This window comes from Parasteatoda tepidariorum, chromosome 1, assembly GCF_982258835.1.
Source record: "Parasteatoda tepidariorum strain Cologne lab strain chromosome 1, Ptep-v5.0, whole genome shotgun sequence".
In the NCBI taxonomy this organism is placed as follows: Eukaryota; Metazoa; Arthropoda; class Arachnida; order Araneae; family Theridiidae; genus Parasteatoda; species Parasteatoda tepidariorum.
Genome location: NC_141755.1, coordinates 53,039,866 through 53,146,779, shown reverse-complemented (window position 1 = coordinate 53,146,779; position 106,914 = coordinate 53,039,866). Strand labels below are relative to the sequence as shown.

Here is a 106,914-nt window from a genome sequence, read left to right as displayed (position 1 = left end):
CTAATTATACTTTTTGTTAAGAATACTTCAGAAAGTTCATTATTTAGACAACAATTTAAAAAAAAAATTCCTAATCAGACCTCTGTGTGTGAGATTTTTTTTTTCTCAAGATTTCCTTATCAACAGATCTACAACAATTAATTTCAATAAGTTTCGAATACAACAAGAGAAAAGAATAAATTAACTGTCTAACCCATTAGAATATTTCTAAATACTTGACTTTCCAAAAATGTGGAATCTAACCAAATTTTCCAAAAAAAAAAAAAAAAAAAAAATTAAACTTTTTCTTAGTAATTTGCATTCAATTATGCTGTGTTTAGGGATCGAATAATAGTAATTTTTAAAAAGTTTCTATCTGGTTGATTTCCCATCTTAAAAAGTCCCTTACGTGTGACACAGGTTTCAGGTATTTAAAACTGGAAGGTTATTGATTGATCTAAATTTTTTGGGCATGAGCCATGTTTGGGACTGTGCCTCACCTAAAACCAGGCAAAATTCAAAATAACTAGATTAAAAATGATACAATCTGATTAAAGTCAAATGAAGTAAGTAATAGTCAGGATAGTAAGGTTAAAATTCGAAGTCAATCGAATTAAGATCTTTTACTGAGATAAGATTATAATTAGTTTGGATATAAAACTTAAATGAGGGAAAAATATCCTGTGTTCTTGAAGTTGAGTATAAGATTTGGATGAGGAGACTTGAATCAAAGTAGATCAATATGAAAATTCACTGCAAGAGTATCGACGTCTTGTGAATTTCAATTTTGGACGGGGAGTGAAAAAAGTTCGGAAATGGTCAAATATCTCGAGAAATAAACATCGGGTCATAAAGCTATTCAATGATACTGATACCAAACTCATCTTTCATTCTAAACACCATAGGAAGGACTGAAAGATCTTAAATATGCTTTGAACTCTTAATGTGAACCCCTATTATTTATTGTAGATTCGGATTCTTCTGAAAAAAGCAACCTTATTTGGTTTGTAGGTTTTTGCTTCACAGATAGCGCTGTAACCGAGAAAATTAAAAAGGGTACAATTGTTTAAAATGATGGTAGCTAGAGACCCACCAGATTGAAAATAAAACCAGAAATGTTACGGTATTTTTTCAAAATAAAAAAAATCAATACAATTTTTTTGTAACGTCTTTTTTTTTTCTCCCTCTCTCTCTCTCTCTCTCTCTCTTTTAATAATAAAGATTTGCTATTTTAAACAACTTGTAAACTCTTTAATTTTTCTGTGAAGCGCTGTAACTGAGAAATTATGATCTCTAACAGGTAAGTGATATAATTTAAAGGTAATTTTGACCTATTAGAACACCCAAATGCACAACAGCCTGTCATTATTAATCTAAAAGTACGAAACAAATAAAGGAAAAAGAAAAGCGAAAATGGAAATATCAGATCGAGTGCAATGATACTTCACCGTTTAAATCAGTCAACAAAATGGCGACTGTTTAACCATGTGATCGGCGACGACCAATCAAAACCGAAAGCCGCACAAAGGAAGCAAGAAAAGAGTTATGCTACTTTACTAGGTAATCTAGGGCTTTATTTTAACTATTTGTGTGTAGCAGATGGCAGAATCATTTTGCACCGTCTTTAATAAATCAAGAATCCAATATTTTTGTTGCTTCTTTACTAAATCTCCCGAAAAAGTCAGCAGAGTTTACTTTTATAATAGTGTATAAAATTTTAGAATTTCAAATAAATTAAAATTGATGATGAAAGATGAATAATAAGACACTCTTAATTATCACAATAATATAGTAACTCAAATACATCTCTAGAAATTTGGCATTTCCTGGGTGCAAAATATTTGCATTTTATGTGTTGTTAATTTAGGAAAAGTTAAAAGTTGCTTTGATGATTATATTTACTACTTATTAATTTGGCGGATACCTTGTAACAGCTGATTAGTTCAATGACGTAGCAAGATTTGTTATCATTCGCGGGGCAGTTTTCAAGCTTGTAATTCTCATATCCAGGAAAATTTTAAATGAAATTTATAGAGGAAGCAATTTTTTTTCCAATTGGGTTAATAACAGGGAAAAGAGGTGTCTCAGAGGATTTAGAGCTTACCTCCTAAGGAGCTGTCCCAAGTTCGAATCCCAGCACTGACTGGTCAATACGAATTTTGCTTCAGGCTCGCACCGATCACAACGCAGAAATATCTTCCGTGAAATATCCTTAGTGGTCGACAGATTATGGGTTAGAATCCCCTTGACGTCGGGCTAACCGTGGGAGGTTTTTGCGGTTTTCCGCTCCATGCAACATGAATGCGGGTTCATCAAAAAGTTCTCCACCAAGGTTAGTTTGTCCCAATGCTTGATCCAGGAGTTCCCTTGTCTTCTGGGTTAGTTTCAAAACTACGAGGCTACGGAGATGAGTATTGATAGTCGTGAACTCAGAATTGGGTCGACTGTTCAACGCCGGTGATAAAATAGAATAAAATGACAAAGCAGAAAATGTTAGTCATTTTCTAAACAATTTTATAACAGTAAATAAAAATTACATTCTTTTTTATTAATAACTCAGTATAATTCACACTAGATATTAATATAAACACGCAGCATTCTTTCCGATAAATAGTTAACTAGCTCAGAATTTTATTAAAAATGGCCCAATTTAATGAAAATTAAGAGGAAAAAAATACTCAAACGGTGATGAACATAAAATAAGAACAAAACTACCAACTATTAAAGTCAGAAATTTATGGCATAAAAATATACGCTTTTAGATTATGGGAAAGTAATTTTCATCAATAACATAAAAATTGTAAAGTATTTTAAATGTACCAATGAAGGTGGGAAATGCATCTTTATTATATGATAAATTCTTTTACTAATGTTCTAAACTAAATTATTTGGAAGTTTCAATTTAAATAAATTTAAAAACACACATTAGTGTATAACCTAGGAAAAAATATCAATTTATTAACAGAATAATGCTTAAGAAAACACGTTTCAAAATTTATAAAAAAACTGGTTTTCATAAAAAAATTACGAAATTATGATTAAGTACAACGATTCAAAAAATTATGTTACAGCTTAACTGCACTGTTACAGTGGTTTCCGAAGCGACAATTAGACGATTTTTAACAAATAGATATTTTATATATTTAATTTTAAACAAAAAAATTTTTAACTCCTTTTTTGATGACAGTTTCTAACAAATAGATATTTTTAAACTGACATTGCTAAAATGAAAATTATTTAAAATTTTTTTTTAAATGATGAATTTTCAGCTGTACAGCATAAGTTAAAATTTGACAAAATTTTTCTTTCATCTTTTCAACACTCAACCCATAGCTACCGAATTGCCTGATTTTTGAGGGAGCATTTCTTTTTATTTTTTAAGTAATAATATATTAATATTTTTTTGTAAATTTTTGTCTAACAAAGATGTAATTAGTCCAGTTCCATGTGTGGATAGTTTTAAAAAAATGCATAAAAGCCCTAACATTAGGTTAAAGTTTATTAAAATTATTTCACATTTTAATTTAAGTAATAAACACAAATTGTGCACAATAAAACATAAAACCATTTTTCACCCCAATAGAGTTGATACCAGAGGTTGAATTAAAAGAAAATATAATTTAGTATAGATCAAAATTTTTCGTAATTTATGTTAAAAATACCTTCAGCGAAAATAAACTAATTTTTGTCACCCCCTCTTAGGTAGTACCCGGTTGACCATCCCTGCCTTCCTCAGGTTAGGGGCTGTTTGAAGATAAATATCCTAGTCCTTAAGTTTTTAGCAAAATACTTTTTTCAATGACAGTGAACTGATCCGAGGTGGCTCGGGAGATAGAGGGTATGAGGCGGCCCAGGTTTGAATCCAAGCGGTGGCTGGTTGATACGAATTCCGCTCCCCGCTCACACTGACCACAGTGCTGACGTAAAATATCCTCCGTGGTAGACATAATATGGGTTAGAATACCCTTACCATCGGGCTAACCGTGGGAGATTATCGTGGTTTTCCTTTCCATGTAACGCAAATGTGGGGTAGATCCCTCAAAAAGTCCACCCCGATGGCTAGTTAGTACCAATGCTTGACCAAGAGTTCCCTTGTCTTCTGGGTTGCTTACAAGGCTACGGAGTTGAGCATAGATAGTCGTAAACTCAAAATTGGATCGGCTATTTAACGACGGTTATAAAATAAGTTTATTATATGGTAGTGAATTAAAGCCGGAATTTTTAAAACAAATGGAACTTTTAAAAAAATTTTTTACAGAAACTTAAGAATGCGACCTGATTCTATTTTTTCAACTGGGTTTTTGGGGCCGCTTGCAACATAAACGTGATGATTTGTCTATTTGACTTTTAATGCATTAATTTAAACTGTTTGTTGGGTTGAACAAAATACTTTTAATTCGAATTTATTAAAACAATCTATTTGCTAACTGCAGGAAAAATATTTTTTTAAGGGAATTTCGGGAACGACGGAAGTTCCTTATAAGTAGTTGAAAGAGTGGAAATATTATTTTATTTGATATTATTTAAATTTAAGTACTAAATTATAGGAAACAGTATATTCTATTAAAATATAAAAAAATATCTGACAGAAAAATTTCGAAAATAAAAATTTCAATAGAAAGGAAAAAATGTTAAGTTACATTTCGACACAATCGATTTGAAACAAGCTTCTCTTTAAAAGGAAAGCTTCTATTACAAATGAATCAATCTATTTAACCCTGTTGTTACTTTTTAACGACATAAATTATCTGAAACTGATAAGCGCTCATAACACTTGATAATTCTTTTCCTTCTTTGATTAAATCGAAGGACGCCCGATATTTAGCTTTCTCACATTACTGTGAGTGGCGCACACACACAGGGCTTTGAACTTGAGCATTCGGTGCCGTGAAGCTTCACAGACCGGCTGCTGACCGCCCTCTTGAAAGGAATGGACGAAGCTGTTTTTAATTCTTTACTCGCTGTAGATGGAGACAATGTGTGTTTTAGTTATGGTCGAAAGAGAGAAGAATCTGTTCTAAATGGTTTAAACATCAAAGTGCAAAGAGGAGTTATGTAAGTACTATTTTGATTGAAATCGATCGTAAAATGTCGAGCGTGCGTGCAAAAGATGGCGCGAATTGTTTGATTTCAAAATTTTGTTAATTTTGAAGCTTGGAGTGGGAGCGACTTAGTTGATTTCAAAATTTTGTAATTTATTAATTTTGAAGCTTGGATTGGGAGCGAATTAGTTGATTTCAAAATTTTGTAATTTATTAATTTTGAAGCTTGGACTGGGAGCGAATTAGTTTATTTCAAAATTTCGTAATTTATTAATTTTGAAGCTCGGATTTGGTGCGAATTTGTTGATTTCAAAATTTTGTAATTTATTAATCTTGAAGCTTGGATTACAATTGACAAATAAGTCAAAATGTAAAAATATCAAGTCTTATTTTTTCTTTAAAAAAAATAATAATAATGGCTTTAACTTTGACTCTTTTCGTACAAAAATAAATAATAATTATAAAAATAAATATTTTTACTACTGTATCGTTTAGTTAATAATACTTCTAGCATTGTAAATTTAGTCATTGTGTAAGGTGCGCATTAAATAAACGGACCAGGCTGAATAACTTTTGATCGGATCTTCATATTTTAGAGTTCATTCTTAATGATTCGAGAGGGTTACCTCATATGTGCTAATTAATTAATGCGGAATATTTTAAGTTATGAAAATAGACACAAAAACAAAGTTTCTCTGAATAAGCATACCTTTTTTTTTCCCGATGGATTCTGATTTCTGACCCTCAAAAATGAAGGGGCTAGCCGTAATGTGGAAAATACTGTTCTAATAGTTTGATCAGGAGAGCGGTCCAAAGTTTGGACCCCTTAATGTTAATATTACATTGTTACGCATTTCGAGCGAAACGAAAATTTTTTGCATGCAATTATAAATGATAATTCTACGTAAAAGAATGACTTAAAAGATTAGTAAATAAGTAAAGTAATGATTAGTAAATATTTTTTTATTTTATTTTTTTTAATAATAATCGAAAAATTTTGAATTGTAAGGTATATAATTTTTTTCTATATATTTTATCACAACGCTAAATAAATATAATTTTAGCTAAAACTATTATGAACACAAGTGTGAATCCGTATCATTAAAAAAACTACAATAGGGAAATTGTTAAATATGTCACACATTTTTGTTTTACTGTAAAACAAAAATGGATTAAATGAAAGAATAAAAATTTTTATTATAAATGGAAGTTTAATTGGAATGGTTTCCTTTGATGTCGACGAAATTTTTGCTCACTATTTTCAGAAATAAAAGTAAATTTTATTGTATTCGGAGCTCTCAGGGTACAACATAAATTTTAAAATGATAAAAAAATAATTAATATGACAAGTAAAAATTGCTCCCGCATATAATCAATTAATGCCAGACTTTATATATATTTATGGGAAGAGGGTCTTTACAAAACAGTGGTCACATAATAACAGTTAAATTAAGTGGATGCATTCTTTTAGCTTAACATTTTTTTAAGATTGTGGGATGTATACTTACCATCGACGTCATTAATTATTTAAAGTCGGCGGGAAGCTATTTTTCCATCTATGATTTGTCCGATCCTCTCTTGGTAACTTCACAAAATCCAACAGAAGAAAAATTCTAATGAATAGCTTTGTTTGTGTAAATGCGGGTAACAATAAAGGTTTGCGTCGGGTCAAGAAGATGATCTAAAACTGGGGAGTTATTTTCTCTAGTGGTTCTTTATGCGTTCGCTCGTTTGAGTATTTCTCTTGGAGTTTATTTGTAGTTATAAACACCGAATTTATAAATTCGTTTATTTATAAGCAGAGAAATTCAAATTTATATTATCAACAGTGGGTAAAATTTTAAAAACTCTACCTAAAAAAATGGTCCTCAAAATCTGATTAATTTTAGGTAATAAGCTAAATGAATTGTTTTTAAGAAACTCATCTCTACCGCAAAGAAATTTTAACGTAACACTGCTATAAAAAGTTAATTTATTTTATATATTGCACTGATTGGAAAGAAACTTTATGGAAAAACAATGGTAGCACAATAGATTTTTAATCAACTTAATGCATTCACTACTGCTTAAATGCATTAGCTACTTCTTAATTTAGTTCTTAATTTAGTTTAGTTACCCAGCTATACATATTAATTAGCATCAAATTAAAAAATTTGAATTAATATTATAATGATGATTCAAATTTTTTTACACGTGTTCTAATATGTTTCAGCATTTGTTATTGGGGATGGAGCACCCCCCCCTCCAAATGAAGTGACCCGATTTCTAATCCCAGCTGTGGTTGGTCGATACGAATTCCGCACCCGAAACGCACCTACCACAGTGCTGCCGTAAAAATATCTTCAGTGATAAACGGATTATGGGTTAGAGTCCCTTTGCCGTCAGGCTAACCGTGGGTGGTTACCTCGGATTTCCTTTCCGTGTTACGCAAATGTGGGTTAGTTCCATCAATAAGTCCTCCACGAAGGCAAATTTCTCCTAATACTTGATCCAAAAGTTTCCTTGTCTTCTGGATGGGTTCAAAATTAGAAGTATAAGGAGTTGTGGACATTGATTGTCGTAAATTCGAAATTGAACGGGCTGTTCAACGACTGTTATAATAATTAAAAAAATATTCGTTACAACGTGTTTTACTATAACATGTTTAACTATAAAACATCTAATGTTTCAAGATAAATGCTAAAAGGGTGGGGAAATAACTGAGTGCAACAGTTTGTATTTAATTTTAAAACCAGAGTCTTTTAACGCTTTCATGCTCAAAGCGGATTCTTACATGGTCTTAATTAACAAAGTTAATAAATGTATACTGTGCCCCAAAACATAAGTGAACCACCGTGAATAACTGATGAATATGATCAACACGGGTTATGAATATGATCATCTAGGATTCACTCTTGATGGTTCGTGGGGGTTGACCTTAAATATGCTAATTAATTAGTGCTGACGTTATTTTAAATTATGAAATTAGGCACAAAAATGTACTTTCTCTAAATTAACATACTTTTTTTTGACGGCTTTGAATTATAACCCCTTCTAAAAATAGGGGATAGCCGCAATCTGGGAAATAAGGTCATATAGTTAGATCAGGAGGGCAGTCCAAAATTTGGAGCCCTGAATATTAATTTTATTTTTTGTGTGTTTCGCCGTATCTTTGAGAATTGTTTAAGCGAATTGAAAAACATTTGCTCACTATTATTATATTCGTTTAAGCAGAGACAATTCCATGCAAAAAATAACTTTTAGTAAATATTTATTATTTTTATTATTTTATTTAATATTATTCGAAAAACTTTGAATTGTGAGGTATGCAAATTTTTACCACATTTTAAAGAATGTAATTTTACATGGCAAAATACAAAATTTGAGCGAAATCGGTCGAATAGTTAAAAATACGACTTGAAAAAAAAAGAAAAAAAGTTCGATTTTCCAGGAGCTATTATAACTAGCTAACAAGAGCATATTAAACTGTAGATGTTATTTATATAGCAGTTTAATTATAAACTATATAATTATTAAACTGCTTTAAATGTTTAATAACAGCGCAAGTTCATAGGTAACTGGCGAATTACTGAACTAGGAAATCAGTAAATCTGAGAATCAGTTCGAAAATAAAGACGAAACAGCGCATTAGAGAATCAGTTTGTAAATAAATAAATAAAGTTTATTAAATCAAATTGTAGTTCAGCAGTCGGTAACCATTATTTTTATTCTTATTCTTCTTTGCTGATTTGTTTATTTCTTAATTAATGTGCCTTGAATTTACTGTAGTTATGTTTTTGTTAGAAAATAGATCTACCATTTGTTTCAATATTCGTCTTGTGCATATTAATTTACAATAATTTCCCAACAGTTCCATTTGCTTGTATTCTAAATCTCTCAATATATTTAATCTCTTTTCCAACACGCTATGTGCACCTGCTTTTAATATAGCGGACTGTCTGTGTGTAAAATAACATTTACACACCTTTGAATTTCATACGATTCTTTCCTTCTTCCTTATTTTTATAACAATTAAAATTATTCTCATTGTAGCGCATATTAGAGCGATTTTATTTTTAAAGAAATTACATATATGACTGATGAAATTTTCAATAATATGCTTGCCGTTAAGTAAGCAATATTAATTGTATAATTTATATTTGTTTATTTATTAGTTTTTGGTAGATTTATTAAAATAATTTTTATTCATAGTCGTCTTGGTTATGAGGTCGGTCTCACTGTTGCCAAGTTTTTATTACAGCAAAGGATTTTATTATTTTTTTTAAAGCCCAAATTATCCCAAGCCTGAAATCTATACATTTTATAAAACAAGTATTTAATTGTATGTCAATAATTTATTTTTAATTGTATATACTTAGGTCAATAAATTATAATAGCAATAAAAAATAGTTGTTAAAGATGCTTTCACCTAAGTTCAAATCAAAAATTGAAACCTTAAAATAAAACAGTAAGAGAAAACTATTTAAAACTCGTTTAAAAAAAAAAAAACTTTTTAATTGGTGTTGTATGGAAAAGATTCCGCTCTTATAACCGTCAATTCTTTTGAATTTTTGGAATATTTTTTTTCATCACTAAAATGGTTACTAAACTATCTATTTTTCTATTTATTCTTGGATTTATAAATGTAATTTAAAATGATTTCGTCGACCACTTCATTCAAAGAAACTATAGGGGAGAGTGGGGTCAATTGTAACATTTTTTACTTAACTATTTTTAACTAACAAAAAATCCAATATATTATCAGTATTAATTGACAGACGAGTAAAGTAGACTATTTTCTAGTAGAAAAAAAAATACCTTATTTTAAATGTTATTATATTAGTAATTAACAATTTTCGACAGTCGTGCACTTGTTACAATTGTCCCCACTTACGGGGTCAATTGTAACAGTTCATAAATTCAACTAAAACATAGTTAATTATACATATTATCATAGTTGTGATATATTTTTTTATTGATCAAAATAGTAGTGATATTTTAGGAGTAAAAATAATAATGAGTAGAGACCTAAAGGGTTAAACTTTTAACTTTAAGGGGTTAAAAATTTTAATTTATGCTATGAAAGGTGACAAATAAAATAATGCACATGCAACATAATATAAATGATATAGGAAACTATTGGTAAGTAATTACTATTGGTAAGTAAAGAGTTAAGTAATTGTTTGTAAGCATAAGATTATTTATTTTCAGCTGTTACCATCGTCCCTTTACTTATTGTTACAATTGTCCCCAAGACGCCATTTCAGCTTCATTTGTTAAAAACAATGCTAGTTAATTAACTAAACTAATCTTTTCTTTTCTGAAATGTTAATTAAGGTGTCCACTTACATATTCGGTTAATAATTTTTATTTATTTAAACAAAATTACTTTGTTGCAATATAATATTCTAATACCAAAAAAATTACTTGCGTAGCGTGAAAATATCTTTTGTGATGTAACTCTTTCAAAAGTACCTAGAAATGGTTGCCAGCAGGGGTGTACATGTAGATTTATTAAATACACCTTGTGCGCCACCTAAGAACCAAATCTAAAACCCGACACTCGAAATTTTTGCTCTGTTACAATCGTACCCTGTTACAATTGACCCCACTCTCCCCTACATCAGGGGTCTGTCCAGACATTTTGTGAAAGGTCCGTTTTTCGTGAAATTGTGAAAAAATTACTCACATTCTTTCAACCAGGGTCCGCTTTTACGAATTTGTGCAAATAGGGTCCGTTATTGCAAAAAAAAATTTTTTTCAAGGAGTTTTTAAATTGTAAAGACATACAAGATTATGCTCAACACTGTAAAATTATAATTAAAAAAATTTAATTTTAAAAAATAAACAACAAAATAATTAGAGATCTAAATTAGAGATGCAACATACAAATATTTGGTATTAAGCCTATACTGCTGAACGCAGAATATTAATTTCGAACGAATAATGGAAGAATCGTCTGCCAAAGACAAAACTTAATTCGTTTACATCCATCTTTCTTGTTTTCTGCCCTGGAAAGGGTTTATTCGATTAACAAAATAATAATGAAGATAAACAAATTTGTGAAGGGTCTGATTAAAAGAAAAATCATTTTGTGAAGGGTCCGTTTTTAAGTTAAAATATTTTGTGAAGGGTCCGTTTTTAAGTTAAAATATTTTGTGAAATTTCCGTTTTTATGAAAAGATATTTTGTGAAGGGTCCGTTTAGGGCCCAAATTTCTTCTAAACAGACCCCTGTACATATACAAAAATTCTTGATAGATGTACAATCCTGGTTTAAGCTCTGGCAAGATTTAAAGAATATTTTTTTCTACAATTATAAATCGTTTTATTTTTTTAACACCACTAAGGAAAATAATCCTCAGATAGTGTATAAGTTGGTAGGTATGCTTTTTGGATTTTAATCTGAAACTAAATGTGACAAATTTCTTACTCGAGCTATCAAAATGTATTTAATTTAAATTTGTTCAACTGCATCGAGAAGGAAAAAAGATTATATAATCATTTCATTTCATTCTTACATATTCCTACGTCTCACTCACCAACGTTCTCATTTAGAGCCGAATCCTTTTTCTAAAAATAAATAACGATTATCATTTTTAAGTTAATATTTATATTAGAGAAGTAATATTTATAACATCAATATTTATCTTTTTCTTAACAAAAAGATAGGTTAATAAAATAATACATAATTAGGTTACCACTTGTTATGTTAGTATTTATCTTAGAGGTGTTATATTTATGGCATTATTTATCTTCTTCGTAAAATAAAAGATACGGTAATAAAAAAATAATAGGGGTACCACTTGTTATGTTGTATAAATAACCTGTTACTTGTTATGTTAATCTTAGAGATGTAGTCTTTATGACATTTATATATATCTTTTTCTTATATAAAAAATAAATAAATAAAATAGGGCTATAAATAGGCTATTTATCTTCTTCGTAAAATAAAAGATACGGTAATAAAAAAATAATAAGGGTACCACTTGTTATGTTGTATAAATAACCTGTTACTTGTTATGTTAATCTTAGAGATGTAGTCTTTATGACATTTATATATATCTTTTTCTTATATAAAAAATAAATAAATAAAATAGGGCTATAAATAGGCTATTTATCTTCTTCGTAAAATAAAAGATACGGTAATAAAAAAATAATAAGGGTACCACTTGTTATGTTGTATAAATAACCTGTTACTTGTTATGTTAATCTTAGAGATGTAGTCTTTATGACATTTATATATATCTTTTTCTTATATAAAAAATAAATAAATAAAATAGGGCTACCACTTGTTATGCTAATATTTATCTTAGAGATGTTATATTTATATCATTATTTATCTTTTTCTTAACATAAAATATACGATAAAAAAATAATAATAGGACTACCACTTGTTATGTTAATATTTATCTTGGAGATGTAATATTTATAACATTAATATTTTAAAGCGTAGATACGGTAAAAGAATGTATAATAAGGCTACCACTTGCATGAAACCCGTATTGACGTCATCGACTATTGCATTGAATATTGTAGCTGTAAGTGCTACCGTTTGTAACATTTTTTATTGTATGTTGAGTTATGACTCCTACGTTTGTTTACAGTTATTAAAGGAAATTCGATGAGAAAATAAGTGAATTACCTCCTAAGTTAATAATCGAGACGACGTTTTTTAATGGCCAATGTGTTTAAACAACTGATTGACTTATTTAAATAATAAAATCTTTCATTATACTGCAGTTCCTTTAGAAGTCTATTCTTTAAAGGTTGCAACAATGATTAATAAAAGGGAAGGATGGGTATTTTAATCAGGAAAACAGAGATTTAAAGATTTTATCTGTAAACTTTCCTGACAATAAAAAACCTATTTTAGTGCTAAAATACTCTTAATACGAAGGTTAAAGGAAAATTTTCTGAAATATTTTAATGAATTAACTCGGAACAAAAGCATTCTGTTTTGTATCTTTTTTAGTTTACAAAGTTAAAATTTTGTCAGTTTCGAGCTTGTTTTTGAGGTACATGTTTGTTTTCTTTTTCTCTTTGGTCAGTATATCAATAACAACTTTTCTTTTCGAAAAAAGTTTTTTAAAAAAGAAATTTTATGCAAGTTTTGTTAATTCGATGCATTGATGTAACTCTCAATGAAAGGATTTATATTTTTTTCAATTTTATTGAGTATTTTATTTTCCCGTTCCTATTATTTCATTATTCTTCTTCTGAAATATTTCAATCTTAGCATTGATTAAAATTTTATTTTATTTCATTTCATTTTATTTTATTTTATTTCATTTTATTTTATTTTATTTTATTTTATTTTATTTTATTTTATTTTATTTTATTTTATTTTATTTTATTTTATTTTATTTTATTTTATTTTATTTTATTTTATTTTATTTTATTTTATTTTATAACCGGCGTTGAACAGCTGACCCAACTCTGAGTTTACGACTACCAATGTTCACCTCCTTAGCCTTGTAATTTTGAACCCAATTCAGAAGACAAGGGAACTCCTGGATCCTAGCATTGGGAGAAACTAGCCTTCGCGGAGGATTCTTTGATGGAACTAACCCTCATTTGCGTTACATGGAGAGGAAAACATCCCACGATTTTCCTGACGGCAAGGAGACTCTAACCCATGATCCGTCTACCAATGAGGTTATTTTACGTCAGTACTGTGGTTCATGGAGCTAGGAGTAAGTGGAGAAGACACTCCCATTAGCCCACTCCTTTCAAGGTGAAGCAACCGCGAGAGTTTTCCGCCATCTTACTTGCTGCGTCGTTGTGCGCTCATACATCTTTCTATTTCTAGTTAATCCATGCTTTTAAACGAAGCTTGGAGGGCGGTTTTGAAGGGTTCTTAATTTGCTTTAAAGTGTCGAGTTTAGTCTTTTAAGTTAAATAAGAGATCCATCCATCCAAGCTTTCTCCATTTTTTATTTAGCCGTTAGAATTTTCGTATTTCTAACTTTTGGAAAAAACATTTCAACTTGACAGAATCTTTGAAACAAATGGAATTCTTGGTAAAGTTAATATTAGGTCAAGTTCATTTAACAATCACTATGCACTTTTCAAAACAATTTCAAGAAGATAAAAAAGTTTATTATCCAGAAATTTAAAGGTCCAAAAAGTCAGGTAACTAATTATTTTAAGAAAAGACAGGGAAAAAAAATATTAGGTAGTTATGAATGTGTTGCATCCATGGAGCTAACTCCAAGCTGAATATAGAAATAAATTGAATACCACAATATTTTTTTTATTTTATTTAAACGACTTAAAACTCCTCATGCACCACAAAGTATAGCATGAGGCTTACAGTTCTAAGTAGAAAACACCACAGTACCACAATATTGAAAGATGTTTATTGTTAAAGAATGATTTAAGAAAGTGAAATACATAAATTTATACAAATTTCTCTTGCTAAAAATAAATCCATACATATGAAGATTTATACTTTGATAGTTTTATGAATACTGAAATAGGACATTTTTAATTGCATACAAAGTAAATCAATTTAAAGAAAAATATGTCAAAATGTTTATTAAAAAAAAGGAAAAATATGTTACAGATTAATAAAATATTATCACAGTATTCTAGTGATTATTTAAAAAAAAAATAATTCTTAAACCAGAGCAAAGGCACATTGAAAAATCTAGAAACAGATCCTTAAATATATACATATATTTTGTTTATAAATTGAATATAGCTGTTTTCAAAATTATTAAATTTGAAAGAAAAAAAATTAGCTTAGGGATTAGAAAATTCTATGCATTAAAAAAAAACAATAATAATATATATATATATATATATATACATTGAGAGAGAAACATGTTCAATGCTTTCAATGAAGCTATGTACATTTAATGTATACAACAAAAAGCAACTAACAATTTCCTTAGAGGGGTGCATTGAACTTTATAAATCCAGAAAAAGATTCTTAAATGTAGAGAAAAACACATTTAATGTTTTCAAAAGGTATACAACAAAAACATTTAGAAAAAAAAATGCTTTAACTTGGAGAATTTTTAAAACAAAAGTAGATCTATTTCATTTTACAATCGCTATGTATTTATCAATACAACTTAAATATAATTAAATTTATTAAGAATTGTAAAATTTCAACCACCCTGAGAGTTTTATAAGTTCAAACTTAAGAGTTCAAACTTACTAATTATTATACTAGTAAAGGTAGATAAACTTATTACGTTAAGAAAAATTAGAATTTAAAGAACAAGCTCTGAGCGGTTATCAATATGTCACATCCATAGAGCTAACTCATAGCTCAATATAGAAAATAAAATTGAATACCACAATATTGAAAGATGTTTCTTGTTAAAAAAAGAATTTCAGAAAGTGCAATACATAATTTATGTTCATTTCTCTTGCTAAAAATTAGTCTATACAAATCCATATTAATATACCTAAATAATTTATACTATGAAAATTTTATGAATACTTAAAATATGACATTTTTAATAGCTTACTGAGTAAATTAGTTAAAAAATTTTTTGTCAAAATATTTCTTAAAAACAAATAAAAATTAGAGATTGAGAAAATATTATCACAGTATTCTAGTGACTAACTTAAAGTATCTTAGCCCTGAGAGCAATAAACAATTTCTTTAAAAAGGTTTAACTTCACAAATCCTTATATATATATATATATATATATATATATATATATATATATATATATATATATATATATATATATATATATATATATATATATATATATATATATATATATGTAACATAAAAAGCTTCAATTAATCTTTTTATGTTAGTTTCTTTGCTATAAAACCTCATCCTAATTAATTATTCTAAACGAAATACTTTCTCACACTTTTAAAAGCCACATCCTGTTCTTAAATCTATTTTTGGCTCAACTATGCATTTAATTAAGAGCAGGACATATCTCCCTATGCTCTGTGTGGGAAAAGCGAGTTTTCTTTCATAAACCAATAGTAATCCTTATCACTTCCCTTTTCCCCTCAAATATAACAAAATAGAGGGAAATTCCTTTGCTACTTTCCCTAAGATAAAAACTTAAGCACACAGTTTTTGAGTGCGATTTGGAGCTCCGCCTTTGCTAGAAAATGTCTTAAATATACTATGTGAAGCTAATAAAATATTTTTTTTTTTTTTTTTTTTTTTTTTTTTTTTTTTTTTTGTATTTTGTGTTTTACATTTTAAATTACACATTTCTAACAAATGTTTAAAAATTTTTTTATCATGATTGAAGAGTTAACTTAAATAGTGTTTTTATGAAGAATACTTCTTATAGTGAAAAAGCTGTGTTGTGATTTTTAAACAAAAGACTTTTGAAACTGAAAAAACTGTTAAGTCAAAAAACTGTTGAAAATGAAAATTTTAAATTTGCTGATGATGCTACTACAGATTTTTGATTGTGTTAAATTTTTTACAATGAGAACATATGTAAATGTTTTATAATTTATATTACTTTTATATATTGTTACCATTACAAATTTGGTTATATTATTTGTACGTCTACCATAGGGAAGATTTTGCAAATAGATAATTTCAAAATTTTTGGATTCTAATTAGACAATTTTGGCGAAGGGGGATGTAACATAAAAAACTTCAATTAATCTTTTTATGTTAGTTTCTTTGCTATAAAACCTCATCCTAATTAATTATTCTAAACGAAATACTTTCTCACACTTTTAAAAGCCACATCCTGTTCTTAAATCTATTTTTGGCTCAACTATGCATTTAATTAAGAGCAGGACATATCTCCCTATGCTCTGTGTGGGAAAAGCGAGTTTTCTTTCATAAACCAATAGTAATCCTTATCACTTCCCTTTTCCCCTCAAATATAACAAAATAGAGGGAAATTCCTTTGCTACTTTCCCTAAGATAAAAACTTAAGCACACAGTTTTTGAGTGCGATTTGGAGCTCCGCCTTTGCTAGAAAATGTCTTAAATATACTATGTGAAGCTAATAAAATATTTTTTGCCTTCCAACTGCTATCTGCGTGGCCTAACATCACTCACCATGACTGCTACCCTTTCAAGGGGGATGTAACATAAAAAGCTTCAATTAATCTTTTTATGTTAGTTTCTTTGCTATAAAACCTCATCCTAATTAATTATTCTAAACGAAATACTTTCTCACACTTTTAAAAGCCACATCCTGTTCTTAAATCTATTTTTGGCTCAACTATGCATTTAATTAAGAGCAGGACATATCTCCCTATGCTCTGTGTGGGAAAAGCGAGTTTTCTTTCATAAACCAATAGTAATCCTTATCACTTCCCTTTTCCCCTCAAATATAACAAAATAGAGGGAAATTCCTTTGCTACTTTCCCTAAGATAAAAACTTAAGCACACAGTTTTTGAGTGCGATTTGGAGCTCCGCCTTTGCTAGAAAATGTCTTAAATATACTATGTGAAGCTAAAAAAATATTTTATTAGCTTCACATAGTATATTTAAGACATTTTCTAGCAAAGGCGGAGCTCCAAATCGCACTCAAAAACTGTGTGCTTAAGTTTTTATCTTAGGGAAAGTAGCAAAGGAATTTCCCTCTATTTTGTTATATTTGAGGGGAAAAGGGAAGTGATAAGGATTACTATTGGTTTATGAAAGAAAACTCGCTTTTCCCACACAGAGCATAGGGAGATATGTCCTGCTCTTAATTAAATGCATAGTTGAGCCAAAAATAGATTTAAGAACAGGATGTGGCTTTTAAAAGTGTGAGAAAGTATTTCGTTTAGAATAATTAATTAGGATGAGGTTTTATAGCAAAGAAACTAACATAAAAAGATTAATTGAAGCTTTTTATGTTACATATATATATATATATATATATATATATATATATATATATATATATATATATATATATATATATATATATATATATATATATATATATATATATATATATATATATATATATTCTCTATAAATAGGAAACTGATTATTGCTAAATTTAAAATAAATCAGTTTGATTTAAAAAAGGACTTTGTTTAGGGATTAGAAAACCCTACGCTTTAATAAAAATTATTATTATTTTTTTAGGGGAAATACATTAAATGAAGGTATGGAACAGAAACTATCAATACCTTAACATTAAGCAAAAACTACATCACTATAAAGCTTAGAATAAATGTATATGTAATCATGGAGTACTTTATTATTGTCTAATATTACATGCAATCACTTGTATATAATATTAGATTTTTAATAAATTTAAATTTTTTTTTTTATCTATTTCATATTTGGAATGCAATGGGACACTTTTTGGTTTTAAAAAATATCAATTTTCAGATGAATAACTTCGACAGAAATAAATAAAACTACAGCTGAAATTTTTAAAAAGTAACATAAAACCTTAAGATGCAAGAAGTCATAATTAAATAATAAGAAGTCCAAGAAAAAATAATAAGACAAAGTAAGACTACTCGAATAACGAATAAAATAAAAATGATAATAACTGTCCGAACATACGACAATTCAAGCATGAACGAGCTACAACTGCCAATGTTTTGAAGTAAGTAAGATGGCCGACGGTTAATTTCGCGGTTAACATTGCCGAGCTTTCGGTTTCACGAATTTCTGCTAGTGTCTCCTCCATCTACTCCTAGCTCCATGCTGTGGTTGGTGCGAGCGGGGTGCGGAATTAGCATCGACCAGCTATCGTTGGGATTCGAACCCGATTCCCCTCATTGAAAGGAGAACGTTCTATCTCCTGAGCCACCACGGCTCTCTTTTATGAATTATAATTTTTTAAGAGCGTTACGCGGAGAGAAAAACCACGAAAACCGGTTGGTGCAAGCGAGGTGTACAAGGCGGGGGGAAAAAAACACGGACCACCCTAAATAACTTTTGATCTAATGATCGGATCTTCACGTTTTAGGACTCAATCTTAATGGGTCTAGGGAATGGGTGACCTGAAATATACTAATTAAAAAGTGTAGACGATATTTTAGGTAACGAAATCAGACACAAAAACTTACTTTCTCTGAATAAACATACCTTTTTTTGTTGACGGGTTCGGATTTCTGACCTTCAAAATATAGGGGGAAGCCGCAATCTGGGATATATGGCCCCAATAGTTTGGTCAGAAAAGCGCTTTCAGGTTTGGACCCTTTATTGTTAATTTTACTTTTTGCGTATTTCGCAATATCTCGAGAACTTTTTAAGCGAATTAAAAAAATTTTGCAAATATTTATAAAATCCAATGACAATTCTATGCAAAAAATAACTTTTAGTAAATATTTATTATTTTTTATTATTTTATTTAATAAAGTTCGGAAAAAATATTGAATTGTTACGTATAGCATTTTTTGCATCATTTTTAAGAATATAATTCAGTTTGGATTTTTTGTAAATGACGACGCTTGATGTCGTGCACGGAGAAAAACATTCTGGTAAAATTACCGTTCAGTATAGTAAAGACATTCCTGGTGAAAATAATATAATTCTAGTTTATAAAAACAAAATATATGGTATTTAAACCATTCATTTAGCAATTTAACCGTTTATATGGTAGCTGTTTACTGAAAATTCCGATTTTTAAAAGTGGAATTCTTGTTACATCACATTTTTTTTAAAAGTGAAAATTAAATCTAACCGGTTAAATTAAATGGTTTTCATGTCATGCTCTAAAGTATGATGATGAAACTACCGAAGTTTACCAAATTTTCTCGCATTCTATAAAAACCACTTTATTGTTAGTTTTACCAAAGCACTTAGGTAACATTTATCGAGGATTCTGGTGTTCCCATTAGACAGAAACAATAAATTTTACCATATTCTGGTAGTTTTGACAATAATGGTAGTAAAATAAAACGGATTATTCTTATAATATTTGATCATTTGGTCGGATTTTTTTTCTGTAAAGTGCTTTGGTAATATCTAAAAGAAATCTATAAAAATGGGTATAACAGTTAACTGTAACTGCGGTGGAATATGCTTATTTTGCCCAAATAACACAATTTTTCTGAAGAAATATACCTTTTTTCAGGGCTCGAAAAACCGCCCGTCCTCGGCGGTCAAAAATTCCCCGCGGACAACAAATTTCTCGAATCCAACGTCTGCACGGACGGCCATTTTCCCCTTAACGTCCGTGATATATTTTCAATTTTTGTTATCTTACAAGAGTCTAGCTCCTCACTTCTAAAATGACCCTCTAATCTCGAAATACAGCAACATACTGCGCATGGTGGAATTGATGTTTTCTCTGTCTGGGAGTACTGCAGCTTTTGAAAGGGGCTTTTCAGCAATGAACTTACAAAAAAACACATTACGTACTGGTCTTAAACAAGAAGCGTCAACCGCAATTATGAACATCTACCTTAATGGAAATCCCATTTTAGATTTCTGTGCTGAAACCTCTGTAAATCATTGGCTTGATTGTGGAACTGGCAAACGTCGTATTTGATTCATTTAAAAAACGCAGTACCATCGGATAAATTGACATGATAATTGACAGATAACTTGACCTTCGCTATTTAAATTATTTCATTAAAGAAATAAATTATTTCAATAAAGAAATACTTAACTATTAGTAACCTAGTATTTCTTTTATTACCGTATAATGTTATCCTAGTATTTGTAATCCTAGTAACTACTAATTCATTGTGCAATTTATATAATTGTTAGTAATAAATAAGAGAAAATTATATTTTTATTTATTTAGAAGCGACGGGTTAGTTTCAAAGGAGGACGGGTACATTGTTGGACAAGCCGTCCTCGGGGACGGGTAAAATTTCTAAGTTTTTTCGAGCCCTGCCTTTTTTTCCCCCATCGAATTTGGATTTATCGTCCCCAAAATATAGAATGGAGGTAGAAAAATTTTGAAAAAATGGTTTTTATAGTTTAACCGTTAAAGGTTCAAAAATTTGTTGCTCTAATGTTATTTTAACGTGTCACATTTCTCCTTATAACTTTTAAATGATTGGTTAAACTACAATAATTCTTTCTCAAAAAGTTTTGAGCCATCAACCCCAAAGGCAAATATGCAATATAATGTGGAATTCAGATAAATTAAATATTTTTTATCAATTTATTTGTTAATGATTTATCAATTGTAAAATACAAAAACTTTTATGTCTTCAGATTTTTAAGATTTTTTTGAAACCTAAATCTAGATTTTTATGCCATTTTATTAATAAAAAATTGGTTAAAATCTAATTTAAAAAACTAATTATTGAATGGTATTGAAAAGACACCCCATTTTAAGTTTGCATTGCCAAATTGTGGTACTTCACATTGTACAGTGCGTAAGATAAAAAACGGACCAACCTGAATAAAATTTTGGAATAATTAGACCTTTGGAATAATTGGACATTTTGGAAAACTTAATCTTAAAGGTTCAAGGGAATGACCTCATGTATGCTAATTAATTAGTGCGGACTATATTTTACGAATTTTGTATTTTGCCACAAAAACCGTACTTTCTTTGAATTCAGAGAATATAGTTTGGTCAGAAGAGGTGTCCTGAACCCATTAATCTTAATTTTACTTTTTGCATATTCCGCCATAATTCGAAAGCCTTTTAAGCGAATTGAATATAAAATTCTTTTATCCAAAGATAGTTTCATGCAAAATATAGCTTTTAATAAATATTTATAAATATTTCATTTAACAATAGTCGCAAATATTTTGCATTGTAAGGTATACAATTTTTGGCATCACTTAAAAGAATGGCAAAATACAAAATTTTTGCAAAATCTGAAAGAATCGTTTTTTTTTTTTTTTTTTAAATTTGACGTAAATCTGATTTTACCGATGCCAAAAGTCGGCAACATTCCAATTTTTTTGCAAGCTCCCCTAATAGTGAAAATTGTATAAAATTTGGTTTCAGGGTATATTTTTCCATTCTATAAAAATATTCTGCAACGGTTATAGATAACTATTATATATAATTCAAGAGATTTTTTTCTTTTGAAATATTGCCATAACATTTTACAGATTGAAGATCTGATTAACAGTTCAAAAGTAATAGAGGTCTTTTTTTGCTGACTGTACTTTTCCAAATAATTACTTGATAATGTTGTATCTGTACAGCCCTATTAAGTTTGCGTTTCTCTCTTTTTATAATATCTTTTGAGGAAGAAAAGAAAAGGCAGATTCTGTACGTTACTGAAAGTAAAAGTCGTTTAATGTTTGTTATAAAAGATTAAAATAAAAATCGTTCATCTATTTCGTAAGCTTTGAGTCTTCATAATCATCATAGATAAAAATGTTTCTTTGAAAATATTGATACAAAGAAGAAAAAAACTTAGAGAGATATTAATAGGTTGCTTTATCATTTCAAAATCCAAGATAGAAATTTTTTTTTTTTTTAAATAATATTTTTAACCTAATTCATGTGTACTTTAGACTTTTGGAATTATTTAATCTGCTAACTATTATTTTCAAATTATGTAATGTCATTTTTAAGTATTTATGGCACAAGCGAGCTGATTTCAATGATTTCAAAAGCTGATGATAAGCTGATTTAAAATAATGGCATCAATTTTTTTTCAGTCATATAAGGATTTTTTTACAAACAAATCTTTAATAGAGAAAAATATCTACTTAACATATTCTAGGCTGGGTGACCTAGAATATGCTAAATAGTCATTTTTAGAAACTAATTATATTTTTATAGTCAATAGACATTTTTAGAGCGAAACTAAAACCATTTCAACATAGACAAGTGAGGTATGGCTTCTGATATGCATTTCTACTCCGAATTTAATGAGATCAAGCTCAAATTGATAGATCTTATAGATGCTATCAATTACGTTTTAAATTAAAATTACACTTTTGTATTTATACCCATCCAATCCAAGCTTTCTGCTTATATTAAGGTACACAGTTTCCAAAGCGCTTAATCGAATAGTACTAAAAGTTGTAGGAGTTTTTAAAAATCAGAAGTACAGTATAGTACTTACAAAATTTTACGCGTTTGATATTGACAAACGATACCTTAGATTTTATGCATTGTTTTATACTAAATCGAATGAGATCGAAATCAATTCTAAAGGATCATTAGTTTATTATGAAGAATAATCATCATTCAATAAATAGAATCATTAGTTTATTATGTCAATTTATAAGAATTATGAATTTAATTATCAAAGGTTTTGTATTATGCCGATTCACGCAATCGACATTGCTACAGATCAGTGGTTCCCAAATGGTGTTTCGTGGGACCCTAGGGTTCTGTGGAAGAGTTAAAAGGGTTTCGAGAGTTAGGCTTTTTTTTAACCGCAGTAATTTTGCAACTATTGATTATATTTAAATTTAATGAATTAGACATATGCATTTAATATTTCGGTCATCTTTATGAAATTATATAAATTGAAATGCGAATGAAAATGAAATGGTACTTCTTAAAATATATATATAATATAAATATATATATTTTTAATAACAATATAATGAATAAATTATAAAAAAAGACATGCATTTAAAAAAATTGCATTCTTATTTCCAAGAAGCTTTGCAAATCAAATTAAATTGACTTTATGTGCTGATGAAGAAATATGTCTTAGGAGAATAAATATTTTCAACATTTATAACAATTCTTTTTAGTTTTCATTTCAGAGAAAACCATATTTCGCCACATTTTACTTGTTTTCAGTTTATGTACTTACACCAAGAACAAATTCGGTACTAGGCTAGACAAAGCTCCTAAATGTGAATTTAGCTGTAGGACATAAAATCTAATTTAAAATTATTAAAGATAAAACAATGAAAATTTTTTTTCCTCTTATTAAACAATCTCAAAATAAAATGCTATATCATTGTTGAATACGTTCATAATTATCTTTATGTACTTTGTTTTTTTAAAAATAGTTGTTGCCTCCCCGAAGGAAGTTTGGATGAACCTACAGGTTTCCATTGCCGAAAAAAATTGGGAACAGCTGCTATAGATAGACAAACGATGTATTGTTTCACCTGATAGGGCCACACTAAGGCCATTTCATTGTACCCAGCTAAAACTAGCAGGTTAAATCGAAGCGACATCAGTTTTCTAACTTAATTTGCTCCACTCCACTTTGAGGACCTTAGCTGTAAGATCTCCCTTTTTTCATCAACCAAAATATCTTCAGAGAATCATACTCTGCAGAAAATACTACACATCGAATTTCACACACAATTATCTCCTCTCCTGCCTGGAACTAGAGGCTAGTCAGAATTTGAGACAGGGACTCCTTGGTCATTCCTTGGACATAGGTCATTCCCCAGGCGGGCATTGGAAAAAATATTATATTATATTATATTATATTATATTATATTATATTATATTATATTATATTATATTATATTATATTATATTATATTATATTATATTATATTATATTATATTATATTATATTATATTATATTATATTATATTATATTATATTATATTATACGGATATAATATAATATATTATATTATATCCGACGTTGAACAGCTGACCCAATTTTGGGTTTAAGACTACTAATGTTCAACTCCGTAGCCTTGTAATTTTGAACTCAATCCAGAGGACAAGGAAACTCTTGAATCAGTACCCCCAGATATATGATTTGTTATTAGAACATGGAGGACTTTGCGACTCGACAGATGTAACGTGCATCAGTCACCATTTACTATATGGGGAGACTTCGGCCGGCGGGGATCGAACCCACGAACTCTTTGACAAGGGCCCAGTGCCCTTCCAGCCAGGCTAACACCATCATACGTACTCGTAGAGTTGGTCAAGCCTATTGGCTAAATCAGCTAAGATAAACAACAGCAATAAAACGATATATTGGACTCTATATGTAATGTTTTACGCTAAACTCAGGCACGAAAGGAATTTGTCTATTCGAAAAGTAGTCAAAATTTCGATTGTAAGATTCCAACTTCACTGACATAAATGCGAGTTTATAAAAACAGTGAAATATTGTTTTTTACTATAATTATTTTTTTTAAGGAAAATTAATTTCATCGGTCTTATATCTCGAGATTTATTCGAAAGATTAGTTTTGCATTTTGTATGATTTCATTGTATATTCTTGATGAGATTTCATTTTCTTTATCCATTGATAAGTGCATAGTTTTCAGATGAACCATTTTATTTATCGCCAAATAATCTCGATTTGATTGCAAAACACTTTACAATATTTTATTATTATGAATTTTATGCTTTCTATTGTACTATTTCTGAAAAAGTTACCATTTTTTAAGATTATATAAAGTTCTATTCTGTTCCGACTCAGCGATTACTGTATCTTCGTCCTTCAAAAACAAGTTTTTTTTTTCGATTGATAGATGATAAAACACGTGTCTTTGTATGCAATATACGTCTTGTATATCGAAGAAAAATTAATTAAGTCTTTCTCTTGTCACGCAAATGCATAAATTAACTTATTTAATTTATTCGCAACAATGAAAGGAAAGCTGTCATTCGAAATGATTTTTCTTTTAAAAAAAGGATTCTGCTCAACATTATTATGTTAAAAAAATAGAAGAGTTCATGGAGCTCCACATTTTAACGTTTTTCAATGATTCTTCAGAGATTCATTCTTTCAACAATTACAATTGAAAAGAAGAAAATGATGGCATCGTTAGGGACATGCTCGGGATCAGAATTACATGAAATAAAGCTCCAAAAATATGAAACTGAATTAGTTAAACATCAAAGTACATATGAATAAATAGATACGAAATCAAACAAAAGTTATTAACATTTTCATAGCTGTTTGAATATATAAATTTTTCTGCAACGCACGTCCCAGTTTAGAACTCTTTCTGCTTTCAAAAGAAAATATTGATACTTAGCATCGAAAAAGTATTATTAGAAAAGCATTTATACTGTTCAATACTGTTTAAAGAAGGAACATCTCGATATTTTTTTGTCGTTACTAAATTTTGATTTATATTTCATCTTATCAATATTGATACATAATTATCTATATTGATTCGTGTCAGGGTTTGTTGATTTAAATCAGCTTGATTTAAATCACGATTTAAATCATGATTTATATCAAATGATTCTTTTTTTTAAAAAAATCATTAATTTTAAATCAACTGATTTTTTTATATCTATATATTGATTTTAAAAGTTAATAAACGGTGTTTTAAATTATTGATACTTTAATTAATTTCTTTTCTTAGTTTTAAAATTTATTTTAAATAAATTGCTGCATTAATTAATTTTTGTTCACGAAGTGATTTTCTTGATGTGTGTTCCAACACATTTGAAATTACATTTTTAAAAATCTTTTGATTCTTAAGATTGAAAGTACAGATTAAAGTAAGCATTTAATGCTGTCTTAATATAGACTTGTATAGCTGAAGAAAGTAATTAATAAACATGAATTTTTTTTCAACAAAAAAAAAATGTAAATAATGTTAATTAAAATTCTGCCTTTTGTTTGAAAAAGCATGGATTTAAAATCTAGATTATATTTTATTGGTGGAAAATGTATATTTCTAAGGCTTGAGTTTATATTAAAAAGAAATTACCCTACTATGCGAAAAATAGAAAAAAAGAGGCTGATGAATTCAGATATTTTTTTCCTGATATAGTGACATTTTTCCTTTTCAAAGTCTATTTGAAGCAGTGAGGTTATTAACTGATAACTGGTATTTTTTTCCATTATATGTTTACAGTATCTTTGACATTATCGGATTTTCTATAAAGAAATTTTGTGAAAAAAAATTCCAATGAGTACATAGATTTTTAACAAATTTATTTTAGCTTAACTTATCTATTTTGATATAGGATTAAAAATTAATATTTTAATAAAAAAATATATAGATTAAATATTTATTTATTTTTTGATGAATGACTACATTCATAAACACAATCTGTTACAATTTTTAATTTTCACAGATTATGTTTCTGTAATTTTCAAAATTATGTTTCTGTAATTTTCAAAATTATGTTTCTGTAATTTTCACAAAATAGGTACCTTTCAGAAAAACCTAGACAGACTCCTGAAGTATTCTTTAAATTCTCTATTTCTTCTAGTCTTTAAATTTCATTCATGCATTTGTTTCAAAATGGTTGCTATGCATTATAATGAAAAATTATTTTAGTAAGTTAGAGCTTCTAAAATATTGTTATAATATAGTTTTAATATTAATTTAATTAAACATTTATAAAGCTTTTTAATCATAAATTTAAGTTCTTACAATGTATTTGAATAAAAATCAAAAAAATCTGATTTAAATCAAAAAAATCATGTTTTTCTTTAAATGAAAAAAAATCACAAACCTTGATTCGTGTATGAGTAAAAGCCTTATTAGTCAGTTCTGGTTATTATGCAATTAAATGCGCATAACCAAAACACATAAATCTCTTAAAAAGTTGAATTCAGTTTATTATGGTTCCGAACCAGAACAGATCTAATTCTGGGATGTTATGCTGGTAAACAGAAATGTTATGCTGGTGTAATTCTTCTCGTTTACAATAGATTTTTTCTCATTAATTTCAAAAAAAAAATTTGAGATTTTATTTGGTCCAAAATAATAATTGAGAATTCGCTTACTATTTCAAATGAAACATATCAACAAAAAACAACCTTGTTTCTTTTTTTTTCCTTTTTTAGATAGTTAGATTTATTTTAGAAAGAAAAATGCCGATATTATCGAACTGAAGTATGCGGATATCAGTGAATACTGTCGAAAAATACCGAAAGAAAGTATCTGTATTTCACACTTGTCAATGTTTATTCAATGTTGCTAGGGCGAAATAATTTCCGTTTTTTTTGTAAGCATTTTTAAGATTTTTGTTTGAAAGACAACTAATCTATCATCTTTCAATAATTTCTTCCATAATTATTGAATTTTTTTATAAAAAAGTTTCCTTGAATCATTTAATTGTTTTGTATGGTTTTAAAACTTTAGTTATTGTATTGCTTTAGTATCTGTTATTAAATGAATGTTAATATTTCAGATACGGTTTGCTTGGCCCGAGTGGTTGCGGCAAAACTACACTGTTGAAATGTATCATAGGCCGGCACAATCCAAAAAGTGGGACCATTCGGATCTATGGGAAAACCCCAGGTTCAAAAGGATTCACAATCCCTGGTTGTGGACTAGGGTTCATGCCTCAAGTAAGCTAACAGCAATCATTATATAATATTTTAAATCATTCTTGAAAATTTTCCCTTGCATGTAATTTTATTTGACTTCGCTACTCGCCTTATAGATTTCGTTTTGTGATTTATTCTGTTTTTCTTTAAATTTTATTATCTGTTTTTTATGTGATATTTATTACTTAATGTGTTCTATTTTCTTTCATTTTTTTTTCGAGTACTCCTCACACTATTGTATTGATATATTTTGCTTTGGCTATATTGATACAATATTAGAAAAGCACTCCATTTTGCGGATATAATCGTGTGAGCTGATGAGGAAATTTTGAGTTTACGATTATCAATGTTCAACTCCGTAGCCTTGTAATTTTGAACTTAATCCAGAAGAAAAAGGAACTCTTTGACCGAGTATTGGGAGAATTTTGCCTTCGCGGAGGACTTTGAATAGAACTAAGCCGCATTTGCGTTACACGGAGAGGAAAACTTCACACGGTTAGCCTGACGGCAAGGGGACTCTAACCCATGATCCGTCTACCACTGAGGATATCATATAAACATTAATTTTTTCCAATGATTTTAAATTACGAACCTATTTTCTTTTCTACCGCAGCTTTGGTGAAGTTAAACTCTACTCTTTACTATTTATTCTAATCAAACCAAACGCTTTGTTTTACTGTTTAATTCTTGGATAATGCAATCAACAAAACTACTACAGCATTTAATTTAATTTAACCTGATTTCAAGCTGTTATATTCCTCAATATACGATTTAAGCTAGCCATGTATAGTTTGTCTAAAATAAGAACTCCCCTAGCCATTCGTCTAGATCTAGACCCGTGGCCGTGACTATGGTGGGGTATAACTATTTCGGAGGGAGTTATCACCTTAGACAAACTATATTTCACCCAACGCTTCGTTACCTTATCAGATAATCGGAACCTTCGGGAGAGATCCCACAGCTGCCTACTTCTGTAGTGCTGCATCTCTCTCCAAGATACATGAATAAATAAATGAAACTTCACTCATGTATATTAGAGACAAAATGCTTTTTTTCTACTCTATTTGCCTTCCAACTACCACTATGACTTTCCATACAATGTTAGAAATTCACGATGAATACGATTAGAGCTGTAAACTTTCGAAGGTGTCCCGTTAAAAGATCAGTATTAGAATCAGAAATTTTGGGCTGATACTGACAAACCAAAGAGAATCCTAAAGGGCAAGAAAGAGAGAGAGAGGACAAAGTGTTATGCTTTTTAAAAAAGTATATCATTCTGTTAATTTTCGCTTGAGATTTCCTTTTGTTTTAAAAATAGTAATAAGATGTATAACTTAATATTTTCATTTCTGCTTTAGAAAATTGAGTTTTATTTTTTGTTTTGACCACACATTAATAATTTAGCGAAACACATAAAGGTCTTAACAATATCCTTTATCTTAAGTGTTATCATAGTTAAAATAATTGCTAATTACAATTGGTAAATCAATTGTTATTTCGCTACCACTATAAAAACGTAAACTATGGAAACGTATAAATTTTGTTACCACTTTAAATGTATAAAATCTAAGAAAAAGCAAGTAATTGTTAGCTTCTAAGTTATACTGTATTCAGTTAAAGTTATACTGTTCCATAAAAAGTGGTAATAAGTTTATATTTAAACTATAATACCGGATGAAATGACACTCTCTGTTCAAGCTGATTTTTTTAAAATAAATGCGCATAATGCGTTTTACATGCTATATTTAGTCGGCAACAAATGACAGAAATTCAACCAGGGATATCTAAAACCCACAATTTATTCCTAGGGCACTCCTTGGCCCAGGTCCAAGAGGGCGTGGGTTCGATCCCCGTCAACCGAAGACTCCCCGTATAGTAAATGGTGACTGATGCACGTTAAATCTGTCGAGTCACAAAGTCCTCCATGTTCCCATAACAAATCATACCTCTTGGGGTACTGATCCAGGAGTTTCCTTGTCTTCTGGATTGGGTTAAAATTACAAGGCTACAGAGTTGAACATTAGTAGTCGTAAACCCGAAATTGGGTCAGTTGTTCAACGGTTATAAAATCATAAAATTGACTGAATTGTTTTGCTCTCAATAAAAATATACAGATGTTACAAGAAGTAAGTTGGTAAAATAAGTAATAAATATTTTTTCGTTTTGCCAACAACTTTAATTTTAAAAATTCATGCCTGCAGAGTGGAAAACTTAAATTATATACTCTTCTTCATTATCTGCACTATGTATTCTCGTGGTAGCCATGGTACAAATTATGTTTAAAAGTCTATAGATCGTCGAAAAATGTTATTCGCAACTTAAGTTACAGGGTCTAGTCAAAAATATGGAAACACTTTTATTTTAACTCTTTCAAATAATCTTACTTATAGCATCAAATGCTTTGGAAGATTTTGCATGACAATTTATAAGACAATGATTGAAATTTTTAGAAATGGTGTCATTATGAACCAATGCAAAATTCGAATTAACCAAAACAGGGAGAAAAAGGTAATAATTTTTTTTTTTTTTAGCTTTGATACCAACAATTTCGAAATCATTCTATTAGGATTATGATATTTATTTAAGAATGCTTTTCAAATCTTAGTGTTATTAATGAAGGGCAGTATTTAGTGGTATTCATAAAGGGACTTTGTATGCTTAAAAAGGACATCATTTCTGAAAGCTACGATCGATCTTTCGAATTGGGCCAACAGTTTTGTCATGTAAAATCTTCCGAAACATTGGATGTTAAGAAGTATTTGTTTACTTAGAGTTGGTATAGAAGTGTCTCCATATTTTTGTCCAATCCCTGTGGATATTGTATTGTAGAGTGTAATTACTTGGATGGAGATGGTATAAGAATTAATATACTAAACACGAGAAGACTTAGTTACATCTTTGGTATTATTATTTTATAAATAACGGTGAGATAAAATTTTTATTTGGATAACTAGTTATCTACAGGATATTTTTCCTTTTAAACATTTTATGGGTTTTTTTGTTCTGCGCCTTTGTCAGAATTCCCACGGGTTTCAATTTTTTGTTTTTTTAGAGTTAGTGAAATCGCAATAAATAATGCTAAAAGGCATTGCTTCCTTATGATTCATCTATAACATTAAGAGGTCTGACAGGATGACTATGTATTTTTTGTGAAAAGTAAAATGAGGTCTTAATGGTTAAAAATGCATAAGTGCATACAAGATCCAATTTTGTAACTACTCTTTCAAATTTTTGAGGTCCGTGGGAACCTTACTACGGCTAACTTCACGTACACACCAACTTAACTATAACAATTTTTTTTCTTTTTTTTTTTTAAATATTTGAAGTAGCAGTATACTCCACTGTTACAACCTCGGAAAAGAGAATAAGCTGGTACTAGAACCATTTCATATCTATATTTGTTTTTGGAAAAATAAATAAAGCCAGGAGTTACCTACAGTTATTATAAGTAATAACACCTTTATATACTATATATATATATATATATATATATATATATATATATATATATATATATATATATATATATATATATATATATATATATATATATATATATATATATATATATATATATATATATATATATATATATATATATATATATATATATATATATATATGCTAACTCTTATTTTAGTTATTTATTTCTGGCTTATAATATTCCATTACTTCCAATTGAAGGCCATACCTTATTGGGAGGCAGTAATAAACCACCCCCCAAAAAAAGAGAAAAAAAGGGGGGGAAATATTAAAGCTAAGCACATTATTGATTAAGCGTAGCAGATACATAGTTTCCAATTTTGGCTTTCCCCCCCCCCTCAAAAAAAAATAATAAATGAATAAATAAATAAAAATTAAGTATTAAATACACTCTATAACAAAAAAATCGACGCACCAAGAAGAAGTTGTCCGATTGAAACGAAAATTGGTGGATAGGAAGACAATGTACAGAATAGTAAATGATTTAAATTTCAGAACAATTGAATAATTTATTGCAGAGTTACAGTAACAAGTTCAATTAAGTGTTGACCCGCCTCTAGCCTGGATACAAGCTGCCACACGGCGTGGCATAGACCGATAAAGCTCTCGGATGGTCTCTTGCGGTATTTCCTGCCACATTCGATCCAATTATCGAGCGAGGTCATCAACATTCCTTGCCAGATGCAATCGCCTTCCCATCATGTCCCAGACATGCTCGATGAGAGAGAGCTCTGGTGATCTGGCAGTCCAAGGAAGAGTTTGACAAGCTTACAGACAGTTCAAAGCAACGCATGCCGTATGTGGTCTGGCATTGTCCTGCTGAAAAACCAGCCCAGGGCGCTGCAAAAGAAACGGTAGCAAAACAGCTCTCAGAATGTCGTCGACGTACCGCTGTGCAGTAAGTGTACCTCTAATGACGACCAATGGGGTCCGGCTGTCAAAGGAAATGGCACCCCAGACCATAATGCCTTGTTGAGGGCCGGTGTGGCGTGCAATAGTGAAAGCAGGATCCCCCCTCTGCCCTGTGCGTCTCTAAACACGTCTTCGATGATCGTCAGGACACAGTTAGAAGCGGGATTCGTCGCTAAAGACTATACGTCCCCAGTCGGCATCATTCCAGTCCTATGTGTTCAAAACATTCATGCATACGAAATTTCAAAGCAATCGGATGATTGCTTCTTGGTGCTTCGATTTTTTTGTTATAGAGTGTATATTCTTTTACAAACGACAAATCTGAGTGTTAACATATTTCAATAGTAGTATTTTCATAGCTGCCAACTGAACATATGATTAGGGGGAAAATATTTTTTCAAAAGTTTATGCTTTAATATTTTATACTTTATTTTATACAGTTATTTTAACCTTCATTTTAGTAAAAAAATGTACAGTTTAGGTTTAATATTTTCCAGAGGAATTTTTTTTTTATGTAAGGTTAACTATTTACTACATTTTGTCAATATCCTGCTAACTCTTATTTTAGTTATTTATTTACTGCGGCTCGCCATTGCCTTATAATATTCCATTACTTCTAATTGAAGGCTATACCTTATTGGGCGGCAGTAATAAACCACCAAAAAAAATGGAAAAATATTAAAGTTATGCACATTACTGATTAGCATAGCAGATACATAGTTTTCAATTTTGGCTTTTGCAAAAAAAAATATTTTAAAAATTAAGTATTAAATATTCTAAAATGTAATATCAGAAGAATATCAAATATAAATTACGAATATTTTTTAATACAAATATTTCCGATGCATACTTCGTTTGAAATTGATTAAAAAGTACAAAATAAGTTTTTACAGTGCTAATACTTTTGATAGATATTTTGTCGGAAACTGATCTTTAAAAAAATGTGTAAAATTTGGCCTTTTTTCCTACGAGTTTGAAAAATATTGGAATTTTTAGGTTTATATCTGTTTAGAAAGCTTTTAATTTACTACAATTGTAATTTAGCTACTTCTTAATAAAATCTTCGGTCAAAGGTTGGTAAAACACAAGAAGTTCGTCAAAAGTTAGCATGGATGTTTTTTAATTTTTTTCATTCATTTTCTTAAAATGTTGTCCGAACTGATTCAATCTCGATAGGATTAATTGTCTTGAAATTTTATAAGAACTCGTTCATTTTCTCGAAATTCTTTATCGTAAGATTCATTCTTTGAAAAAATTTCAGGAACTCGGTCTCTATCCAGAAATCTCAGCTGAAGAAACTTTAACTTATTTTGGAAGACTCTATCAAATGGATCATTCCTTAATCAAAGAAAGAATCTCATTTCTGACCACATTCTTGGACATTCCAGACAAAAAGAAACAAATAAAAAATTTGAGGTATGTAAAAAAAAGGAAACGGTGATTTCTTGTCGTTTTCTTACTAAAGAGTTAACAGAAAATTCACACGTTTAATTTATGTACGCGCATCTACAAAAAGAATCTATTAACTTCAAGAAAGGAATCTATCTCAACAAGTGAATCTTGCAAAAACTAAAAAGGAAATTTATGTAATTTTCTGAAGCTATATAAATTAATTCTAATATTGTTTATTGCTGATATAATATTTGCGAGATTATAATAACGTTTCTGATTTTTCCTGACTTTATTGATAACTAGCTGTACCCTGCGTGCGTTGCAACGCTTTCAATTTGAATTTGAATTTTGTATTTAAGTGTGTAAATGACATTTGCGATTATGATTTGAAATGCAAATTTTATTTAATGGTGAAAAAAACCAGTGATAGTCTCAGCAGTTAATTCTCTAGGATATCATTAGTGCATTTTCAAACAGACATGTATGGTGATGCACACGGAGCATGAAACATATTTTGGACAATGATCTGAAATAAGACTGGATCTATGGTGACATCAAGAATTTCTGCTGATATCTGATCAGTTTGGCAAGGTGGTTTTTTTTTCAATAAGCCAAATTAGAATGTGTGCCTGAGGCAATCCTCGTTTTTGCCATTCAATAGAGTACACCCAACACCGTGTCTCTCTAAAAACATGACGCTTCACAATGAAATCAAGTAAAGATTATCATTTTTGTTTGAACACACGTGCTGTAATATCATGACGATCCGATGATGATTGTCCTGGTAACAAAATATCTCTAATTTCAACCCAAGCAGAATTGCACGTAAATGTAATAAATAAATCTAGGAGCCCATATGCGAGAACATATGTCATTGCATCCTGTGAGTATTCATACATGTGCCTTGGAGTCCAAGGCACATGTATGAATACTCAGACATGTATGAATACTACATTTGCAGGGAGTCCAAGTTTTTCTCCCTGCAAATGTAGTCGGCAATATAATCATTTTCCCCACATCATTAGGATTAACGTTCCCTTATGAAAAAATCGAGGTATAAATGAGGTATAAACGAGGTATATTTTAAAGGTATAAAGGAGGTTGTTGTTTAAATACGTCGTAAAGGTTGAAAAGGGTGCAAATGAATACCTCAAAATCAACCTCAAATATACCTTAAATATACCTCCAGAGGTATATATGCTTCAGCCTGAAGTATATTTTTTTACACTTGTGGAAGTATTTATTCAACAACCTAAGGTGTGCCATTTTACACTTCAGGTAATTATAAATCAACCTCAGGTGTATTTTGTTCGACTTCAGGTAATTATTTTTCAACCTCAGGTATCTAATTTTATGCTTGTAGAGGTAGATATTTTTCAACCTATGGTGTGTCATTTTACACTTCAGCTTATTATAAATCTACCTCAGGTGTATTTTGTTCGACATCAGGTAATTGTTTTTCAACCTCAGGTATATAATTTTATGCTTGTAGAGGTACATATTTATCAACCTGTGGTGTGTCGTTTTACACTTCTGGTTGTTATAAATCAACCTGAAATGTATTTTGTTCTACCTCAGGTAATTATTCTTCAACCTCAAGTATATAATTTTATGCTTGTAGAGGTATATATTTTTCAACCTAAGATGGGCCATATTACACTTCTGGTTGTTATAAATCAACCTGAAGTGTATTTTCAACAATTGGAAAGGTTATTTTTAATTAGCGCCATGTGTTCCATGTTCTACCTTAAGTTATTATTTCGTAACCTCAAGTATATATTTTTGTATTTTTAGAAGTATTAATTTATCAACCAAAGATGTTTTTTTTAGCACTTACGAAGGTGAGGTGTTATACGGACCACCTAGTTTATTAATTTTTAGACTCACTATATAAAAAATATAATATATATATAAAGATATTATATATATTATATTAAGAATAATGTACATTACATTTTTTTCACTAGTAGAGATCATTTATCAACCTGAAATTTTTAATATTAAACCTTCGGCAGTAATTGCTTCTTTTGTTAAGCTATAAAAGAAAGTTTCAAATGCATAATTCTTCTATAATTTTATTAGATTGATTTAAATCATCTTAAAATAACACTTATCCAAATTCTACAGTTAGTAAAAATTATTTATGGGAACTCATACTCGTATTTTTAGAAGATAGTTGTCTAAGGTGCTTGAATTTTTAAAACTATAAAACTACAAATTTAAATAATTAGTCAACTGAAATTCAAAGTTCTTTTATTTAAAACTAAAATTTCACTTTTTTTACAAACCAACAAAATTATTTTAAATACTGTTTCCGTCTACATGTTGAAACTTGTAATTATTGGAACCTAAAAGGAAAAAAAATATAAATTAGTAAGAAAGTCATATTTACAAAAATAGTGGCAGGTCTTAAAATATTAGAAAGTATTTTTTTTATCATTGAAATTAACTGGATGAAATTAATTTTCCTTTTCAGATAAATATCTTCTGCCATTTCTATTCAATCCTCGTAGCTAAAAAGCATGACATGTATCACAGCCACAAAATAAAATACACTGAAGACAGTATTACCATTAACAATATTTACAGAAATTCAAATATACAGGATGTTTATAAAGTCTCGGACCCATTTTGATGTTTAATAACTCATAAAATAATAAAGATAGATTAAAATTAATAACATAAATGGTTAGATAGACTCAAAAACTTTCTTCATGAAACCTTGTCAAAACCTTGTCAATGAACTTCCATGTGTGCCCCCTTCGTCGTACGGAGAATATCAAGTCGATAGTCACTTTCACGCCAGGTAGCGGCAAGCATGTCGGCATCCACAGAGGCTATTGCGGTTGTAATTCTGGCTTTTAGGCCATCAATGTTCGACACGATCCTCCTGTAAACATTGTCCTTTATAAATCCCCAAAGAAAAAAGTCCAGCGGCGTTATATCAGGTGATCTGGGTGGCCAAGGAATTGGACCTCCTCGCCCAATCCATCTTCCTGTAAAATGGTCATTCAAAGAACTACGAACGATGATACCCCAATGAGGTGGTGCACCATCTTGTTGCAAAAAGACATGTGGCTGAAGCTCTTCTAGTTGGGGAAATACGAAGTTTTCCAACGTGTCTAAGTATACGACAGATGAGATTGTCTTTTCTGTAAAAAAGAAAGCTACCTCTCGTGAAATTGACTATCGACTTGATCTTCTCCGTGCGACGAAGGGGGCACACGTGGAAGTTCATTGACAAGGGTCATGAAACTTTTTGAGTCTATCTAACCATTAATGTTATTAATTTTAATCTATCTTTATTATTTTATGAGTTATTAAACATCAAAATGGGTCCGGGACTTTATAAACACCCTGTATAATTCCAATCTTATTATGCAATTTTAACACTTTTTATTTTTCTATACATCTGTAACATCATGGTACTTGTAAGTTTAATAATTAGATTTCCTTCCCTTTCTTTTTTAAAAATCTTTAAACTCAATAAACCTAGTCTATATTTTTCAACTTTTTGTCAGACTTCATGAAACTAGCAGCTTTTTTTTTAAATTTTTGACGCTGATTCTGAAAAGGACTTATGTTATTGTCAATCACATCAGAGTTTCTTAAAAAATAGTTATTTTAATAATTTTTAATCAATGTAATCAAGAATCTACAATCGTTTAATAAATTAAAATTTTAAAGTTATGTACCAATTTTTATTCTTTTTTTACACTCAATCGAATAGAACAAATTACAAGCTGATAAGGAGCATTTATTTTAAAGTTGTGAGTAATTTTATGTGAGGAAAATGTCTAAGAGAGAATGATTTGAAATAATACTTTTAAAACAAGTTGAGTATAATATCTCCTATATAACTTATAATACCGAGCGGAATAAAACTAATAGTTAGTTGTTACAAACACTTGTTTAAATATAAATACACATCCCATAGGATGAACCTCAAAATAATGCATATTACTTTCAACAATAAATGTTTTTATTTGCAATTGATTTTATTCAATTCAGGATTAAAATTGCATACTATACTGACTTATTTCTAAAATATTTAAGATTTCCGAAATTCGCACATTTTTGAAGTAGTGAACCATAAACAGCTGCATGAAAAAGCTCATAACCTTGAAACAAATTGTCATATAAACTTGAAATCGGATTTAATTTCATTCTGTCCAATATTCTAATAAGTAATAACAATCTGCTTAGTAAATAATTAACGTGGGTAAAATGCGAGAAAATAACATGTAGTGAAAATAGCAGTTTTGTGATCAAACATGAAGAAGTGAGCTAGTACAGTTACTAGTTTTCAATTATCAAATATCTAGCAAACTATTGTTATCAACAATTACATAAATTCTGTAGTTTATTAGGAGAGATTACTTTTTCTTTTAGGTATAAATTCAGAACTATATCCTAGGGGAACGCTGAGCAGTAGCTTGCTTGTCTCTTTTTCTGCGCCGCCGCGCATGTGCTATTTACAGCCTATGCCATCTCAGTAATATCAGGGAACTGTGGATAAGTTCTGTAAATATATATATATATATATATATATATATATAAACAATAATATAAACTTTGCAACAAATATCCAAACGATAAGCATACAGCTATAGTAGAATTTCAAAGCAAAATTGCTATTTTAAAAATCTTTCAATTTTCAAAGATTTATTTATAAGAGAAATTGTGAACATTTTTCTCAATTAATCAGCGTGCATACTGCTACGTTAAAACATATACATTTAAGCAAAATAAAAAGAATAGTTCTATTTGACTGAACTACAAACAATAAAATATACTGCGCATAACCTGCTGTAACGATTCACCAGTAATGTTACCCAAAACAGTGACGAGAAATATTTCGGTTATTCTCTCTTATTGCTAAGCCTACAACGATAGCCTCTAAGAATATCCTCCAACTTAAATTATTTAAGATCAGGACGCGTCGTTAAAACAAAAATAATAAAATTTAAGTTTCAAAATTGAAGCATATTTGATTAAAAGTGATAAAACTAAATTAATAAATGTCAAGCACACTTACCGAATTTCGAATAGACTTTCGATTGTCAACACACACGCCATTTGCCGGCTCGCATGGAACTCTGGGAAGTGAGTTGGTTAATATGAAGTGCACTTTAAGCAACCTTAAAACAAGCTTAGGTATAAATAAAATGACTTCAACACCTCAATAAATTCCTCACTCTCGTTAGTTGAAATAAGGTTGATTTTTTTATACCTCATAAATACCTCTTTTGTTACAAGTGTAAGAGAAACAACCTCGCATACCTTAAAAATCATCTTATCAGTCTGGATGATTTGAAGTGAATTTAAAACAACCTCAAAATAAGCTTAGGTATAAATAAAATGACTTCATATACCTCAATAAATACCTTTTTATCGTTAGTTGAAATAAGGTAAAAAATTTTATACCTCAAAAATACCTCTTTTGTTACAAGTGTAAGAAAATAAACCTGGTATGCCTTAAAAATCTCCTTATCAGTCTGGTTGATTTGAAGTGAATTTTAAACAACCTCAAAACAAGCTGAAGTATACATAAATCAACCTCGTACACCTTAATTACAACCTTTACGAGGTATAATTTTTATTGCTGTTTTCTCTGCAACCTTAAATATACCTCAAAACAACCTTAATACCTCAAAAATACCTCAAATCAACCTAAAATATACCTTAAATTTTCATAAGGGTTACCATCATTAATTATTGCATCCCGTAAATGAATGCATTCTTCTGAACGTAATTTGGTTTGATTTAATTTAATATACAGTAGGCGTTCAGTTTCAATTTTCGCATACATATCGATAATGTATTAATGAACTAATTGTCGACATTTTAAAGTATGATTATCAGCGTTTTGGCAATCATTAATCTATATGCATAAAAATTTATTGCACTTGCTTTCTTATTGGTTTTCTCGCCTGTTTGCGGACTTCTTAATTTTATGTTAAAATAATATCCCTCCTCTCCTCACCAAAATAAAATAGGATATTGCAATGCATCATATGATCGATAAGTTTCTGAGAACTCTTTGAACGTCACGATTTCTGCGATGAAGAACTGTATCGCGGGAGGTAAATTCTTCGCCAACTATAACAATAGCCACTTCATCCAATGTTGGCGCATTGTATTTTTCTTTGTGGTGGCCTACAGGTGTTTTTTCAGCTCTAATAACAACTTTGTAAATATCGGATGACATTTAGTCAAGGGCAATTGTGAACAGCCTAATTAACTGATTATGTTGATCGAAAAATTTTTGTAATACGGTAACAATTTTTCGTTTAGTGCCATTGTTTACCTGACAACGTTGATTGACTTGATCATTTGTGTTATCCATGAAATAAATTTGTAGAAATTTATGATCTGCGTTAGGCATTGAAAGAAGTGATCCAGCACGATGATAAATTTGGCCTTGCACTTTGAATGTTGGGATGTAATTCTCGTTCACGATACGTGTAGCACCGAATAAAGTAATTTAGAAACACGAATTGTACCGGCGTATATGCGCCAAAAAATGTTTCGATTGGTTTGTTTGACCTGATACGAAGGTTGATAATGTCTCGGCAGGCGACGTAAAATCTTGTAGTTTCAGTATGCCTCTAGAACAGCAAATTTCAGCTGTTTTATTTTTAAATTTGAGAGCATTACAAAACATACATAATTGATATATTTCTCCGATCATGACACTTGGGGGAAGACTATAGTTTGTTGTAGGATCATAGTGAAATGCACTGAAATTCAAATCAGAGTATTGGCAGCGTCTGAATAGCGAAATGCGTTCTCGGTCGGTTTTCATTCTTGCTTCCCGTTGCTCTGATGTTTCCGACGAACGGGCTTGTGTAGTTCGTAGTTGATTTGTTGACAGTCTTCTTTCCTGTTGCTCAGACGTTTCTAAGGAACGGGCAAAAGCATTCTGTTCTCGATTAGTTTCAAGTCTTTTTCCCGTTGCTCCGATGTTTCTGAAACACGGGTAGTTCTCTTTTTGCGCGCTTGAGATGTCGACCGACTAAGAGCGATTTGCTTAGGCGGCATATTTTTGCAAATATTCTTTCTGACAAAGAAAAAGAAATGTAAAAGTTGACAGTGGTCGCAAATTTGCTAAATCGAAATATCACATACATATTTTAAATAATAAAAAGAGCAATAAAAATGAGATGAATAAGAAATATGAAAATTATAAGATTTAAAACAAAAATCAATTTTATAAATGAAAGAAATAAAATGGATGAATTCGAAAACTTTGCATAAATAAACAAACAAACTAATAGTTTTCAAATGACAACTGTCACAGCACTGAAATCTTCGAAAACTATATTTAATTGTGCCAACCTAAAATTACGTACTAAATATAAATATTTCTGAAAACGTGCAATTTGAATGACATTTGCTTTTGTCTTTATAAATATTTATTAAACAGTTTTCACAGTACTGAATCCGTGATACGACCAACAATTAAGAAATCTATTCTCGTTGATTTTACTTGCTTGTGCTCACCTGACATAAAGAAACGCGCGAATTAAAAATTAAAGTATATGCAATTTACTTTAATTTACTTTTCTAAATGAATAGAGTTATAAGATAGAAAATATCACTGTTGTTATCTTCAAGATATTTGAAAACTGAATCGTTTATAGCAAAATTTAAAACAATGGCTAGCTTTTAACCAATCAGAAAATTCCATTTCGACTTTCACTGATATCGCTGGAACGGTTTATCGCAGAATGTTCTAATGTCGACAGAAACCTTCCTCGTGCTTTGAACTATCTGTATGCCAAGTTTCATAGCTTTCTGTCGGATGGTTTAGGAGTCTATAGAGGACAGACAGACAGACATTCACTTTTATATATATAGATTAGCTACTCCTAATATATATGCATTTTAGATTTAAATTTGACGAATATTCTACAAATATATTTGAGTGTAAATATTGCCGATCATCCTGTATTAAGAGTAACGTATACTTAGTCCACGTATGTAAATGAAGTTTAAAAAAATCCCATTATTCGAAGTTTATTTACACATTGTTCTATAACACATTGGTAACAACTACAACATATTCCAAATATAAATACGTTAATACTATCTCTTTAACTAAACTGAAACCGAAAAAACTGAAAGTTCTGAACCACTTTTTTTTCCTGATTATAACGAATATGTTTATTTATGATATTTTTTTACAATAAATTCTGCACTGTATTTGTTAATAAGTGGCAGTAATCACGGTTACTTTATTTCTTCTGAATAAAAAAAGAAATAAAATGTTTTTACTGTCAGTTTTGTAAAAACTCCGTGTAAGTGGCAGATCTACATGAAAGATTTAGTGACTACACTTTTAATTAATTTTAAAAAAAACAAACACTGTTCCTGTTTATCACGGTAGCTACGATCTCGTCATTTAATATGCTTACATATTGTGTGAATTAATCATAAACACTTAGGTGCCAACTTGGAAGGGCATTGAAAAAATTGTTTTCTTATTGGTAGCAGCAGTTATGTTTTAACGTAAATATCTTAATTTTAAAAGTTAAATATTAAATTGTTTTACCTACCATGACAAATCAATAATTCAAGCATTTATAAATAACATATATTATATGGATATCTGCGGACCTGGAAAGTCATGAATTTCGGTATTGAGCAAAATTTGACATGAAATGTCATCATTTTAACTATTTTTTTAAAAAAATCATGAAAAGTTATGGATTTAGGTCGCTGAAAATTTAATTTTTAAAATGGAATTTACCCCCCCCCCCCAATTTCATGGTGTTCCAAATATCTGAATTTGTAACAAAATCCTCACTCACAGTCATATTTTATTAAAATATAAAATGTTTTTATCATGCTCTTTAAAAATTATAGTGTTCTTTCGAGAAATGAAAGAAAAAACATAATTTCTGAAGCGAATTTTCTTTTAAACCTCTGTGATTTCAGAATTTTCGTTATAATTAATTAGTATTTTATAAATTTAAAATTCTAGCGGAAGCAAGCCTGTCGAATTTTTTTTTTTTCATTCCGAAAGGAGAACAAAAAAATCAGGAGTATTTCTTTCCTTTTCGATTAACAAGAAAAGTATCTTTAAAATATAATTCTGCAGAAAAAAAAGAAAAGAAAAATATTTGCTTTTGCACTTTTTCAGCTATTTTATTGCTTCAACTCTTTCTTTACCCTGTTATTTAAATTTAAAATCTACAAATATGAAGATGCAGAGTATAACAGTTTTGGTTATACTTATCATTTCAATTAATGTCATTACAATGTTTTTTTAAATTTATTGCTGTGTTTTTGTTGGAGAAAATAGTAACTTCGTTAAGTCATGAAAAATTCTTGGAATTAGTCATGGAAAGTCATAAATTTGAAAATCTAAAATGTAGCAGATATCCTGTAGTTAGACAAGTATGCTAAAAAAAACTGCAGCAGTCTTGGTGTTTCAGCACCAAGCAGTTTGGACGGACCTCATGCTGATACCCAAGGCCGGATTAACCATTAAGCAAACTAAGCACGTGCGTAGGGCATCAGAGGATAGAGGGGCACCACAAAGCCTAACTAAATGTTCGCAATACACAATTGTTTTTCGAAACATTGCATTTTTCTACATAACAACCATTTCCAAGTGCGAATTTTTTCATAACAAAAGAAGAAAAAAAGTGTTTTGCATAAAAATTTCTTGTTCTTATAATGAAATTAGGTAGTGAATTTCTATGCGATAAAATCTCTATCTACTTATCTATTACAATGATTTTATAACATACTGCTACGATTTATGTTTACAGAATATTTTCCGCAGTAGTAGCAAAGTCAATACTTCAGCAATTTGATTTTTTTTTATGGAAAAAAATTTGATTTAAAAAAAATGCTTAAAAAATTTCGATGTGGTGATTTGATGATAAAAAAATTTGATTTTTGATGTAAAAAAAAAAACTGTGTTATGCATTTTTGCAGTTTTTGTTTAGGTTTTTGTTTTTATGTGCTGCACCTTTTTATAAAAATATTTGCTTTCATTATATTTTTAATTAATATTCTCATTGCAACTGGAAAAAGCAATCGGTAAATTACGTAAAGGTTGTGTTGGCACCTATTGATTTCAAAATTTTCGTTAAATAAATTTTTTTATTCACTAAAGGAAGAAAAAATAGTTTTGCGATTAAAAAAAGTGGGAAAAAACTATTTAGATATGCATAGTGTAAACCTAAATAAATATCTTACATGACACTTTTACGTTTTTTGGGAATTATTTTTTCTAACGTTAGAGAATGCCATGCATTTAATCTAATGAATCTCTATTATGTTTCCTTAGATTTTTTTCATATAATTATTAATTTACGAGGTCTAAGCCAATTTCCCCATTAAATTTTATACGAAGAATTTCGAAATATATATCTTCAGTTAGTTGTTATAGAAAACACTGTCTAAATAGTTAAGTGCCAATAAAACTTAAATTAAAAAAAATTATTTATTTTTTTAAATTTTTTTTAAATTTCATTTCGAATGAAAAATGTTTTCACAAAACTTGTAATAGCAGTTATGGATTATTTTTTTATATTATTTTGATTTTTTGTTTTAATTTAAATAAATATTTTCTTTTAAAAAATCTTATTTTTATCTTTTGAATTAACTCGCGACTTAATAGTGGATATAATTATAATTGCAAGAGGGGGGCACCAAAATATTTTCAGTGTTTAGGGCCTCAAGAGGTCTTAATCCAGCTCTGCTGATACCTCACTTCATTTCAACAGTTCAAAAACTTTTCTGAGCAAACTACTCTTATCATGTCAAATTTGATTATTCTTTCGAGCAAGATGCTCGAGGATTTCAACAAATCAAAAATGTAGCTGATCACAAAGTTTAATTAAAAACATTTGGAAGGGGTAAGGGCTGCTTCGCGGTCTAGGCTCCCAATTCCCAATCGATACTAGGACTAGACAGGTATGCTCATAAATGTTGGCGAAGTCATTTGATTTTTTATATACCTTAAGCATTATTATGCTGCGCTCTTTGGAAAAATTTCTCCAAGTAGTAGCTAAATTTATATTACTATTCTTTGTTTTGAAAAAGTGATCTAAAGTTATTTTCAACACCACGACATATAAATATCATATGAAACGCCACTTTGTTCTAGCTCTCTTGTGGTGAGGCTTTTAAAATGTTTGTGAAATTATCAAAAGTTCTGAAAGCTTTTGATTTTAATTGTTAATCACTCTATAAAATATTTTGAAAAAAGCGTAGTGGTTGGAAGCTGACTTGAAACTTTATTGCTGTTTCTTTTTTATTGCTTAGTGGCGGTCAACAAAGACGAGTATCATTTGCTGTTGCACTAATTCACAAGCCACCACTCATCATTCTAGATGAACCAACAGTAGGTGTAGATCCTCTTCTCAGGAAAAGGTAACTTTTTCATATATTTTTAGCATAATTTGACTCATGATTTAAATTTAAGTACTAAAAAGTTCTTAAAACTTTTACCAAACTGTTTTTTTTTTTTTTTTTTTTAAATTTTTTATTATTATTATTTTTTTTTTAGCTATAAAGCTTCCCGAATTTTATCGATTTTGAAATTTGAAACCTTTTGTAAGATGTGTAATATGATTGACAGCTAAATTATGCAAAATAATAATAATAATATTAGCAGTAAAAAAATTTTTTTTTTCATTACATGCTCTTTATCATTACAAAATATGACAAAAAACTAATTGGAAAAAAAAAGTTTCTATAATCTGTATCGCTAGGTTTAAGGAATAAAATGCATATTTTTCTTATGTATGAAAAATTCAAATTTTGTAGCTAATAAATGTCCACAAATAATTTTATCTTTCACGTTGTTTTTGAAATCAGCATAAATGTCAATTTTAGAACTAAATATGATTACATACATTATTAACGTGTCTTGGTAATCAAAATATCGTGTTTCACTCAAAAAAATGTGGGAAAATGACATACTTTTTCGACCACTACTGCATTGTAAATAGGAAGCTGCTGCCACTGAACAAGGGAAAACATGCTTTAAACGTTTCGAATCAATTTCTATTTTTTTCTGGTATATAACATTCAAAAATACGTTGTTTTGTTTGTAATTTTTAATTGGTTCCCTAAACACATTCGCATCTTAATTTAGCACAAATTTTCAGATTAAAGTGGGAATAATCGCTAATCGCATTGGTTTAAGATATAAAATTTATAAGGAAATCTGCTTAGTTTACTTAAAAGCTTTGTTGTTGTTCTTCTTTTTTTTTTTTTTTTTTGTAAGATGGTGATAAATAGCAAAAAAAAAGAAAAAAAATGGATTTTAATTTTATTTTCAGTTCAATTTTAAAAATCATAACCGGAAAAAAATCAAACTGAAATTGAATTTTTTTTTTAATTGTAAATATTTTGTATCGTTATTTTACATAAACGCATTCAAAATGAGGATGTTTTGCGTTAATAACTTTCTAGTTTGTTTAAGGAACATAAAAACATCACTCATCTTAAAATAAACCTTTCAATTTTAGGTTTAATATTTTTATTCACGTTTCCTGGAGTAAATAACAGCATTTTAATTACTAAGAGCAAATAATTAAATACAATAAATTAAGTGAAAAATAAAATGAAAATCCTAGGAATTTAAAGATTTGTAAGAAAATTGTGTGTTTTTCTTCCAATAGCATATGGAATCATCTTCAAAACCTCGCAGCCAGAGACTTAATTACAATTGTCATCACAACTCATTATGTTGAAGAAGCACGCCAAGCACAAGTAGTAAGTTGATTTCAAATTATTAATTAATCACTATAAAACGGGGGACGATATTTCTTTTAAATAATAACAATATACTGGGTGTTCCATAACCACTACCCACAGTATATCTTTTTTTAGAATTCAAAACATAAAAATAAAGTGAAAACATTAAGAGTTCAATAAGAATATTGAAGGAAGGGAAAAAATGTCGTTGAAATCCACTGTAAAGAAAGGCAGCATGAAAACATAACCAGTCTCGTTGCCCATAAATAAAACTAGAAGATATTTTTAACTATCGCCGTTCAAGCCCTTTCTGTCCCCAAGCAATCAAACAGGCCTTTTTGTTTTTAGTCCTACCTTCTAGAGTAGTGATTCGTATGATTTCGCTACTCATTTTTTCTTCATTTAAGTATTAATTTACGACTCATAATACGTATACTTTTTTACTTCAATTTTGATAGAAAAATCGAGTCGAGCTTAAGAAAAAATTTGTCAAATTTAAAATATTTTAACGAAATTTAGGAAAATATGAAGTCATAATGAATTTCTAGCAGAATTAAATTTCTTGCAAATGAAATGTGTTAGTTCTATAAAGATTTATTTTTAGAATTTAATTTTCGCACATCAGCATCTATATAGAAAAAGAAGTTTACGGTTATTTTTTTATTTAAAGGAAGTTTATAAGATGTAAGCCTTAAAGGAGCATGGAATTAAAAGTTAAATGGCATTAGACTGTAACACGTGACTTTAGTGTAATATGTTAAAGCAGCAGTAGCCAAGCTTTTGATCTCAACGGACCACCTCAGCAGAAAATATTCTAACTCGGGAATCAATACCACTTTTTTTGAAGGAGAGGGAAGATTCTCCTAATAGGAATGAAAGCGGATTTTTAAATGTCTCCCTTCAAATCAGAATCGAGGTATTTCAGCGATTTTAAAAAATTGTGCTAATTAAAAGTTATTCATGTTAGCCGGTTGTCATATGACTACACTGCTTATTTTCAATGAAATTTTTAAACATGACGATCGGGGCCGGGATAGCCTGGTCGGTAGGGCTCTGGGCCCATATCCAAGAGGATCTCAAGAGTCTCCAAGTCCTCCATGTTCCCACAACAAATCAATACCTCTGGGGGTACTGATCCAGGAGTTTTCTTGTCTTCTGGATTGGTTCAAGATTACAAGGCTACGGAGTTGAACGTTAGTAGTCGTAAACCCATGAAATTGGGTCGGCTGTTCAACGACGGTTATAAAATAAAATAAAAACATGACGATCGAGCCGCGATGGCTCAGGCGATAGAGGGTTCGCCTTCAAATAAGGTGAACCGGGTTCGAATCCAGCGATGGTTGTTCGATACGAATCCGTGTCCGGTTTGCACCGACCACAGTGCTGACGTGAAATATCCTCAATGGTAGACAGATCATGGGTTAGAGTCCCTTCGCCGTCAGGCTAGCCGTGGGAGGTTCTCGTGGTCTTCCTCTCCATGTAACGCATTGTGGGTTAGTTCCATCAAAAAGTCCTCCAAGAAGGCACATTTCTCCCAATACTTGATCCAGGAGTTCCCTTGTCCTCTGGATTGGGTTCAAACTTACAAGGCTACGGAGTTGAACATAAGTAGTCGTAAACCCAAAAATTGGGTCGGCTGTTCAATGACGGTTATAAAATAAAATAAAAAACATGACGATCAATGAGATGATGATGATGATGGTTAATTAAAGTTACAATAAGTGTAATACTATTCAATCAGTGTGACTTTACATCAGAGGCAAGGAGGGATAATTTTGACTGATGCTACCAAAACAACTAACCTCTTTCGTCAATAATTGTTTCGTGGACCACCAATGGTCCATCATTTAGCTTCCTCTTTGTTAGAGTATCGTTCATGTTTTGAAAGAGCATTCTCATTTATTTCAGGTTGGCTTCATGAGAGATGGTCATTTATTGGCCGAAGCAAATCCAGAAACTTTGATCACGCAATTCAATGCTCTTACCTTGGAAGATGTATTTTTAAAGTTGTGCCTCAAAGAGAGCGAATCTCTTGAAATCGCTGTCAACGGAAGTAAAGAACAACTCGAAATGCAAGATGTTTGGGTTCCCAGAAAAGTAAGTTTCCTGGACAAAATGATTTGAGAACCCTTTCTCTTGTTAAACTCACTTTTCATAAATTTTTTTATAATTTAACCCTTTGAAGCAGAAAGTTTTTACTAATCATATTTTTCATTTTTTTATTAATTTAAACTAAAAATAAGTGAAAAATATTACATTCAGCATTTTATGTAACTATGGTTATGAAATACAGCATGAAACAGTGGTGTCTTTTTCTGCGCTAAAAGTAAAATCTTCCGAATATGGCTCACTTCCACAAAAAAAAATTTTTAATTTACACTTATTTAGATCTAAAAGAAATAATTATTCATCACTGAAATTTTTTCATTTACAAAACAAATTATTGATACATTTTTGAATATGAATGGATCAAAGTTCTTTTTTTGGATTTTATATTTTAGTACAAATATTTGATTCCGATAGACTAACAGATTTTTTTCAGTAACTATTAGACCGCTTTTTATAATTAAAAAACACCAAAATATATTTTTTGCATGTAATTAGAGCATCAGAAAAAAATTTATAAAAGGGATACTGGTGTCTCATCAGCGTCAAAGGGTGAAAGTATCAGGGATAAAGTTCAAAAATATTATACAGCCCTTAATTAGTTTCCTCATATTGGACGTTTTAGCAAAAGACAATAATTTTTTTTTTTTTTTTTTTTTAAACAGAGTTGCAATCAAAAGTAAGAAAAAGTTATTTATCACAGTTCGAATTTTTCATTCAAAATAAAACAAAGCTGTGTGAAATTATTATTTTTATTACTATTCTTATTAAAATTAAAAATAGTATTTCATCATTGTAAGTGATAAAACAATCGATTTCAGATAGAATTATCTGGTTTTAGCTTTGACTTATCCGTTTTGACATACTTTAGCTTCCAATACTTGTTTTAACAGTCTGAATTAACTCAGATAATCAAAATTTATTTACATGTATTAATATTTATTAATTTTGGTTTTTAATAGATCTTTTGCTAACAAAATAAATGTTTAATTTTTTCTTCACTTATTTACTAGTTATTTTTTATTAGTAGTCCCCATTAATAGAAACTAAATTTTCTGCTAAAATATCCCAGACTGTGTTATAAAATTAAAGGAGCTACAAAAGCCGCCATGCCAGACGCCACGGTGTTTAGGACAATACTCTGCCATTGTGAAGGGCATGGATTTAAAAGTCGCGGAGGCTCAGGGGATAGAGCGTTCGCCTTCCAATGAGGTGCTTCAGGTTCGAATCCTAGCGGTGGCTGGTGGATCATAATTTTGGTGCCGGCTCGCACAGTGCTGACCCACTGGGTGACAGATAATGAGTTAAAACCTCTTTTACGTCGAGTTAACAGAAAGATTTTCGTGGTTTTCATCTCTATTTAACGCGAATGCTGATTAGATCCATCAAAAAGTTCTCTATAAAAGCTAATTTGTCCCAATGCTTGATAAGCTTTGATAGTCGTAAATTAGAATAGGGTCAGCTGTTCAACGCCGGTTATAATATAAAATATAAGTTCTCTAAGATTCATATCTATAGGAAGGTAAAAGCAGCCGGTGCTCAACGTGAACCACATTCCCACTATCATGCCATTGATCTCGAAATTGTAGGACCTAACTTTCTCTGATCCCTGCGGTAGACAACTAGCTTTTGCTGCATTGCTTCACTTTTCTAAGCATGAAATAAAGTTTAAGTGTCTGCAAATCTTTCTATATAAAAATGGATATGAATCTGTGCGTGGGAGTCCTTTAAATCAATGAAATTTGACATACAGATAGTTTGAAGCACGAGGAAGGTCAATGTCGACATTAGAACATTCTACGATGAACCGTTCAAGTATGATAAGCGAAGAACAAAATGGTGTTTTCTGATTGATTAAGCATTAGACCACATATTTTAAAGATAGCATCAGTGATAATTGCTAGCTTATAGCTCTATTTGATCAAAAAACAGCTCATTGCATGTATTCAAATATTTCATTATTTTATATTCGCAATGTCAGATAAATTCTATGAACAACATTGCGTGGTAGCACGCGTGCATGTCATCAAATTTATACTTTTAAACTTGTTTGATACCTCGCGTTTTTTTTAAATATTGATATTTGTTCTTTTACGACGGGTTTCTAAAAAAATAATTATTTAAAATCAACAGTAATTGAATAGAAAAAAAATATTTATATGTATTTAAAGGCAAAATTAATGGGAATATTGTACAAATTCGTTTATGAGAAATTTTTATTATTAATGACGCCAATGATGCTTAATTAATTTTGGCAATATATGCATATTGAAATAAAAGAAATAAACTATGTACTAGGAAGCAAAAGTAATGAAGTAAAGGTATGATAGAAGAAATCGTTATACTATTATGGACGACAATACTCAATTAATTTTGGTAATATGTTAATTAAAATAAAAAAAACTTATGTACTATAAAGCAAATATAATGGGGAAGAAATACTTATTCATTTTGGGAAGCCGTAAAAAATCGCCGTATTATTTTTGACATCAATGTTTAATTAATATTGATAATATGTATTAATTGAAATAAAATAAAATATCCTACATTCTGAAAAGCAAAGTTAAAGGAGAAAAGGTTGATAGGAAATCCATTTAGGAAAACCATAGAAAATCACCATTCACAGATGACGCTTAATCAACTGACAGTAATATGAACATACTACTGATATTATGTTAATTGGTGCAGTTTTGATAAGAATTCTACAACGGGTTTTCCGTAGTTTCAGAAAATATTTTTTTCCAGTGATAGCAAAGATAGTGTATTAATATTTTAATGAATTAAAAGTAGAATAACTTTTTTCCTAATCAAGTTCTGATATGAATTATATTTTAAAAAAAATGGCTTCAGTTGGCTGCTACTAACAAAAGTATTTCGCACAAAACTCGAATGTTGAAGGTGACGGATTATGTAATAAGTACCAAATATACTAATATAGGTATAAAATATTATACCGATATATTTGGTGATAATTAAATTCGCAAAACTTCAAAGCAGTTTTAATACCGATACTTTGGAAATAAGTGTTTTACGGCCTCTCAAAAGAGATATGTACCAGAGAAAATTTCTTGATAGTGATAAATTTTGACTATCATGAGTTCGGCACGAGCAATGGCATCATATACCAAGTGACGCTAAATACATTTAATCTTTATTCTAATGGGATGAATTGCATAAAAAATATTTAAAAAAAAAACGAGTTTTTCTTGCTTTAATAACGTAAAGCCAACAAAAAAGGGCAACAAATAATATTAAATGAAAACAATTAAATTATTTTAGCTATATTAATTAAAAAAACTTAGTGGGTTAGAACCAAGTTAAGTTAAAAAACTTACACATTTCAGAACGAAAGAAAAGTTGCGTCCGAATTATTTTATTACCAATTCATTAGGAGGCCGGACTAATAATTCTTTATTTTATTTCATTTACCACTGCCTAATTTGAAATAAAAATCATGCAAGCATACTAAACACTTATGTGGATTAGTTATGTTAAGATTAAAGTGAAGGCAAAAACAGTTCTGTTACATTCAGCAATACCCATACTGATGCAACCACCTTTTGTTATTTTCTCTGATTCAATAATTTTCCTAAAAATGTCACTTGCCTGGTTCTTCTATCAAGCTCTTTAATTTTGTTGGTATATGCTTTTCAGTTTGATTTTGTAGTGTTCCTCAGTATTTAATATTGATTCCTTGCATTTTTTAATCACCCAGTGCAAAGAACGGGTATTCAGTAATTTTATAAATAAAATAAAAAAATAAAATAAATTCATTTTTGAAGCATTTCTTCTTTTGCATACCACGTGATATTTGTTGAGTTTTAAAGAAACCCGCGACATATTTTACTATATTTAAAAAAAAGTTATTTAAGTATATTAATAAAAAGATTAATTCAGGGATATTTAATTCATTTCGATACATAATTATTATCAAGCTGGTGTCTTCTTCTAGTATCATAATTCTTTTTGCGCAGGAAAAACTTTTTTTTTTAATAGCAGTTATCTTTTTATAATCGTCGTTGAACAGCCGACACAATTTTTGGGTTTACGACAGCTAATATTCAACTCCGTAGCCACGTAATTTTGAACCCAATCCAGAAGACAAGGGAACTCTTGTATCAATTATTGGGAAAAAATTGCATTCCTGGAGGACTTTTTGATGGATCTAACTCGCATTTGCGTACATGGTGAGGAAAACCACGAGAACCTCCCACGGTTAGTCTGACGGCAAGGGGACTCTAACTCAATATGCGTCTACCACTGAGGATATTTTACGCCAGCACTGTAGTTGGTGTGAGCGGGATGCGGAATTCATATCGTTGGTATTCGAACACGGTTCACCTCATTGGAAGGCGGATGCTCTATCCCCTGAATCACCACGACTCTAACAGCAATATAAACCACTAAATAATCAATACTTTTTATCTCATAATTCTATCGTTGTTAAAAATTGGGAAGATAATCAGAATCGCTGCATTCACAAAACATGTATGCATTTCAATTAATCTATTACAATTAAAGTTTTTATATATAAAATAATAATATGTTTGCATTTTAAAATTATTGGATATTTTCTCCTTTTGATTATCACTCTTTAGTTTTTTATGAAAAGATATCTGCACAATTCGTGCTTATCTATATTTATTTTATTAATTATTTCAGGATTTTGAATTCCATAAATGAGTGCTCAAAAATTTTAAGCAGCTCCTGATAAATTTTTACACTTAAATCATGTTACTACCACGCCTTTTAACAAAAATTAGTACTCAATCGAATTTTTTCGTCAAATATTGGAACAATTTTATTCAAGAAGGACGTCTAATGAACATAGTCAGTTTGAGATGAATTTTTGCTAATGTTTCGTTTAATGGTTGTAGCAAAAACTAGCTAACATTAGTAATTTAGTTTAAAAAAAATATATATTTTTCTATTATTTTTTTTTTTAAATAAAATTTTTAGTACACTTGCGGAATAGTTTCAACTATTGAAGATACATTCTGTTTTGTGACGAGAAGAAGATTTTGGTGAAATTATGTGGAAGGGGGGGGGGGGGTAGTAAGTAAAGCACGCAGACGAAAAAATAAATAAATAAGGTTCCATATGGCTATTTTCGCTCAAGGAATTTATAATTAAAAATATTTGATCCATTCTGTCCATTAGGCAAGAACATTTAAAACGAAATTAATCATGACTTAAGGTTTTTAAAAGTTTGAAAAGTGACAACTATTTCATTAGAAAAAAAAATTAGGCAGAAATCCGCAATATTATATTTAAACTATTTCGATAAAAACAATTTCATATAATTGAAATGTTATTGCGAGATAGATGATAGGACTTTTGTTCCTTTTTAAAAAAAAAAAAATCGAATTTGATGAAATAAAGACGTAAAACATTTATTGTGGTAAAATTTAAAAATCTATTTTAGTACTTATTAAATTTAATTTTTTAAAATTGAAATGAGAGCTAAAATGCGAAACTATCCACTTAAAAAGAAGTTTTACTACAACTTCTTTTTATGGCTAATCAAAAATATTGGAATAGTCTTTCAACTATTCAGAGTATGCTTTCAACTATTCTGAATACTGTCGTGCAATTCAAAAAACTACATAAGTGCTTCACGATTGATTCCGATAAAAGTGGCTTGACAACTATTTTCCATCTATTGCTAATGCTATGAACGCTAAAATTGAATTTCAAAAAGCTGACTAAACGAAATTTATTTTTAAAAAACAATTTTTTTTGTGGTATGTCGCTTACCGTACAAAATGCCAAATATATAAATATTTCAATTTTGAATTTTCTATCGCTTACGTTAATTTTTCAATTGCACGTCAGAATAGTACTCAATCGATTTTTCAGATTCAACGGACTAAATCAAAATCCCAGAACTCAAATAATGCCTACACAGATCAGTGCAAAATAGGTCTTTTGAATAATGATTTTGACCCTGATGTCACTTTGATGAAGGATTCGTCTTGGGGAAGTATATTAAGAACAACAACTGACAGAATGGGTGCTCTCATCAGTAAAAGTTTTCTTCGCCTAAAGAGAAATATCCCGTAAGTAATCCAAATAAAATATATCATTTCATAATCTATAGTAAAAAGACATTGCCCCTAATTGTTAACCCAAAACCTTTATCACATTCTATTCCCTATGAGTTATAAAAAAAGTAATGTTGATCACAACTAGGTGATATTTTTAAAATAAGTAAAAAATAAAAAATAAAAAGAATTAATTAAAAATTGATAAAAAAAAAATTGAAGTTACGGCCATCAACCAATATTTTAAGAGCAATTTTCCTTAACTTTTAATGACAGAAATCGTGCTGAAATGTTCTCATACACATTTTCTTTGCTAAAGTTAATGTTCAATAGATCATCAAGCTTGCTGGCTACAAAAATGTTAGAGGAAATTAAAAGTTCTCTTCCAGAAAAAAAGCTAAGTTTAAAAAGTTATCTACTATTTTTTATTTAAACTTAGTTTTCTATTCCAAAGAAGAAATTTTAAAAAAAAAAATTCGTATTTTAAATGCATTAGGAATTTATCTTTTCAAAATGGAGGTGTCCCTTGCTTTTGATATTCCTTGATTTAATGTTTGTCTTCTTTCTCTTTGGTTCAACTAAATTTTCAATGCAATTTTATACATTTTTAAAGTAAATATTAGTTAACTTTTATATTAAATTTATTATTATAATTTGATTAATTATAACTTTTTACAAAATAAAATTCAACAAAAGTTATTAAGTTTTATAAAACTTTCATATTACTATTTTTATCTTAATTTATAATAAACAATAGCTATCATTATAAAAAAAAATTTTACTTAGATAATGAATAATAGTTTATTTCAACTAATTTAAAAAAATTATGTTTTATGTTTATTATGGTTTACTTATACTTAAATTTAAAATCTATGTTTTAAATTTAACTTCAGCAAATTTGTATGCAATTTCTTTGGAATAAAAAGAAGCCGATAGATCTTTGCAGCAAAACGTACCATAGTCGTAATCAATTTTATGTTTTATTTTATAAAAATGTCTATTGACTGAAGTTAAAAATATTGAAATATTTAAATTTTGTATTAGGCTTTCAGAAGTCAGGTTTACGGAACATAAAAAGCTTATAGGAATTCTTGCTAAATATTCCGAAATATAGTTATATAGAAATAGATGATATTACAAATTTAGCGCGAGTTTGTGAATATGAATCATTTCCTTTCGAAAAGCTACAAAAAAATTCTACGCCGACCGAAATAGTATTGGTATACTTCTGTTATTATGTATATGTTACTAGTTTTTTGTATGTTAATTTTGTGTGTATTCAAACAGCAAATAAAAAATATGAGCAGTAATTTCCGAAATTGACTAATATAAATAGGTTATTCCAAGTTTAACTGTTTGGTGACGTGATATAGCTCTGATAGGGTAATGATTTATAACAATTTCATTAAAACAATATAGCGATTTAGTAAGAAATTTCTAAAACGTAACGTAACGCAACGGATAATAAAATTTTAAGTTTACAATAGCTATCTGCTGGTCATGGATCCTAAAGCGGATCTAGACTCCATGCTGCTGGTGCAAGTCAAGTGCTGGTGGTGATAGCATTTAATATGAGTACGCTTTAGGCGTTCTATTTCTGTGTACTTTAAAATATGCAGAGCTTACTTGCTTTTGATATTTTTGCTTTTGTAACCTGAATATGAGTTGCTCAAAATCTGCTTCATTTTGTCATTTGTTAAAATTTTACACGATAAAAAACTCTAGAACTGAGCTTTTTAGTATTTTTTTTTTGTTAAATTAGTTTTCAAATGTTTTTATAATTCTTTCACCTGATATACTACTACTTCAACTTGTTTTTCACCGCTTCTTTCGTTTCGCGGAATTTTCTTGCTTCAAAATTTTTTTCTGTTACGTTCTTCCTTTGTTCCTTCAGGTGATAACTAAATCAATTGAATTCTAAAACATGACATCTGCTTCTACATCTGACATTTTTCAATTTAAAATAACTTTGAAGGGGGCCCAACCTCTCATATGGCGTCGTATTCAAATTTCTAAAAATGCGACTTTCGAAAAATTCCATTTGGCTGTAAATAAATCCATGGGTTGGAATGAATCGCATGTGCACGAATTCCGTTTAAAGACTAAGACTGATGTCATTGGCCCTAAAGATAGAAGTTGTTTTATTGACGCTATGTGTTGGGATAACGTACTTGGAAAACGAAATATCCTGGATGAATCTAAGATTAAGATATCTACTCATTTTAATAAGCCGAAGGACTCGATGGTGTACGTGTATGATCTGGGTGATAGATGGACACATAGCATTGTTTTAGAAGATATCCTGCAATCTCTTCCTAAGAAAAAATATCCTGTTTGTCTGGATGGCAGAAGAGCTTGTCCTCCTGACGATTGCGGTGGAGAACCTGGTTTTAAAGATCTGCTTGAAATTTTGTCTAATCCTCGCCACCCTGAATTTAAAGAAAAGAAGGAATGGTTATGTTATATTGGTAAAAGAAATTGGAAACCTGAAGTTTTTGATGTTAAGTCTGTCAAATCGTGAAGAAATGTAGATTGAGGTATCTTACTGATGTGATATAAGAGACTAATAATTATTTTAGCTCCAAATTAATAATTATTGCAACTTTAAACAAAATAAGAACATTTTGTTTCTTTAGTGAGAATATGTCTTTCTTTAAAATGTAACTTTTGTTTTATGTAATAAATAAATTTATTAATTGTGCATATGTAAGTTTTTATTCTCTTGGTAATGTCTTGTATGATTAAGATTGAGGTTTTTTTTATTGTTGGCAAGGGTGTCAAGTTGCACTTTGTAAAAAAAAAAAACATTCTCTATTTAACATTATCAACAAACTGACATTTCATGGAAAATTTTTGAGTTGAAGCTCTATTATACATATTATCCAATAATCTAAAAGAAAGTTTAGTTTGCTAGAAGCACATTTTATAAAATGTAAAGCTACTACTAATTCTATTTCTACTCGTATACTATAGTATGTATTTCTGTAATTGAATTTTTAAGTTAAAGCTCTAATTTAATCACACATTAATGTTTCATGCAGGAAAAAGATAAATCTCTCAGTGAAACTTTTTTTTCAATTAATTTGTATTTTACATGGTTCTGTATTTTAATTTTTTAGATTATTGTAGAATTTTTAGATTTTTCAAAATTTGATTAAAGAAAAAAAACCTTATATTATTTATCTAGATATTATTTTGCTACTGTGAGTAAATAGAAATAAGCAAAATTAATAGTTTCTGGCTTAACCTACTTTTTTAATCTTACACTGTATACTTTTTAAACTCACCTGTCCTTTTCGTTTAAGGGGGGGGGGGAATTAAACTCCTACTAAATAATGGCCTAATCAGGATTATATATAAGAGAAATGTTGTAAAATGAAGAATGTGTATGACAACTCAATAAAAGTTTAGATATTGCAATTAGTTTTAAAGTTTCATTATTTTATTTAATTTAAAGTTCAAACCCAATGACAAATGTTATAAATATTATTACTATTAAATTTGATTTGCATTTTACTTTATATTTAGGCCTTTGCAAGATAGTGCATTACTGTGTATTCCATATAAACTTATAATGCTTGAATCGTGTAAAAGTTCTCTATATATTTGTTATCCATATATGCCTGATTGAATTTATAATATTTTATCTGAAATCTTACTTAAGCACTACCCCAAATTTTGACCAAAATATTGATGGTACAAAAAACTAACTGTACAAAAAGGTGAGAAAAGAAAATTGATTATATTTTATAAGGATTCACTCTTAGTGAATTTCCATAAATAAGAATTCATCAACCTAACTTTGCTTATTATTTTTCTAGTCTTGCCTATTTTCAGTTAAAAAGCTTGCAGCAGCTATTGTGTATCTAGATAAATAATCAATAAAAATTGAAATTACAATGAAAGAGTTGAAGTCATTTATATAACTTTAAACACTTGTTTAAAATTTTTAATGGAATCTAATAATTAGTGCAAAACTATTCCCTGCTTTATGCTTTTTTGGTAGTAATGGTTAAAACTTTTGATTTATTGTATTTAAAATAATTTTTTAACAGATTAATAGTAGTTATATTAATATAACATTGGAAAAAGATATTTGGACTTGTACAATTGTCATTCAGATATATCTTTTGTATACTAACATACCTGGCAAGGCATTTAATCTTGTTTCTTAATGAAAATTATCAATGAATTTACAAATATAATTATAAAGGGAGAGTGAAATATTAAACACATTATTTACGTATCAAGTACAGTAGCTTACACAGTCCTGGTTGGGCTTTGCCCTTCTCCAGAAGTTTTCTCTTGGCATCTCTACATTTGGCTATTTCTCTCTGGTTCTTAATCCTATGGATGTAATAGGCCATTTCCGACACAGGCAATCTATTTTAGCATCTCTCTACTCCGTGCTCTTTCCCCCATCAGCCTGTCTGTTGAAAAGCAACAGCATCAATCTTCGCAGATGACCAGCTCTTTTAATTGCTGAATATTGATGACTTTTACGGCTCTTCAAATATTTGAGGTTCTTTAAATATATTGTAGAGCTTTAAATTATTTCTTCATGAACTGTTTACCTGGGACCCAATCAAAAATGTCTATTTCTATCCATATAGGTCTAATATGTTTTTCTTTTTTAAATATATAGTATTAATTATTTTAATAATATTCATTTGGAATTTGTCAGAATTGATTGAAAAAATAAGCAACAACTTCTATCAAATTTGTGGTCTGATTTTAGTAAAAAAAATTTAAAAACAATTATGGGAAAAAAGGGTAAAAAGCACAAAAATAACAACCACTTTATATTTTTAAGAAAAATTCCTTTTAATGAAGCTGGCTTGGAATTTTTAACAACAAATAATGAGAATATATTAAGATATTACAATTTCACAAAATATTGCAAAAAAAAATTTTTTTTTTAAAAGTGGTTGTCATCCCAGTGTTAACATGTTCTTTAATAATTATCTTTAACAGGTTAGTTTTTTTCCAAGTATTTGTTCCAGTTTTTCAAGTCATAGTTTTCTGCTTATGTGTTGGTGGTGAACCTTTTGACATACCAATTGCTGTAGTGAATCTTGAAGAAGATCCTTTAGGAGAATCCTCAAAATTTCTTAAAACAATAGACTCTTATGTAATAACTCAGGTAAATTTCTGAAATGTTATTCTCAAAATTCTACTTTTTAACATTATTTTTTTATTGTGACAAATTTACTCATCCTTCAAATTAAGGTTTCTGCTTTTATTTTAGAGAAATTATTATGATTTGAATGAAGCATATGAGTCAGTGAAAAAAGGGGAAAATTGGGGAGTTCTGCATATTGGACCAAGCTTCACTGATAGTTTAATTACAAGGTAAGAAAAAAACTTCTTCAGGTTCATAAATATTAAATAGTTATTGATTAGCATGTTACTTTCAAATCACTTTTGTTTAATCTCATTCACGCCTGAGAAGTCTTGAAAATAGACGTTCGTTTTTTTGAGCGCATGAAACATATCAACTGTTAATGTATTTTTGAAGTGAAAGAAGTTTTTTTTATCATGTAATATACAACTGTTGTTTAAAATTCGTTATAGACAATTGTAGAGCTTCTGGGAAAAAATCCCTTGGTTACCATTTTGTTGAAGAAAAAATCACCTGATGTTTCCATTTTGCTGGGTAGGTGAGCCTGTGTGTGTCTAGGATTCATTGAGCTATGTTGGCATTAGCATAGCTACTAGACTTGTAGTATAGAGCTGCTAATGCTAAGACATGCGAGGCACAGGTTAATTGTAAGACATGAGATTAAGCGTGTCATTCTGGCCCTCAAAGTTGGGGGTTTCGGTGTGAAGCTTAACAGCCTTCCCCACAAAAAATCTCAAGTTAATAAAACAGATCAGATCTCACCTAAATGACTTGGAACAGAAAAAGATTTAATATTTATAAATTAATATTTATAAATTAATATTTATTTATTAATGTTTAAAAAAAAAATCTGTTTGACTTTGCTATTAAGTAGCTATTCGACTTTAGATTACATAGTTGTGTTTTCTGTTTCATAATACTTTAATTTTTTCTTACCTCTTATTAATTCGGGTAGAAATTTGCAATTAAAATTTTGAGCTCTTTCCTTCCGTCTGTCTAGATCAATCATATCTCTACTGGAGCTCTGTGTCTGATGACAATGCAAGTTTCTAACATTTTCTGACTGCTATCATAATATGCTAATCGAACCATATCAATGATAGAATTTGTCCTCAATCGAAATATGATCATTTTCTGGCCAGACAATTAACATATAAATTACAAAACTAATTTTACATTTTTCAAATTCCAGGGAATACCTAAATTACTATTGCTATGTAATCTAATTGACATTGCATTTTACAGTGCATTTTTCCATTTTAATTATTTTATAATTAAATTACTGTATATTAAATGATATTGTAATTTAAGCAATCTTTTATTGAATACAATTCTTAAATTTGAGATATTTCAATATTCTTTTAATTACAGATATATTCAAGGAATAGAAGCAGACAATAATACAATTGGCAACAGCACCATCAACCTATATTTAGACATGACAAGTAACAATTATTATGATTATTAAAATTTAATTATTGATTTTCAATTATTGGGTGTGAATATTTGCAGTTAAGTGTTATTATAAACTGCTTTAAAATATAGTTTAAATACAAGTTGGGCAAATAAAAACCATCAATTTAAATTTCAACACATTTTTATTCAACACATTTTTTCATTAATTCATTATCTAGTGTGAGGCAATAAACATTAATCTTGCTATCAAAATTTCAACCGCACTCCTAATAGCTAGAACACTCGAATCTGAAGTTGAGTTTCCTGCCTGATGCAAGTTTCAATCATTTGATGAGTGATACTGACAGAATTTACCACTAAATTTTTGCCAAAGGTTCAAAATTTTCATCAATTGTCACACAAAGGTTTGACCACTTTCAATTAGTTAAAGTAGTCAAACTTTAGGTGATGCTGTGTGCTCAATAGCTATATGAGTTATTTCGTGGATGCTGTGAGAAAATTTAATTTCAATATATTTATCACCAATCAAAATTCTGTTCATTTTCCATTGCAGATAAGTTGGCAGACTTAAATTTTAAAAAAAGGAAGATAATGAAATGTAATGACACATTTCTTCACCACATTTTTCAAGTGAACTATAAAAGGGAAATAATGTCTGTTTTTTTTATTTTTTTTATCAAACCTAAAAGAAATAAAGTGGAGATTTTAGGTGATGTATCTCACCACTTTGGTACTTTAATCACCATCTCTAAAATCCCCTCCCCATTGTTTATAAAAGTGATATGCTCTTTTCATTTTGTTTTATGTGTGACAACAATGAAATTTACTTCATTTTTTAAGTATGTTTGAGAAACATAGCTTTTAAATTTTTTTTTCCTCCATTATTTTTCTATAGTATTTGTATTAGTCCTTCTTAATATTATTTACTGTTATTAGGTTTTCATTTTGCTCATTAGTTAAAATCAAGGGTTTATCTGAAATGGTGGCATTACGATAAAACTTTATTACCTACATTTTATGATAAACATATTTAGTAAACATTTTAAAACTCTTAAATAATGTAAAGTAAGGTAAAACAATGTTAAAGAGCACAAAAAATATATGAAATGCAGACAGCTGTTTCGGATGCTCAAAGGGCAACCTTCATCAGTTGAACCTTCATCAGTTGTTGCACTGATGAAGGTTGCCCTTTGAGCATCCGAAACAGCTGTCTGCATTTCATATATTTTTTGTGCTCTTTAACGTTGTTTTACCTTACTTTGTATATCAGCACAAAGGTTGCCCTTATGTGTATTCTTAATTAATGTATTTACTTTTTAATAAGTTATCTTTACTTTTATAATGAATTTTCTGTAAACTATATCTAGTCAACATATACAATAAAATTATTTATTACTATGTTTTCCAAAGAGACAAAAATGAAATACTAATTGCAGGGGTCTGTCTAGGTTTTTCTGAGAGGTACCTATTTTGTGAAAATTTAGACATAATATGTGAAAAATTAAAAATGATATTAAAAAATCAACACAAAAACATAGTAAAAATATAGATTTATCGTTTCTTAAGGATACAAAAATAAAATTTTAAGAAAAAGTACTTTGTGAAACAACCGTTTTTCCTAAAGTTGAATTTGTGAAACTACCGTTTTTCCTAAAATTGAATTTGTGAAGGTACCGCTAAACGGTAGTAAATTCAACGTGGACAGACCCCTGAATTGTAAAACAATGATAAGCCACAAAATTATATTTAAAAAACATATATATATTGGAAAATTTACTTAAAAGATGAGAGTTCTCATTTTCTCTAGCTTAAAACTAGAATATCCCCGATTGCATAAAAGTGACAGCAAATTTTGTACTTTATGACTTGATTAATGGATCAATTTCAAAGTATTTTCACTATTGCACGTACAAATAATTAGAAGTTATACATGAATGACTTGATAATTCTGTTGTAAGTTGTAATTTTTTCCCTAAATTTCAGCAAAATTTTGAAAACGAAAAAAAAATCATATAAAATAATTTGCACAATATTTAAAAATTTTCAGCCTGTAAACAAAGCCTTAAGTATTGTATTTAGCTTATTAAGATTTTAATTCGGCTTTCAACATGTTTTATTTCATGCTTAAATTTTTTTTTAATGCTTTTCAGACCAGCAGCTTTCTGCTACAATTTTTTCTCACATCATAGCAAGCTTTCAAACATTTGCTGAAAATGCACTTCGCACTTTTAAATACAATCCTCTCATAGCTACTTCACCCATTGTAGTAAGTATATTTAATAGGGACTCAGACTCACGCATATTTTGCTTACACTTTTGATTGCTTTTAAATCATTTTTGTCACTCAACAATTAATAAATTGTTACATCAACATTAAATATTTAATTAACAGATCCATAATTTTTCATTGTATTAACACAGATTTCGTTTCATAGATTAAATTGATTCAGTTTGAATATAATACTAATTGTTAGTACTTTTCAGGGTATGGTACAGCTTAAATTGCAATTTATTATAGAAATTTTTGTTACTTATCAATTTGTAATAGAATATCTATTATGTTTATTTATGTTAGTAAAATGCTAAAAATAAATTAATGTTTTGATATCTTAGAATTTTAACATAACATGATTCTTTTGTTCTTTTTTTTAAGCCTAGAGTAGGGATGCACAATCTTTTTGAGTGAAGGGCCACTTGCACAGCAGGTTGACTAACGAAGGGCCGCATGCATATTTAGTCATGTTGGTGGCAAATATAATAATTTTTATCTCAAAATTGGTGCTCTGAGCAATAAATATTTTCATAAACATATTTTCTTAAAATTAAATACTTTAATTATTAAAATTCATTCAATAAAAAAAAAATTAATAATATGTTCTATTCTTTGAGGAAAAGCGATATTATAAACTCTAATAAAAAGAAAGTATAATGTTCATAGAATAAATGTGTAAAAAAAAATACATACATATTTAAATGAGTAATATAAATTATAACTAAATATTTTAAAGAAAATTTATAGGGTTTAAATAAAAATCAGAACTTAACCACTACAGTACATATTATGATTCCATATTTTGTGAAGAGAAATTAAAGAGATTCTCAATTTTTACTTTACAAAAAGAAAGAAATATTGTGTTTAGGAGCTCTCGCGGGCCGCACATCAACAGTCGGCGGGCCGCATGTGGCCCTCGGGTGGCAAGTTGTGCACCCCTAGCTTTGAGAATAATTTATTTTATTTGAATAAATATGATATTTAATTTATTTATTTGTATAGCTGGGTGAACCCATCTATGGAAATCTCGTTCCAAATTTTACAGAATTCATGGCACCAGGCATGATTTTAGGGTAAGAAAATGTTTGTTTTAATTGCATTGTAATTTCATTTGTCTTAAAAAAAAACTGAACATGTTAATATATGAATTTAAACAGATTTATCATTTTATGAGTATTTAATATACAGTACAGAACCCGTTATCCGGAAATCAGAAAACCAAAAAACCGGAATAAAATTCGATAAATTTTCCCGCAATTTAAAAAAAAAAAAAAATTTTTTTTCCTCATAAGATTTTAGGATTTTTCTTTCTTTATTGAAAGATGCTTACCTTACCATCATTTTGGAAATGATCATTAGTGTATTACTTCATCGTTTTTTCTTCGTTTTATGATTATTTCCAAATATTTTTTTTTAGTTGGGTTTAGCAATAAAAAAAACCCGGCTTTTTGTAGCGATTCAGAAAACCGGAAAAATCAGTTATCCGGAATAGCGATGGTCTTGATCTTTCCGGATAATCGGTTCCCTACTGTATTATTTTAGTTTTGAACATGAATATTAAAAATTAAGAGATTTTAGAAATAATTCAAAATATTTATCAGGAAAAAATCTATCAACCAGATTCAATGTTCTCTTGTAATGTGTTTTTGAAATTGAAGTAAAAGCAAAAAGAAAACATAATCACAAGATTTTTTTTAAAAAAAATGTTTCTTTTTTTAATGGGCTTGTGTATACGCCTTATCATTCTCTCGTGATAAGGCCTCCCTATATATCTGTAATTTTTTTTTTCATAATTTAAAGTAAAGCAACAGTATAATTAATTACTAATTTTCTCAATTGTGATGAATAAACTCTATTTCTATTGAAAATGCTCACTGCAATTAATATATCCATACTTGCCAGTTTATAAGTTACTGTCGAAGAAGTCTTGCAATATTTATGTTTGAAAGTATAAATCTTTATTTTTAATGTTCATAATGTAATTGTTTCACTCACTGTGATTAATCAATAAGTTTAATGTGTGCATATAAGATAAGAGTTAGGCAGTTATGCTTTTAAATCTTGGCAAAGCAGAATTAATTTTAAAAAATGTTTCTAAATTTAATTATTTTACTGCTACTCTTTAAAATCCTCCCTAACGACCATACAAGTCTGTAGTGATTTGTGCCTAGCTTCCTTTTGAAACATTGGATTAAAGGTATAAAGATTTGTTTATGGAAAAAGTAGTGTTATTAACTAAGTGGATACTTTCTGTTGTTCACAACAGCTTGAAAAGAAAGTACTAGAGATGTGAAAAATAATGATTTAGCCGAATAGCAACCATTTTTTTAAAAATCCTTAATAAATAATATTAATGATTTTTTTTAACATTAATAACTAAGTGTAAATAATTTAATATATAAATTAGTTTAGTCATTATTGAAAAATAATCTAAACTTAATTATGTTATTAGTATGAGGTAAAGGAAAAAAGTTATGATAGATATATTTAACATAATAAAGATAATTAGACAGTTAGATAATTAGAATTATTCAAGATACTAAATAAATGCTGATACTAAGACATGAATGCATCATTTTTTATTTATTTTCAATTGACATTTCAAAAAGATGTTGGTGTTAATACATTGTAGTTTTTCATGTAGTAATTTAATACAGGTATTTTATACAACTGAAGGAATGGGAGGGAATAATTTTTATCACTACTGCAAAATAAAAAATTTAATGTAAATCAATACTAAGCATGTAAACCTAGCCTAAATAAGTAGAAAGTAATCTTAAAATAGTTTCATTATAAGCCAGGACTCCCAATTTTCGAGAAATGAAAAGAACAGTCCTAAAAACAACTCAGTTCTACTTTATTTCAAAAGAAATAAACAATCCTTGACTACCACTGTTAATTAACAATTGAAACATACTGTACTTTTGAAAGTTTACAAAATTTATATATAATAAAACTATTAGTAAGTAGTGGTATTTATTAATAGTTTCGTTCTCCCAAAGAAGTGTAAAAAATAAAATGATAGTGCTCCCAGTGTTTTGACTTTTTATTTTTTAGTTCAAAAGTACATGTTCTTAACTGCTATCCCCTTAAAAAAAAATTTTTTTATTCAGAAAATTATAGCAATTTAAGATGAAAATCAACTATAAAATATTTCTTTAATTTTATTGGTTTTATTTTCTTACAATTTTAATCTTTTCAGTATTACGTACATGATGGCGGTAGGACTAAGTTCCATGTCAATCATTATTGAGAAGAAAGAAGGTCAGCTAGATAGATCTTGGGTTGCTGGTAAGTTTAGTTGTAAAATTATTTGAAAACTTTATTACATAAGCACAAATATTAATTCTAAATACACGGACGGCATAGGGCTATCAGTTTTTGTACATCTCATTAATGCCTTTATTTCAAAGGAAGTAAATTATCTGTGACTACCACTATTTATTAATATTTTAAATTTACTTGTAAATGTTTGTAAAAAAAAAAATTTGCAATAATATCCCCAAAAATGAGTAAAAATAAGATATTTATAAAACCGGTATTTTTTTATTTTATTAATTAGTAACTTTTATGCTTTTACTTATAGAATTTAACTTAGCAGAAATGTTATTTAATTTTGCTGTACTGGAGTTCAAGCAAACACTATTCTATCAAAATTAAGTACACTTATATGAAATTAAATAATTTTAAGTGTTTGTTTTCTTCTGTAATTTTTTTTGAAAATTTTTTTTTAACTTTCTCTCCTCTTTTCTTATGATTATCTGTAATTAAAGTACTTGAAAATGTAATAAATGATATTAAAATTATTAATGGTGATTTTTTAAGTTTAAATTTGGCCCAATGATGATAGTTTTTGGAAAAGATAAAATATTGGTTGTAAGAACATTTTAACTGTTTGTTTTCTTCAATTCTGTCTTTCTTGAGAGATTGAACATTTTAAATATAATTTTTTAAAAGAAGTAAATTGATATAGAATTATTCATATATATCTTATTGCTTATAATGCATGGATATTTCATGATGAGTGAAATGTCCTACTTTATTACCGTTGTATAAGTAGATCTTCTGATTTTCATAATTTTTAAGGAGGTTGAAAAGTTGACTTATATACCGATATATACAGTAATTTTTTTTATTTTAATTATGCTTAGTGCCTTGTGCCGAGAAAACTTCAAAGCAAAATTATCTTACAATTTTGAAAATATTAGAGTAATTGTGAGCATTTTAGGGTAATAATTATGGGTTAAGGTAATTTAAAAAAAAAAAAAAAATTAATATATGACTAAAGGGCTGTACGAACCCTTTACCCTGATACTATATAAATGATCTTCCTTAGCATTTTTATGTATTTTGCAGGAGTCAAATCTTGGGAAGTTGTGTTTTCCATCTTCTTTTCTCTTTTTATCGTCATGCTCCTACAAGTAACTCTGGTACTTATCTTCACATTCCTTGTATTTAACATTCCTACTCTAGGTCCTCTTATATGGGTCATTATTGCAGTACTCTTGGTTGGTCTAGAAGGGATGTCTTATGGTTAGTACTTTTTAGAACTTTGTTCACACTAAATACATTACTTTTTTATTTTATCAAATTTATAGAAATGGGGCTTGGGTCTAAAAAGTAGCAGAAAAACATTTCAACAATATTCTGTTTCTCGATTTAAGATCTCATTCGCCACAAGCTATTAGCATCCTTGAAGACGGAAGAATATTTATTTAAGCATGCATTTTATTATTAATTTCGTAAGTTGGCAACTATTGTTCAAATTTTTAGTTGTAAGGCTCTAAAACTGAATTTACAAAGACTAGTTCAATTTTGAAACTAATTTTATTGAAAACAATTCATTGCTTTCTTGGCCGGTCAAATTTTGGTGCATGAGCTTAAGTTTAAGAATTGGGTAAGATAACATGGCCATTTTCAAAACTCTCAGATTTCTGGATTTAGAAATTTGTTATGGTTGCTGATAGATCATAAGATCTCTTATCTAACTATCTTTAAACAGAAATAGTACCTAAACGTTCTAAGAAAGTATGCATTAATATTGTACACATATTCTGCAATTTGAATATGGTGCTGAGTTCAACCATTTAATCATGCTTCTTAAACTTGATCTAACATACTATGACCAAAAATATGGTTCAATTTAATACATTATTAAGATTGCAGCAAATGCATACTATTTTATAGTTTTGATATTATGGGTCAATATTGAACCGATTTGTGCATAGCAATATCTAAATCTAGACAGTAATAATGTAATAAAAATTTACGATGAAAAATAGTCACTGGGGATGTTGTTATATTTTACTCTAAATTCAATATTTTCTGTAAAAATAGATGGTAAAAAAGCTTGTAAATGAGTATAATAAATATTCAGTCATCACTGAGACTCAAAGCTGAAAAATGATTGTTGCAAAAGGAATCATCCTGTACTTTGGGTTGTCAAAATAGACTATAGAAACTATTTTGAAAGCAGATACAAATGAGAAGAAAGCTGATTTGCCCTTTTGTTGAATGCTAATCTAGATTTTAAAATACAAGAATTATCCTTTGTGAATTAAGAATAGTTCATTAAAAGCAAAGTTTAAAATTCACAAATAGTAAAATCTTTTATTAAGACCTCTATGAGTTTCAGTGTCAGTATGATATGTGGATAAATGGCAGGGATGGTAAAACAAAGATGATTCAATTTTTCTTCATTGTATTTCATTCTATTATATTTCATGCATTGACCTGGATTTCTGGGAGACTTTCCACATTATCAAAAACTCCATTGTTAATGATCTTGTTACTATATTATATTTTTCAAAATATTTGGAAATCGTTAATTTTTCAATTTTCCAACACTTACTGTCAATTTAATGTTGTTACTTTTAACAGTATATTTATCTGTGTAGTTTAATGTTGAATGACATTATCTCTATTTTACCATCCCTGTTATTTATCCTATTGATAAAGGTATACCAATTTAACTTTAAAACGTGTATAAGTTTTAATACAATATTTTACTATTTTTGGTTTTTAAATTTCGTTTTTATTTAAATTTTAATCTAGACTACTTTTCTTATATAGTTTACTATTTTTCCTTATAATTTATTGCTAATTAAAAATTACTGATACTGTTAATAGTATTTTACTTCCCAGGAAGGGGGGGGGAGAAAAACAGATGTAAAACGAACTAAATTTTGTCTTTGGCAGACGCTTCTTTTATTCGTCCGAAATGAATATTCTGCATTCAGCAGTATAGGCTAAATACCAAATATTTGTATGTTGCATATCGAATTTAGTAGCTGCAACTGCTGCTTATTTTTTAAATTTAATTCTTTTAATTATAATTTTACAATGTTGAGCATAATCTTGTATGTCTTTACAATTTAAAAACTCCTTGAAAAAAATATTTTTTTTTGCAATAACGGACCCTATTTGCCCAAATTCGTAAAAGCGGACCCTGGTTGAAAAAATGTGACTTAATGCTTATTTTATATTCACAAATTACGAATAATTTTTTCACAATTTTACAAAAACGGACCTTTCACAAAATGCCTGGACAGACCCTTGTTCATGTAATATTTACCTGAAACATTTATTGAATTTATTGCAGTGAAATCTGTGTTTCTCAAATTTACTAAACTGTCACTTTACATGTTCTATCTCTAAGTTCAACATTTTACTCAACTTTTAAATATAGATCTAAAAATGAGCTCTTCACAAATTAAGCTCTTTCATAAAAAAGCTAGAGTTTGCATTTAACTTTAAAATATCTTGCAAAGTTCTCCTTAAAGTATTCATATTGCTTTTTTATATTCAGGGTGTTAAATCATGAATGTATGTTTGAGGATTCAAACATAACAGTATAAACAGACATCTTCAAATAGGATGTTTTAAATATTCCTCAGTTATTTTTATAACCAGAATAAAAAAATTCAGCAATAGCAATTCCATTAAATGTAATTACATTAATTAATCAAATATTGTTTCATATAGGTCTATTTATATCTTCAATAGTCAACGATGAAAATATTGCCATGATGATTGCTATGGGCTCCTTTTATCCCAATCTATTACTTAGTGGTAAGTTTGATTTTTGTATTTAGATCTATTTTTAGCTTTCTCATGCCATTTTTACATTAGGTGCCAATTTCAAACTTTAAGTGATCAGTGTTGCAAATTTGCAATTAACACAGAAGAATTATGTCCTTAATAAAAATGGAAAACTTGATAATTTTGAACTATTTTGAGGTGATTATTATTGATTGATGCATGAAAATTATGTCACTAACAGAAAAAAGGAAATTTAATAATTTCAAACTACTTTATGGTGATTATTCCGGAGCTTATTACATTTTTAATGAGACTCCATGTGAGGTGCATCTGCCCTATCTTCAATCTCCGGGAAGAATGAGTGGCTTTGCCGTGTTTCAGTGCCTCACCGTATATCTAACACTTGTCCATTCTGATGCGGTTGGTCTCCTACCAAGCTGCTAAGTGTATGTTGGGAAGAAAAAAAAGTTGAAAAATAATAAAAACATCAACAAAATTTAAAGTTCAAAATTTGAATTGTTTGACTGAAAAAAAGGATAAAATCAGGAGAATTTTTGAGTAAAGAGTTTTTAAGAATTGTCCCAGGGTTTCATCAAATCTGCAGACGTGGAGTCATATCTAAACTTCTTGATGATCTGTCATTGGGACAGATGTTCACAATTTGGTAAGGACCATAAAACTTTAGTCACAGTTTCACTCCTACACCAAATCTGGTTTTCTTTATAGCTACTTTGTCCCCTACATTATATTTCTTCGCTTTTCGCTGTTTGTTATATTGTAAACTATTTTATTACAGCTTAAAAATATTTGATTTAGCATCTTTTATTTGTTCCTTATTTTGTTGCGACGATTGGAAGTTTTCTTCTTCCAGAGTTTCTTTGATTTTGATGTCATTTTTATTTTTCACTTCGATTCCTGTTTAAAGTTCAAATAATGTATATTTGGTTGATATTGCTCACTCCTTGTTCTGATGATACGTGTCTATACCATTGATTTGAATTTTTGAGTAAGAGTTTCGTTATTATAGTTCTTTGAATTTTTTCAGCTTATCCTTTTCCACATGGTACACCTGTGGTGATTGAAATGCATTCAATATCTTCATTTTGGCAAGACTTTAGAAATTCTGTTGAAGTGAATGCTGTTCCTTTATCAGAAATTATCCTTCTCGAACTTACAAAAGTTGTTGTAATTTCAATTTTTTTAAAGCATCAACAACAGTAAAAATGTATTTGTTAATTTTGTTAGTGAATAGGGGTGGTCCTAAAAAATCTATGTGTTATGTTTCAAGCGGTAAGTCTGCTTTAGGTATTCGGATGTAAAAATCCTTCTTGCTTGCTAAAATGGGTGATGAGATACGAGTTCACGAAAAGATATTTCGGGTTAAAAGTACTTTTAAGTATTATATCTGTATACAATTTGACAGGGAATCTAAAATTAGTTCATGTTAAAAAAATTCACATTAAAGAGGTTCGGCTGTATTTTGCTTTGGCAATATTAATACAATATTAGAAAGCACTCTTTTTAGCGGATAAAATTGTGTGAGCTGATGATGATATTTTTTCCTTATTGTGTTTTCCAGCTTTTAATTCATTTTTTAAAATTATTTTATAAAAATATAAATATAATTTATTAATAATATTTTTCTCCTTGTTTTCTTTTTTATTTTAGCTTATATATATATCAGGGTGGCCACCCACCTGAAATTATCAGGGAATTTTTTTATTCTGGAAAAATCAGGGAAATTTGGAGAGAAACCTGGAAAAATCAGGGATTTTTTTAAAGAAAAGCTGGAATTTTTTCTTTGATTTTTCTTAATTTTACTAATTTAAATTATTTACTAATTTTCTTAGTTAAAATTATTTTACCAACTGTTATACCCACGTCTAGACGAAAATTTATTGCCAAACAGTTGAAATACCATCAACTTAGCAATACTTCGCTTGCATCAAAATTTGGTTCATTATAACCCTGTTAAACTCCCTTGGTTTCTTAAAGAATAGGGAACCTTTCCAGGTCACCTCATTCCCATAAGGTGACCTGGCTAGCACTCTATCCCATGAGTCAAAGATGATAAAATAACATTAGAAAAATAATATTTTAAATAAAATACTTATATTGACTTTTCTTGCACCCATCCTAAACTTTATGAGGGGAAAAAAGAACATTGACCTGGAAATTTTAGGATTTTTACCTGGAAAAATCAGGGAAATTTGAAACCTGATTTGAGTGGCCACCCTGTATAATTAGGATGGTTTGGTCATAATAGTATAAATTAATAATAATTTGATCAAATTTTTACTCTTTCATCCAGGAATTATCTGGCCTGTTGAAGCTATGCCTCACTACCTCAGACAATTTAGTTACTGCCTTCCCATGACATTAGTGGCAGACTCTATGAGATCTGTACTATCACGTGGATGGACAATCACTGAGAATGATATCTGGGTTGGATATCTAGTGACTCTTGCTTGGATATTTCCGGTCATTCTTATATCTGTTTTCTTTTTCAAAATTAAGAAATGATACTGCTTTAATTTTATGTGACATATAGCTCAAGTAACCTGTGATCTTCTTGTTATTTACAATACCTCTCTCTTGAAGTTTTAAAACGTTACTATCTGTTGTATATTTATTTTAAATGTACTCTGACTGATTTTGAACCAGAAATGAACAACTCCGATTTTGCAAAAAAAAAAAAAACACTTTTGTAATTCAAGTTGTTAAATAGAAGAAATTTGATATCTCTATTGGAGACTAGATTTTAGGAAATGATACAATATATCATTTTTTTTTTATATATATTTTTATTAAAACTCTTTCTCATCAATAAAATAAACTAACAAATTTTTATATGAAACAAACTTTATATATTTTCTGTTTTATTCATTGTACTTGAAAGTTTATTGTACATTCCATTTATTATTAATAAACATTATACAAATTTAATAAAAATTCCTTTAATGCTTAGAGCAGAGATGGTGAACCTTTTTGGAATAGTATGTCAATCATGTTTTATTATCTTTAGGAATCAAGTGTGCCACTTCTTTTTTTAAATATTCTTTCGGTAAAAACTTAATTAATATTGAAATGAAACAATTCTTTTTTTAAAAAAACTTTAAGCCGCTGTACTTTGATTTTAAACTATAGAGTTACGTTGAGTAACTATATTTGCTGCTTGGATATTCACTTGCTTTAAATGTAAATCGAATAAAAAAAATATATTTCAGTTTAATATTGCATCAACACGAAACAAGACTGTCTTTTACAGTTTATACATCAATAAATAATCTGTTCAAAATTTTGCATATTTACTATTGCAATTTTTTTTTTCCTTCATAATTTGAGATTTAGTTAGGGTTATCTCATTCCATTCTCCTACTTTCTAAAAAAAAAAAAAAAATCTGACCTTTTTTTTTCATTATACACTCAAAGGAGATGATATGGTCAGCTTTATGATTTTGAAAATGTAATAATGACCACTGAAATCGGACTTGTTTCAAAATCAGTCTATTATGACAGCTAATATTAAATATGTTTTTTTTAAATATTGTTTTCAGTGCATGTTAGTAATAAAATTAACTTAATTGTGAATTATAACCTAATTCTAATTGAAATAATAACTAATGTAACAATAACTTAATTATAAATAAAAATAACTCCCTGCAGGTCATCCAAATACTGTCGCGTGTCATATAGTGGCGTGTATGTGACAGGTTTGCCTTCTCTGGCTTAGAGCATGATAGGAATATCTAGTTCCTATAGTAGACCTGCCAACTTCTTACCTATTTGCTGAAGTATTCTTTTACAATTATTTTCTAATATAAAGTGGTGGTTTAAAATATGATTTAGAAAGATTTTGATCAACATGACATTTAAATAATTCAAACATATATATATGCATACAGACTTGATAAGCTTGTGATGTAATTATGTGCTGGAAAGATTTTATGAATATTCGCTTAGTTAATTTTAATTTCACTACCACCATAAATATCTTGAAGAGTTATACTTTCTGGTTGACATCTCTATTAAAGGCATTTAAGTAAATGATATATGGCTGGCCAAATTTTCATTTACTTGGAGAACTGGACAGATATCCTGTTTCTTTTAGCTAGTAGAGAATATTCCAAAACTTTTATAGCATAATAGAACTTTTCAAAATTTTCTCTAAATATAGATTTAATGGAAAATTAGTTCATTCCTAAAAAATGTCTGTGTTAAATGTATTAATTGCACCTTAGTTTGAATGATATTCATTTGCTTTGTTAAATCAGTTTGCATATTTTAGATTTTGTATAATTTTATTTAGCAGTTTGTACATTAATTTGTTTCATTTTCACTTTGATTAAGCATTTTGTAATTTAGTTTTGATCATATTCACTTTGGTAAAACTGTTTGCACTTTACTTTCAATAAGTAGTGAAACAATTTGCTAGCGATTTAGTGCATATTTATAAATTGATTTAAATTTCCCTTTTCAGTTAATCTTTTTTAAATTATTGGAACTTGGTTAAACTAAAGAATTAAAAATTTTATATAATAGCATTATACTTTTCATAGTAATGTACCTGAATTGTAATTATCTGTGTTAACAGTTTTGTATACTAAATACATTTTATAAATGCTTCGATAGCTCCATCTTTTATCGGTATCCAGGCATTTTTTTTGTAAAGAAAATATTGTTGACCTATAGGTATTAGTATAAAAAATATTTTTATAAAAGTATAAATTAATCAATTTCAATCGTGTATTCATATAACACGTTTTTTTTTTCTTTTTTAAATTTTATTTTAAACAAATTAAACATGCTTGCATAAATAATTTTCCATTGAATTATATATTTAAATTAATATTTTAACTTTTCTTCCGATTAATTATTCAGAGTTGGGCATTCCTACACTGTTTTCTTGATTCTAATTAAAGTAATATATTACATCAAGTATGACTGTGTTTACGATAAGTTCCTATAGTTTGTCTAAGCTAAGAACTCCTCCTGCCACAAAGTCTGAGGCCGTTTGGTGCTATGGAAACAAGAATGGCTCATTTTAAGGAGGGTTGCTACACTCTAGGACTAACACAATAGACTGAAGAGATTTCCTTTCTCTCTCCGACCCAACCTGATACCTCTCCAAAATAATGACCCCTAATTTTTTCTTAAAAAAATTTAAAGTAGTAGTGATTATATTAGCATTTATTTTTGAGAAACAGTATTGTATTATTCACCATAATATATATTAATAGAATTATTTAGATATGAAGTAAAAGGACGGTGCTCTCTTAAATCTAATGTGATAATTAACAAAAGTTAATATTCGTTTCTTTTCATACCTTGTATCATGTAGTATATATTCCCCTAAAATTAAGCTTTCCTTTAAATGAAAATTTTACATTATTAGTGGTAGCATTTCAAATTCAAGTATCTTAATTGAACGTGATATCCTGTGAATGTGATAACCATTGTTATCCTGTGCTACATATCATATTATGAATGTACGTTACACATTCCAATATTTTGTTATACTGTTGGTAGTAATCTTCCAAATGCCAAACTCTTATTTAATCATATACTAGTACATATATATATATAACTTCATGTAATGTGTTTTTTTATTATTATTTTCACACTGTTTACTGTTGGTATCATGACATTATTTGTATTTCTAGAACAATTACAAGGGTCACTAGAAAAGTATGTACCCCAAAGCATTGTAAAAAAATTATAAAAATAAATAATTACTTGGAATGTTTTATTGCAAGAGATACAGCAATAACTACAAGAATTGTAACACTTGTCATACTATGAGATAAGGTATTGTAGCTCCTTCATTGGAGTCTACTCTTCACAGAAATTCTTTTAGGTTGAAGTCACTCAAAACAAGTGGCTGCAGATGCTCAGAGCTAGTTTTCTCTTAATCACAACAACCCTTGTGACAAGGAAGAGCCATATTCAGGCGAGTTGCCTGAATATGGCTGATTCTATACGAAATCTGCAACAAAAATTTTGCTGGAAGGTTTTTTTATGAATAAGAACCCTATAATCTCGATCTTCCTCCCAGTGACTTTCAACTAACAAAGATGTGCTTTGACGTGCTGGCTCTAATCCCAGACGGCAGACTTTTATTACTCTTTACCACAGTCTTATCCCACTGTATGATAAGTTTTACAATTATGGTGGATTTTATGCTGCAAAGTAGAAATGAAAATTTAAATTTTCAGTTCAGTTGGTATTTAGTAATCAGTGGATGGCAAACTCAAATTACCTGGTAGCCACTTTTTCTTTGAATCTAATCAGTTGATAACTGATTTGGTCCTTTTCATATAATAGCCACTTTTTAAAAACTTTTTTTTTTGCTTGGATAAAAATAAAATATATTTTTAAATAAAATTCATATTAGGAATAATCTACGGCTATAAAAAATCAAAATAAAATTTCAGATAAATGTGTGACAAAATTTAGTTAAACATACTAATTTTATAGAACTTTATTTAAAAATATTTGGGGAGATAAAATACATTACTGTTCACATTACACCTTTGAAATAAGTAAATTGTTAGGCAACTCTCCTTCCACATGAATCTTTCCAACACAAAGTGGTGGATTCTGTAGGATCAAAATTTTAAATGGATAGATTATTGGACATCTTATCTCTTTCTACATTGATGTATTTTTTATCATTAAATGATGAAAAGAAAATTATAGGAAAAAGTGATCGATTATTTAAAGTCGCCACTTTCTTCTGTTGACTCACCATGTGGCGAGTGGTTGTTTTCAGGTCTATTACAAAGTATCTGAAATATTACAGTATCTTTTAAGCTTAGCCTTTCCAGGTAATTATGTTTATTTCTTTTTAAAAGCTGTGGGAAGTTTACTTTTGAGATGTCCTTCATATGTAAATATATTTGTTATTTATGCATTACATTTGTATTTTATATATTAAATTCTATATTTTTGCCTACTATGTGTCATTTCTTATAGCAACACATATTTACATTAAAGGCTTAAAAATTATTCCTCTTAATTTTCCAAAGTGATATTTTTTTAGGCTATTTCGTATTTCATTGTGGTAAAATTAAAAAAATTCTTCTTAGAATTAAATGCAAAAAATACTAGATTAATTGATGATGTTAACATTTGATTATTAAATCTTTATTATCTTCTAAAAATAATTTTCAATAAATTTATTTTGCTCTTTAAAAGATAAAAAAGCGGTGGTAAATCACCCTTATTTTTAAGTTCCTCATGAAGTAAGTATGCCAAATATTTATCACAAAGTGTCAGTGCAAGAAAAATATGGAAACTGGTATCACAAGAATGAAAGTATGATTTCATATTTTGCAAAAATATTCATACATGTCTTGAAGATTATTTTAAAAATTATATTCCTAACTGTGCAAAATTCAGAACTCAGTTGTTTTTAAACATCTTAATTTATAAAATATATTTTAAATCAGATTAAAAATGCTATCTAGCTTTCCACTTTATTAATACAGTACAGAACCTGTTATCCGGAAATCAGAAAACCGGAACGAAATTCGATACAATTTTTTTCCTCATAAGATTTTAGGATTTTTCTTTCTATTTTGAAAGATGTTTACCTTACCATCATTTTGGAAATAATCATTAGTGTATTACTTCTTCGTTTTAAGATTATTTCCAAATTTTTTTTTTAGTTGGGTTTAACAATAAAAAAAACGGCTTTTTGTATCGATTCAGAAAAAATCAGTTATCCGGAATAGCGATGGTCCCGATTGCTCCTGATAATCAGTTCCCTACTGTATTTATTTATTAATTTTATGGATAATTCACAGGGGCCATATTATTTGCTTTGGCTTTAAGGGCCATTCGCATTAAATCCTATTGCCCTAAGCATACATATGTAGGTTTAAAAATTAGATATAATATTAGCCGTTTGGGCAAGCATGAATCGCAATTAAGTGCAATCTCATGCAGTGGAAGTTCGAATAAGGATCCTCTATTTCAGTGACTCTAGTTCCGAATTTTTATATCTATATAATCGATTAAAAGTTATTTTGATTTTCAATTTATATTATCTGTCTTTTCCAAAATAAATGTGTAAGCTTATAGCTAGAAAATTTATGTGTACTTAGTATTTCATTTTCAGTTTATTGAAAATTTTGTTTAAAGATAAGTTATCTAAGAAAATAAATATTACTTTGCTAATTTTTTTTAATGAATTAAATTTTCGTAGCAACTTCTTTTTATGCTGCTAATGTATTTTTTGTAAATTTCAGATAGTGAGTTTGTTTTTAATTAATCATTTCCTTAAAAAACTAATGTTTAACAATAAAATAACAAGAACTAACACATCACCTTATAATATCAGTAAATCAAAAATGTAAGAAAAAAAATCCTCTGATCCAACATGTATTTTTGAAAACTTACAAGTTTTATTTTTAAAAAAATAGCCTAAATTTTAAAAGTAGTTTGTTTCATAAAACTTTATGTAATTGATTATTTAAAGACTATTGAAATAAAAATTCAGACTCCACATGAAAGTTGAGGGTGAACATTTTATGCAAGTTGAACATTACTGTCATCCAAATAACGTTTTTGTTTTTTCTCTTTTCTTCTTGTTATTGTTTCTAATTTCCCTGAGCACAAATGGCTTGCTCTATCAATTTAAGTACATTTAATCACGATTTTTCGGTTAAATCTATTTCTGATACAGATTTTAAAGTTCCTTGCTCTTTTTTTTTTTTTTTTTACTTTCTTCAAACAATATAAGGTTTTCTTTCAATTTCTGTCCAGCTTGTCTCATATTAAGTTTTTCTGTTCCCTTCTCTTTGGCATTTGAACATTTGATTGCTTTCTTTTTTTACATTTTGGTTTTGCCATTTTTTTTCTTAAATTTGAAGAGAAAAAAAATTTTAAACATCACAGAAATTATTTAGAAAAATTGCCAATATTTACTTCTCCGATAAGAAAATGTTAAACTTAATTGATTTTCTTTAAAAATACAAACAAATTACCACATTTATTCCATTTTAAAAAATATCAATTAAAAGAAAATAGTTTTTTAATTAAAATTGTATTATGGTTATCTAACACATTGTCTCTTCCATTGACTGTGTCTTCTCCTCCGTGGACTTCACGGAGGAGATGTCCACGGAGGAGACAAAAACTAGTTCTTTTTATTAAATATACTATTTTTGCAATCTAAAATTCATCTATCAAAAATAAAATAATTTTCTCTTACCTTCTTTATGATGCCCACGGAGTATATGATGAGAACTTTGCCAAACCCCAATTGAACACAACAATCCAAAACTGACACCAAAGAGAACAAAAACAACTGATAGTTAACATTAGAAAATGGAATGGTTACCTTTCCTATAGGGATTTCTCATGTGCTGCCCTTTATTGCATATTTACCGAACTATATTAATTGTCCATTGAGGGAGATTTCATTTTTGATGGACAAAGTTTACTAGTCATTTATTTTATAAAAATGTTAAATAAAAAGTTACTATAAACATTTAACTAGGTAAAACTACAAAAATCATTAAAATAACATTTAAATTGTTTAACAGCCATTAAAATTATTTTGTGTCACAGACGTAGGGACGTCCACGGGGGGGATTTTGAAGTTATGTTTATTAAAAAATAAGAATGAAATATTAAATACATTTAGCAGAAATGCATATGATTTGTTCATTAGAACTTTACGAAAAATGATGAAGAAAAATTTTAAGAAATCTGCTGTATTTCCTAATATTTATTACTAAGGGACTTAAAAAATCACCTTTTTGTGAGAATGACCCAAATAAGCATTCACAAGAAAAAATTATTAGTTTTATTTTCTGAATTATAATTAACTTATTTTATTATTAGGTATGAAAAAATGACATCTGTATTAAAAACATCGGCTGATAAGTATCTTTAGTATACTATCTAAAAAATTTGAGTGTTCATAATTAAGAGCATTTGATAGGAAAATTAGTATGCTATTTGCAATGGTGAATACAATATGGGATTTATAATATATTACAGTACAGAACCCGTTATCCGGAAATCAGAAAACCAAAAAATCGGAACAAAATTCGATTAGTTTTCCCGCCATTATAAAAATAAAAAAAAAATTTTTTTCATAATAAGATTTAAGGATTTTTTGTTCTTATTTGAAAGATGTTTACCTTACCATCATTTTGGAAATAATCATTAGTGTATTATTTCATAGTTTTTTCTTCTTTTTAAGATTATTTCCAATTTTTTTTTAGTTGGGTTTAACTATAAAAAAAACGGCTTTTTGTAGCGATTCAGAAAACCGGAAAAATCAGTTATCCGAAATATTGATGGTTCCGGTATAATCGGTTCCCTACTGTATTTTATTATAATATTTAAAAAGTTCATTAGAATTTTAATGCATTGAGAGAAACTCTCTTTTTAGAGAATTTAATAACATATTCATTGCATTAATTCTAAATTTTTACTTTTATTACTATCACTTATACAAAAATTATTTATGCTTTATAAATAATATTATTTTAATTAAGGTAGGTAACCCAAAGGTGAGCAGTTCTTTTAAGGTGTACACCACCTCCCAAAAAAAGAATCAGAATTATTTTTAATCGCTATACAGTGTTACTGCATTATAAACAATCCACAAGCAGAGCAAGTCGCTGAATTTGAATCGTTTATTGTAATACCGCACCATTGTATACACATTTTACTTTTTAAAAGAAGCTGCACTAATTTCAGGTAAGGAGATAGTATTTAGATTACATGTGTTTAATTTCACAGAACATTGAATTATGAAATATTTTCAAAAGTTTATTTCTTTTCAACCATTATGTTATAATACAAAGTATAATATTAAATAAAGTGCAGTTTTTATTAACCATATAATACATTATATGCGAACCGAATAATACATTATACAGAATAACATATACCATATACAGAATAATAAAATACAATAATTTGTGCAGGACATTTAAATTTCACTGAACCATTATAGGAAAAGGACTATAGTAAATAAATATCTAACCTGCACACTTACATATATAAACATCCAACAATAAAATTATTTCATGAATATCCATGAATTGGAAAGTTATTACAAATGTCACATTAAAATTATTTGCGTATTTCATTATTTAGTATAATAAATTGGCAAAATACAGTTTTTAGAGTTAAAAAAAAAACCTTAAGAGTAATTAACTAATTTCAATTTTTTAACAGTTTGAGTTATCTTTTGCGTTCTTTTTTATAAGTTACACAATCCAAGACGCTCAAATGTGATTAACAAAATTTATATTAAGTAATAATTTAAAAAACTGTAATGATACTATTCATATATTATACTGAATATTATTCATAATATTCAGTACAGTAATATTTCTGTAACATAAATACTATAAGATTTATAAAATGACGAAGAAAAAGTTTACAAGAAATTGATTTTAAGAAGCAAATATTACTTTATCTATATGTTTCATACTTTCAATTAAACCAAATTTACTTCAAAACATTCACAGGGTGGCCACTCAAATCTGGTTTCAAATTTCCCTGATTTTTCCAGTAAAAATCTTAAAATTTCCAGGTCAGCGTGTTTTTTTTTCCTTATGAAGTTTAGGTGGGTACAAAAAAAGTGTCAATATTATAAAGTATTTTATTTAAAATATTATTTATTTAATATATCATTGAACAGATGTGGAAAAAATAATATGTTTAGCTTGTAAAATATATTGCTTTTAAAGAAAAAAAAATTTTTTTTTTAGAGTTAGTAGTTTTTGCACAAAATAGTAAATAAAGAGTGACCCAAAAAAAGCTTGGAAAATACTGTTTAATGTATTTTCATTAAACAAAAGAAAATAATTGCAGAGGATTTTACATCAATAATTTCTTTTATTTATTTACATTTCAATTTAGAGCTATTTTATAATGCATTTTATCCAAACAGAGCTCTTTATAAAATTCATTGATATAATTTCCTTTAAACCAGTATTTAGTCATATGTTTAAATAATGTTTGTTTTGTATTAGCAATATTACTTTAAGAGACATTCAGTATTCGCAAAGGCAAAATTGTCAAATTTCTTGTGGCATATTTTATAGAAGAAAACAAGATAAAATTCTTTAAATTTTATTCTTTTTTGTTTTGTTTTTATTTTTCTTATTAGAAATTAGAATATTTAAAGAATTCCAATCTAACTACACGGTTTCTTAGTTTAGATTAGGTCAGTGTTTCCCAAAGTGTGGTACGCGTACCCCCAGGGGTACGGGAACAGTTTAGCAGGGGTACGCGTTCTTATGCGAAATATCTTGCAACAAACGAAAATTACAAAAAAATTTATTTAAAAACAAAGCTAGCCATGAAAATTTACGATTACGTATTTTTCTATTGGATATTTTTTGCAGAGTTAACAGTTAATAATTAGTGGTGTCAACAGCCAGTTGTGATTTTTACTTTTTGTGCGATTTTTCATAGTAAAAAATTCATTCATTTTTTTATTAGGGGTACTCAGCGTTACGAAAAATTTAGAAAGGGTACACAAAAGTCATAAGTTTGGGAAACACTGGATTAGGTAATTGATTTTGATTTTATAACTCGGAAATAAATTACAGGGTGTCGGACGTAAAAATTTAACATACATTTCTTAGAAAAAATATCTTATAAAACATAAACTAAGTTTATAATCCTCAAATTTTTATAATAAAAACTTAGCACATCATAACCTATCGAAAACAATTTGTTTTATAAAAACTGATTATAATAAAATCAAATTAACATAAGTCAGTGTCAAATCAGCTTTTTTCACTTCAGTGTTATTTTTTAAGTCGGATATAAATTTAAGTTAATGATAGCCATTATAATTACTGAAAATTACTTTAATTTTAATCTTAACATTATAAACATTATTTTTCAATTAAATAACTTTCGACATTGTGATTAATAAAAGAATTTTGAATCAAAAATCAAATATTTACCAACAAAACAGTCAAATTTAATGTTATATCTAGTTGGTTCGTAAAAAAGGCTTTTTTTAAATAAAATATATTATAAAGGCTAAAATGAAATCCAGAAAATTAGCTTCGATGCAACAATGGTTATGATTTTTCCATTAACGATTCAAGAAAATGAGTGATTGGTAGGCTTTGCTAAGAAAAAATAATTCATTGGAAGGGAGAACAAAAGCTTTCAGAAAAAGAGTGCAAGATAAAATCTATTATTAAAATTATAACCAATTATTTTTTGGAGAATTTAATAAAGTTAAAAAAATTTAAACATTTCGTTAACATAAAAAATACTCCCGAAGCATCGGAACAAAATTTGACAATAAATGAATTTAGCCCACAGAGTAGAAGATAAAAAAAACTACTTATATAAACAGAAGCCAATATTCGAACCCTTTCTTTTACCTCCACCAATATTTCTGCCTTTTTTAAACTGTGTAGTCCCATAATCTCCAAAGAGGTCAAAGTTTTCTCCATTCATTTAGCAACATGGGAGAGTTTCATATGGCAGTCTAGTTTAGCAGGATAATAATGGTGAAAATTTTAATGCAAGCAAAGTATTGCTAAGTTGATGATATTTCAACTGTTTGACAATAAATTTCCATCTAAATAAAGTGGATATAGCGAATGGAAAAATAATTTAAATTAAGAAAAAAAATTCCAGCTTTTCTTTAAAATTCCCTGACTTTTCCAGGTTTTTATCCGAATTTCCCTGATTTTTCCAGGTTTTTTCCAGTATAAAAAAATTACCTGATAATTCCAGGTTTTCCACATGGGTGCCCACCCTGATTCATTAAACAAAGGATTTTGCATGTAATTTTAATTCAAGGTGCTATTTAAGTTGTTTTTTTTTTATTATTATTATTATTATTAATATTACCAACAACTCAGGATTCTAATGCTGAGAGAATAAAAAACAATTTAGAACCAGTAACCAAGGCTACAACTTCTACTAAGATGTGTTTACAAGAATGCATTTTAATTTTAATCCACAACTTTTCATTACTAGAGCTTATTTTACGGGCATTACATAAGTATAGGTTATTGCAATTACATAAATTTTCAGGCTTGTGTGCTCAAAATAGGCTTATAAACCTTCGTCAAGTAGATAAGTATAGAAACAGAAAAACACAATGAAAACTGCATTATAAAATTTGAAAAGAAAAAAACATTTCAGCTTCATTAAATTGTGTAAAGTCTAATGACACTTCTGTGAAATTTCTTACTTATAAAGGAAGCAAGAAGAAAGTTTTTCCTCAGTGAGTCTATGTCACTTTTTACATATGCTGCAAAAATGAATGCACCAGTATGAGATTGCAAAGATTCTTTTGACAAGTGCAACAAGAATTAGGTTTCTCAGCAGGGTCAACAAAACAATGAATAGGTTGACAAGCTCTTGTTAAAAAAAACTTACTATTACAAATGCTACAAGACTAGTATGAACATAAGTGTAAATATTCAGATCAATTATTTAAAAAAAACTGCTTCAAAGATATGCTGTGTCACTAGCAGGAACATTACTTTATTTACTCTGATGACATTTCTGAGAAAAACTCTTATTACGTTATGGTACAACAAAAAAGTTTCTCACCAGTGGAAACACAAACATCAAAGTCAGTCTTTTGAAGAAAAAAAACCCTTTTGACACATATCATAACAATGCAGTTTTTAATCAGCATGAATAAAACTATAACAAGTTGGGTGCTCATAAACTAAAAAAAACAACAAAACACAAACATCAAAGTCAGTCTTTTGAAGAAAAAAAAACCCTTTTGACACATATCATAACAATGCAGTTTTTAATCAGCATGAATAAAACTATAACAAGTTGGGTGCTCATAAACTAAAAAAAAAAACTTTTTTTTCGTATACAAGAATATGGTTTCTAAACAGTGTGAACATGAATGTGAAGAGTTAGGTAATCCTTCCTTGAAAAATTCTTATTACATGAAATATGTTTTTCACCAGTATGAACACCAATGAGCTTATTTAGAACTATTTGTGAAAAACTCTTATAACATATACTACAAGAATAAAGTTTATTCCCCAGTATGAAGATGACTATGTCGAGTCAAACTACCTCTATCTGAAAGTCTCTTATTACATATATCACAAGAATAAGGCTTCTCACCTGTATGAACACGATTATGTCGAGTCAAATTACCTTTTATTGAAAATCTCTTACAACATATACTACAAGAATAAGGCTTCTCACTTGCATGAACACCACTGTGTTCAGTCAATTGAATTCTTTGTGTAAAACTCTTATTACATATACTACAAGAATAAGGTTTCTTGCCAGTATGAACTCGAATATGATTAAATAGATTATTTCTATGAGAAAAACTCTTTTTACATATACTACAAGAATAAGGTTTCTCACCAGTATGAACACGACTATGTTGAGTCGAAGTGCGTTTTGATGAAGATCTCTTATAACATATACTACAAGAATAAGGCGTCTCACCTGTATGAACACGACTGTGCTCAGTCAGTCCATCTTTTCGTGAAAAACTCTTATTACATATACTACAAGAATAAGGTTTCTCGCCGGTATGAACACAATTGGGTCTAGACAAATCTATTTGTGAAAAACTTTTATTACATATACTACAATAAGGTTTCTCCCCAATATGAATTCGAATGTGCATAGATAGACTCTCTCTTTGAGAAAAACTCCTATTACATATACTACAAGAATAAGGTTTCTCACCGGTATGAACTCGAATGTGCCTATATAGATTATTTCTATGAGAAAAACTCCTATTACAAGAATAAGGTTTCTCACCAGTATGATAACGATGATGTAGAGTCAAACTACTTCTGGCTGAAAATCTCTTCTTACATTTACTACAAGAAAAGGGTTACTCGCCAGTATGAACACGACTATGTCGAGTCAAATGACCTTTTATTGAAAATCTCTTACAACATATACTACAAGAATAAGGCTTCTCACGTGTATGAACACGACTGTGTTCAGTCAATTTACTTCTTTGTGTAAAACTCTTATTGCATACACTGCAAGAATAAGGTCTCTCACCAGTATGAACACGATAATGTAGCGTCAAAGAAGCACTACTTGTAAATCTTTTATTACATTTACTACAAGAATAAGGTTTCTCCCCAGTATGAACACGCCTATGTCGAATCAAATTACTTCTTGCTGAAAATCTCTTACAACATATACTACAAGAATAAAGCTTCTCTTTTGTATGAATATAACTGTGTTCAGTCAGTTGACACATTAGTGAAAAACTCTTATTACATATACTACAAGAATAAGGTTTCTCCCCAGTATGAACACGACTATGTCGAATCAAATTAAATCTACTTAAAAATCTCTTATTACATTTACTACAAGAAAAAGGTTTCTCACCAGTATGAACACGACTATGTCGAGTCAAATTTCCTTCTATTGAAAAACTCTTATAACATATACTACAAGAATAAGGCTTCTCACGTGTATGAACACGACTGTGTTCAGTCAATTTACTTCTTTGTGTAAAACTCTTATTACATACACTACAAGAATAAGGTTTCTCACCAGTATGAACACGACTATGTTGATTTAAATTAGATCTAGTTGAAAATCTCTTATTACATATAGTACATGAATAAACTTGCTCACTTGTATGAACACAACTATGTCGAGTCAAATTACCTTTTATTGAAAAACTCTTATTACATATACTACAAGAATAAGGCTTCTCATCCATATTAACACGGTTGTGCTTAGTGAGATCTCTTTGTGAAAAACTCTTATTATACTCTTCTTATTCTACAAGAGTAGGATTTCTCGCCAATATGAAATTTGCAGTGTTTCGTGAGACTACTTCTTTTAGAAAAAAATCTAGTTACATATATCACAAGAATAAGGTTATCTTACAGGATGAAAAACACTTTTACAGTATGTGTTTACTTTTCTGAGAAAAAATTTAATCACAAGTGTAGATAAATTGTGTGTAGTTGAATAAGATCTCTAGAATAACAATCATAAATATGCTGCAAGAAATGAAGACATACTATATCCACTTAGCAATGATATTAAAAAAGAAATGCATAAATGTAAGAAAAAATACAGATTCTCTATTCAAATTAAAATTCTTGCTTTTTCTTTCTTATTTGAAAAAAATAGCTATAACTTGATAATAGAAAAATAATTAGCCATTGATTAAAATGAAGGTAATAATTCAAAATAATTTTCACTGCAAAAGTCATTTAATAGCACAAAGAGGCCTTCAATAACACATAATTTAAAATGATCCTGTTGTATCAACTCACTTACTTTGACTAAATTTTTTAAATAAGCAAAATAAAATACTGTAGAAATATGATCACTTTACAACAAGAACATGATTTATTAATAGGTTCATCTGTGACTGAAAGGATCAATTTAAATTATATTGAAATGCAAAAAAATTTTTCCACCAACTTTAATAATATTTCTATTTTGCACAAAAAACTGCAGAAACTATGAACCTCTTTATGTAGAAAATCCCTTTAAATTTAATACACTATGAATGGATGTATTCTTAGACACACTGCAAAATGAATGTCATTTTTATTAGGAAAACTTCTTACAAAAATAAACAGTAACGCTGTTTACTATTATGAACACGAAATTATCAAATTAGATTTCATTTGCAATTTATTTCACACGCACATGGGTAACTATGGTACAATATATATTACAATATATGGGCAAATATGGTACAAAAATATGGAACAATATATATTTTTAAGTCAGACATTATATATATATTTTTTTTTACTTTCGCTGATTCAAAAGATTTGACATTACAAATATATATATTTCAAAAAAGAATTAGATTGCTAATTTTTGTATCAATGTTTCATCATAGACTATAAATGCATGCTTTTATAAATTAACATAAATATGAGAGGGTTAAGAAAATTTAATTTTATCTCACAATTTAAAATTGCACAAACTGCATATAAAAAATATTTTCTCTGTGTCAACAAGAAAATCATAATCTATATTACTTGCATATAAATATCAAATCACATGTGCTTTATGAATGTATGAGAGAGTTTAATTACCTGCAATTAAAACCTATTTACAACTGTTTAATAATGCACTTCATGGAAAAGTTCGTCCAAAGTGTTAGTTAGATTATTGCAAATTCCATTCTTCATGATTAATTTATCAGGCCTGCTTAAATAAATTGTTCGGATATAACAAACACAAAACATTTAAATGAAATTACTTCTTATTGCATACTTTTTAATTACAACAATCATTAAATTCACTTAGAAACTTCCAAGCATAGTGCAAACATTAAATTTCTATGAAAATATTTTTCTCTTAAAACATCATTGCAACTATGTGTCACAAATAAGAATGTTATTGTCAACACAGAAAGATATTGCTTTCAATAATATCTCCTTCTGCCAGGAAGCATTTAATACACAGGGCATAAATACTTTATTAATTACATGAATCGAACAGAAAACACGTTTTTCTTTTTTAATTTTAGGGACTCACACAACAGGAATTTTATTTACTGTCAGCAAGAAGAAAATGTTATTTTATTATTCCATCAATTTTTGTTTTCAGTATGGTATCCAAATCAAGTAAAATACAAAACAAAAATATTATAATTAAACTTTTCTTTACATATATTAAGTTGCGAAAATCTTCTTCAGTTTAAGCAAGATTGTAATGTTTAAATTGGTTGGTATGTATCTGATTGTAAACGTCTGCGATGAGCTCTTTGCCTTAGCTTATAGCTTTCTATTTCTATTTATGCAGTTTAGGGTGGAGGCTTGAGAGATAGCTGGAGGTTGTTGCTTGAAAGTAAATTTCCGGGTTACTGTTTTAGTTGTATTTTAAAGCCATTTGGCATCATGGTGTTTTGAGATTCTTGCAAACAATGTATTTGATTACTTATTGGTAGTGTATAGCGTGAGGATGCCTGTGAATCCTCAGGAAACAGGATGACCCTTCCAGGCATGTTTTCAAGCATGCGCAGTATACTAATCATAATGAGTAACGCCTCCTCCCTGTCCTTCTTACAGACGTCTACAGAACAGAAAATGGCGCGCTCATTTCCAGAATCAAAGCTCATTTCAAATCAAAGCTTATCAAGAAATAATAAAAGATTATTAAAAGGGTATGTAATTATATTTTATTCGAAGTATTGATTTTCTGCCTTTTCATTAGAAATATATATTTCCTTAATTGTTGAATGATCATCTTTTTTAATTAATTAATGAACGTTGAATAAATAAAAAGCTTTGCAAGAATCTATGTTCAGTTTCTTTCCTATTTTCTTTATTTGATGTTAAATGTACAATGTAATGACTGGTGATTAAGACGTTAAAATGCAAAAATTGCGAACAGAAATCCGAATAAATTATTTATAGTTTGTAAGTGCAAATATATTTATACAATCCTTAGTATTTAACGATCATTCAATGTAAAGAAAAGGCAGCATTTCATGTATTGAATAAAATATATTTACTGCTCATAATAAGATCTCTTTTGTTCACTCGTTTTTCATTGACTCAAGAGTCTTCACATGATTATTTAATAAAAAATACAAAAGAAATATTTCATAATCATAACAAAATGTGACCCAAGCATACTCGCGATACAATTGGTGTGACTAATATAAAGCATGTTTCCTTAATTAGACTAAGCAATAATGTAAAATTTGAGGCACTTATTTATTGAGTGTAGGTAAATTTTCCGTCATATTTGAGGGGAGTATGAGTTCATGACAAAGTAATGAATTTAAAAAGTTTGGGCCAATATTTTTAACTTCAATGCGAAATAGAATAGACTTGATTAAAATCATCGACAAAATAAGGAAATTTTTGCATTAAATTGACTAACATAATTCGAATTAATTAGCACATAATTTTTGTATTCTTTTCCCAAACTCAATGTATTTAATTACAAATTTACACAAATCATTTTAAAAATTTCTTATATTTCAATAACGCCTCTGTAGATGGCACCATCACTATCTTTCTATCTAAACTTTTTTTTAACTGATGCTTCCCTTCCCTTCACCAACCTTTTGAGAAAGGATACGCATGAACGAAAAACTTACAAAATAGGCTGTTTACTCGACAGCTGGTAGCAATAAATTATGAAAGATAAGATGATTGAGAGGATCCTAAATATTTCAGATTAGAGTTAAAAAAATTAAACTTATAAGCATTTAAAAATGAAAAGTATTTAGGTGCACCTAAAAAAAGCAATCACAGGACGTAGCATAAATAATTTATGTAGCTTCATTATAAATATGTTTTGTGATAAAAATTGTTTAAGATTTTTGCCCTATTGTTCAAGTAAACAGTTGAGTTTGAAAATTGAAATGAAATACATGAACAGTAAGAATAATTAATAAGTTCGAAAATAGGTACAACAGTTACAGTTGAAATATCAATATTAAGTTTTATTGTGATAATAATGCTGTTCGACTAACACATTTATTCTTTAAACTAGATTGTATTTAATAATTATTTGCATTTTTTTCCACGTTTTATTCATTAAAAGTGATTAATTCTTACACAGTTGAAAATTCAAATGTAACGTAATCTTTAAAAAAAAAATTCCAATACAAATTTTACAATTTGTTTTCAACTTCAGAAATTCCATTTCCATCCATCTGTACACATGCCACATTTATATCAAAAATAATTTTTCCATTAAGTTTTGTTTTACTGATCAAAAAAAATTCCTATTGTCCATATTTTCTTGCTTCTCAATTACATTCATTATTTTAAAGTTTTGATGTGAAAAAATTCAAAATTGATATACTTTTCTAACAGGTATTTTTGTAATGGAAATGTTTACATCCTGGCTTAAAGACTGAGAATTAATATTATTTGATTATGTTTTAGACTTAGGTGCGCCCCCCCCCCACAACAAAAATTATAAATGCACTCAATCTTAGACTAAACACAATTTTTTGAAAAATATATTATATGAGACAAGAACACTGTGAAGAGATAATCGGGAATTTATAGTCATTCATTTTATTTTTAATTTATAATCATTCATTTTATTCTAATTTAAAAAATTTATAGATTTTAATTTAAATTATTTTTATATGAATTAGCAAAGAATTAATAATCGCGATGAAAAGGCGAAATTTAGAAAAGTACATTTTTACTGAGAAACAACATTGAATTCATCTATAGTAGAGTGCACTACCATTCTGAATGAAGGGCTACGTTCCAAGTATTTGAATAGATTAGATATAATTTTAATGTAATCATAAGTGTTTTACACACAGCTCTTTTCATCAGTCACTAAGTGATAAATTTCTATTAAATTAAATTCTTTTAAATAATTATAATTCTTTTTTATTATCTTAATTCATTCAACTAATTCTTTCTTTTTTATCAGTTAGCTTTGTAATATATTTGCATAAAATTAAATTCTCTTAAGCATTAACAACTGAAGAAAACCAAAATAATACTCTCATAAATAAAAATATTTCCTTTTTATCAAAAATAAATGAATAAATAGATAGATTTATCGAAAAATATAAAGATGGGGAAAAAGTGACGGTTTTATATCACATCAAGTAACATAAAAGTATAATTTAAAATCAATTAACTGTAATGTTCTTGAATGAAAGTAAAAAATAAAGAGATAAATATTTTTTGAGAACATAACTGCAAAGTATATATTTTAAGTAAAGAAATCGTATGGGGTAATTTAAATTTTAAAATAAAATTTTTAAAAAAAAACACGCATAATTGCTCAAAATAAGATTTAATATTAATTTAGGATTAAGTTCTATATATTCTTAACCTTAGGACATTGCTAATTAGTGAATTATAAGAGATTTCATGAATATTAAATCATAAAAGTTTTTTCTTCTTATTTTTTTAAACTACCAAAAATTAGAAATTAAGCTCAAAAAATTAAAAACGCATTAAATCCTACAGTCGAATTTTGCGTTTTGTAATAATGTTATTGTATTGAAAAAATCAAAAAAGGGAAATAATGGCTATTTTAAAAGAAAAAAAAAAAAGATTGTAAAATAACATGCTGGATGGACGATGAAATCGGCAGTAGTAAAACACATCAAAATTAATGATTAAAATGCCTCGAAAGTTGCAAGTCGTTTTATTGCCGGATTAAAAATAACAGGATTTTTGAAACCCTGTGGAGAAGCCTAGCAATAACAGTTGAAAGAGCAATAAAAAATCTCTTAGATTTTTGATGAATTTGGCACAAATTAAGTGCATATTCGCGATTTAGTGTCGTGTTAATATACAGGGTGTCTCAGTTAAGCGTTTCAGAACTTCTAAGAGGGGTAGGGGGTATCCTGACGACTCGAAATCATATAGCAATGTGGGGTCGGAAATGCTTTCCTGAAGCGGTGACGTACACAGAAGCACCATAAAGAAAGGAGACCGTAAGTGAAAAATCGCTATAATAATACATTGAAAAAATTATATGGTACATGGGCCAAAGTAAGTGTTCGAAGTTTCTGCCCCCGGCTACAATAGACACCTCACATCTCCGGCGCATGGACATTTGAACATTCTGCAATACTCCAGGCATATCTCGCAGGCAGCTACTGCGATTCTTGCAACCAGCATTATCAACAGGGGTGTCATAAACCAGTGTTTTCATATGACACCAGAAGTCAAAGCATGATAGGTCGGGTGACCGAGGAGGCCATATAATTTTTTCAATGTATTATTATAGCGATTTTTCACTTACGGTCTCCTTTCTTTATGGTGCTTCTGTGTACGTCACCGCTTCAGGAAAGCATTTCCGACCCCACATTGCTATATGATTTCGAGTCGTCAGGATACCCCCTACCCCTCTTAGAAGTTCTGAAACGCTTAACTGAGACACCCTGTATATTAAAAGTATGGTATTTTCAAAACCATGAGAAAATGCGTATTGCCGAAAACAAACAATGGAAAAATAGCCTGTTTTTACGATAAGACTGACATAAATAACGTACTTCAAAAGAGATTATTACTTGCCCGATTTGAAAGTCTCGAGCCGTTATAATATTGCATTTAAGAGATCGGACAAGAAACATTTGGAAATTCGACTCAGGGGGGTGGGGTAGCTCTTGAAAATTTTACTTCCGATAAAACGCGATCGAAAATAACTTGAATTAACTTTGAAATGGACTGAAATAAAGAGCTTTAAAAGCATTACTAAAATTCGAAATTCACGCATTAATTCTGCCGAGGTAAAATTATCGGGATTTTAAAAACTATGAAAATTTGTAGTAAAAAACAACGAAAAGAGCTATAAAAAAACTACAATGATTTAGATTTGGCGCGTTCAAAGACTCATTTGCAATTTAAAATTCCTAATCTTTTTTTCTTCCTTATTTTTTTCTTCCTTTTTTGTGAAAAAAATTTATAGTTTTTATTTTATTCATGTTTTTATTTTATTTATATGTTTAAGAAAGACCGCAGGCCGTAGAAGGCTCATCAATATAGATGAAATTTATTAATTCTGGAATCGTGCGTCCTTTAAACCTCGTGTATTCTCCCCCCCCCCGCACCGCGGTGGTAGATGAGGTGTTATTAGTTAAAATAATTAGTATTTAAGAACATTTGTTATTTTATTTCATTTACTGAAGTGTGTATTTGCATAAAACAAAAACGGTGGTTTATTTTTTTAAAGATTTGAGAGAGCATTTCACATACGTACAAGAGCATTTCATGTACTTTTATTTCTTCTTCTTTTTTAAATTCTCTTTGGCGCCTGGGATCCCAGGCAATCAGGGGGGGGGGGATTAGCTCTTGAAAATTTGAGTTCCAATTAATTGTATTAAAACAAAAATCTACGAAGAAACACATTGCCTTGTAAATCTTTTAAAATAAATATATTATACTGAATAAATAGTATATATTTTTTTCTTTTTTCAAATTGTGATACTCAAAAAGTGACCGGAAACCAAATTCTCTACATTTCAATGAGGTGTTTAGGCACTCAACTTTCATTTCCTTTTCAATTTGCTCCCCTCTTTTCCTTTGATTGTTCGCACTTCCAAAAACATCATGAAGTCCCAGGGGCGCCCTTGGGCAAGTAAAAGGAACACGGACCATAAATTTTACTAGTCTAAGTCTAGAAAAGCGTGTCTAATTAAAAGAGTTTTATTCGATTGGTTTCTGTTAGTTGATTTAAGACTGTTGGCATCGTTTTTAGCTATAATCTACATCCATGTTAGTTTATGGGAGAAGTAATTTTCACTTTTTCTCAAAAACTTATTACCGTCTAACATCTTAATATACGTATCATATTAAAAGATCTCATTAAAACTTAATCACCTAATGTTTCAAATTATTTTAAATTGTTATTATAAATTTTTAGAGCAATATCCATGATGTGTTTATGAAGTTATTTTTTTAGCTATTCATGAACTTGAAAAAAAAAAACATAACACAAAAAAACATAAATACATAATTGATTTCTGTTGCCTACAATAAGAAAAAAAAAAAAAAAAAAACTTCTGTGACTGAAAATTACCACATGAGCACTTAGGGTGCCTTGGGTGAAGTAACTTTGGGATATCTAATTTATAGTTTTAAAATCAACTAAAATACATTCAATTCTAGAGCATAGCAAATTTTTTTGATATCAAATATAGACAAAAATTTTAAAAACATCCCTAGAGATTTCTGATAGAAATTATTTGTGAAAAACATTTTTAGAAGGGGAATAAAAAAAATCTGAAATCAATTCTTTAGCTATACTATATAGAAATTTCTAGCTAGAACTTATAATAGTCTAGCTATATTAAATTCTAGTTATAACAGTTATAACTCAGATTCGCTGATTATTATAAAAAATGGGGACTTTAATGAGACATTTAATTCTTTTGCAGTGTTATTTTATGTATTTTTATGAAATATTTTCTTTAACATTTCTTGCAACGTAAATCATTTTAACGATAAATTTTACTATATAATAATTACTTATTTTAGTTTGGGCATTTTAATTTATCGTTTTAGTTATGCTCTAATATATTAAATGACATTAAAAATGTTAAATAATGCATGAGATAATTTTAAACTATTTTGTAATAATATATTGATCAATATTTTACTTTATTCTAAATTTAATATTTGTTTTAGTTTAATTTTTATGAAATTTATTTTGCTTATAAAGTTTACTTTAGCTATAGAACGAATAGTTCAAAATTCTCAATCATGTATAAAAAAAACTACACTTGACGTTTACTTATTCACACTCTTTGCTTCGCTATATAGGGGCTATCTGAAGACATTAGATACATTTTTCGATCTAGTTTTTCATGCTTAATTGCATGAGATAAAATTCAAGTGTGTGGCATAATTGGTTTTAAAGCTGTAAGAAATTTCTTTTAAATAAATATACTTTATAAAAAAAAACGCATTTTAAATATTAGTCCATTAGAATAAGCAAGAAAAAATGCATTGGGAACAATATTTATAATTAAATACGATTAGGAATAAGCAATGTAAAATGCATGAATAAAAACTTAAAACCCTCTATTCGATTCCTGTTACATATCTCATTCTATTCAACACACATAGGAGGGGACATCCTTTTTTTTTTCTTAGAAAACTGTTAGTTTATTTTAAGTATTTATGCATATACGTATGCATACGCATTCATATTTGTATATCTATACACATGTATACATATTTATGGATACGTAATATGTTTACGAACGTAATATGTATACGTATGTATATTTATATATAAATGTGTTTATAAAACTTAAAGTAGACAAACAGTTTTCTAGAAACAAAAAGTGTGTAAAAATTTCTTAAAAAAAAAAGGTCGATAGATAATGCCCTTTTACAATTAATATTTTCGGAGATATCAATAGTTCCTTCTCAATGTAAATATTTTTTAACTTTTAAATAACTATTTTTTAAAATAATTTAAAATCAAAGATCAGGAACAGATAAATTCTAAAAAAGAAAAAGCGAAACGAATGACGCCAACCGTTACCAAAAATTCTAATTAAATAGCATTACATAAGCTGAAACGTAATTTGCCTTTTTCAGGCAGACACTGCAATTGTCTATCCATCGACGTTGATCATTATGTTTTGACGTATAATGCGGTTTTCGGAATTTTATGTTATGCAATATTTAATTTAATTATGAGCATACGATTATTTTAAGAAATTTCATATTTAAAATTTTTTATAGTATTTAATTTTTTAATATTTTAGAATTTATACAAGCAGAAATTCAAATTTGAACCATTCGAATTCGTGGCTTCAAAAATTCATCGTTTTACAGCTAATATTTTCACGTTCAAAGCAAATAAAAAAATAAATTTAGAGTTAAAATAACTCTTATAAAACTTATTTCCGCATCAATAACACTTTCAGAATATTCCTGATATATTTCACTAAAATGGGCAAATTTTCCTATTTTACTATACCCTTGTTTCTCTACAGGGGCGGTGGGAGTATGCTGAGGGGCAGGCACTTGTTTTGGGCTATAGGGGGGCGTTGGATATGTTATGGACGGTAGGGGGGCAATGAGCATGGTTAGTCATTCAAATTTAGTTTTAAAACTCCCAAATAAAATTATTAAATTAAGATTAATTTAATAAGTAAAATAAATCTTAAATTAATATTAAATGAAAAAATAAGAATATTCGATACATCATTTGCACCAGCAATAAGACGAACTTGTACGACACCTTTTCTCCGTTTCGAAACAGTATTGCACAGCGCATGACTCTGACTTTTTCAAACCATTTGGCGTATGGTTCTAACTCATTTAAGCCGTTTGGCGAAAATTTGATTCATAAATTTCTTATTTCCGGGAACGGCTTATTTATTTTGAATAAAACTTTTTTTTTTTTTTTTTTTTTTTTTTTTTTTTTTTTACTATCGAGCAATAAATTTGCGGTTTTATTTTCATCAAATTTAGACTGGCACAGACCTTCGAGAGTTACATATTCATTAGATCTATTTTTAGATTTTAGTGCGGGGTGACTACTGTGTTCTGACATTACCTTCTAGAAAGGAGGTATTGGTTCTGAACTATTGGACGGATAGGCGTCAATTTGATATTCATATTCGCTTAATAACTTTAAATCGAAAGTGCTATGCTGTTTAGTTTTTTTTTAGAGTAAAATCATTATTAGAACCAGAGGAAATTATTATTATTTTTTTAAAATTCGAGTGTATTCCATTTTTGCTTTATTAGGATCCTCAAAAATATTAGGGGGGTTATTAATTCACAATTAAGATTTTGGCAGACAGCTGCCGTTACTATTATCGGATTTTCTAAGACTGTCTCCTATAGCTCTGACTCATTCAAGCCATTTGGCGAAATTGAAGTGCAGGCTCTTTTAGTAAGAATGTTTGATTTGATCAGTATTTCTTATGTTCGTTTTCATTCACTCCTTTCAGTTTTTTCCCAGGTTTCAATTCGATTTCATTATTTCTTTGGCCAGGTACGTGTGTGAATTAGTTTTTCATAGTATATTATTCATTAATTTTTTTAGAAATAGTTTTTTTTTTTTTCATCGTTTGCATTTTGTTGCCGCCAACAATGTCATTTAGCAAAAAGAAGTGTCGTCAATACAATGCCACTTACTGGAAGTTTGGATTTGTTTAATCACCGTCGAACTCTCAACTACCTATGTGTTTACTTTGTAACAAAGTTTTATCGAATGAGGCCATGAAACCCTCTCGTTTGCAGGAGCATTTGCAAAAAATTCACCCTGACAAACAGAATAAAGACTTGTCATTTTTAAAGAACATCAAGGACAAGTTTCTGAAGGCACCTTCGGTCTCGGGCTTACTAGCAGGGTTGGGTTTTTGCCGTCAAAAACTGGTTTTTGACATGACAGTGGTAAAAACCGTGTTTTTACCGGTAAAAACTGTCAAAAACCTACTGTTTTCTTTTATTTATGGCATATGGTGGACAATATATTATTTTCACATAATTGCCTTTATAAATTAATGTTGTAAATGATTGCTATTGATTTTGCAACTACATACACGTATTCTTATGGAAGGATATACATTCATACAGAAATATTGTAATATACTTATTGAAAATTGTGATACTTACTTTTATCATTATAGCTTGATTTGCAAAGGATTCAAAATTTTGCACTTCTTAATTGTTAGAAATAAACAAACAAACAAAAAAGCTTGGAACTATTAATAAATTCAGGAACTAAAATGAAGAATTTAAAATTTGGCATTTCTTAAATATTAGAAATAAGCTAAACAAAACTTCTAACTACTAACAAACTCTATGTCAAGAATTACTGCTATTTTGTCAAGTTAAAAGCTTTTATTCAGTTGAAAAAGCACATTAAACAAAACTTAATTACAAACAAAATTATATGTTCAGTAGTCGGGGTCACTGTGCCGAAGCATACGATAGCAAGTGACTAATTTTGCACATTTTTCATTGCCCAGTTGATTTCTGAGTTTAGTATGAATGAGTCTGAAATTCAAGAATAATGAGTATTCGAGATCATTGAGGATAATGATAACAAAAGGTTAGTGCAATGTTGCAAGGAAACTCTAAAAGGATTTCCCAGGCTTTTTCATGTCTCATTCCTGTGTAAAATATTGAAAACAAAAATGATAAGAAAAATTTTTTTTTTTTTTATGAGGCTTTCTTTTTATGTGTACATGTGTTTCTCACAGCAAGATTTTATGAATGAAAGTAATCAATCTTGACATTCTTCAGTAACGTAATATGCCAAACAAAATGATGCTTGGAAATGTTGAAAATTTTGATTAGTATCCTAATATTTTACTTCAAATAGTATGTTTTGATATAATCATGTTGGGGAAAATGCAGAAATCTGTTCTTAAATATCTTTTAGCAACTTTGTTTTAAATTTTATTGCCAAAAAAATGAATTAATTTTAAATTATAAGCAGTTAAACCCAAATAAAAATACAGTTTTATCCAAACTATGGGTTTTTGACAGTTTTTGACATGACGGTAAAAACCATGGAAATAACAGGTAAAAACCGTCATGTGTCAAAAACTTGCCAACCCTGCTTACTAGCAACCTCGTCCCAAAAATGCGACGATGGTCTGATAGCCTCTTATAATATATCAAAATTAATTGCCAAATCTGGCCAAGGCTCATACCATAGGCGAAGAGTTGATACTTCGATCTATTAAGGAAGTCTTAGAAACAGTTTTACATCATCCAGCCGCATCTAATGTAATAAAAAATATCCCATTAAGCAACGATACAGTGCGGCGACGAATTGATGAGATGGCGGAAGACGTTGAGGATTCCTTATGCAAACTTTTGATATCGAATGAATTTTCCCTGCAAGTTGATGAATCAACTTTGCCAAGTAATGAGGCTTTATTGTTGGCGTATGTCCGGTTTGTTGAGGAAGGAGAATTTCTTCTAGATAGGCTCTTTGCACGAAGCTTGATTATAGATACCAAAGGAGAATCTATTTTTAACACTGTCAAAGATTATTTTAAAGAGAAAAACATTACTTTTACGAATATTATGTCTGTTGCCACTGATGGAGCTCCAGCAATGGTGGGTCGACATGGTGGGTTTATCGCCTTTTTGAAGAGGGAGGTACCAGATATTTTAGCTGTTCTCTGCGTGATTCACAGACAGCATTTAGTTGGAAAAAATCTCAGTGACCGCTTGCATCAGTCACTGCAATACGTTATCTCTGCTGTGAACAAAATTCGCAGTAATGCTCTTAACGATCGATTATTCAGACAGCTATGACCTGTCTCAATAGGTTTTGAAATCTTTTCGACTCTGTGCTTGAGTTCCTGGAAGACAAAGATGTAGCTCTGAGAGACAGATTGCTAGAATTTAAGATAGACGTTGCCTACATGACGGATTTATTTAAAAAATTTAATGGTGTTAATTTAAAATTTCAAGGCAACGAACTCAATTTGATCACTTCAAAATCAGTTATTTCTGCCTTTCTAAAAAAACTCATTTTGTGGAAGCAGAATTTTGGTAGGAATGAGTTTAGCCAATTTCCGATCTTATCGGATCTTAAAAAGAATGGTGAAATTTCCTCTGGTGATATACAGGAATATTGTCTACATCTTGAGTCTTTTTACATGGGCTTTTCTAATCGTTTTAAAGATGTGTTGACCCTGGAAGTCCCTCAATGGGTTATGAACCCTTACGTGGATATTGAAGCGGCAGAGGTTCATATTCAGGAGGAATTGGTCGAACTTTCAACTTATGAAACTTTGAAAGCTAGCTTCCAGAATGGTGATCGTCTCACAGAATTTTGGCTTCAAGATAACATAAGTCGTCTCTACCCTGGACTGTGCTGTGACGGATCTAGTCACAAAAAGAGAAATCGACTCGAAATCGTGCAACGAGGGGACTTGCGTCTTCACCTCACTGAAAATATTGAACCGAATGTTAAGAAACTAGCTCTGAACCATCAAGCAAAATCATCCCACTGACATAGTTACTTGATTGCTTGGTTGATACCACGTTTCAGTGTAAAAAATTATTTTTGATGTTTTTTTAATTATCTAATTAAGTTTAAATAACTCTTTTTAGCATAGATTTCTTTGTTTGTTTTCTCATTACCATATTTATTTTGATTATAATAAATAGATTACCTGTCGGGAGAAAAGTATCGAGTTTACGTTCACACTATTTTTTTTAAAAAACCAAACAATGTTAACGCGTAAGAATATTGCTTAAAAATGTTACCTCTTATAATTCCTATGCTCCAAATAACTGAATTTTCACAAAAGGGGCGTTTAAACTTTTTTTTGCTCCTTATGGGGGCGGCAGCGTTAAAAAGGTTGAGAACCTATGTACTATACCATAGTTTATTGCTTTTGACATGAAGAAGAGTTAGATATCCCTCTATGGGCTGTCGCGCCACTGAGTTCAGTTTTTAGTATATCATGTAACATATCATGTAAACAAGAAAAAGAAAAAAAACCGAGAGCAATATTATTTTTTACCAGATAACGGCCTAATTGCGAGGACATTATGGTCATGGATATAGATCCATAATGTTCGTTGCGACTCAGTCTTCATATTTCCCTTCTACAAAACAAGCATGAATTTAATGATGGAGCCTAAGTGGAGTAATAGTTATTTAAAAAAGCAGTTAATAAGTAAAATTATATGCAATTTTTTAAGTAATAGTAATTATTGAAAAATAATAGAGTAATAGTTAATCACAATTTAATTAAAAAGCAATAGTTAGTAGTTATTTAAAATTTTTATAGAAATATTTAAGGTTGTCAGGAAAAAAGGAGAATGTAATACATTATAAAACATCCCTTTCTGTGACCTTGCTTTTTATTGATCATAAAATGAAAATAGTGGAGAATGATCATGAGAGTAATAATTTTCTCGCTTTTTCGCTGCATTAATTTGAATTTATTCAACCCCTAACTGAAAATACTGTGGAATGACTCTTCCAGGTGACAATACTGAATACAAGCAATATCTTTGCTGTGCAATCAATATTTTGCTTACACCATAATTAACAAGCATTTTAGCTGACTAATTTATTGTGCTTATTCACATACTTTAAAAGAGCTAAATAAAATAACTTTTTTAATACAGTTTCAATAAACGTTTTTTCGTTATATAAACATTGCTGTTCTATATTTAAATTTGCTGATTTCATTTACAATAGGAATTTTAAATTACATTTGAACAAACCAGTTATTAAAGAATAATAATGAAATTGAAAAAAAATAGTTTGCTGGAACTTTCAAAGATATCATTTAATTTTGTAAGCAATACAAAATAGATAACAAAAGAAACACAGAAATGCAAAAGAGATAATATTCCACGGCAGATAACAGTCAGGTGAAGAGTAGAAGGTTAAACCCTTTGACGCAGAATTTTCATTCAAAATATTTTTTATTATTTCGTAATAATTAAAGTCAAAATAAGTAAAAAACTTAATATTTTGAATTATAATAATTTATGGTTATGAAATGGAGAAAACTAAATGTAGATAAGGATACAAGTGTCCATTGCGAAGCATGGACTGACGGCGCACTTCCAAACAATGCCTTTCCAAATTTGCACTTATTTGTAATCATTTAAACATAAGGGAACATAAGTAATTCAACATGTAAATTTCTTTAATTTTCAAAATTAATTATTGATAAATTTTTGAATGTAAATAAAAAAACATTTTTTCAAACTACTTTTTTTTGGATTTTAATAGAAATATAATTCCGATAATCTAACAGATTTTTTAAGTAACTATTAGACGGTTTCTTATGTATTTAAAAAATAAAAAAACCATGTTTCTATTAGTAATTAAACTGTCTGAAAAAATATATAAAAGGGACGTCGCTCTTTCTTTTAAACTGTTTGCATCTTTGACGACAAATGAAGAATCATAACTTAAAAAGTGTATTTAAAAACCAACAAAAAACATATTTATAACAAGATAACATGCTAGCAATTAAGTAACAAAAGATTAGCTGTAAACATCTATTAGTAAAGTCTTTATAAGGGAACATAAGTAAAGTCTGGATCGGTGAGGCAGCGCCGCTGTTCGACTGTCGTCATTGATTTGTTCAGAGCCGTTTTTATGTTTTTCGGGGCCCTGGGCCTGTCGTTATTTGGGAGTCCTTTATGATTAATTTTAGTATAAAAATTTTTTAGCTTAAATCATTTTTAAAAAATTATTTTACTTTAAGGTTGAAAAACAAATACATTATTATAAAAGCGTTAATACATAATTAGTATTGAAAGTTTAAGGTAACAGTACTTTTCATGGTTTTTGAGAGTCTTCTGTCACATCATTAAAATTCATTTCCTGCCAGACATCATATTCAATGCTCATGATTGACAAATAATTAAATCTTTTTTAAATCAAAAAAAAAAAAAAAAAGAAGTGTATGAAGAAGAAAATATAAAGGGATAATAGCTCAATGCCCTGAAACCTTTTGTTTTCGAAGCACTACTCAAGTATTTCGTTCAAGCACTTTTTTCACATTGAAAATGAAAATTTAAAAACTAATTGTACTACTGAACTCCAAATTATCTTTTTCAGTTAAAAGTAGAGAGAGTGAGAAAGAGAAGCTAGATGATTTTTCGTGGGAAAATTAAAAAAAAAAAATGAAGAATTTGAATCAAGATTGAAGCTTTAATTTTTTATAAAGGATAGGTTGGGATAGAATTTTTGTTGTTTACAATACAAAATTACTTCGTAATTTTCTTACAAAAACTAGTTTTTCATTCACCTGTTATACCATCTATTTACATGGAAGTATTTGTTTTAAATTTTTTTTAGTGTTTCAGTCTCATAATTCCTTCATTATTATTCTTTGAATTTACACTAGGGAGAATTTCATTTAACAATAATAATAATATATTTTCTAAGCAAACAATGTCATCGTAAAGGAATTTTTTTTATTTAATAATAATATATTTATTAGTAGCTATGAATTTTGATTTCATAAATGAATTTTTGCAATATAAATTTAGAATTATCGTTAATATTTTTTTATTCGCTAAATTTAAAAATTTTAAATTTATAATTACATATTCATAATAATTATTTTAATTGTACAAATAATAATTTTGTATTATTTTTATATAAAGAAAAATATCAATTTACTAATTTCGTTTTTTAAACTTGCTTCTCAAAAAACAGGTGTGGTCAATACATTTAAGAAAACAAGTATTATTAGAAACACATAATTCAAATTTTCTGTCATATAAAAATTTTAATTTTTTAAAAATAAAAAGAAACATAAGTATGTTCTAGTATGTATGTATAGAAAGAAACATTTGTATTGTTCTACTGTTGTTGGCTGGCATACAAAAATCCCCTTTCCAAGAATTGTATAGCTGGTGCAGTAATTGAGTAAAACAAACCACCCCTTTAGAAATCAAGTTTCGAGTCCCCTTCTACAAGAACGTATTAATTCAATCATTTGCCACATGCCTTGGGCCAGGCCCATCCTTAAAAACGGCTCTGGATTTGTTAATAACGACGGAAAGTGGCGTCGGCTGGCATCACTACAGCTTCGCCAGCGCCAGAGGGTTAATGATTTCTCTCTTGATGGGGAATTAGGGAAACAGAGAGCATCTCTGAATTATCCATATTTCAAGCAAGAACCATATTTCAAGTTTCAATATTATATGTGCAGTTGATTTTTATATATATAAAAAAATAATAAATAAATAAAACGTTATAATATAAATTTTTTTTAACAGTTTGAAATACGTTTTACTGTTAAAGTTACAATGAGTACTATAGATAATGAAAAGAGTAAGCAAAACATTTATCCAAAGTTCCTAAATCAGATTTTTTTCTCAGTTTGCATTATTATAATAGTAAAAAGTAAAATTATGGAAATAAAATCACTTTTGACTATTTTAAGAAATTTTTTTCGTGACTCATCGAATTTCAGTAGAAGAAAGAATGTAAAAAAAAAAAAAAAAAAAAAAAAAACGAAAAAAAAAAAATAATAATGATGAATAAATAATAAATGAAAGTACTACGTACAACATCAAATGTTTTCAATTGGAGAAAATTGTGAAATATTTTCTTAAATAAAATAAACAAAGGTTTTAACTCTACGATGAATATTTATGATACACTGATGTGAAACAAACATTTGCTGTGGGTGGACTAATTCTCAAGCATGTTAATTAAAAAAGTATAACAAACATACAGAATAATTTTATTAATAAAAGGTTCATTTTCCAGTTAATGATCCTTTACATCATTATCTATTAATTTTATAACCAAAAGATAATATGCTAGTGCTTTTATTAATGAAAAATCATAGCAAAAATCTAAGGACAGAAACATGTGAATGAGACATCTTAAAAATTTAGATACAAAAAGTACGAGAAATCATTCTTATATCCTTGCTAAGTGTTCCGAAAGGAGTAAGAGGAAAAAACGGAGAGAAAAAAAAAGAAGAAAAAACTATTCCCACTATTTTAGGAGCATCCGTCAAACATCCCCTCCCCTCCCACTAGATTTGACAATCCAGACAAAAAGTAAAATTCCAATGTATCTCAGTGCCATCTTTTGGCGATATACGTCTCCACTAACTAAAAAGAAACTATTATTATTTATTTTAAATAACTGGTGCAGCCATCTATTAACAGAATAAAAAATATATAATCCACACTAGCAAAGACTCTGTTTTATGATTTAATTCAACTAAATCTTTATATTGTAACATATTTTGTTATCAACTGAATGAAAGAGTATAAAAACAAAATATGAAATGAAATTGATAAATTTGAGTAAAAAACAAATGCATTATGAAGATTGAAACATTTTTAAGTACTTGAATTAAAATTTCAAATGTCTCTTAAGAAGTTATATTTTTAGATTAAGGTAAAATTAAAAGGTATTTTTTTTCAATATTTATTTGGATTTTTTGTTTTCGGAATGCTTTTAGTATTAAAGAATGGGAACGTCACCTTAATTGTAATAGCAATAAAAAAAATTGAAGTTTAAAGTAAAAATTTTAAAGACATCAATTTGCATATTTTAAAGTTTTATGAAGTAAAATTAATGAAAAAAAAACCCTATATTTTTATATATAAATATTTAATTTCAAGCGAATTTTTGGGAATAAGAAATAAACTCTGAAAGTTTAATGTTTTTTATAAGAAAATAAAGTATTTTTTTATAACAGTGAGTAGAAGTTCATTATTGCTTAAATAATATATTGCTTTGATGAAATGTTTTTTTTATTTATTTTTCTTATGTCATTTATGGCAATCTTATGAATATTCTATTGAGTCAATGAGTGAACAAAAGGGAACACAGTATTATGAGTAGCAAATATATTTTATTCTATATATTTATTGCTGCCTTTTCTCTATATATTATTAAATGCTCGTTAAATACTATTACAAAGGATTGCATAAACATATTTAAATTTAAAAATCATTCTCTATTCGGGTTTCCTCTGGTAATCCACCAGTCATTGCACATTTTGACATCAAATAAAGATTTTCGTTAGTCAAATATTTTAAAGAAATGATCATTCAACTCTTAAGGAGGTATAAATTTCTAGTGAAAAGGCAGATAATAAATATTTTGAATAAAGTATAGTCACATACCCTTTATGTAATCCTTGATTAGTTTTGGATAAATTTGAAGTAGTCACATTTTTGAAATGCCATTTCTCGCCATTTTCTATCGCGTAGTCATCTGACTAGGAAGGACAGGGAGGAGGCGTTACTCATTATGATTAGTATACTGCGCATGCTTGAAAACATGCCTTGAGGGATCATCCTGTTTCCTGAGGATTCACAGGCATCCTCACGCTATACACTACCTTACTTATTACTTGTGTTAACAATGCTAACAATACTGGTGTTTGCAATGCTAAAAGTGTTAACACTAACGTAAGAAGGTGCAGAGCTTGCAAGAAGAGCAAACAGTAATAAACTTATGGAAAGAGGCCATG

General features: G+C 28.8%; 4 protein-coding genes and 1 pseudogene across 7 annotated transcripts; 4 read left to right on the top strand and 1 right to left on the bottom strand.

The window, feature by feature from the left end:
- Positions 1-4,774: 4,774 nt before the first annotated feature.
- On the top strand, positions 4,775-73,944 carry snu (ABC-type transporter snustorr). 4 transcript variants are annotated; one of them, XM_071179806.2, is made up of 16 exons: positions 4,775-5,034; positions 27,892-28,051; positions 33,687-33,841; positions 45,104-45,211; positions 46,468-46,561; positions 48,452-48,640; positions 54,509-54,708; positions 59,668-59,836; positions 59,942-60,045; positions 61,187-61,260; positions 63,382-63,497; positions 64,506-64,576; positions 66,706-66,794; positions 67,860-68,036; positions 70,488-70,574; positions 72,856-73,944. In XM_071179806.2, the coding sequence occupies exons 1-16, from the start codon at positions 4,910-4,912 to the stop codon at positions 73,065-73,067; spliced, it is 2,130 nt and encodes a 709-aa protein (XP_071035907.2). In that variant the 5' UTR covers positions 4,775-4,909; the 3' UTR covers positions 73,068-73,944. The 4 variants fall into 4 exon arrangements, with proteins under 4 accessions (XP_071035907.2, XP_071035908.2, XP_071035909.2 ...); XM_071179807.2 differs by lacking the exon at positions 67,860-68,036 and having other exon boundaries at positions 72,856-73,206; XM_071179809.2 differs by lacking the exon at positions 27,892-28,051 and having other exon boundaries at positions 4,904-5,034.
- On the top strand, positions 56,483-57,396 carry LOC107443158 (uncharacterized). The gene has a single exon (XM_016056934.5). It carries the CDS (start codon positions 56,618-56,620, stop codon positions 57,212-57,214), a length of 597 nt encoding a protein of 198 aa, XP_015912420.1. The 5' UTR covers positions 56,483-56,617; the 3' UTR covers positions 57,215-57,396.
- Positions 73,945-84,996: 11,052 nt separating the features above from the next.
- Positions 84,997-89,718, bottom strand: LOC107443163 (uncharacterized). The gene has a single exon (XM_016056942.5). It carries the CDS (start codon positions 87,235-87,237, stop codon positions 86,386-86,388), a length of 852 nt encoding a protein of 283 aa, XP_015912428.3. The 5' UTR covers positions 87,238-89,718; the 3' UTR covers positions 84,997-86,385.
- A 9,744-nt stretch (positions 89,719-99,462) lies between these two features.
- Positions 99,463-100,572, top strand: LOC147816454 (protein FAM200C-like; annotated as a pseudogene).
- A 9-nt stretch (positions 100,573-100,581) lies between these two features.
- Positions 100,582-100,938, top strand: LOC147816453 (uncharacterized). Its single transcript, XM_087155772.1, has one exon. The coding sequence runs from the start codon at positions 100,582-100,584 to the stop codon at positions 100,936-100,938; it is 357 nt and encodes a 118-aa protein (XP_087011898.1).
- Positions 100,939-106,914: the final 5,976 nt, after the last annotated feature.

Coding starts and splice junctions, on each gene's coding strand:
- snu (XM_071179806.2), top strand. CDS start 4,910: ATGGACGAAGCTGTTTTTAATTCTTTACTCGCTGTAGATGGAGACAAT. Junction 28,052..33,686: donor GACTAGGGTTCATGCCTCAA/GTAAGCTAACAG, acceptor AAAAAATTTCAG/GAACTCGGTCTCTATCCAGA. Junction 68,037..70,487: donor TCTAGAAGGGATGTCTTATG/GTTAGTACTTTT, acceptor TGTTTCATATAG/GTCTATTTATATCTTCAATA.
- LOC107443158 (XM_016056934.5), top strand. CDS start 56,618: ATGACATCTGCTTCTACATCTGACATTTTTCAATTTAAAATAACTTTG.
- LOC107443163 (XM_016056942.5), bottom strand. CDS start 87,237: ATGGATGAGAAGCCTTATTCTTGTAGTATATGTAATAAGAGTTTTTCA.
- LOC147816453 (XM_087155772.1), top strand. CDS start 100,582: ATGGGCTTTTCTAATCGTTTTAAAGATGTGTTGACCCTGGAAGTCCCT.